The sequence below is a fragment of the Nicotiana tabacum genome, chromosome 19 (genome assembly GCF_000715075.1).
Source record: "Nicotiana tabacum cultivar K326 chromosome 19, ASM71507v2, whole genome shotgun sequence".
Lineage (NCBI taxonomy): Eukaryota > Viridiplantae > Streptophyta > Magnoliopsida > Solanales > Solanaceae > Nicotiana > Nicotiana tabacum.
Window position 1 is genome coordinate 78136630 of NC_134098.1, and position 144179 is coordinate 78280808.

At 36.3% G+C, this 144179-nt stretch overlaps 11 protein-coding genes and 1 non-coding gene across 20 annotated transcripts; 7 read left to right on the top strand and 5 right to left on the bottom strand.

The window, feature by feature from the left end:
• The first annotated feature begins 11809 nt into the window (after positions 1–11809).
• LOC107819579 (uncharacterized) lies at positions 11810–23324 on the top strand. 3 transcript variants are annotated; one of them, XM_016645698.2, is made up of 15 exons: positions 11810–12344; positions 13768–14170; positions 14700–14877; positions 14960–15099; positions 16585–17458; positions 17648–17748; positions 17943–18087; positions 18168–18236; positions 18333–18378; positions 19593–20044; positions 20188–20267; positions 20929–21064; positions 21996–22176; positions 22636–22718; positions 22806–23324. In XM_016645698.2, exons 1-15 carry the CDS (start codon positions 12245–12247, stop codon positions 22926–22928), a joined length of 3111 nt encoding a protein of 1036 aa, XP_016501184.2. In that variant the 5' UTR covers positions 11810–12244; the 3' UTR covers positions 22929–23324. The 3 variants fall into 3 exon arrangements, with proteins under 3 accessions (XP_016501184.2, XP_016501185.2, XP_075094142.1); XM_016645699.2 differs by having other exon boundaries at positions 20932–21064; XM_075238041.1 differs by lacking the exons at positions 22636–22718; positions 22806–23324 and adding an exon at positions 21641–21724 and having other exon boundaries at positions 21996–22133.
• Positions 23325–25017: 1693 nt separating this feature from the next.
• On the top strand, positions 25018–28446 carry LOC107819588 (B3 domain-containing protein REM16-like). The gene is made up of 4 exons (XM_016645708.2): positions 25018–25335; positions 25781–26165; positions 26252–26370; positions 27929–28446. Exons 1-4 carry the CDS (start codon positions 25255–25257, stop codon positions 28193–28195), a joined length of 852 nt encoding a protein of 283 aa, XP_016501194.1. The 5' UTR covers positions 25018–25254; the 3' UTR covers positions 28196–28446.
• Positions 28447–29931: 1485 nt separating this feature from the next.
• LOC142173560 (uncharacterized) lies at positions 29932–30696 on the bottom strand. Its single transcript, XM_075239172.1, has one exon. The coding sequence runs from the start codon at positions 30694–30696 to the stop codon at positions 29932–29934; it is 765 nt and encodes a 254-aa protein (XP_075095273.1).
• An 8696-nt stretch (positions 30697–39392) lies between these two features.
• LOC107819582 (uncharacterized) lies at positions 39393–42076 on the bottom strand. Its single transcript, XM_016645701.1, has 2 exons — positions 40897–42076; positions 39393–39956 (listed from the first exon to the last, which is right to left on the bottom strand). The coding sequence occupies exons 1-2, from the start codon at positions 40958–40960 to the stop codon at positions 39580–39582; spliced, it is 441 nt and encodes a 146-aa protein (XP_016501187.1). The 5' UTR covers positions 40961–42076; the 3' UTR covers positions 39393–39579.
• Positions 42077–47001: 4925 nt separating this feature from the next.
• On the top strand, positions 47002–51881 carry LOC107819581 (B3 domain-containing transcription factor VRN1-like). The gene is made up of 6 exons (XM_016645700.2): positions 47002–47454; positions 49521–50211; positions 50359–50546; positions 50689–51091; positions 51173–51369; positions 51475–51881. Exons 1-6 carry the CDS (start codon positions 47290–47292, stop codon positions 51763–51765), a joined length of 1935 nt encoding a protein of 644 aa, XP_016501186.2. The 5' UTR covers positions 47002–47289; the 3' UTR covers positions 51766–51881.
• Positions 51882–52475: 594 nt separating this feature from the next.
• Positions 52476–56295, top strand: LOC107819584 (B3 domain-containing protein At5g60140). Its single transcript, XM_016645704.2, has 4 exons — positions 52476–52945; positions 53809–54445; positions 55530–55672; positions 55766–56295. Exons 1-4 carry the CDS (start codon positions 52874–52876, stop codon positions 56039–56041), a joined length of 1128 nt encoding a protein of 375 aa, XP_016501190.1. The 5' UTR covers positions 52476–52873; the 3' UTR covers positions 56042–56295.
• Positions 56296–56914: 619 nt separating this feature from the next.
• Positions 56915–57656, top strand: LOC107819586 (uncharacterized). Its single transcript, XM_016645706.2, has 2 exons — positions 56915–57047; positions 57126–57656. Exon 2 carries the CDS (start codon positions 57144–57146, stop codon positions 57507–57509), a length of 366 nt encoding a protein of 121 aa, XP_016501192.1. The 5' UTR covers positions 56915–57047; positions 57126–57143; the 3' UTR covers positions 57510–57656.
• Positions 57657–58002: 346 nt separating this feature from the next.
• LOC107819585 (uncharacterized) lies at positions 58003–59571 on the bottom strand. The gene has a single exon (XM_016645705.2). The coding sequence runs from the start codon at positions 59432–59434 to the stop codon at positions 58127–58129; it is 1308 nt and encodes a 435-aa protein (XP_016501191.2). The 5' UTR covers positions 59435–59571; the 3' UTR covers positions 58003–58126.
• Positions 59572–61640: 2069 nt separating this feature from the next.
• Positions 61641–64487, bottom strand: LOC107819587 (uncharacterized). The gene has a single exon (XM_016645707.2). The coding sequence runs from the start codon at positions 64379–64381 to the stop codon at positions 62492–62494; it is 1890 nt and encodes a 629-aa protein (XP_016501193.1). The 5' UTR covers positions 64382–64487; the 3' UTR covers positions 61641–62491.
• Positions 64488–93715: 29228 nt separating this feature from the next.
• LOC107770744 (histone H2B-like) lies at positions 93716–94354 on the top strand. Its single transcript, XM_016590077.2, has one exon. It carries the CDS (start codon positions 93793–93795, stop codon positions 94234–94236), a length of 444 nt encoding a protein of 147 aa, XP_016445563.2. The 5' UTR covers positions 93716–93792; the 3' UTR covers positions 94237–94354.
• A 16448-nt stretch (positions 94355–110802) lies between these two features.
• On the top strand, positions 110803–138844 carry LOC107800078 (uncharacterized). Of its 7 annotated transcripts, none has more exons than XM_075238042.1 (19): positions 110803–111164; positions 111502–116461; positions 116534–116722; positions 117480–117594; positions 118092–119145; positions 119412–119859; positions 122508–122561; positions 122649–125493; positions 125605–125718; positions 126809–126939; positions 127682–127774; positions 128332–128601; positions 128674–129063; positions 129137–129260; positions 137067–137142; positions 137223–137493; positions 137596–137650; positions 137798–138040; positions 138142–138844. In XM_075238042.1, exons 1-16 carry the CDS (start codon positions 110923–110925, stop codon positions 137320–137322), a joined length of 11205 nt encoding a protein of 3734 aa, XP_075094143.1. In that variant the 5' UTR covers positions 110803–110922; the 3' UTR covers positions 137323–137493; positions 137596–137650; positions 137798–138040; positions 138142–138844. The 7 variants fall into 7 exon arrangements, with proteins under 7 accessions (XP_075094143.1, XP_075094144.1, XP_075094147.1 ...); XM_075238043.1 differs by having other exon boundaries at positions 137803–138040; XM_075238046.1 differs by having other exon boundaries at positions 137609–137650; positions 137803–138040.
• A 1106-nt stretch (positions 138845–139950) lies between these two features.
• Positions 139951–140023, bottom strand: TRNAA-CGC (transfer RNA alanine (anticodon CGC)). The gene has a single exon. It is a non-coding gene; the product is annotated as a tRNA-Ala (tRNA).
• Between the last annotated feature and the right edge of the window lie 4156 nt (positions 140024–144179).

Consider the following 144179-nt stretch of genomic DNA (forward strand, 5'->3'; position numbering starts at 1 on the left):
ATGATTATTTAGCCTAGTTCTTGCTTTAATTTGAAGAATTAATGGTTGCAAACATTATTTCATGCCTATTTGACTTGGTCTCTACTTGAGAAAGAGAGATTTAGTCTAGGAAAACTTGGCTATTAAGAAATTGGGTCAATCGAGAGATTGATAAGCCCAATTAAAGGGTTGAACCTAGAGATAGTAAAACTCGTCTTGAGCTTATTATCAACTGCTTTGTTCAATACCTGTTTGGACTTGAGAAAGCCAAATTGGGCAAAATCACTCTCTGACCGAGAGGTATTGAGTGAGTACTTGAGTGTTGATAGCTATAATATACCCCGAACAATAAAACAAGCCTTAAGGGTTACAACACATTAAGCGAACACCTAGGTGAAGGTCATAGCCCTAGGACTTTTATATCATTTGAAAAACAACCAAAAATAATTTCCTAGTTTAAATTCTTAGTTTGTAATCTTAGTTTAAATTAGACCTAGAAACAACCCAAGTTTGTGAAAGTGCAATTTGAGATAATTCAAGCTCATACACTATAATATATATCCCTAAGACCCATTCATAGCTCCATGTGGAAAATCGACCCCGACTCCTTGTTGGGTATTACTATTACATCAACCGTTTTCATATCCTCAAATAGAGGAGTGAAATTGGATGAGATCAGTCGGTCGTACTCATACTATTTTTTACGCTGATGTTGCTGCGTACGACAGGAGCTGGATCTGAAAATGTACCTGTGTTTCAGCCATTGCTGCCTCTTGTTCATGGTAGCTTTAGAATTTTTAATGTGTTCATGTATATTTCAAACAAATGACGTATTTTTATTTCACACTAGTTTTGTAAATTCTAATCTTAAAAGCTCATGATTTGTACTACCAATCCTTGGGAAGTTCTTGTATAAAAGCGGTTGTAATCTTATTTCTTTCATAATAAATCTCATTTAAATTGGTTAGTTGTTAATCGGCTTACCTAACGGGTTGGGTTATGTGTCATCATGAGTAGGTGAATTTTATACCCCACTGCGGTATTAGATGATAACAAAAGAATCTAATATCGAGGAGGAAAACTCAAAATATAATGTAGCTTTCTTTGACAAATCTCCTAAAAAAGATAGATCTAGTTTTCTGGGTTTTTTTGCTATCCAAGGAACTGCAATGTCGAATGTGAGTGTGCAAATTGCTGAAATGGAATATCTATTTGATAGTGTCTTATGGCTTCGCATAATTTTATGTTTGGATAATTCTTTTGAAGAAATTTGTGGGTAAACAAAATAAAGTGTTGTTTACGTTGACTTTGGCTTACACAAATGCAATTGGATTGATATTGTGTATGCGCGCAATCTTCCTGGATTCTTGTTGTCCCACTCGAGCATACGTTCTGGAGATGAGTAACATACAGGGAGTTCTCTAGACATTTGCTGAAAGTCACTCCAAGTAGTCATCAAAACTGTTAATAGAGTTGTTACACTCTTGCTTGTTATGTTTGGTCTAATTCATAACACAAGGTCTACTTCGTCATCTATTGCCTTTGATCCTGGCCCTTATCTTTATTATGGTATATTTTCTCACCTCAGTGAACTCGATCATGCTAAACTTATATTATCCTTGCATACATTTCCACCTAATAAATTCGGACTAGACTTCCTATTTGATCATGTTCTAGTTTGTTTATCACATTTATTGGTGTTGTAAGATATTGTTCAGTCATGATTGGAGATGATTTCAAGTAAATTCTTAGGATATTTGAGTGTCATATTGGTTCAACATCCAATGGTCCATGTATTTGAATCAAGTCCCCTTTGATCCTGGTGCTAATATGTTCATAATTTTTTTTGTTATTGTCCTACACTCGTCGCATTATCGGCATATGTCATTAAGACTTTAAGCATCACATTCTTTTGGTGAATTTCCCTGCTCCCCTGGTTAATTTATGCGACTGGAAACATGCTACAACTCCGAGTAAAAGAGAACCAAATATTTCTTACATATGCTCTCGGTGTTTTAGAGTGAGAGAACTTATATTTGGGTCAATAGAGAATACTACTGCTATTGGCATTTGTCTGCTGGATGTGTCATCGCGGAAAAGAATGTTAAAGATAAAATAGTTAAGGAAATCACCGCGGCTAATTTTTATTAATTGAATTAGATCTTGGCTCTTTAGCACTGGTAGCAGAATTTGCTTCTGAATTTATATTATCAGGTCACTCATCGAATATGATACTTATGCATCTAATTAGAACACTTTGGCCTTGTTTGGACTTAACAAGCTTGGATTACTGCACTTTGTGTAAGTTAAGTGAAGATCAAACTCTTTTTGATTGGATGAGTCGCTGTAGTAGTGGAACTGTGAAAAATATGCCTAGATGCGAAGAAGACCTCCCTTTCCCTGACTCGTCTATTTCACCTTGTAGAAATATAATGTTTCAGCATCCAAAGAACAACTCATTGTTATATACTGGCTCAGCAACCTAAGATAAATATTTGCGTATAGGATCCAGGAATAAGTTCCAAGTTCATGGCTCTAACAAGTTATACAATGACCATTGAGGCAATATTATTATTGGGATATATTGACAAATTTTATTTCATCACGTATTCTAACTATATGGCTAAAGTGTGGAATCCCGAACAACAATGGTGTTTGCATTCTTACATTATGCAATTTGATTTGACATGGGCAGTTATTAGGTCTCTAATGCTGGATATTTGGATGATAAAATATGAAATTATAGTGGCACACTTCAAGCACAAATCAGTTTGGGAACTCGATCTCAGAAATAGAGCACCCACTTCCTAGTGTGATTGCAAATCCACAGACTATTCACAAAGAATTTTTCTATAGAAGTATTGGAGTTCATGTTGCTTCCAAGTATATTGTGAAGGAAGTTAATGTTTTTCATTTTAAGAAGAGTAAGGCCTATTCAAATAAAGTATCTCTCCCTGGTGGCCTTCTTGTGGATGATACACAGTACATCATATTCAAGGCAACTAAAAGCATGAGTCACCTTGCTGTGAAAACCAAGCATTTTGCAGCAAATACATTTGGCATCTTGAGCAAAAATTGGTACATTAATTCAATCAACCAGCTGCTACAATGAATTATAACTGTGGAGATATCTTCAAACGTACAGGACAAAAATGTGATGAGGATTAATGCAGATTCATCTAGCTTTCCTCTCGACCCTGGTGGAAATCTGAATTTTCACTTCAATTTAAAGGAAAAGGAATCACATACAAGGTTCACTGATATAACTATATCAGTATTGACATACTCGAACCTTGATAATAAGGTTCTTTTTGAGGGCGGGAGTGTTGTTGTGAATCAATGTGACTTTGTAAGGACTTATCATCATACTATATTATAAGTGGAAACACTCCAAGTGAAAAGTTAAATACTAAAATACCCTTGAAAAGTGGAACGACACTATTGCCCTTCTATTAAACACTATTGTCAGTAATGTTTTTGGACAAGAATGTAAATAAAAAATATTGCATATAAATAAGTACATACTAATAGCCATGCATGATAATCTTGCTAATAACGTGAGTTTTGAAGGAAATAAAGCCTACTGTTCAATCAAATTATTAATGTTGGTCTACTGAATCAACGGCGGTTAAACATCATTATTGCTCGATCACTAAATTAGCAGATTAGGAAGAGTCGGAATATCTTTTGGTATTCCTAACCAGATTCATAGAATGTTTGATATGACTATAATGATTGTTCATAAATTCTTAACTTCATACGTTGAAGGACAAGCTATTGAGTTGCTTATTTTTCTCATTTTTCATCTTAGAAAATCAGTAAGGAATCTTGTTACATATTTCCTTTGGGCGCCCTTGGCCACCTATATGCTTGCATATCATCCACTCTTCTGGCTGCAAATGCCAGATTGTTGATAGTTTCTTGCTGCAGACATTGATAATAATGGTTTTGCTAGGAAAAAATTTTCTTTTTTGCATCCATATTATTTTTTTCGAGTGTTATTAAAGTAGTAAGCAAAACTTTGGGTTCAAGAATGAAACGTACATGAATAGAGGTTACCAACAAATTTGTTTCTTGTTCTTTTCACCAGGAAGACAAGAATTGCTATTTTACATGCATTAGGAAAAGTTATTCAATTAACATTGGATTGATTGTTGATTTTATAAATTTGCTACTTTATGTAACTAGATGATGGCATGAAGCACCAAGGTTCTAGAGATGCTGTTTTGGTCTTGCTGTATATTTATGGTTGCTTCCTTTTTTACCCTGGAGGTGGATTTCATTTTGGTTGAATAAAACCCTAGTTATTCAGTTGAATATTTGGTTAACTTCTTATAGCAGAGTTATTTTCTGATTTAATTGCTACATTATATTTATCCCTTCTGTTACTCTTTCGCAAACACATTGAAGCTGCAGTATTAACTGTATGATTTGTTATTTCTTGTATCCTAACAAATAATATCAATGTTGCCTAAGCCATTATTTTTAGAATTTGTTTACAGGCTGCTAAGCTTGATTTGGCTATTCCTCATTTGAGTCTTATGTTGTTGGTAATAAATCAAAAATTTCTAAAAACACTTGCAACAAACATGCACATTTCCTAGAAAATCTTTCCTAAACTTCAAAAACCTTTTTAGAACCAATTAAGGACTCACAAAGTGGACTAACTTGTGTAATATAAGAACGATGAAAAGAAAAATTAGTTAATTGAGTAAAATAGGATTACTGATGATGCAATTAATTACTTTCAAACAAGATCTTGAATAAAAAATCTTGATTATCTATGTCTCACCAGATCCATTTTCGGATGAGGATAATGAAATCCTCAATACTATGGTTTTGAAAATGTTCTATTTGTATTCATAAACCAAATCTTCATTTATCTGATTTAGCTTAGTAATAGATAAAAAAGATAATTTGTTTATAAAACTTTTTATATCTTTTCAACGATATATTATGTGATTTTTACAAAAAAAAAAAATGATCTTCACATGGAATACACGCGCAATGCGCGTGCCCAGACCCAATTGACAACCGGTTAAAAGGACTAGAAGTATTATTGAGAAAAATATTTTCGATTCTGAATCTAGCTTTGTTAGTCCCATCAATATTGCTGTATATGTAAATAATAATTCTGCAAAATATAAGTTATCGTAATGAAATAATAAATAATTCGAGCCCACTGAATTCACAGTGTTTCCTTAAGAAATTTAATCCCCTCCTAGTACCCAAGGTAATGGATTATTTCCTCCCAGGATAGAACGAATCACACACTGGTGTAGCGGTACTTCAAACCCCAGTGTTTCAGCGAACACAAAGTTCGGTAGCAAATCACACTTACAGTTGCTTTGTTTGAAGTTAAAAACAATGCAGAACGAAGGAGTAGAAACTCAGAAAATCGTATGGAAATGCTGAGAGGAAGGAGTGCAATGTATAGCCAAATCTGTTGAGCGATTTCAGTCTTGTGTATTGTGTGTTGTGTGTCTTTCTTCAACAGTTGCTGCACATATATATAGCAGCCAGTGTTGAAGAAGAACAATCGTCCACCCTCCATGGTGGAACAAGCATTAGCTTGTTTGTGGAGCAAGCACAATCTTGGTGGGAAGAGCATTAGGCGGCTGCCTTGTAGTCAATATACGGATTGGAAAATATCCGTTACAAATGCGGATAATCTTACGTTAATATTTACTATTAACAATTAAATTTGGCCCAAAAAATTAATCAATCAATCGACCAAATCCAAATCCGAATCCGAAGCCGAAGCCGTAACTGAAGCCGAGCCGAGGGAGCGACGACGGCGCGAGGCTTGCTTTCTTCTTAACTCTTTAAGAGTTACAAGAAGAGCAATTATATATATACCCACCAAAAATCTCTTCCTCTTCCAATATGGGACAATGTCTCATTGTCAAGAGGGGGAAACTTAAAATTTTACTCAAAGATTTCATTTTCCCTCCATTTCACATTCACCCTCATTTTAAGACTATTTCATCTTAAAAACAAAAACCTCAACAATCCCCCACATGAATGGGGAATGGCTATATCACGGAAGTATGCATGAAAAAACTGTGTGATTTACAAGCAAGGATTAATCGCATCTGGATAAGTAGGTTTCTCTTTGAACTTTCCGTAGTAAACTTATGTCGGATATACTCGGTCAATCGGTAGATTTGATATCTTTGAACCGTCAATTTTTGGTGTAAACTAGACAACCATAAGTCACACAATCAACCCTTAACCGTCTTTGGTTCTCATTGTTGTATTCGTTTCAGCCATGAACACCGCCTGGTTTCATAGGTGCGTAGAGAACTGGCCTTACAAAGTTCTCCTTGAAGCGGCTAACACTTCACACTTACATAGGTGATTCCTAAACGTGTCATCCTGTAGATACACTTTTTGATATACCCCGTATCAAATTTAGAAATCATTAAAAAGCCTTAATGCTTTATCCTTGGTACTGAACATTGTCTCATCACGAGAACGGACTAAAATTTTATTTGACAATGTTGAACCGTCATTAATGACTTTGTTTGATCTCCTTGAACCTAGATCTTGGGATCTCCAGTCTTCTAGGTAGAGTTACCGCCACAATGACTTGTTCTCGGCCATAGCCCCATTCCCCTTGATGATTTCTCAACTACCTCTCTAGTTAGGCCTTTTGTAAGTGGATCCGACACATTATCACTTGACTTTACATAGTCAATCGTGATAATTCCTCTAGAGAGTAATTGCCTAACGGTTTTATGTCTTCGTCGTATATGACGAGATTTACCGTTATACATAACGCTCCCAGCCCTTCCAATTGCCGCTTGACTATCACAATGTATGCATATTGGTGCCAACGGTTTGGGCCAAAATGGAATGTATTCCAAGAAATTCCGGAGCCATTCAGCTTCTTCACCGGTTTTATCTAAGGCTATAAATTCAGCCTCCATTGTAGAGCGGGCAATACATATTTATTTGGACGACTTCCAAGATACCGCTCCTCCACCAATAATGAATACATATCCACTCGTGGACTTAGAATCAGTTGAACCGGTGATCCAATTTGTATCACAGTATCCCTCAATCACCGCAGGAAATTTACTGTAGTGCAATTCAAAGTTCTGGGTATGTTCTAAATATCCCAAAACTCGTTTCATTGCCATCCAATGAGATTGGCCTGGATTGCTCGTATATCGACTCAGTTTACTTATAGCACAAGCTATATCTGGTCGTATACAATTCATGATATACATTAAGCATCCCAACACACGAGCATAATCCAATTGTGATATGCTTTGGCCTTTATTCTTTGCTAATGCAAGATTCACGTCAATTGGAGTCTTTGCAACTTTAAAACCCAAGTGCTTGAATTTTTCAAGTACTGTCTTAATATAATGAGATTGTGACAATGCCAGACCTTGAGGAGTCTTATGGATCTTAATTCCTAGAATTAAATCAGCAACTCCCAAGTCTTTCATATCAAACTTGCTATTGAGCATACGCTTAGTAGCATTTATGTTGGCAATGTCATTACTCATTATCAGCATATCATCCACATATAGGCAAACAATGACTATGTGATTTGGAACATTTTTAATGTACACACATTTATCACATTCATTTATCTTAAAACCATTTGACAATATTGTTTGGTCAAATTTCGCATGCCATTATTTGGGTGCTTGTTTTAGTCCGTAAAGAGACTTAACAAGTCTACATACCTTCTTTTCTTTACCTGAAACCACAAACCCTTCAGGTTGTTCCATGTAAATTTCTTCCTCCAACTCTCCATTTAAGAATGTCGTCTTAACATCAATTTGATGAATTTCAAGACCATACACTGCAGCTAATGCTACTAACATCCGTATGGACGTAATTCTTGTAACTGGAGAGTATGTATCAAAGTAGTCTAGACCTTCTCGTTGTCTATACCCTTTGACTACGAGCCTTGCCTTGAATTTATCAATAGTGCCATCATCTTTGATTTTTCTCTTAAAAATCCATTTAGAACCCAAAGGTTTATTTCCAGGAGGAAGATCAACCAATTCCCATGTATGGTTGTTCAATATGGATTTTATTTCACTATTGACTGCCTCTTTCCAAAACAATGATTCCGAAGAAGTCATAGCTTCTTTAAATGTTTGAGGCTCATTCTCCAATAAGAAAGTCACAAAATCTGGTCCAAATGAAGTAGACGTTCTTTGACGTTTACTATGTCTTGGATCCTCCTGATTACATGTACTTTCTTTTATTTCTTCCCGAGGTTGTTTAGATCCTTCACCAAACAACTCACATTCCTTTTTATACGGATATATATTTTCAAAAAACTCAGCATTATCTTATTCTATAACCGTATTATTATGAATATCGGGATTTTCTGATTTATGAACCAGAAATCGATATGCTTTACTATTTGTCGCATATCCTATGAAAATACAATCAACGGTTTTCGGTCCTATCTTTACCCTTTTGGATTTAGGAACTTGCACTTTTGCCAAACACCCCCACACTTTAAAATAATTCAAGTTGGGCTTCCTTCCTTTTCATTTTTCATATGGAATGGATTGAGTTTTGCTATGGGGCACTCGATTTAATATTCGATTAGCCGTAAGAATGGCTTCCCCCCACAAGTTCTGTGGCAATCCAGAACTTATCAACAACACATTCATCATCTCCTTTAATGTGCGATTCTTTCTTTCCGCAATCCCATTAGATTGGGGCATGTAAGAGGCTGTTGTTTAATGAATAATTCCATATTCTAAACATATTTCTTCAAAAGGAGATTCATATTCACCACCCCTATCACTTCTTATCATTTTTACTTTCTTGTTAAGTTGCGTTTCAACTTCATTTTTGTATTGCCTGAATGCGTCTATTACTTCATCTTTACTATTCAGTAAGTAAACATAGCAATATCGAGTACCATCATCAATAAAAGTTATGAAATACTTCTTTCTACCGCGAGATGGTATTGACTTCATGTCACAAATATTTGTGTGAATTAAGTCTAAAGGATTTGAATTCCTTTCAACTGACTTATAAGGATATTTAACATACTTAGATTCCACACATATTTGACATTTTGATTTTTCGCATTCAAACTTGGGCAGTACTTCCAAGTTAATCATTTTCCGCAAGGTTTTATAATTGACATGACCCAAACGTACATGCCATAAATTATTTGAATCAAGTAAGTAAGAAGAAGCTGAAATATTATTATTGTTTTTCACAACCATTACATTCAGATTGAAAAGGCCCTCGGTGAGGTAACCTTTTCCTACAAATATTTTATTATTACTAATGACAACCTTGTTGGACACAAAAACGCACTTAAAACCGTGCTCAACAAGAAGTCTAGTAGAGACTAAATTCTTTCTCATTTCGGGAACATGAAGGACATTGTTCAAAGTCATGACCTTGCCAGAAGTCATTTTCAGAAATATCTTACCATATCCTTCAACTTTTGCTATTGAAGCATTTTCCATATAAACTGTCTCTCCGGGTCCAGCAGGAGCATAAGTAGCAAAAGCTTCTCTAACTGCACAAACATGGCGAGTGGCTCCTGAATCAAACCACCACAGTTTAGGATTTCCCACCAAGTTACATTCAGAAAGCATGGCACACAAGTTATCAACATCATCATGGTTTACTACCATGTTTGCTTGACCCCTTTTCTTGTCTTTCTTCGGAGCACGACACTCCGTAGATTTGTGTCCGATTTTTCCACAGTTGTAGCAGTTTCCACTGAACCGCTTCTTGCTTGGGTTGTATTTCGGACCAGAAGCCTTCTTCCTCTTTTTGTTATCTTCTACAATATTTGCTCCCATTATTGTTGAATTTCCACGACCTCTCCTTTCAGCAGCTTTATTGTCCTCTTCGATTCTCAACCGAACAATGAGATCTTCAAGGGACATTTTCTTTCGTTTGTGTTTCAAATAATTTTTGAAGTCCTTCCACAACGGAGGCAACTTCTCAATCATTGCTGCTACTTGGAATGCTTCGTTGATGACAAGACCTTCAGCAAGTAGATCATGAATAATCACTTGCAATTCCTGGACTTGGGTAATAACAGACTTGCTATCTACCATTTTGTAGTCCAAAAATTTTGCGGCAACGAATTTCTTCATCCCGGCATCTTCAGTTTTATATTTCTTTTCAAGCGCATTCCACAATTCTTTTGACGTCTCCACGCTACTGTATACATTATACAGATTATCATCCAGTCCGCTAAGAATATAATTCTTGCATAAAAAATCAGAATGCTTCCACGCTTCAATCACGAGAAAGCGTTCATTCTCTGGAGTTTTATCTGGCAGATCAGGAATATCTTCCTTGATGAACTTCTGTAAACATAACGTAGTTAAGTAGAAGAACATCTTCTGCTGTCAGCGCTTGAAATCAATCCCGGAAAATTTTCCGGGTTTTTCTGCCGGTGCCAACGCCGGTGTTCGGCTTGTCGATGCGTTGGCAGTCACCATCGGAATAGCTTGGTTTTCGCTTTCAGTCGTCATTTTTTTCTGTAAAAGAATGACACAAAGAAACGTTTAATACACATTTTCAAACTGGAGTAAAAATCACGTAGATTTTAATCTCCAACAAAACGCCACGAAGGCTTTACTCTCCAAAACGGGAGTACACAAAACCACAAAGGTTTTAGTTTGCAGAATAATAAGAATAACACAAATACAGAAATAATTATTAAATTCCTTAAGCTTGTTAGTCCCGCAAATATTGTTGTATATGTAAATAATAATTCTGCAAAATATAAGTTATCGTAATGAAACAATAAATAATTCGAGCCCACTGAATTCACAGTGTTTCCTTAAGGAATTTAATCCCCTCCTAATACCCAAGGTAATAGATTATTTCCTCCCAGGATAGAACGAATCACACACTGGTGTAGCGGTACTTCAAACCCCAGTGTTTCAGCGAACACAAAGTTCGGTAGCAAATCACACTTACAGTTGCTTTGTTTGAAGTTAAAAACAATGCAGAACGAAGGAGTAGAAACTCAGAAAATCGTATGGAAATGCTGAGAGGAAGGAGTGCAATGTATAGCCAAATCTGTTGAGCGATTTCAGTCTTGTGTATTGTGTGTTGTGTGTCTTTCTTCAACAATTGTTGCACATATATATAGCAGCCAGTGTTGAAGAAGAACAATCGTCCACCCTCCATGGTGGAGCAAGCACATTCTTGGTGGGAAGAGCATTAGGCGGCTGCCTTGTGGTCAATACACGGATTGAAAAATATCCGTTACAAATGCGGATAATCTTACGTTAATATTTACTATTAATAATTAAATTTGGTCCAAAAAATTAATCAATCAATCGACCAAATCCGAATCCGAAGCCGTAGCCGAAGCCGAGCCGAGGGAGCGACGACGACGACGGCGCGAGGCTTGCTTTCTTCTTAACTCTTTAAGAGCTACAAGAAGAGCAATTATATATATACCCACCAAAAATCTCTTCCTCTTCCAATATGGGACAATGTCTCATTGTCAAGAGGGGAAAACTTAAAATTTTACTCAAAAATTTAATTTTTCCTCCATTTCCCATTCACCCTCGTTTTAAAACTATTTCATCTTAAAAACAAAAACCTCAACAAGCTTCTCATTCCGTTCTTGGTTCTCTCCTATCTTGGCTTTTGCATTTTGTAGTTCCCTTAATGTTGTTCTACTTCATTGAGCTGTATAGTTAGTTACCACCATTGTTAGTTACTACTTTTACCATCAATATAATATTACCAATGTGATCTGTATATTAGAGTTGTTACAACCGCTTATAAATAATAAAATAAAAATATAATAGTCACATGGAAGTTTTAAAGCTTAAAATTTATAATATTGCTTTGTACAAGTTAGACAATGTCAAATTACGATACGACTAAAATAAATGAGCATAGAGGGCAAATTTCATCAAACTAACATTGCGGACAGTGGTAGAATTAAGAATCGAACATCAATAGGTTGGCCAACTCAAAACAAAGGTTGGCTAACGTGTTTCTCCAACTGGTAACGACGATTTCACCTCTCCTTTTCCCACGTTTTTTTCTCTCTCTTCCACCGCAACCAACTACAGAACCGAAAACCATAGGATCCCAGAATCTTCTCCTCCTTCTTGGTCTCAAAGCTTTTCGACTGGGGAAAAATTGACTAGGACCAGATTTTTGTGTCCTATTAAATCAATCGATTTTGATGCAGTAGATTCCAATTTCTTTTTTCTTTCTAATCTTTTGGGATTTTATTGGGTTTCAAATTCTTGGAAGAATTCTAGGGTTTGAGACAATGAAGGCCATGGAGACCTTGCAAGATCTGATTGAAGAAGTAAAAATTCGAACGGTTTGGTGGGGTTTGTGTATATTTGCTGTCTGTTACTTTTTAACACGTAAGTTCAATTTCAATTTTCTCTTTTTTTTCTTCACATGATGTATCTTCTTAGTAGAAAAATACACTGCCCATTAGGGTCTTTCTGGTACTCCGTTATTTTTCATTTTTTGCTCATCTTATTTCTGATAATTTGTTACCTGTGTAACTTTCACTATTTTGATCACAATAATTTCATACGTGTTTTGGCGTTCCTTTGATCAATGGCCCTGAAAAGACTCTTTCTTAATTGAGTTTAAGTTGTATACATGTAAGCAATTTTTACACCATTAGGTCTTGTAGAGGTAACTTGTCTTATTTTTCAAGATTACAAATTCCACATTTTAAGGAGACTTGTAGATATCATTTGGATGACGTGATAGTGTAAACAATTGCTTACAATGCCGGTGTATATAACTTAAACTCTCTTTTCTTATGTTCTTTTGTGGTGTTCTCGAGTAGTGTTTTATGACTGAAGATTAAGACATTGCTTACTGTGTTTGTTGGAGCTTTACATTGGGCTGGCTATGGCACTGTAGTGAAATGCTTAAAAGTGAACTCAATTCCGTGCGAGATTGAATTTAAAAGAAAAACTCTCAAATTATTGATTCTTTGTCCTTTTTGTTTTAATATGATATGTTTAGTCTTCTGGTGTGTTGTTCTATTGACCACTTCAGCTACTTCAAATTTGTTTTTTATTTTTCAGCAAAGCAATTACATTTGGAACTCAAAAAAAGTTATTTAATCTAACTGCTACTGAGTGAGTTACCTTTAGTGAGATGTTAGAAGGGAGAACTTGTAGTGGCTTCTTGTGAACAGCCCGCCTCGCACTAAGGCACCCTTATTGTCACTTGAAGTCTAGTCTATTTCGTGTCTGGTTTACATATATATTTGATCTTACTTCCTGGGCCAAAAGAGAGTTATTCATGAAGTTACTTATAAAATAAAGGGCTAACAATCCTTACTTGATAAAAAAAGGGCTAACAAAGAGAGTTATTCACGGAAGACTGTTGCTTGTCTAGCAGATGACTCTGAAAACACAAAAAAAGCTAGACTATAAAGATGTTTGTTGTGACCATGGTTAAAAGTCTCATTCTAGTATCAAATCATAAGATTTAGAACATAGAGGTTGTCATAAAATGTGAACCCAATATTAGCTGCATAATTGGAGATGACCAGATGGGTCATAGATTTGGTAGCTTTCATCAAAATTTTCATGAAAAAGGGGATAAGGAAAAGGGAAATAAGGTGGATGAATTTGCAAGTTTGTTACCAGTACCACCCTTTGTATGGCAAGAACCAATCTTTCTTTGAGTCTCTTTACCGAATTATCATACTTAATTCTGAGTTTCCTTGCAATGTTTCTGGTAAATTGTTTGCCACAACCATCAATTTGCTCTCTATTGTTGCATTATGATAGTTTTTGGATCAACTCTTGATCGCAGACACCAGTACATCGATGTGGATGAATCTACCTATAGCTGTACTGTTGGTTTTTGGATTACGGATATTGTTTAATGAAGTGGACTTCCGTTGGAAAGTTCGGAATGTGCGACCACCAACATACTTGGCACACTTAGAAAAGAAGCAGCTATCTGTGAATGATAGTCGACTTTCTACCTCACCACCCACACTGAAATGGAAGAGGAAAATTGGTTCTCCACTTGTAGAGGCAGCAGCAGAGGAGTTCATTGACAAGGTTTTGCATGATTTTGTGATTGATTTGTGGTACTCGGATATTACACCTGACAGGGAGGCACCAGAGCTGATACATGAAATAATCATGGATGTCCTTGGTGAAATATCTGGAAGAGTGAAAGGAATTAACCTTGTAGAACTGTTGACAAGGTATTTATTTCCCTGTCATTTCTCTGACTCAAATAGAGATGGCAATGGGGCAGGGAACACATATCCCCATGACCGGCCCATCCCCTCTCTTCCTTAAAGGTTACTAGTCTTGAGAATGGGGAACTTTTTCTCAGATTTTAATTGCTGTTGTAACGCTTGAGAGAATTGAATTTAAAGAAAAAAGTCATCCAAAGAATTTACAAAAGAAAATATGAAGTCTTTAAGACGAGATGCTTTTGCGCTAACTATTTTCACTATTCACTTGTTATCCTATTTGTGAACTATATTTTACATTGGCAATAACTTAGTCATGAAAGAATACAGTCCCTCATTTGTGCCCATTTTCCCACTTAATACACCCTCTCTTCCACTCCTCTACGGGCAGGGTGGGGCCTTTCCTTGATTTGTTGCTCCCATTGCCATTCTTAGACATAATTCTTCCATTATTCTATCTGTTGTTTCTCAAATTCGTGACTGCTGTACTGATTTTGAGTCACCAGCAATTGAACCAAGTTATTTAATTCTTTAGGGATGTGGTGGACCTGATAGGAGATCACCTAGACCTTTTCCGCAGGAACCAAACAGCTATTGGCGTGGATGTCATGGGTACATTGTCTTCGGAAGAAAGGGATGAAAGGTTGAAGCACCATCTGTTGGTCTCTAAAGAACTTCACCCTGCTTTGATATCAGCTGAGAGTGAGTACAAGGTGTGAGTGGAGTGTTCTGATGGAAAAATTGTCTCTTTCTCAGTTGGCATACTCGGCATGCTATCTAATGCTTCTTTTATAGGTACTTCAACGGCTCATTGGTGGAATATTAGCTGTTGTGCTAAGACCCAGGGAAGCACAAAGCCCCTTAGTTCGATGTATTGCCAGAGAACTATTAACTTCTTTAGTGGTACAGCCTCTTCTGAATCTTGCAAGCCCCGGGTGAGTTAATCTCTTGCGAATGTGTATCATCAAAATTCAATTGTCTCAGTATACAAAACTTTGTCTAATGTATATCTGTTATGCTTTCAGTTGTCTAGGTTTATACCATGCAAAATAGAAGGTTATATGTATATTTTGCATTACTTAGAGAAGGAGGAGGCTTATAGCTGCTAATTTATTGTAAGATCTAAAGTTGTTGATTAGTCCCTTACTTGTACAATAAATGACTAAATGTTACCTGTGAGAGCTAAGACGCATTGTACTACCTCCACAATTAGGGGTATCGAGTATTTTTTATGTTTTTCATGTGGAATATCTTAGATTCAGAGTCGTTGTTGGTCATTATATCAGGGTCTGTATAGCTATGAAATTTGAGTATTTATGTTTAGAATGTCATCAATATATTACACTTGAACGACTAAGTCAGCTAGTCCAAAGGTTGGATTGTTCTTGGTCATTCTTTATGGTTAGGAGTTCTTGATGATTCTTTTTTGCTCTATTCCTGATTCTATATGTTATTTCTTTTTGAGTACTGAGATGATTGGAAAAAAAACAAGAGAGAGGATCTTGATCCGCTCCACCCAAACAACAACAATAACAACATACTCAGCGAAATCCCACAAGTTGGGTCTGGGGAGGGTAGTGTATCCGCAGACCTTACCCCTACCCCGTGGAGGTAGAGAGGCTGTTTGCCGAACACACACAAAAGAAAATAGGAAGAGGCTGGGAGAGATGAAAATAACTTCTTCTATAGATAGATGGATGCTTACACCAAGGAAAGTCAAGTCTTTTCTTCTACTCACCTTTCACCCTCCTGCCTCAGCATATTTTTGGGTTTAGCTTCTGTTTCGTTTTCTTTTCTTTTTCCGTTTTTGTTGGTGCATTGGTGTTTGAGGAGGAGGAAGATTTAGGTCAGAGGCACACAGTATATGTTTTCAGCTTACATAGATAAGTATTTGAATTGAAACAATCGGATGAAGCTCAAAGAACTAGTACAATTTACAGAGCATTTTTATGTTATCCTCATGGAAACGAGAACTTGAAAGGTCTAGTGGTTACTTAACCAGTAACATTGCTATCTAGGGAACTATTTCCTCAAGGACATTTCAAACGCATATCTTTGTCCTGATACGACTTTCTAATCAATCTGAAAGACAAACCAATATCCCTTTCAGATGTCAGGAACAAATGATACTTTTAATTTATCCTTTATAATGCCACGTACATGTTGAATATGTTCAATAAAAAGTTATGATCGCATTGGTGTTAGATTCTCTTGATAATTTGAATCGAGGACATCTTATCCTAGCTGCATTTCCCCCTCAAGTATAAATAACTGCCTTGCTTTGTGTAACGGGAAGTTTCTTGCAGTTCATTAAGTTTCTTGTGTTTTGGTTGATCAATCTGGCTTGTTCCATTTTCAATTACCTGTTCCTTATCAACTTTTCACTGATTTGCTGTTGGACTTGATGTATTTTCTTGCAGGTATATTAATGAATTGATTGAATACATTTTCCTTGCATATAATGATGAGGGGTGTAAGCAGTCCGGCGATGGTAAATCGACTAAAGCAGAAAGCCACAATCGCAATCAGGGTGCTTCCTCAGACACTGTAAAATGTTCAGAAACTGATTATAAACAGAAAGAACCTACCAAGAATCAAGGGACTGATGCCTCGATCTGCCAATATGACCATCGAAGAGAGCAATCATCAGCTAATGCAGGAAGTTCAATTTCTAGTTCGATTCAAGATGAGGCTAATCATCCAAGGCCTGCTGACTGGGCTCGTGTCCTTGAAGCAGCTACCCAGAGAAGAACAGAAGTTCTGATGCCTGAAAATCTTGAAAACATGTGGGCAATCGGCAGAAATTATAAGAAAAAAATCCAAAAGTATTCTGCCTCGGGAGGAATTCAGGCTCCTGGAGTAAAGGTTGCAGTAAGCAGTGGAAAAGATGCGGGAAAAGAATTACCAACTCAGAAGTCTGAAGTAGTCATGAAAATGGAAGATAAACAACACGATCCAAATCAACCACATAATCAGAGAAGTCATGCCCTGCATTTGTCTCAAGAGCTGAAAAAGGAAGTGCCATCCAAGGGAGGAATTTCCTATGATGTTGACAATGCTTCTGCCATTGTTGCATATGAGACTAAGACTAGGCTGAAGAGATCAAATAGTACATCTGATTTAGTTATCCAATCAAATACTGAAGATTTGCTTATGAGCAAAGGTGGTGGATCCATTATATCAGAATTCTATAGTGCAGAATATAGGAGAAACAATGCAGTACCCAGCACTATGAGTGCTTCAGACATGGTGATTCGTGGTGAGGGACATCATCGTCCAAAGCTGAAGTGCAGGGTATGTGCATTCTCCTCAATCTTTTCCTCGTACTCCAACATATGTCCCAAGAGGTCAAGCTGGCTCATAAGAAATTAAAAACTTGTGTGGTGTTGTATAATCAACTTCATGAGCTATGTCTCAAATCCTTACCTTTGCCTTCTGCCTTTTAAGATTCTTGTCGCTCACTACTGTTTCCTCCTCCCCTAGGTTTTGGGTGCATATTTTGAGAAGCTGGGCTCAAAATCTTTTGCTGTATATTCCATTGCAGTTACTGATGCCAATAATAACACTTGGTTCGTAAAGAGAAGGTATTGTTTCTATGGTCATACTTTAACTACTTAATGGTGCCTTGTCATCTGAAAACATCTTCAATTCATGTTATTGTGTTATGATTTTTATTGCATTTAAAGAAGTTCCTTTAAACACTGAACAAGTTCTTTTCTCAACTTTCGCTCTGGCTTTGTTTAGCTGATATCATCCTATTGGGGTGCCGTTTAAGCAGATATAGGAACTTCGAGAGATTGCATAGACACCTGAAGGATATTCCTAATTACACGTTACATTTGCCTCCTAAGAGGATATTTTCATCGAGTACAGAAGATGCATTCGTTCATCATCGTTGCATTCAGCTTGACAAATATCTGCAAGTACGGTTCTGCACTGCTTTTATATCGATTTGGAATATTTTGTGCCTTCTGGTTGCTTTAGATGTTCTTTTCTCCAACAGGATCTCTTGTCAATTGCCAATGTGGCTGAGCAACATGAAGTGTGGGATTTTCTCAGTGCCTCTTCCAAGGTATGTTTTCTTGGAGTTTGTTAGGTCTTTTACCATTATTTCCTACAGATCTAGGCTGTTTTAACCCAAACTAATACCTGATATGTGTCTATGAAGAACTACTCCTTTGGAAAATCTTCTTCAGTGATGAGAACACTGGCAGGTACTTCAACTTCTCTCAACCAACATGTTTGTGTTCTTTATTTATTTGATGATGAGTGGTGTTTCCATTTGGATATTTTGACATCTATATACTCGTAGACATGGAGTGCTGTGGGTATTCCTGTTGATGATTGCAATAATAAATCTCCAGTGAAGGCCAGAATAACTTGTACCATGTTTCTTCACATAGGATGCAGTGTGGATGTCTGATTCCAACTGCAAAAAATGCAATATTCTTGTAGTGAGTTGGGGAGTCCGTTTTGCTAAATTGTAAAACTAGTTTGAACAGAGTGATGTACTAATTAAATCACAATGTGAGGCAAAACATTGTGTTACTTTTTTTCACATTATAGCATCTCCAGTCGTGAACCTGAAGTAGTTGCTCATTGAATTGTGTTAGAAAAGAGTTAAGTTCTTAAGTTAGATATTGCCCCGTGTAGGACAAGTACACCATGTGTATTATGTTTGACACCTTTAAATATGAATGTCTTCTAGTCACTGAATTGTCAAGTTATCAATATATCTTTCTCTTTTATCATTCTCTCACATGATATTTGAGCCTAACTTTGTAGGTCATTCTCGCACTTGTAAGTCCACATTCAAATACATGAGTGAACCTTAGAGTCAGTTACACATGTCGAGTATATAGTGAAATCCAATTAGGTTTATAAGGTCTTTGGCAACTTCATTTATGTCTTAAGGTTTGGGTTGGATGCTCAAACTTTCACATGGTATCAGAACTGCTACAATCTTGATAGACCTCAGCAGGGCAGTCTTATGCCGTTTCTCAACCAAAGTTTCTTCTCTTAATTTTCCTCTTCTTGGCCTTTCTTGGACCATTTTGGCACCACCACTCCTTGACTATAAAATGGATAAAATCATTTCCATGCATAAAAAATAAGGCGGAGGATGGATTATTTTCAAGGCTATTTATTAGGAAAGGTTTTTGGCTGTTCTGTGTAGGGATTTAAGTGAGCAGTTATTAAAATGTTCACTAATGAAACCTTTGTGGTGTACCAATGCTTAAGAAGCTTTAATGTCACATTCAATCCGTCAGCTAAGTGAATAACTACTAATGATGACTGTTCTTTTACCTTAATATATACTTTCTCTTTCTCTGATTGCTTAAGCATGAACATAATGAGTGAGTTACCTAGTGTATGGTAGTTACTTTATTTGTTAAAATCTGACTGAACTTATCCTTTGTGACAACAGTTAACGTGGATGATGCTGTGGATGATATTGTGCGTCAATTTAAAGGCGTTTCTGATGGTTTGATGCGTAAAGTTGTTGGCTCTCCTTCATCTTCTTCTTATGAACCTACTACCTCTACTTCAGACAGAAATTTGTCCTGGAATGTGGAGGAAATGAATAAACTGGCTTTAACCCAAAGTACCTCCGAGTCACTTAATAGCTTTTCTGACAATGATGATGGTGATAAAGATGGAAGCCACGGGCAGGAGGAAGTAGGACCTAGTTCAGAAGCTAATGGGTGGCATTCGGACAATGAGTTGAATTCAAAAGGATTACCCCCTCGGGTGGTTAAATGTGACGAAGAGCTGAGAAGCTCAGCGGCTGACTCGAAGTACGGTTCTGGAGGATTTCCAGACACAAGCTTGGCAGTAGTTCCCAGTCAACAAGAGGATCCAGCTGGAGTGCCACCAGAGGTATATCCATCTTGTTCTTGTCAACCTTCTGATCAAATGATATCAACAGTATTTCATCTGATATATTTCTCCTTCCAGCTGAGGGGTGCTTCACATGCTTCAGTTTTACTTACTCATTTTCATGGGTGTTTTTTTTCTTTCAGTGGACACCGCCCAATTTAAGTGTACCTATCTTGAATTTAGTGGACAAGATTTTTCAGCTGAATAGAAGAGGCTGGCTAAGGTGACAACAACATGTTTTGTACTTCTCTACTTCCTATTGCATTCCCTGCTGGTATCAAATTGAGAACTGTTTTCCTACATTTAACTTCTCTTTAATAGTTTAACTATTGAACCGGTTTCATCATCCATCTTTAACATTTTCATGCTTAATTTGGTTCCTAAAAATGACTTAGAAGGGTCAAATATAACATTTTTTGATTTGTAATTATGCCAAAATTACAATCTTCCATCCTGATAAGCTGAACTACTAAAGCTTGCACAATATTTCCAATGGAATACATGAAGGAGAGAAGGCTGTCCAGGACTTCACAGATTTTGAACATCTATACATTTTTAATATTTATGTTTTCCTGACCTACGACATGAAGGTAGTAGATTCATGTAGCAGGTTAGCAATGTATCTACTTTTTGTTTATCCAAAATAACCCTGCTTTTTATTAAAATACCCCTGTCTGGCTGCCAGCACATTAAATATAGGGGTTTGTATGTCCGTCAACTATATTCCCCATTTTTCTTGTCTCTGCATTATTGCTCTGCTTGGTGTCAACTTTATTGCAAGTTTAAAACTGCTGATACTGCATGAAAGATATCTTGTATGCATATTATTTCCATGATATGCCATCATTAAAGAACATCTAACATAGCCATTATTGTTCTTGTAGAAGACAAGTATTTTGGATATCAAAGGAAATAATGCAGTTAATGATGGAGGATGCTATTGATGATTGGCTGTTAAGGCAAATCCATTGGCTACGGAGAGAGGATGTTATTGCTCAGGGAATCGGATGGATTAAAGATGTACGCATTTAGTTTTCTGATTGTAACTTTTCCGCCTTAATTGCTTACATCTGAAGCCAAATTCTTTTTGGCTTCTGCTTCTGAAGTTACATTATTTACAGATTGCATTAACTAAATGACAAATGGAAAATATTGTTGATTGGTGAAGAGACATAGTTTGGAATTCCTAAAAGGACAATGGTGCAGAGTCCCTTTTTAGCAAACCTTAGTGCAGGTTCCCTTTTGGGAGTTTTGACATGTTATGCCTCAAATCTTTTTACACCCATGGATTTCCTCTTTGAGATTTTTTTATAAAATAAATGAATGTGGCAATTCGTGAATATTTGATAATTCGATCTTTGATCATTGGTATCATAAACTTAGTTATTTTATTTTTTTTGAAAATGGTAATAGTATTGTTGTTATTATTTTAATGTATTTAATGTTGTATTTGAATCATTTAGCATGACACTTACAGCTAAGTCTTTTCCTTATTAGATTTCAAAGTCTGCCATCTATAATTGCTGCAACTTCTGTAAAATAGTATGTCTTACTGCAATACTTATTTTGAACTTGATGTGGCATATGTGAAAATAGCTATCTGATGGAAAGAGAACAGCATTTGGAAATCAATGTCGGGAAAGAATTGTTACTTTGTGCTGCAACATAAAATGTTGAGAAGTATGCACCTTTATATTTGTTTGTAAGCTTTATAATGTTTGTTTTTAGACTAAGATTTATAATGTGGTTTAGTCAACTAAAATAATGGAGCATGCTATACTCATAATGTATGGAACTTGGCTATATCATCTTAATTTCTTTGCTTATTGGCTTTTTTCTCGACTTTCACTTGTGTCATCATTGTGCTACTTTAAGATTATAAAATGAGGAAGTTATGTAGAAGGATCATTTGGTAGTGACTTTTTGGGTCTGTTGCTGATTTGGTTCCTAGGTTCTCTGGCCGAATGGCATTTTCTTTATAAAATTAAGAAATCCAGTTGAAATCAACAATCGCGAACCAGATCAAGGAACCACGAGACAACCTGTAGGAAGTAAGGTCTCTAAGGCAGGATCTTTTGAGGAACAGCTTGAGGCTACTCGTAGAGCAAGTGATGTGAAAAAGATGCTCTATGGTAAGTGTGCTCTCGATTGTGCATGAATTGCCAACATTACTTTCTTACCTATTGTATGAATGGAAGTTCCTTAAAAATGCCATTTTCTACTCTTTTATGTAATTGACTGTGCAGAAGTAAAAAACGTCTCCCATTGTTGCTTCTTTTTAAATTGTTTTCAAACTGTAACACTTTTCCTTCAGCTAGCAAGTAGTAGATGTCTTGCTCAAATATTGATTCACGCAATTCCTTACTTCCACTGGGTGGTTCATGACTTCATGTTCACTTAGGTTAGGGTTACCTGTTCAATTTAACCAAAGCTGGCCCTACCCTGTTGCCCTGCAACTCTAAATTTTTTTTTTGGGGGGGGGTTGTTGGGGGGGGGGGGTATGGGCTGCACAGACAGTTGGGGTATTTAGCCGCCCAGCCTTGAGAGGGCCATGGATGAAATTATTAACTAGTTCCTCTTTAAATTCTTAGATGGTGCTCCCGCCACATTGGTCAGCTTAATTGGGCACAAGCAGTACAGACGTTGTGCTAGAGATTTGTATTATTTCCTTCAGGTAAAGACCTCGTTGCGAGAACATTGGTTTCCTATTTACATGTTTTTTTCCGCTGAACTAACAATGACAAATGAATTGTATGTGCAGTCTACCATCTGTTTAAAGCAGCTTACATATGGTGTCCTTGAACTTGTACTAATATCAGTCTTCCCTGAGCTGAGGGATGTTGTGAAGGATATCCATGAAAAGGCACAAGCTCAACCTGTGTAGGCTATGGCACTTTTTCTTTCTCAGTAACTATGTTTATGCGCTACTTGATAAAGAAAAGAAGTTAATGAGCTCGTTAACTCGGCTCTCTGGCTATAGATTCCAAATCCTCCTGAAAAGCTGGGAAGGCGAGTGAATCTAAGCAGGGGTATGAAAACTTAGTGACTTGATTTTGTCAGATTCATTCTTTTTTCAGTCTAGCATCTTGGAATGCAGGAAATTCTTTTATGGGATGCCAAAAGTAGGAACAAATGCTCTACTTTTGCTTCTTATTGTACAGTGTGCATTAGAATCTGTACAGTAGTCGGTTTTGGTGTGCAGTCTTGTATATTCATTTGGAACCACCTCAATTGGATGATATCCAGTCGGGCTGATGCTAGTCATACTAAATTCACTTCATTATGAGTCCAAATTTTGCTTTAATATCATCTCTTAGTTTTTGCTGCTGGCTCCTTGACCTTTCCTTTGATCTAGTGGGGACAGAGGAAAATTATACTACTGGGCTTTTGGCTCCACATTCAACTGTAACAGGCTTGGGCCTTTCAATTACTTTCTGAAATATTGCAACTAATTGCTAGGACTGCGCTGTAACAATTCAACGGATATCGTAATTACACCTGTAGGAATGGAAGAATGAAGGAATTGATTTTAGTTCATTTTAGCCGTATAAATTTTTAACGGAAGTCGTAGTTTTGGCCGATTGAAGCATGCTACATAACTTCTTAGATTTTGCCCACATTCAATATTAATAGTTGCCTGATTCTGTAAAAACTTTATGCGCAACTACAAGATAAAGATTGTGTAAAAATTCTTTACCGTCGTTGTATAAAAATTTAAAGCTTGAAAGAGGAAAGTAAGTTTAATTTGCAATTTGATTGGATTCAGTCAGTTTTTTTATTTTCATGCTATTAATCCATACTTAATGTAGAACATGTACTTGGGATCAGTGTTTTAAAGGCTTTTTTTGGGACTCGTCGCTGGGAAGGGCACTATCAAAACGTCACTTACGTGTGAGACTTAATTCTATGAGGCTTACGCCTCAAGCGCAGTCGGCTTAATTTTATGAGGCTTACGCCTCAAGCGCCCGACTGCGCGTTCTAACACATCTAACGTCCAACATTCGGGCCTCGCCCAACAGTTCTTACTCAAATCATATGTCAAATTTCCTAATTAGCACTGTAGACCTTCAAAATTCTTTAACAAATAAAAGATAAAGTCTTATCAAATAACGAGTTATAATATTGCATATTTACTAACTGAGAACACTGTGAGGATAAATATTTTTTGAATATTCTTCTAAAATAGATAACGAAAATTTATATCTTCACTTGCTATGGGCTTCATGTCTTAGTTATGTGTCTCTCAAAATTATCAAACTTTTATTATTTTGTTATTTGAAAATAATTTTGTACTTATTCATGAAGGAGAAATGTTTTAAATTACAGAATTGGTGAAGTTTATTAATTATTAAGTAACATTTAGGAAGGTAAAATATTTAGTTCAATAATATTTATTAAGAAATTATAATTTTCTTATTATTTGAAAGTTAAGACATTATACTTTATTTGTATTACGTAGTAACATTAACATTATTGATTGTTTATATTGGTACAAACATGCTAGATATTTTATTTTCTATGAGTTTCTTTAATCATCTTAGATTTTAATGTACTCTCTATAGTTTTTATGTTATTATGCTAATTTATTAGTTTATAAATTAAAATTCTAAAGATCCATCCCCATGCCTCGAGGCGCCCCCGACTTATAAAACACGGCTTGGGATTGATTTTTATGTTGCAGACGCAATATGGCTTGCATGTGAAAATCCTCTTTAGAATATAATACGGCTTGGCTTCTCCTACTTCCACTCCAAGCCGTAAACGCCATATTGGTGTCAAACCATCAGTTTGCTCTGTATTGTTCCTGAATCCTCCCATCCTCTCATGCATTTCAGACACTATTTTTAGCAACTTTCTATATTTTTCTTGTAAGGTCGGTCCTACCCTCCAATTATGTGAATCAACAACCTCTTCTACTACTTTTTCTTTAATTTCCTTTTGGGAAAATTTGCCATCTTCATATTTCTTTCTCTTGGTATTTAGTTTTGCAACTTATCTTCATTATTGCTCCATGATTATAACCTAATAAGGAAATCTGATCAATTCTAATAATAATAATAATAATAATAATGTAGGTAAGACTGAACGTTTAAAGGACATTATTTCACTCTTTTAATTTCCTTTTGATATAAAGACTCTAGGTCCTGTAATAAAACTTTAGCTCTAAAGAGATGTTGTTAAATTAAAAGACCAGTGCAACTGCTTTTGTGATGACAGAAAACGCCTTAAAGAAGATAGATAGAAGAGCAGTCTTCTTCAAGATTTTTAATCCTACAGTCAAGAGTGAACTGGTAATATTCTTCTTTCCTTCATCATTTTACAAGCATATGCCTACTTTTCTCTTTGTTTTTCTGCTTTAATATGTTCTCTGCCGGATCTTTATATGAGCTGCTACTGAGGAAGTTTTTAGTATGTCAAGAAAGTCATTTTTTCAAAAAATCTTCCTGAAAAATGTTTTTCAGTTTGACCAGAAGGTGAAAAATATTTTCCCCAAAAAAATAGTATAAAAGATGGATAATACAATTAGCAAATTGTATAGAATAGTGATAGATGTTTTTGAGTAAGAATGATTAAGTGTTGGTTAAAGCTGCAGAATAAGAGTTGAGATAATTGTGAAGGAAAATGACAACCATGTTCCCTAAAAAAGTATTTTAGAGAACATATTTGCAAAATATTTTTCTTCATACCAAACACATCTAATGTTACTCTAGCTTTTGACTCTCTATTAATTTGCAGAGAATACCAGCCCATTTTCTAAGGCATATTTCAGAAGATTCACCTGATAAAGCAACTCTGAAATGTCTTTCTGGAGGCACTTGGAATGTAAAATTACACATTGATGAAAATGGGTTGCTTATAAACCAAGGTTGGGAGAAATTCCACAAAGATAACCATATAGAAGGTGGGGAGTTTCTCTTGTTTAGGTACGACGGGGCTCTACAATTTACAATAAGAATTTTCAGCAAAAATGGAATGGAGAGAGAAGTGAAGTCAATAAACATGGACAAAAATCAAAAAGCTTCAATATTTGATATGGACAAGAACCAGAAAATGCCACCAAAATACCCTTACAATTCCAAATTCCCTAAACAGACTCATGTGGACGTTGAAAATGGCACAGGTCTGGTGATTTAATTTGTAATTTTATGATTTATTACAGCGTAATAAGTTGAATTAACTCAATGTGCTATGTTGTGTTTTCTTCAGAACATGAAACTCCAAGAAAAAAAGTTGCACTTGAGAAAACTGAGGTCCTTCTAACTCCAGATATTCCTCAATTTGTGAAATGTTTGAAAGGCTACAATGTGAACAAGTCCTGTTTCATAGTAAGTACTTTCTAAAACTAATTTAATTCCATGCTTTATTGATTTTTGTGACCAGTAAGCTATATGAAATGTAAAACATATACCCGATCCTTCATCAAAGTTTTAAATATTGTTTAAATCTATCCTCCAGATATACTTTCCGTTTACATATACCCTTGCCGTCCATCAAAGTTTTAAATATACCCCTATTTTAACAAACATGACATGTGACGGCCTCTAATCAAATTTTCTACGGCAAAGGGTCAAATATACCCCTCTACTTTTAAAAATGGTCTAAAAATACCCCTCGTTATACTATTGGGTTATCTATACCCCTGCACTCATACTTTAGGTTCAAATATACTCTTCATTTAAACGGAGTGACACGTGTCATCGTCTTGTTGGTCAATTCTAAATATCTCCTAATTAATTAAAAAGACTCATTACCCATACTCGAAAAATCATAATTTTTTTGTAAAAACTGGAAACAACTAAAAACAAATTTTACTAAAAACTGAAAAAAATGAAAATATTTTTTTTTTCCAGTATTTACAAAAAAACTGCTTTAAAAACACTGAAAAATATTCTCTAAAATAATATTTTTGTAAAAACTATAAAAAAAACTGAAAAGTAATTTTCTAAAGCAATTAAAAACTGAAATATTTTTAACTAAAAACTGAAAAAAAAAATATTTGTTTTTTCAGTTTTTACAAAAATATTGCTTTAGAAAATTGCTTTTTAGTTTTTTTTTCAGATTTTATAAAAATATTGTTTTAGAAAATATTTTTCAGCTTTTTTTAAAAGCAGTTTTTTTGTAAAAACTGGAAAAAAAATATTTTCGTGTTTTTCAGTTTTTAGTAAAAAATATTTCAATTTTTTCCAGTTTTTACAAAAAATATTGCTTTGAAAAATTGATTTTCAGCTTTTTTTTTCAGTTTTTACAGAAATATTGTTTTAGAAAATATTTTTCAGTTTTTTCTAAAGCAGTTTTTTTGTAAAAACTGAAAAACAAAATATTTTCATTTTTTCAGTTTTTAGTAAAAATAATTTCAGTTTTTTTCAGTTTTTACAAAAAAAAATTACTTTTCGGGTGTGGGTAATGAGTCTTTTTAATTAATTAGGAGATATTTAGAATTGACCAACAGGACGATGACACGTGATCCTCCGTTTAAATGAGGGGTATATTTGAACCCAAAGTATGACTGCGGGGTATAGATAACCCAATAGTATAACGAGAGGTATTTTTAGACCATTTTCGAAAATAGAGGGATATATTTGGCCCTTTGCCGAATTTTCTAACCCAGAAACAAACAAAAAAAACCAACCAGACTAAAAGGTTTTAAGAGAGAAACGGGTCGGTCAGACATGGGTTTTAGTCTGTTTTTTCTTGTTTCCGGGTTGGGAAATATTATTAGAGGTCGCCACGTGTCATATCCGTTAAAAATGGGTGTATTTAAAACTTTGATGGACGGCGGGGTATATGTGAACGGTGGGTGATAGATTTAAACAATTTTGATAGTAGAGAGGTATATCCGACCCTTTTTCCCTATATTTTATTAACCAAGTTATTCTAATGCAGTATGTTCCAAAGCCTTTGTGTGAACAACTTTCAGAATCAGCCAATAAGACAACAGTTGTACTCAGTAATTCAGAAGGAAAACAATGGAAAGTGAATTGTATATTACAAAAAGGATACCATGCTTTTTGTGGAGGGTGGAAACAGTTTGTGAAAGATAACAAACTTAAAGAAGGAGATGTCTGTGTTTTTCAGCTTGTCAATACAAATGAACTGAAGGTCTCCGTTTTCGACGATCCTCCTGAATCTCTACTGAAACTTGCTGCATAAAAATGTACAAGAATGTAAATATTAGTAATTTGATGAAATGTCTTGGAACCTGATTCCTGAACTTTGTAGCTACTTAACATTGACTAGCCTGTGGACTGATAATGGGTGCTTACCTAGTTGAAGAAGAAGGAAGAAGCAGAGAAATAGAGAGAAGGAGAAGTATGTGTGTAATGAGAGAATTGTATTTCATTGCATTACCCGCATCTGTACAAATATTAGAGATATATATATAGGATTAGTTCCATCTCTAATTAACTGACATTAACAGCTTAAAGTAATTGTTAGGGACTAACTAATTAACCGTAGGAAATTACTCTAATGCCGTTCTTTTAACTAGCTATGTTACATCTTTCTCTTCACTCCCCTCAAGCTAGGTACTGAAAATATATTAAGAACATCTAGCTTGGAAGAAAGATATTCGTGCTGAACTTTGTTGAGTCCCTTAGTCAACAGATCTGCAGGTTGTTCTTTAGTAGAGATGTATGTTGTTTTGACTAGACCTTGTATGATTTTTTCTCTAATGAAGTGACAGTCGATCTCGATATGTTTTGTCCTTTCTTGATAAACAAGGTTTGCTGTAATTTGCATTGCAGCTTTGCTATCACTGAATATCTCCACATGTAGTTGGGTATCAACTCCCACTTCTTTTAGAAACCCCACTAGCCAGATAAGTTCTGCCACAGTTGCTGCAAGACTTCTATACTCAGCTTCTCCTAAGCTTCTTGAAAATATGATTTGCTTTTTTGATTTTCATGATATTAAGAAGTCTCCAAATTTGATTAGATAACCTGAGACAAATTTCCTTGAGTGTGGGCAAGCAACCCAATCTGCATCACAATATGTTGAAATTGTGCTGTTGCATTTACTGGAGAATAGTATCCCTTGTCCAGGACTGTTCTTGATATACTTCACAATTCTTAGAGCTGCTTCCATGTGAGATTTCTTTAGTTTTTGTAAAAATTGACTTAGTGTTTGTACACTGAATGAGATGTCTGGCCTTGTTATTATTAAGTATAGGAGTTTACCTATCAGTCTTTGATAGGGAGTTGAATCTGACAGTTCTTAATCTAACAGTGCAGTAGGCTTAGTTCTTCTAAGATGTTCATCATATTCTGTTGTTGTGAGTTTCATATTGGCATCCAGTGGTGTAATTGCTGGTTTAGCAACTGCAAGACCTATTTCATAAATAAGTTCTAAGGCATATTTCCTCTGATGCATAAATATTCCTTGTTTTGATCTAGCAAACTCTATGCCTAAGAAATATTTCAATTCTCCTAAGTCTTTCATTTTGAAGGCTTGATGTAGATTTGCTTTGGTTTCCTCTATTAATCTCAGACAATCACCTGTAATGAGCATATAATCTACGTAAGTCAATACCATTGTAATGCCTTCTGTAGTTTTCTTAAAGAACAGAGAGTGATCATATTGGCTTTGCTGAAATTGAGAGCCTAGTAAAGCTTCTGTTAGCTTAGCATTCCATTGACGTGGAGCTTGTTTTAAGCCATACAAGGATTTAACAAGTCTACACACTTTGTTCTCCCCCTGACTTGTGAATCCTTGTGGCAGAGTCATGTAAATTTTATCAAACAAATCTCCTTGTAAAAAGCATTATATGCATTCATTTGGTGTATATGCCAATTCCTTGTAGCAGCTAGAGCCAGTACAGTCCTTACAGCCTTTATTTTTATGACTGGAGAGAAGGTTTCTTGATAGTCTATTCCTTCCTTTTGACTGAATCATTTTGCCACTAGCCTAGCTTTGAATCTTTCCACTCCACCTGACGTTTTGTACTTTATCTTATAAATCCATTTGCACCATATTGGAATCTTACCTTCAGGCAATGATACTATGTCCCAAGTGTGGTTGTTTTGTAAGGCTTCAATCTCAGTCTTTATTGCATCAACCCACCTAGGATCTTTCACAGGTTCTGAGTAGAAGGTTGGTTCAATAATATTTGAAGCAGCTGTCAAATAAGCTTGATATCTATATGTTAGATTTTCATAGGCCAGGAATTTTGATATGGCATAAGGTTCATCTTGATGAACATTCAGTGAAACAAAATCTTTCATCCATATAGGTGGTTTCTTTCCTCTACATGACTTTCTGATATCTGGCTGATCTGGAAGACTAATAGGAACAGCCTGTGATACTTGAATTATTGGTGATTGTATGGTTGATGTATGTTGAGTAGTTTGCTGTAAGATTTCTGAATGAATAGATTCAGTATGTTGTGTGAGATCTTGTGTGAACTCTGGTGGTGTAAGAACTTCCTGTTGAGTTGTATGTATGTGGCTTCCAGTACTTGTAGGATATGTGATTGAATCTGTAGTATGAAATAAGTTGTCTTCTATGTTGGGGTGAATGAATATAGACTGGTTGTTGCCTTGCTTGTTCTTGAAGGGAAATATACCTTCCCTAAATTGAACATCTCTACTTACAAAGAATACTCTATATATTAAATCATATAATAAGTATCCTTTTTGAGTTGTAGCATATTCCATATGTACAGATGGTCTTGATCTAGGCATTAGTTTATTATGTTGTTGAATTATCTTAGCATAACATAAGCAGCCTATAACCTTAAGATGTTATAATGTTGGTTTTCTGCTATACAATCTTTCATAGGGACTTTTGTTATCAATGATAGAGCTAGGCAGTCTGTTAATGAGATAAACAGCAGCAAGTACACGATATCCCCAAAATTTGATAGGTATTTCAACTTGGAACCTGATAGCTCTAGTTAGTTCTAGGATGTGTCTATGTTTTCTCTCAGCTACTCCATTTTGCTGAGGAGTATATGGACATGTATTCTGATGAATTACTCCTAGACTGTTGAACAAACTTCCACAGATTGAGTTAAAAAATTCTGTCCTATTATCTGTTCGAATTGTTTTCACTGTTGTCTCAAACTATTTTTTCACAAAGACAAAGAATTGTTGTATAACCACGCATACATCAAACTTCATTCTCAATAGAAATATCCATATCATCATAGTAAAATCATCAACTAAAGTTAAAAAAAAAATATTTCCATCCATAGTAGGCACTTTATAAGGCCCCCATAAATCCATATGAACTAATTAAAAATAAGTAGTAATTTTAATGCTACTGACAGGAAAATGTTGCCTTGTTTGCTTTGCACAAGGGCATACACTACATGTGTCTATTCTAACAGATATATCTTGCGTCTTGACTGGTAGTAGCTTCTTAAGGACAGTAGTAGACACATGACCAAGCCTTCTATGCCAAAGATCTATATCACTAGAACTAATCTCTTCATTTGCTTCTGTCTCCTTTGTTGCTAAACTAATTGTATCACTTCCCGGTATTGTTTGTCTGCTGAGGATGTAGAGACCAATGTCTTCTCTACTAATCGCTTTCACCCTCCCACTGAAGAATTCCTGAAACACACAAAAATCAGGAAAAAAAGCAACTGAGCATTTCAGTTCCTTGGTTAGTTTAGAAACTAACAGAAGATTATATTTGAACTGAAGAATATAAAACACATTAGTTATTGTGTTTTGATCTGATAAAGTACTAGTTCCAATATGTGTGACTTGAGTTATTTCTCCATTAGGTAGATGTACTTTCTTTGGCTGGCTTGTTTGAACTAAAGAGGCTTTGTTTAATAACTCTAGGTCAGCTACCATATGGTTTGTATCCCCTGTGTCTATTATCCAATCTTGTAAACTATCTGAAGTTATTAAAGCGCAGGGTATACCTGCTGCATTGGTTGATGGAGGTGCTGCAGAAGAAGCTAAGTTATTTTTGTTTAGGAGTTGCACAATGTGATCAAACTGTTCTTTAGTAAATGTGCAGTTTCCCAGCAAAGGAGCATTGTTCACCTGCCCCATCTTATGTGAGTTAGTAGTACCCATTGTATTACCTGTCAATTGAGAATTTTGTAAGTTGTTTTCAGTCCAGTTCCCTCTTGGCAGCTGATTGTTTTGCATACTTATTTGAGACAGCACATTGTATGCACTATGAGTATTGGCATTCTTCTTTCTTGGTCTGTAATCTGTAGGATAACCAACAATTTTGTAATAATTTTCTTTACAGTGACCTTTCATTTTGTAGAAATCACAAAATAGATTGAAATTCTTCCTAGACTTTTGAAAATTTTCTCCAGTCTTGGTGTACACTGCCACATCATATTGCCCAGTAACAGTAGTAGGATTTGCCCCTAGTAAACCAACAACTGACTTTTGACTCCCATCACTAATCACCATAGTGTATGCTTGATTGACTGTTGGTATAGGACTCATCAACAGAATCTGACTTCTAGCTTGGCTGTAGGAATCATTTAAGCCCATCAAGAATTGAAACAATTTTAATTTTTGCAAGTGAACCACGAAATCTCTTGATTTTGGGCAATCACACCCAGGAGCAGGAACCAAGGCTTCAAATTCTTCCCACAAATCTTTAAGTTTTGAAAAATATGCTGACACAGATGCAGTTCCTTGACTTAGGATGGCAATTTCTTTATGTAAATTGTAGGATCTTGAGCCATCAATTTTATCAAACCTTTCATGCAAGTCATTCCACACGGCTTGAGCACTTGAAGCATACATTATACCACCAAGTAAGCCACTACTAACAGAATTCATTAACCAAGATAGCACAATCGTATTTACCCTTTTCCCAGTGATTCCACATACTTTTTGGGAAATTTTCTTTGGAACAAGTTTCATCGATCAATCCCAATTTGTTTCTTCCTAACTATGCCATTCTCATATACCTAAACCACAGAGAATAGTTTTCAATACCAGTCAATTGAAAGGAGATAATTTGTATACCACTTACATCTGACGGACTCAAAAATAAGGGGGGATTGTAGTCAATGTCTGGAGCAATTGTAGGCAGAACTCCTTGGCCGGAATTTGAAGTCTGACTCCCAGCTGGAACAGGTTGTTCATCAATCGCCATAGCCAAGTTTCTTCAAGAATTCAAAAAAATTGAAAAATTGATTTACGATTTGAAAAATTGCGGAAATGAAGAATCAAGTTTCAAGCTTAATAGTTTAGCTTGACTGTTCTGATACCATGAACTGATAATGGGTGCTTACCCAGTTGAAGAAGAAGAAGGAAGAAGCAGAGAAATAGAGAGAAGGAGAAGTATGCGTGTAATGGGAGAATTGTATTTCATTACACTACCCCCATCTGTACAAAGATTAGAGATATATATAGGATTAGTTTTATCTCTAATTAACTGACATTAACAGCTTAAAGTAGCTGTTAGGGACCAACTAATTAACTATAGAAAATTACTCTAATGACTTTTTTTTAACTAGCTATGTTACATCTTTCTCTACAGCATGTTCCCATTTTCCTTTTTATGTATATGAGTAATCAAAGTTCTTTTAACTTCTTAGAATTCAGTAATTTTGTATGTACAATCATCAGAGATCTGGTAATGTTGATTGTATTTCTGAAAATGGTGCATAAAATGTATAGATCTATTCCAGAGTGCAGATTTACCTAGAGTTCTATGGTGCAATACCAATTAATATATTCAGAGGCGGACCCAGTGCGACGGGGCACGGTATTCTCCTCAACCAGTACCCCTAAAGGCTTGTAGTGTTCAGGGTGCCAAGTACTTTAAATTAACCATTTTTAAAGTACTATATATATATATATATATATATATATATATATATATATATATATATATATATATATATATATATATATTGTCTCATATTGCTAGTAGTGGATGTATCATATAGTTACGGGTTCAACTAAATCCACAATTTTATATACAGAGTATAGATATATAAAAAATTTATATGAAAATCACTATAATTTCAAGAAATATTAAATTTTAAACCCAGAGTTTCAAAAGCGCAATGGATTCAAGGATAAAATCTGAATGTTGAACCCATCAAATTTAAACCCTGATCGACAATCAGTGTAGCCAACAAAGCTACTTTGGAATTGAGGCTTAGTTGATTGATTGAATAAGAATGCAAACCATTTGCTTTATAATTTCACAAATTATGTACCAGCAACCATAAGAGAATAAAATGAGGAGGTTGAAAAAGCAATCCTGTCATTAAATGATGAAATCCAGAAAGCATATGTATGAAATCTGGTCCATAATCTGTTAGTTAATTTCATTACTAAATAAGCAAATTTTATCAATCCCAATTGAAGCTATAGTCAAAGCTACACAATGCCATTAAAAGGTGCATTTTAATAAGTTCTTTGTCACCTTAAAGTTCACCCACCAGAATTAAAAACTGGCAGAGGAAATGGTGAGAAAAAGTAGTAGCAGTAGCATTCCTAGAGATGATAGCCCTTGCTTTTACAAGGTTATTTTCGATCCTCGCGTTGAAGAACTGGTAAATTTGGATCCTTTAATACAGAGTACTTGCTATTAAATCTTCTTTTCGTCTTACATATATTACTTGATTTTAAGAGATCTGGTTGATTAAGAGCTTTAAAATCTTGTTTAAGTCCAAAACCTCACAAATTTGACTTTATTTATTTATTTCAGATCTACAAATTTTACTCATAAATTTAAGCCGTTAGAGAGTAAACACTTTCGTTTATACAACATGCTTCTCACGTGCTTGTTTGATCTTACTCATGGGCGCAGGTGACACTTGAATTCAACTTAAATTGCTATGAGTAAATACTTTTATTTATTGATTTTAGATTTAGCACATAGAGATATATCAATTTTAGATCTACCACGTGCGACCTGATTGTTTGCACGAAGTTTCTGCCGTGCAAATATATATATATATATATATATATATATTTATTATTATTTTTTTATTTTTATTTTAATAGATGGCAATATATGAAACTCAAACTCAAGATCAGCTCCGTTTGATCTGATATAAATTAAATTGTACGAACCATTTTATCTAAAAAACTTAAAATCTTTCCCTCCGTGTTATAGAGAATTCCACCAGAATTTGTGAAGCATATAACAGAAGAAGCAACAGAAACAACAATTCTAAAAGGGCCATCTGGCAAACATTGGAACATGAAATTAAGAGAGGATGAAGAAGGGCTATTCTTCAATGCAGGTGGGTGGAACAAATTTGCAAGAGAGCAACAATTGGAGGAAGGTGATTTCCTACTTTTTCAATATGATGGGAACATCACATTCCATGTACGCATTTTCAATAAGAATGGATTAGAGAGATGATTCCTATATCCAAAAAAAAAAATCTTGTGGACTGAATTTATAAGACTTTCTCCTAGTTTTTCCTTTTTCTTTAATATTAATATGTAAGAATTACATGTTTGGATATGGTTTTTGAAGACATGTTTCTAGCAGCATTTGTGTTAATCAACATAAGCAATTGTCTTATATTTTTATTGAATTGGTATAAATAGAGGGAAAAATTTATTGGGTGGTTTATGGGGCACATTAACTCATGATTTTTCCGCCAAATTATTATTTTATATATGTATTTTTAAATATTAGTCTAATATTATCTGTTGGCACACATACTCCACAAAGGCTCAATAGTGCACCTGGTTCAATATTGAGTTATTTACCCAAATGAACATGGATTAACTCTCACTTGCAATTTTTTCTTCCTTTCTTTGGTGGGGTACCCATGTTTTAGAAATTCTATGAGTTAGAAAGTTTTTTCATATCCAAGCATTTATTCATTGTAATGAGCAAATAAATCAATATAAAAAGCTTATAATTTCAAATTAAAGCATTGTTAGCTTTTATTTCCTCCATCCCTTAAAAAATGGCGGATTCAGACATTCTAGGCTAGAATATCAATTATTTTTGCTTATGATATAGTATTTGCATTTTTATTTTTTGGTGACAATTCAACAATTAATATCTTAATTCTAACCAGTGTTTTAAAAGGCGTGGGCGTAAGGCGAGACGTTTTACATATGACTCAGCGGGGCGTAAGCCCCATAGGTATTTAGTTTTTAATATTTTATAAAATAATATAATGACAGTAAATATTTATAAACAGGTAAAATTGCATAAATATTGAAGAAAACTATATATATATATGTGCTCCATCCCCACAAAAAACTAATCAAAACAATTTATTATACGTTACTTACAAGCACAAGTAATTTGAGTCAAAGAATAAAGTTTTCTATATGGAGGAACAAAAAGGATGATTAACCTGCAATTTGAACTTTGAATTTGCTGCTATGAAGAAGAATGTAGTTCTTTTTGTATTTGTAAAAAAAAATATTCGTTGCTTTTGGGAGATATTAGCAGACTAGCGGACAAGATAAAAAATTGGAAAACCCAAGAATTAGGGCTTAAATCAATAAAAAAAAAAAAAAAGGTCTTTACTTTTGAGTTCCTTTTTAAACCTTTTGAGTAATTACCAAACTAACTTTTGAGAATCTGGGTATTATATGAAGGGGCTTACTCCTTACTAAAAAAACGTGCCCCGAACGCCCGGGCGTACGCCCCAAATTGCGGGGCGGACGCCTCTTGAGACTTTCGCCCCACACCATCGCCCCGGGGCATTTTTGGTACGTCTCGCCCCGGGACTCGCCCCAGAAACGCCTTTTAAAACAGAGATTCTAACATATACTCCTAGTACATATTTAAAATTGAACCCAAATAGCTGCACACTCAACCATTTAAACTAAAAATAATCGATGGAGATATAATATATGCAGAACTTATATATTATATATGTATAATTATGGAGATAATACATAATTACCCCCTCAAATTGTTTCACTTTAGCAGTTGTACCATTATACGTTGTGAGTGCCTGTTAGAATTGTAATAAGTACCACCTTTCCAAGTCATCCCAGTTTCAAAAGAAAAAGTGCAAATCATGCCCCAATCTTTGCATGCCACATGTCAAATTCATTTTTTTTTTGTTTTTTTCAGTTTACCTTTTTATTTATTTTTTTAATCTTATTTTATTCTTTTTTTTTAATATTTTTTTCTCTATATCTCTTTCTTCACCATTTCTGATCCCTCTTGTACCCATAACCTCCCCTCTCCCCCCTTCTGCTCCTCGTTGCCGACCACCTTGCATCACCAACCGAAAAACTCTTATATTAAATCAAAAGGCTGTCAAAGATAATAGACACAATAAAATTGTGAGGCCTTTTGAATAGCGTAAAAATAATCTTCAAAATTTACAGAAAACGGTAAAATAAATGGTGGAGATAACTTGGCAGAAAGATGATATCGCCGGAATCATCATTTTTTCCGGTAAGAAATATTGTAAAAAAAAATGGGAAAAAGAAATAAGAAAGGAAATAAAGAAAAAAGAAAAAAGAAAATAAAAATATAGATGAAAAAAAAAAGAAGTAAAATGAAAAGGAAAAAAATATAATTGTAAAACAAAATTTGCTTCTCACGAGAATCATTAACTTATCCTCCGAAATACTACAAGGAAGAAGACAAATATGAAAATAAAAAAAGAAAAGAAAGAAAAAAAAGAAAAAAGTTAAGGCATTAATAAAGAAAGAATAGAAAAGGGTAGAAAAAAGAAAAAAATAAAAGAAAATGGAAGAAGCTAGCTGGGGTGTGTGAAAATGGTGGATGGAGTAATAAGGGAGAAGTAAACAAGAAAGAGAATAAATAAAAAAAAAAAAAATGAAATTTTAGGGCTTTCACGCGCATTCATCCACATCAGCTCAAAATCTGGTATTAATCTCATTTCAAACAAATGCAATCCCTACAAAGTATGATGGTGCAACTGGTAAAGTAGGACAATCCCAGGGTAAGCGTTATCTTAATTTTAAGGCCAAATACCTATACAACCCATTAAACTTGATCTCAGTTTCCATTTAGACACTTCAACTAACGACAGTACCTATTAAACACTGTAACTCAAACAAAAGTGTATCTATTAAACACAAATGTTGACATGGAATATTTGTGTGAGTTGCACCTAAATTAGGCGCGTGAAATAATGTTCATCATTTCTTTTTCTTTTTTTTTTATTTGTTTCAAAATATTTCTTTTCCCCCACTTATACAACAGCCACCAACACTCACCGTGTAACCATTAGACCATCGCCACTCTTTATCCATTACCGCCACCATTCTCCATCATTCCCCAAAGATCGATCAGCTACAAACATGTGACATCCTATTAAAAAAAATACCATCTTCTTCCTCACCACATTCTACCACCACTCACCATAGTTCAAAGATAAAAGATTTTAAAGTTCAAAATGCTAGAATTTGAGAATCTGAGAATTTTTAAAATTAACGTGATTTATCCCAGAAATTAGAGGCAAAGCCACCACAATATTAAATAAAACAGAGAGAAACCCAGCAAAAAAAACCAATAATTTCACCTACTAATAAATCAAAATGGATTCTTCACATCTAAATCAAGCAATTTCAAAAGTGATGAGGCATAATTTCGTAAATCACTGCAGTCCTGACGAAATCGAAAAAAACTTGGAAGCTCCAAAACAATATTGGCCGACAAAGTCAAGCCAACCATTATTCTTCCAATAAGATCGATTGACTAGAAACGAAAAAAAATAGATTTATCTTTCAATATTTTCTCGTTTTCTCCTTAAAGAAAAAATAATCAAATGTTTATCAACTTGCGGTGGTGTCACAACAGTGAATATAGTAGGTTGTGAATTTTTTTTGTTATTTTTGCTGGTCATGAAATTAGGTAGACATTAAAGATGGATTGCAGAAGAAATGGAGGACTTTAGAAATTGGGGGATAATAAGTGAAGTGAAATCTTAATATATTAGTTAGTTGACTGTGAAGTATTTGATATGATACTTTTTTGGGAGAAAGAAGATGACAAAAGGTGGAGAGAGATAAGAGAAGAAGACGGGCGGGGGGGTTGCTGGGAGAAAAAATAATGTTTGTCTCTGTTTTTATTTTGCTGACTTGTTATTTTCTTATTGGTCTTATTAGCAGGGTGACCAACAAGTAGCATCCACGCATTTATGTAAGTTTATAGTTGTCAAATGTGTGTTTAATGGGCACATATGGGATGAAGTTGAAGCGTTTAATAAGTACTGGCCCTAGTTGAACTGTCTAAATTGAAATTGGAGCCAAGTTTAAGGAATTGTCTAGGTATTTGGCCTAATTTTAAAGACTTAAAAAAAATACCTCTTAGTCAAAGAAAAATTATGTAATTTTCTAAATAACATTAGTGTCATAAGTATTTAGAATAATTTTTTGTTATTTATGGAAAATATATTCTACGAAGCCAAAAATTCTACTACCCTGCATTAAAGTTATAACATGGACACTTGCTGGGGTAATTAAATTTATAGGATTCCCTCATAGTACAAAAAAGGAAATTAAATATATGCTCCATATGCAATGATGTTTGAAACATCTAACGTTGTTGTTTCAAACACCTATCATTGTCGTTAAATCTACAAGATCATTATGTTGAAGTATTCTTAGGTTAATCAATAGGTTGACGTTTAATCAATATGTGTCATCTCGCGGAAGATCAACATTTGCCTTTTGTTCTCTTACTTTCCTTGTTTCCTCTTCTTCTTCCTTTTCTGTTTCCTCTTCTTTTTCTTTCTCTGTTTCTTCTTCTCTAGCATTCCCTCGTAGTACATTCCATGTTTCCTCTTTATTCTCTTTCTCAATTTCCTCTTCATTTTCTTTCTCTTTTTCTTCTTCTCCAACATTTCCTCCTACTACTACCTGAAAAGGTTTGGCTTCCACTTCAACTATAATTAATTTTTGTAGTTCATCCTCTTGACATGTCTTAATTCTTTTGCTAGATCTTTTGGAAAAAGATTTATCTCTTCCTCTTCCACCTGTCTTTGACACACATTCCTTTTTTATTTTATCTGCACACACAAACAAGTAACGACCATCAATAAAATAAATAAATAATTTGTTCCTAACACATAAAAACATAAAACAATAAGTATTCAAGTATTTTTTGGTAAAATATCTCATTGAGATGTTTGAAGCCTCATATAAGATGTTTCAAACATCTCAACAAGATATTTGAAACATCTTACAGAGATATTTCAAACATCTCTAAAGGTGCTGAATTGTGGAAGTTGGTCTACAAGATTGAGCTTAAGAGGCAAAATCAATTTTCTGTCATCTACAAATGCTAAGCAAGATATAGTAATTTAAGTTTCTAGCTAGTTAGATGGAGTTTGAAAGCAAGCTAACAATGTTCATATTATAGTTCTCCAAACTTCTTTATCTATATGTCTTTATCAATAATTTTCTTAATCGTTAAAATAATCAACCATCTCATTGTGATAATCAAGTATCTTTTGATGAAACATCTCAGGGATTGTTAAATATCCTTATAGATATTTCGAACATCTTAATGAGATGTTTTAAACACTCAGCTCAAAATATCATGAACCAAACCCAAATAAATATTGCAATAACTTTACAACATACAACAATAATAACAATAACAACACGAATATTTAGCAATATCTTAAGATATTTCAAACACTCAACTCACATGTTTGAAACATCTCGGCAAAAAAGTGTTCCCCAAAATAGAGTAATATAGCTGTTTCAACATCACAACAACTAATTTTATGGGCATGTGGAATAACCACATCAACGACTACAATTAAACAACATAAAAATATCAAATTTTCGATCAAAAATATCAACTACACAACAACTCTAGAATTTAGGCACAAAAAAATACAAAACAACCAGAGGATACAAAAACACTCAAAAAATTATTTTAGGATTGAAATAACAAGTTTAGGATTTATTAATATGGTAGAAAAAAGAAAAAAAACTTACCTTGATGATGGAATCTCAACTCCAAATCAAATTTAAATGGAATGGAGCCGATTTTTGGAGCCATATAGTACTCTTGATTTTGGAGATTGAATTTGAGAGAAAAGTTGAAAAAGTTTAGGGGATAATCGTGTCTTGTTTTGAAAAGGGAAGAAAGAGACAAGTTAGATTAGAAGATGGGTTTTTTTATTTTTTAGTATTTTAAATTTTACCCCAAACTTTTTTTATTTCTAATTTGACCGAGACAACCCCTAATCATTCTTAATCAGTGAGCCTTAAGTTAATCAAAAAGGGTGTCTCACATACTTACACAATAATTGAAATTAGTGAGCTAATCTTTGCATGTCAAATTTATTTTGTTTTGATTTTTTTGAGTTTACCTTTCTATTTGTCTTTTTAATCTTATTTTATTCTTTTTCTTTTACATTTTTCTCTCTATATCTCTTTCTTCACCATTTCTGATCCCTCTTGTACCCATAACACCCCCCTTCCCCCTTTTCTCCTCATTGCCGACCATCCTACATCACCCACCGAAAAACTCTTATATTAAATCAAAAGATTGCCGGAGATAATAGACATGATAAAGTTGTGAGGCCTTTTGAATAGCGTAAAACTAATCTTCTAAATTTATAAAAAAAAAAAAAAAACAGGACAATAAATGGTAGAGATAACTTGGCAGAAAGATGATGTCGCCGGAATCACCATTTTTCCCGGTGAGAAATATTGTAAAGAAAAAAACGGGAAAAAGAAAGAAAAAGGGAAATAAAGAAAAAAGAAAATAAAAATATAGATGAGAAAAAAAGAAGTAAAATGAAAAGGAAAAAACATAATTGTAAAGGTTTGGCTTCTCGCTAAAATCATTAACTTATTCTCCGAAATACTACAAGGAAGAAGACAAATGTAAAAATAAAAAAAGGAAAAGAAAAAAAAAAGGAAAAAGTAAAAGCATTACAAAAAAAAAAAAGAATAGAAAAAAAGGTAGAAAAAAGAAAAAAATAAAAGAAAATGGAAGAAGCTAGCTGGGGGGGTGTGAAAATGGCGGATGGAGTAATAAGGGAGAAGTAAACAAGAAAGAGAATAAAAGAAAAGAAGAAAAAGAAGGAAAAAAAATAAAATTTTGCGGCTTTCACGCGCATTCATCCACATTAGCTCAAAAGCTAGTATTAATCTCATTTCAAACAAATGCAGGGGTCTAAGACAATCCCAGGTAAGTGTTATCTTAATTTTAAAGACTTGAAAAAAAATAACTCTTAGTCAAAGAAAGATTATGTAATTTCTTAAATAACATTAATGTCATAAGTATTTAAAATATTTTTTTGTTATTTATGAGAAACATATTCTATGAAGCCGAAAATTCTGCTACCCTACAATAAAGTTATTGTGGGGGCTCATAAAGGAAATAAAGAAAAGGATTGAAAAAAGTTGCAAAAAGCAATTGGGCGGCTGAACAATTTGCAGCCAATCTGATTGGTTGGTTTAAAGGCAACTTTGCCAATAAAAGAAAGTATTTCGTTTCAGTTTAAAATACATCAAAATAAAGGGAAACAATAGAAGTTAGAGACAGTAATCCACAGATTGTAGTCTGTGAGATAAATAGTGAGTGTCAGTAATATTGTAGTGAGGTATTTTAAATAACGAGTATTATTTCTTTCAAGATTGTAGTAGTCTCTTGACATTACTAAGTTGTAATATAATAGTGGTAATATTGCTCCGCTCGGGTATTGTATTTACCTCGTTAAAAGAGTTGGTGTCGTTGTTACTCTCTTGTGTTATTATTATTATTCGCGCATATTATTTCTGGGCGGGATTATTATTTTTTCCAACAACGTGGTATCAGAGCCATGAGGAAGCTCTGCCTCAAAATGAAAAGGAGGTCATGGCAAAGACGAGGAAGAAGGATCAACAAGCCCTCAGCTCATCCACCAATATTTGGATGATACCATGTTTGAGAAGGTGGCAGATGCTACCACCTCAAAGGAAGCTTGAGGGATTTTACAAAATTTTCTTCAAGGAGGAAGGTAAAACTTCAAACTCTAAGGGCTGATTTTGAAGTTTTAAAAATGAAAGAATCCGAATGCATTTTGATTATTGTTCAAAAGTGAAGGTTGTTGTAAATTAACTAAGAAGATATGGGGAGGATATAGAAGATGTTCATGTGGTAAAAAATATCCTTCACATTTTAACACTTAAATTTAATTTTGTGGTGTATGCTATTAAGGAATCTAAAGATTTAGACTCTATGATGGTAGTGCAGTTGGAGGGCTCTTTACAGGCCCACGAAGAAAAGATCAAAAGGAGACAAGAAGTTCCATTGGAGCAATTTCTTAAAACTCAAGCATCCTTACAAGGATTATGGAGGTGAAAAGCGCTATCGAGGGAATCGACGGGGACGACCTCGTGGCAGTCATGGAAGAGGAACAAGTAACGGTAACAACTTCAACAATGAAATTAAAATCCACCAGACATTCAGAGGTCGTGGTCGTGGACATAGAGGAGGAAGAGAACGTGGCTACTACCAAGAAAATAATGGACAAATGTATGACAAATTAAAAATTTAGTGTTATAGTTGTCATAAATTTGGTCATTACTCTTGGGAATGTCATAGCAATTTTGAAGAAAAAGCTAACTTTGTTGACGACAAGAAAGAAGAATATGAGTCAACGTTGTTGATGGCACTCAAGGAAGAAAACATGGATGATTGCAACTCGTGGTATTTGGACAATGGAGCAAGCAATCATATGTGTGAATGCAAAAAGAAGTTTGTGGAGATCAATAAAACGGTGAGAGGTAATGTGTCCTTTGGAGATACCTCAAAGATTCAAATCAAGGGAATATGTACGATTCTGATCTCCTATAAAGATGGTAGTCACAAGCTAATTCAAGATGCTTATTATGTGCCAAAATTAAAAAAATAATATTTTGAGTTTGGGCCAACTTCTTGAAAAGGAATATGATATTCACATGAAAAATATGCATTTGTGTCTTAGAGATTCAGGTAGAATTCTAATTGCTAAAGTGCATATGGCAAAGAATAGATTATTTTCTTTGACCCTTCTTGTCTATATTTTTATTATTGTGGTGCTTATGCTTTCCTGAGCCGAGGATCTATTGAAAATAGTCTCTCTATCCTCACAATGTAGGGGTAAGGTATGCGTACACACTACCCTCCCAGACCCAATGATGTAGGATAATATTGGGTATGTTATTGTTGTTGTTGTAGATTATTTTCTCTGAATCTTAAAATAATTGATGCAAAGTGTTTGAAGGCTAATGTGCAAAATGAATCATGGTGTTGGCACATGCAATTTGGGCACTAAATTTTGAAGCGCTCAAATCAATGGGAGAAAAGAACATAGTGCATGGTATACCATCAATCAACCATCCCAATCAATTGTGTGAAGCTTGTCTTCTTGGAAAACATGCAAGGAGGAGTTTTTCAAAGGATGCCATGTCAAGATCTACCAAACCGCTCCAACTTGTTCGCACTGATGTGTGTGGGCCAATCAATCCGCCTTCCTTTGGTAAAAGTAAATATTTTATACTCTTCATTGATGACTTTAGTAGAAAGACTTCGGTTTATTTCTTGAACCAAAAATCTGAAGCTTTTGCTGCTTTTAAAAATTTTAAAGTTCTTGTAGAAAAAGAAAGTGGCTATGAAATAAAAGCTTTAAGGTCCGATAGAGGAGGTGAATTCACTTCAAAAGAATTTAATGACTTTTGTCAATATCATGGAATTTGTCGCCATCTAATGGTACTTTATTCACCCCAACAAAATGAAATTGCAGAGAGAAAGAATCGAACGATTCTTATTATGGCTAGATGTATGTTAAAAACTTAAAATATGCCCAAGGAATTTTGGGCAGAAGTTGTATCTTGGGCAGTTTATTTGAACAACAGGTCTCCAACAAAGATTATTAGAGATCAAACCCTTCAATAAGCATGGAGTGGAAGAAAGTCAAGTGTCAAAAACTTGAGAATCTTTGGGAGCGTAGCCTATGCTCATATGCCACATCAAGGGAGAGCGAAGCTTGAAGATCGAAGTGTCAAGTATGTGTTTGTTGGCTATGATACGAGTTCAAAAGGCTACAAGCTATACAACCCAAGTAGCGGCAAGATGGTGGTGAGTCGTGATGTTGAATTTGATGAAGAATTGGCATGGAATTGGGAAGCTCAGGAAGAAACTTCATATGATTTTCTTCCATACTTTGACGATGAAGAAGACTCCACCTTAGAGACCGTGGAACTTGTGCAGGATATTACTCCACCTCCTTCTCCAACCAATGTTGCATATCCTTCCTTTCAACAAAATTCAAATGAGCAACCGCAAATGACAAGGAATATTCAAGAGCTTTATGATGGCACGGAAGAAGTTACTAATTTTAATTTTTTATATTGTCTCTTTGCTGATAGTGAACCAATGAACTTTGATAAAGTTGTTACATACAAAAGTTGGAGACAAGTCATGGAGGAGGAGATCGAGTCAATAGAGAAGAACAACACTTGGGAGTTAACAACACTTCCCAAGGGCCATCGCGCAATTGGAGTAAAATGGGTATACAAGACAAAGAAGAATGCTGATGGAGATGTGGAGAAATATAAGGCACGACTTATGGCTAAAGGACACAAGCAAAGGCAAGGCATTGACTATGAAGAGGTCTATGCACATGTTGCCCGCATGGAGACGATTCATTTGCTAATCTCTTTGGCGGCGCAAATGAAGTGGAAGATCCGTTAACTAGACGTCAAGTCAGCTTTTTTGAATGGCTATCTTGAAGAAGAAGTCTATGTTGAATAACCATTGGGCTTCGTGGTCAAAAACCATGAAGATAAAGTGTTGTGGTTGAAAAAAGCTTTATATGGATTAAAGCAAGCCCCACGAGCATGGAATAGTTGCATCGACAAGTATTTTCAAGATAATGGGTGTACTCGTTGTCTCTATGAATATGCTCTTTACCTTAAAGTTCATACTAATGGAGATATCTTGCTTGTTTGTCTTTATGTTGATGATCTTATTTTCACGGGTAATAACTCAAGTTTATTTGAAGCTTTTAAGAAAGATATGTCCCGTGAATTTGAGATGACATACGTAGGGGCTAGGGCTCATGTCATACTACCTGGGCCTAGAAGTGAAGCAGATAGATGATGAAATTTGTATCTCTCAAGAAACCTATACAAAAGAGATATTGAAGAAGTTCAACATGCTCGATTGCAACCCCGTGAACACATCGATGGAGAGTGGGACAAAATTGTCCAAGTTTGATGAAATTCACATTTTTCAAAAGTCTTGTGGGAAGTTTGAGGTACTTGACTTGTACGAGGACATATATACTCTTTGCAGTTGGAGTAGTAAGCCACTTCATGGAATCTCCTTCCTTCACGTGCACCCATTTGAAAGTCACTAGAAGAATTCTTCGTTACCTAAAAGCTACGATTAACTTTGGGCTATTTTATTCTTGCTCTAGTGATTTACACCTTATGGGATTTTGTGATAGTGATTATGCAGGAGATATTGATGATAGAAAAAGCACAACTGATTTGTGTTTTTCTTGGGTGATTTTGTTATTTCTTGGAGTTCAAAGAAACAATCAATTGTTACTCTCTCGACTTGTGAAGCTGAATATGTAGTAGCAACATCTTGTACGTGTCATGCTACTTGGCTGAGAAGATTATTGAAGGAGCTCAATTTGCCACAAATTGAAGCTATAGAGATTTGTATTGACAACAAATCCACACAGGCACTTGCCAAGAATCCAGTGTATCATGATCGAAGTAAGCATATAGATACAAGGTATCACTTCATCACAGAATACATTGTCAAGAAGGAAGTCGAACTGAAATATGTGAAGTCTCATGGCCAGGCTGCAGATATCTTCACAAAGCCTCTCAAGTTCGAAGATTTTCAGAGGTTGAGATCAACGCTTGACGCAACCAAAAAAATTCAAAATTAAGGGAAAGATTTGTTGGACCCATAAAGGAAATAAAGAAAAGGATTGAAAAAAGTCGCAGAAAGCAAGTGGGTGGCTGAATTGTTGAATGAGCCAATCTAATTAGTTGGTTTGGAGGCAACTTTGCCTATAAAAGGAAGTGTTTTGTTTCAGTTTAAAACACACCAAAACAAAGAGAAGCAATAGAGACATTAATACACAGATTGTAGTCTGTGAGATAAATAGTAAGTGTCAGTAATATTGTAGCGAGGTATTTTAAATAAAGAGTGTTGTTTCTTTTAAGATTGTAGTCGTCTCTTGACACTACTAAGTTGTAATATCATAGTGTTAATATTGCTCCGTTCGAATATTGTATTTATCTCGTTAAAAGAGTTAATATCCTTGTTACTCTATTGTGTTATTATTATTTGATATTATTTGTGTGGAGGGATTATTATTTTTCCCAACAGTTATGACACTTGCCTGCATGGTCAATGCTCTTTTCTCTGCCAATTTCTCAACCGGAAAATCGTTAATTAGTGCAAACGCCGTGAGGATGGAACCCAGAACCTACTCCTACTCGTCCGCCAGTTTCTACGTGATCGTCGAGCCTTCCGTCATTGATGACGGCCAACTTGTAAGTTCTTACTCAATAGCACTACTCCGCCCCCTTTAATTTGCCACTCAAACCCTCAATTATTCAATCAAATAAACAAAAGGATTTAAGTTATATACATAGTGTAATTTAATTTTTGTTGTAGTAGCAGGTTAGTTGAGCGTCTTATTATACTAGTTGCTAGTTTCATTTATCATGGACAATTACAAGTTGTTATCTTTTAGGTGAGCTAATCGTAGTAAAAATTTAAGATTTTAGTGCATTGAAGTTGAACTCATTAACTAATATATGAACAAAAGGACGTTTCTTGAAAACCCATGAACAATCCCGATACGATTTTTAATTTTTTTATTTATTTTTAAAAAAAAATTATTCCCCTCCCCTTTGTTGGAGCTATCGCTACTTTGGTGACTCGAACCCACAATCCTTGGGTTGTAGGTGGGAGGTGCTGACCATCGGAGCAACTCCTCTTGTCGATATGATTAGCTTAGAATCTTGATTTCTAGTTTAGGTTGCGTGTCTTTATCGGTAGAATCTTTAGATGGTTTGAAACTACTATACTCCACATGTAAGCCAATGATTCTCAAAGGTGGATCCAAAATTTGAAAGTAAGAAGTTAGTGGGTGCACAATCAGTAGGAACACAACATAAATATATACTTCAACTATATATGAGGTCAACCAAAAATAATAAGTGCATATGCATTGGCTGCACATACATTGCAATGATTCTAATTAGAAATAGCGAAATATTTTCACTTTGTGTACATAAGTGAAACAATGATCCTATGGGATGATGGATGGTTATATTATCATTTATCATGGTGATTCATAAGCTATTTCACTGTTGCATTTTAAATTCGATATGGCGATGTGCACATCTGATTCTAGGAGGACTAAGGTTGTGTTTACTCTGACAATGTTATATAAAAGACCTTCATGCATAAAATCTTCAGCTTTTGCAGTGTATATATCCTGGTTCTTGAATTGATGTCCTACACCTAAATGAGAATTGATGATGTTCAATTGGTCATCCCTTTTTGCCTTATTCAATAGTGTAAATGAAGGTAAAAGTTCGGGAACGAGTGGAAACATGTCTGAACTCCTATATTTTGCTGGCTCCGATCTCAGAAATGTTCCTTGATTTATATTTTTCCAATTTTTTCTTTTCTTATTTTCTATTAGGTTGTGACAACTTAAGAGTATAGTCATTGATGGAAATTTTGTAATTTGGTGCCTGAAAAAGCAAGCTGATTAGGCTATGTAGAGAATAACCCAAAAATAACTTTTCTAGTTTTTATGACCCCTAAGCAAATCTTACCATGAAACCGTGGTTGAAGAAATTCTCTTTTATGATAGTTTGAGTCACTCATGTTATCACGTAGAAGGGTCAGATAACATGTATGAGCGTGAGCACTGACCGCTCTGTATCATCGCTGTCATCCTTTCTCTAAGATTGCCTCTGTAACGATCGTCTAGCATATGTCATTGGACGTTTTGAATTTTCTTCTTACATTTTACATGACACTGCACAAAGGGATTTGTTTATTTTCGCAATGATGAAGATTTTATGTACAAAATGTCATTCTAGTGACAGAGTTTGATGCTGCAAGTAACATTGTCAGTACTTCTTCAAGGAGTTGTTCGACCTTTCCTTAAGTTATATTGAATTGCGTACTTCGACCTTTTTTCGGCAAAGAAAAGATGGATAATCTATAGTTCATAAAGAACCAAAAACTAGAGATACTCGTGGCATCGTTTCATATATTGATACTTCAGTATCTATAGAAAATCTGCTATTCTTTGGCTTTTCATTACACTGTTGCACTCAAATTTTTATATCCTCGGGATTTTCAGTCATTGCTCTTCTAGTCTCTCGTCTCCTTTTCTGGTAAGAACGTTTTTTCAGCTTGCTGGTGGATAAACGCTCTGTTTGAAACTGAGAAAAATCTGATGTATGAGTTTTCTATTGTATATTTCTAATTAAGATTACAATTGCTACACCACCATTTTGTGCCATAAGTTGTTACTACTTCATTCTTTTCTGACCTTATACAAATCTATGTTTGTTATTATTTCTGTGTGCAGCGCATGCCAGATCCCTTTGTCCAGGAACATGGAGATGAACTCCTTGACACTGTCAAGCTTATTGTTCCGACTGATGATTTTTGGGGCGTGAGTGTGAAGAAGGCTGGTAAAATGATTTGGCTTCATGATGGTTGGCGAGAATTTATGGAACATTATTCTATCGGGTGCTGGTACTTTTTACTCTTCAAATATGGGAAGAACTCGCATTTTGATGTTCACATATTTGACCTCAACGCTACTGAGATTGATTATCAGTGTAAGGATCATGGTAATGCTAAATTAGGTGCCATTAGTCAGAGCCTGTCTTACGGGAAGGAAATAATCTGCTATGTTGGTGATGATAAAGATGACGAGAGCTCTGTTGAAATTGTGGATCCCTTGGTAACCGAGCAAGGACCAGAGAGTTCAGCTAAGTCATCTGGAGCCAAAAGACATAAAATTGCATCCGGAAGGAGTAAATTTCGGCATTGGGAAGAGTTCAGATCAAACAAATTGCATGACGAGGGACAGGTGTCAAATGAAAAGAATTTAAACATTTCGGGCGATAGCAATTTAACGAAGCCACTCATGGGCAAATTAGTTCAGCAGAATATGGATACTCCTATATATTCTTCAGCTGTAACTGGAGGTGTGGCTAATCCAAACAATGCACAAGAGGGAAATAAAAACGATATACTTCAGTTGAATGAAAGTAAGTATACAGAGAGTTCAGATACTTTCAGACCAATATCTTCAAATAGAACCAATTGCAAGACTGGTTAATTTATTTTACCAACAGAAAATTGTAAGCTCAAAAACTCATTCGCATGATATTGAGAGCTAATTTGATAAATTGCAGATACAAGAAAATCATTCACAGGCCAGCAATGGGAGAAACCTGTTGGGCGTGGAAGGCCTCACAAAATAGGACGAGCAAAAGCAACAGAAATGAACACGGCCATTATTGCCGCCAAAATGTTCAAGCCGGAAAATCCTTACTTCATGCAGATTCTTGTAGAATATAACATAGTACGAAACTGTATTCTGGTGAGCCTTTGTGCCTATAGATTAAACTAAAAGTGTCATTTTTTTCGCTGTGAACTGCTTTGTATCTCAATATGTTCAAACTTACGTATATTAATCTCGCATTCTTCTTGACACATACTTAGTGACTTGTCATAATCTGCAGAATATACCAGCTGATTTTGTCCGAGAGTATATGCCAAAGACGTCAGAACTAATTGAACTTCAAGATTCTGCTGGAAATAAGTGGAAAGCTCGTTGCAATAGGAGGAGAATGCAGCTGTTTTTAAGTGGGGGATGGTTTAAATTTGTTAGGGATAATGGTTTATTGGTAGGAGATGTTTGTGTCTTTGAGTTGATCAAGGACCTTCAGACTGATGAACTTATGCTGAAGGTGCACATATTTCGCTCTAGGGTGGAAGAAAATTCAACAAACTTACAAACTAGTAGCGTATCTGAACCAACACTATCTATTGGAAAAAACTGTCTTCAGTTCAATGAAAGTAAGCATACGGGGACTTCAGATGCATTCGGACCTGTATCTTCAAATAGAAGCAATTGCAAGAACGGTTAGTTTGTTTTTCCAACAGAAAATTGTAAGCTCGAAAACTTACTCGTATCACATTGAGAATTAATTTGATGAATTGCAGATACAAAGAAATCATTCACCGGCCAGCAACAGGAGAAATCTGTAGGGCGGGGAAAGCCTTATAATCCTCGCAAAAGAGGGCGACCAAGGGCTGCAGAAGCAAACATGGCCACTAATGCTGCCAAAATGTTAATGCCAGCAAATCCTTACTTCATGACGATTCTTGGAGTATATAATATAGTACGGAACTATATTCTGGTGAGCCTTTCTACCTATACATTAAACTAAAGGTCTCACTTTTTTCGCCGTAAACTGCTTTACATCTCAATATGTTCTTACTTTGCAATTTGTCCTATTCTGCAGTATATACCACCTGAATTTGTTCGAGATTATATGCCAAAGACTTCAGTACCAGTTGAACTTCAAGATTCTGATGGCAATAAGTGGAATACGCATTGGGTTAGGAGGAAAACGTTAATGTTTCTAAGCAAAGGATGGGTGAAATTTGTTAGAGATAATGATTTACTTGTAGGAGATACTTGTGTCTTTGAGTTGATCAACGACATTCAGGCTGATGAACTTATGTTGAAGGTGCATATATTTCGTGCTACACGTAAGAAAAATCAACAAATTGACACACTTGTAGCTATCTGAACAAATACTCTCTATCGGTGATTTCTGTTTCATTGTCTTCTTTCTCTTTTTTCCAATTGGAGCCTTGTAAATCTATCTGCTAACATGTCCATAATGAAATGCAGAGGTTATTTTCTTGATGTTCTTTCTGCCCCTTTTTGTTTTTGCATCTTTTTTCTCTCATGCTTTCCATTAGTCAACAACCAACCAAGGTTCTCTATACTTCTTCACTACTCGTACAAACTTGACGGAGTTAAGTTGTATTGAGGTAATCATTTTGTTTAAGTCAATCAAGAATGTCTCAAGTCTGATATATTCACTTATTTCGCACAATTCTTCTGGTCAAGCACTTATCTAATTCAGGACGACTAATCCCTGTGATTTGCGGATACTTCAGCTTTTAACTTATAAATTATCAGCTCCTAAAACATTTAATAACTAGACTTCTTTATAAAATTCTGAATCGCAAATGTGAATAAAAGCTCCTTTAAACGAATGGTTAAAACCCTCAATTCTCATTGAGTTTCGAAGTAATTTTTGAAAAGGAATAATTTCGGAAGGTATTTTAGTCAAAGATAAAGTCAGACGCAAATGTGCTCTTTTTTCCTTCTTTTAATGGGTGAGTCTTTTTTGAGGATAATTGCCAAAAAGGAATCTCGCTACGAATGTAATCCACCTACCATGTTTTCCTATAAACTGATAAAAGATAAACAGAGTTTTCACTAATTGCAAAAGATGATAGTTACTTGTTACACATCTTGAATTACTAACGTGAAAAGGATTGGCACTGACTGAATTATTGCAATACAGTGAGTAAAATAATGGAGTTCCCTTTTTTTGCAATGCTGCAGGAAAAAACTAGCTGAATTCTTCAAATCCAAAATGGGAAAATCCCAGCTCATACGCAATAATTCCTCGCATTTCTCAATTGATATCATTTTCTACATTTATTGCTTGATAAAATGCCTTAAACTTTATGTAATCACAATTCAGATTACATAAATCTTTAGTTGTCCACACGGTTTCAGTTTTCTAGCCTAGTTACAAGGTTAAAGTAAACTTTGAAAAAAAAAAAAAAAAGAAGAAAAAAGCAATTTTGTTCTATAGAGAAAAGAAAGAGGAGGGTGAGATGGATGATGCTAAGAAGATGGAAAAGGGCTTCTTCAAATTCTTCTACCCAGAGAACAGCTCCCAGAAGCTGGTAACTGTACTTCCTTCTCATCGTTTTTCCTCCCTTCTATTTTTCAAGTATTTGATCAAGGGTTTTTGCCCCTTTTTTCAAGAAATCTTTTTGTGGATGTGGGCCGTTAATAGGGGGAAGGGGAAGTAAAAAGAGTAAAAAGACGTGTTCAGGATTTGAAATGTATGATTTCAGCTTCGTGATTCTATCGCAGATTTAATTTATTGGGTTCAAGATTTATTATTTATTGTACTTATTTAGTGAGTTTTGTAACAAATATACATGATTTGAACTTAAACTATTGAGTTCACATGAACCTATAGCTTACACGATAGATCCGTCTCTGTGAGTAAGATGTAAATTAGCACTGGATACGAATAGAGTTACAAAGCTGTAACTTTAGTATCACTTATTATATTTTTCTTAAAACTAAGTTAATTTTAGAGTATTTTATAATTAAACCAGTTCAGTAACCCCTCTCCTAAATCATCATTTTGGAGTTTAACCTTAGTATATGATTGGACTACGTAATAGATCTCACAGCTAGTCAGAAGATTTGCAATGTTACATTAAATTCAGTCACTAAATGTCATAAGTTGCTGATTGCAGTTGCAAATGACCATATATATGAGTCTTAAGAAAGTTACTTTGCAGTAAAACCACAGAGCGCCTCTGATTTAATTTGTTATTTAATTACTAAATTTTAATATCTGAAATACTAGATTTATTACCTCAATAATTTCAAACTTGAGTTTACTTGAAATATTTTTCCGCCTAATATTGGTTGCTTTTATGTATGATATGAACAATCTGATCTTAAGAATTTGATAATGTTCTACTACAGTATTATTTTTGTAAAAATGAAGATTTTTTTTAATATACAGAAAATCCCCACGGCTTTTACGGAGTACAAGAATGGGAAGCTACCTAAAAGGATTTCCCTTAGGGATCGATTTGGGAATGTATGGCCAATTGAACTGGCAAAAAAAGGCCGAGACCTTTATTTCCAAGATGGATGGGTGAAATTCATTGAGGACAATAGTTTGGAGTTTGGAGATTTTTTGATTTTTGACTACGATGGGAGTGGTGTATTTGATTTCAAATTACTTGGAAAAACTGCATGTGAAAAGAAAGGAGCTGGAGTGGCGGTGAAAGTGGAGGAGGAAGAAATGATCAATATTGCACATCGAAAGAGTGAAAAGCCAAAAGGGAAGAAATATTTGGCCAGTGATAGCATTAGTTCTAGTTCTTCTTCTTATGGAGATGAGGATGAGGAATACATGGTAGAAGAAGAACAAGAAGACGAGGAAGAGGAATATGAAGAAGAAACAAATGGAAAGGCAATAGTAATATGCAAGAAAAAAGCGCCATGTTCAAAAGGTAGTTACGTGGAAGAGGAAAAAGAAGATGATGATGAGGATGAGGAGGAGGAATATGAAGAAGATGAGGAAGAAACTGAGGAGGAAGAAAAAAATAATGAAAAGGCAAGAATGTTAAAGAAAAAGGCGCTATGTTCAAAAGGTAGACACAATTAAAGACCCTCTATATCCATTCCTCTTTTTCATTTTATATGCAATTCAATTCTTTTCTTGTTAGTACATTATCGGAGTTTAAGTTATTTACATTGATATTACCAAACGAACAGTAAAATAATATCAAATTTTGTATCAGTGGATTATTTTCATAGTCTTTGTAATTGAACAAGCCTAATGATACTTTTGTCTTCTTTCTTTCTTAAACTCCATATTCAATCAAATGCAGCCGTATAAAAATAAAATGAATTGGATTATCTCTAAGTTTTCCGTGAATAACCTTCTATCCTTGACATTTTTTTTTTTTTTTAAATTTTAAGCCATCGCCCAGGGAAAGGTTCCCGGGTGTTGTGGGGTTTGGCTTGACCCCTACCATGTATATAGAATGTAAAGATGACAAAAGAAGGGGGGCATAGACCTGACCTTCCATGTACCCAAGAATGTTGCAAAGACAGTCTTCAAAAAACCCATGGAAGATGGAGAAATTTACTACTACACTTCCATGAGAAAAACTAACTGAATTAGCTTACAAAAAAATTATTTTTGTCATATCTACTTCTTATACTAGGCAATTGCCATTTATCTAGTAGGAAAGGACCTCTAGCTTCTTTCGGGAGATTCTGAAAATTGTAGAAATAGGAGTTGTTGCCAGAGATTGCAGCTCTTTTGGCTAAAGCGTCAGCCACCTGATTGGCTTCTCTATAGCAGTGAGAGACCACAACTTCTGCTTGGTTGATACTTCTTTTGGCATCTCTGATGATCTGATTCATCTTTACATTTTTGGTACATCCTTTTGTAATCATGTTGGCCACAATCAGAGAATCAAGCTCTATATGAAATCTAGTGTAGCCTAGTTGTATACAGCATTCACCGCCAATTTTAGCTGCTACAGCTTCTGCCTCGTTGTTGCTTTTGCATTGAACAGATATTGAGAAAGCCATGAGGAGATCTCCATTAGAGTCTCTTACCACCTCTCCTACACCTGCTCTCCCCATGTCCATAAAACTAGCCATGAGAAAGCTATCCTTGACATTTCTGTTTGTGAAACTGACCAATTAGCTTTCTTGATTTAGGTGTATTCAAAAGAGCCACTACTATCAAGAGGAGGGATGTCCCTGACCAATATGGTGCGGAGATTTTCAGAAGTGGACGTGCGACTCAGCCTAAAAATCCTTACTTTGTTGCGAAAATACGAGCAAAAAGAAGAGATCAACTGGTAATTTAAAGCATTACAACTGTTCCGGTGAAACAATTTTATAGGACAACCTTATATCATTCTCATTAAACAAGTCTTTGTTTCAAATTGCAGTACGTCCCAGTTGATGTGGTGAGAGACTACAACCTTGAACTTCCTCCAAAAATGTTCTTTCGTGATTCTGAGGGGAGAAAATTTGAAACAGAGGTCAATATTTGGAAGGATGGTAGGATATGGCTCAAAAAAGGATGGCGCAAAATATGCAGATGGAATCTTGTTGAAAAAGAAGACAGATGCATCTGTGAGTTTATGAGAGGAAAAGCCAATGAAGTCCTTTATTTACAGGTTACTCTTGTCAAAGCAGGAGGAGTTTCCAATCCTGTCAAATAGCATTTCAGTTTGTATGGCCTTAAGTACTACAGTATTATTTATTGATGACTAGTTTTGAAGACTTCTATACTAGTTTGTTAAGTACTGCATTCTGTTGACAAAATTTGAAGGTTGTTATAGTTTGTATTAATAGCTTTGGCATTTAAGCCAGTTGACTGGCGTTAAGACTAAGTTCTGGTTGATTTACTTATGTTGGAAATGCTCATGTGGGCAAAGTTTGGTCAAAATGCTTATATCATTTATGAGTTGTTTAATTCATCATTCTTCAGCTTTTGAGACATTCTATAACAATTTTGCTTTGGAATGTTAGAGTAATTTCTCTTAACCCCCTTAACCTTTAAGGTTTGAAAAATAATACCCCTTTACATTTTAAATCAGACAATGAACATCCTTAATCTTAGACCAAAGGGCAAAAATGAGCTGGTCATTACAAGTATTTTCAATTTTTTCAAGAATGATGATGAACTACATTACGTTTTCCGCATAAATTAAAAAAAAAATACCCAATAATTAAAAAAGAGTAAATTTCGTCTACCTGCCCAAATATTTTGAGGTCAGAAAATGTTACATCATCCATAAAAACATGAAATAAAAGACTCCCCTTTGAATTAACATTTTCAGGTGCCGAAATTTTGAAATTGCTACAAACTAAGGAGAAATGTATTCGTAAGCTAGGAAAATAACATTAACCAATCCAATATCCAAAAAATTGTAATTTGAACTAATTTCTTTAAAAGGAAAAGAAAGGACAAAGAAGTCAATTATGCTTCTTCTTTATCTAAATTTGGACAAAAGGTCCACACCCCACACAATTTCCTGGCCAGTTTTACAAGTTCGTGAGCTATAAGATGCCTCATCCAATTATCCTTGTCAGCCAACCATCTCAACACCCCCCCTTATCCATTGCTCTCATATTCACCTCACAAAAAACAATATCCAATGTTCACCCTTTTATTATCTCTCTACTTTGGCAAACTTAGAGCACTCCACAAGCCATCACAACCAGGTAAAAACCCAATCTTTAGTTCTTCCTTTTCCAAGATTTTGTATAAACTTTGTTAACAACTTCACTTGTTTTGTGTAGGTTGGGGGTCAGAAAACAATGGCAACAATGACAACATTCTCTGCAGCAACAGTAAGTTCACCAGCCATTCTAGGTACAAGGATGTCTTCCCAGAAAAGAACCAAAGTGAATTACATTAGTGGATTGAACTCATTTGGAGGACTAAAGGCAAATAACAATGTTGCCTCATTAGGCCTTCCTATGTGCACTGAGCAGTCTTTTGCAAAGATTGTTAGCTCATTGAAAACTCCATCACAAGCCAAAGGTGGAGCTCTGTCTTCAACCTGCAGTGTTGCTGGTGAGATTTTCAGGATTGCTTCCATCATTCCTGGCTTGGTTCTTGTTGGAGTTGCTGTTGGTTTTGTCCTCCTCCGGATTGAAGCTACTGTAGAGGAAGCTGATTGAAACTTTGGTCTGTTTAACAATTTCTTTTTCCTGCATTAAGATTCACTCTCTGTTTTATCTGTTTAATTCTCTGTTTTGATGTAGAATTTGATTTGTTTTGGAAATATATATAAGTTAAACTAATAAACTATGGGTTCCCTCTAGAAACTTTGACCCTCTTAATGTACAATCATCTTCTTTTTAAGTGTTATCTATTTTGTCTGACAAGGCTTTACCTATGGGGCTGTGGACCATATTCAGAATACCATATATCTGGATAGCTAACTCATTATAAGAATGGAATTGAATTCCTTGCTATGGGATGAAACTCTACTCTTCCTTTAAGAATGAGGAAAATTGTACAAAATCATTTTCAAAAGTTTACCAATTGCAATTAGGTGGGGGTTTTAATTTTGGTTGCCTTTGTCCCTAAAATAATGTATCTCCTAATGATAGTTGCTTAACAAGACATAAGAAGCTGCAATCATACATCTTGATATATATGGCTTAAAGCTGTATGTAATGCTAGTTCCAACAAGGGAACAAGTTATTCTAATTAACAACTTGTATCACTTCACATTGTAAATACTTCATATGATGAGAATGGTTTGCTTCATAAGAAAACTATGAGCAGACTTCTAAGCTAGACTTTTAAGAAGCTTCCATCTTTTATGCCAAAAGATAGATACTCTTTGTCGCCAACTGCTAGCTTCTTCCTCCACAGTTAAAGGAAGCCATACATACCTAGACTCACCCAAGTCGTCTGGATTCCATCGATCAGCCATGAAAATAAACGAACCAGGAGAAATAGGGAGCACATATGTGCTCTGAGCAAAGAATGTAGTGACTTGAAAAACTTTGTTTGCACCTATACATGGGTTGCCTATAGTCACCCATGGTCCCATAATTGATTCAGCCACATGAGTCAGCGCCTCATTTGGTGCCCAACCACTGCACCCTGATGTGATCATGTAGTAAGTTCCTTTGTGCTTGAACAAAGCCGGAGCCTCCCTATACTGTCCTACAAGAACCCTTGACATAACATTAGTAACATCAACATAATCTTGATCAAGAAGACCAATATGAAGCTCCTTGTTGTGAACAGAGGAGTAAATGACATATGCCTTTCCATCATCATCTTTGAACAGAGTCATGTCCCTGCTTTCAAAACCATGAGGCCTTTTACTATATAGATATCGAAAAGGACCAGTAGGGGAATTGCTTATAGCAATGCCAACAGAGGCTTTGGTATAGTTAGCATAATCAATATGCATCCACATTACATATTTACCTGTCTTCTCATTGTATATCACTTTAGGCCTCTCTAACACTTTAGACTTGTGAAGGTCATGAGCCTCATCCATTTCCTCCGCGGCTAATACAATACCCTCATTCTTCCAAGTCCATAAATCTTTAGAAGAGTAGCAGCCAACACCAATTATGTCTACTCGAGCTATGTTCTTCCCAGGGGCTCGATAAGTAGGACCATTCTTGTACTCGCCATACCAATAGTACATTCTTGATCTTTTATCATAAAGAATTCCACCACCATGAGCTTGAATAGGATGTCCATCAGTATCTAGCCATATTCTCCCGGGATAATAGTAAAAGCTGTCATCTTCAGTATTCTTTCGAGGGTCTATGCTAGTTCTCCGGTCAGGAAAGAAATTGTGCCTGAGTTTAGAAGACTTATCAAGGAATTCATCAATTAGGACATTGGCTTCTGAAGATTGGCTTCCTCTTTGCTGAGGAATTTTGATCTCCTCCAACTCTTCATATCCATGAATAAAGGGCTGAAGATTTGTATTCGTCCCTTCTCGGATCTGCCCATCTTGAGAACCTCTGTAACTACCCAAGGATGAGAAATGAAGCAGAATAAAGAACCCCACCAAGCTACAAACCAGTAAAGGGTATGAGCATCTGCTTCTTGACGAGAATCGAGTCATGGGTTAAGCAAAGCTCTGCTAAAGGGACTGCAGTTGGTGGTCAGAAGTTCTATCAGATTAGTCTTAACATATAGCTCATTTCAGGCCCCAAAAAGAGAAAAGGAGACCCATTGGAGTAGAGATGAGGTTAAAAGAAGTGAACTTTTTTATAGTATTTCCTGGATCTCGAGACAAAAACAACTTTGAAACCTAAGATTCTATTGATTCTGCTATTCTTGTGCCATGTATACAGCTTTCACTCTATTGAGCAAGAGTTAGACTATTTGGTCAAAAGAAGGGGGCTTCCAAACTACGTAATTGCCCCCTTTGGATGCCTTTATGACCTTTTTTTTTGGGATTCATTTGCCCTTTTCTTAAGATAAAGTTTGGCCGGGAAGCAACTGACTTTCTTGAGTAACGTCGACCGTCGGCCAACAAAGACAACTTGCCAAATACTGATTACTTATGTATATTTTCAGTGGGTTACAATACGCCCAATATAAAAACGCAGCACATGTGCTGTCGATAAAAATAATAATAGTAATGCTAAGTCACACCTTAGGTAGAGCACTTTGATCTTAAATTCTAAGTACCATATTCGCCACCACCCCCACCCCACCCCAAAACAAACTCTATACCAGTATATATAACTATAACAACAACAACCCAGTATAATCCCACTAGTGGAGTCTGGAGAGGGTAGTGTGTACGCAGACCTTACCCCTACCCTGGGGTAGAGGCTGTTTCCGATAGACCCTCGGCTTCCTCCCTCCAAGAACTCCCCACCTTGCTCTTGGGGTGACTCGAACTCACAACCTCTTGGTTGGAAGTGGAGGGTGCTTACCACTAGAGCAACCCACTCTTATCCTATTATCTCTAAATAGATAAATAAATAAAAAGAGTAAAAAGAAAAATGAACAAAACCACATTTCAGAGGGGAAGAACATGTTACTTCAGGCTTCCACTCATTTGAGATTTGAGATTTATAGTTAGGTAGTCTAGTTAGTAAGGCAGGCCCAAATCTGGAATCCAAGGTTGTCGAATAGTAATTACACAAAAGGTTACAAGGATGTTTCTCCTGCATAGTGTCGATCCTTTTAGATTAGTATGGCTTAAATACCACCTTTGCGTGCAAAAGTCTCAAAGACTCGAATAGCTTTGTGCTTATCTGTCATCTGATGAAAATGAAATTATTTTTTATCGGTCAAGACAACTCAGGTGTCAAAGAAAAAGGAAGGGAATCGATAGTGAGATTGTAAGTGAGTGTAACAATCAGTAGAATATGATGCTTCCAAGAAGCAAAGCCCGCGAGACCACCACCCATACATTGATTCAACTAACAAGCTTATAAGAATTGCACTCCTCAAACAGTTCCATGGCTTCACCTTCGGTTGCCAGCAACCATTAGCAAATTGCAAATGGTTCAGAAGCGAGGACTAGTGCTTACTGCTACCCTGGACTAGCACTGAAATAGCTAGCATGTATTTCCACAAGTAACTGTTATCCCACATGTAGTTTTGCATGAAAATAAAGCCTCAGTAAGTTGAAGCCAAAAAGGTGTGTTTCTGTGAGTAAACATAGAAAGGATATTATCCCACTAGCATGTAGTAGATAATGCTATATCCTTTACTACTAACTGTGACAGCAGTTCCCCCTTGTTCCAGAGACAACAATTTCTTGGGATATTTACCATTCATTAAACATGAAATTGGAGAGTAAGGTTAAAGAGCTTCCAAGTTTTCTTTACTGAAGATGTGGAAAAACTGTTTCCCAGACTGCAAAGTTCAAAACTACAATATTCTTCACCAGTGACAGAGAAGACCAAAAGAAAAAGTAGATTTTACGAAGGATGTAAAAGGTGAAGATGTGGTAAACTTATAGGCTACATACTTAACTTACCGATATTACATATAACCAGACCTAAGCAACACCCCGATTCTGTGGTATTCTTGAAACCAGCTAATCCGGCAAGTAGGTCATAGCCTATTGCATTTAAAACATTTAAATGAGAAGAGCTTATCATTCACAGCATCTAGCACATATGTCGGAGAAACATAAACAGAGTAAACAGTTGAGGTGTAACCAGCGACTCAGCTTGTACAAACTGCAGATAGATATATGATGTATTTTCAGAAATTAAGCCCAATTAAGCAGCCCTACTTACCCGGACAATGAGAGAAAGAAAAAGAACTTCAACCAAGTTATGAGTATAATATAGACAAATATGTTGAAGATTGGAGACTGCAAAAGCAAAACAATGATTGGGGCTCATCAAGTAATATCAGCTAGCTCTGAAAATTGTGAATCAATTGGCCAATGTAAGATAGCTACTGATGTACAATACTTTACAAGCCAATATCAGCTTGAAACTTACAGTGCATGCAACTAGCAGAGCCCATTCTCTAACCTCGTTTACTATACATACCTCCACTGCTCTTCAACATCTGTGAATATGTTATAGAAACAGCACTCACACAGAGTGAAAACCTAGTCTAAAGTCCATTCAAGTACATTTAACTCATTGGCAAACAAATTTGAGATAAAAATTATTGCTTCAAGAAATCCTGATATAAATATTTTCACAGCTCCAGAAACTCAGCTGCTGATCTTAAAACAAAATAATTATCACATTTCCTGTCCTCTTCATTTGACAGGTCTGGACCATTTATTCTGGAAGCTTTTTCCCTTTTCTGTAATAAGGAAAGCTTCATGGTTTTCCCCCAACACTCAGTTTTTCTTCAGGAGGACGATGAAATGGCGTTCCATCATCAATACAGAGAAGTAGCTCTGGCCTGTGGGCTATATCCACGAGTAAAATATTTGCAAAATACACATGGGTACACCGAGATGGTCCCTTTCTGGCCAAACACTAAGGGGCGATGAAGCAGAGCATGTCTGGCTATGTAGTTGGACTGTCATGTCAATCTGATGAGAAAAATGTGAAAATGCAAGCAACTAGGGAAGGATGAACTGTGTGGACGTTTCAGTTCCAGCAAGTACTCCAAATCAATCAAGTCAGTTTTATCCGAAGAATCGCCAAGGAGTTGTCAGCTGCAAACAGGAACCTGACAAGTTACCTTATGATGGATCTTTTCTCCCCAAGAAACTATCAACGTCACCAATCCCTTCAATCAGAGCAAGATAAGTGCTATCATCAGGGGTAATGCCTTTACTAACCATTTCTTTGAGAAGTTCCTCAGCAAGTACACCTTCCTGTTTTTTGCATAAACCTTGTATGAGAGCATTGTAAGTGAGAAGAGTAGGGTTAAAACCTGCACTTAACATGGCATCACGAACTTTGAATGCATCATCCATGTCACCTCTCTTACTATACCCACTGATTAGAGTGTTATAGCTGATATGATCAGGTTTAATTCCTCTTCCCTTCATCTCCTCGAGAAGAGCACAAGCTTCTTCAACTTTACTCTCTTTACAATACCCTTGCATCAGACAATTGTAGGTAACTTCATCAGGCTGAATGTTCATTTTATTCATCTCCTTCAGTATATCAAAAGCACGCACAACGTTACCACTGGCACAATGGCCATCAATCAATGCATTGAACATAATTAGATCTGGGAATATCCCTTTCCGCAATATTTCAACAACCAAATCATCTGCTTCTTTCATCCGATTCCTTTTGCCCAAGACTTTGATAAGTGATGTATAAGTGACAATCGTTGGTTGAAGACCCCTACTCAACATTTCATCATAGAACTTAAATGCCTTCTTTGCATTCCCCGCCCTGCAATAGCCATTGATCAATATGTTATACGTAATACCATCATGGAGTACTCTCTTCTCTGCCATCTCTTTCACCAAATCATCAGTTTCCGCCATTCTGCCATCAAGAAACAATGCATGGATCAACAAGTTATAGGTAGTAACACTCGGCACAACCCCAATCTTAACCATCTCATCCCTATAAAAGAATGCCTTTTCAAAGTCCCCTTTATTGCAGCATGAATCTATCAGAGTATTGTAAGTCACAGCTGTAGGGGTCAACCCGAACGACTTCATTTTCTCTAACAATGAAGACATCTCCTTTTCCCTCCCTTCCTTCACCATCCCACTGATTAGAGAATTAAACGTATACGAATCAGGCTCAATTCCTTTTACTGTCATCGTCTCGAAAAACTTATTTGCTCCTTCAACATCCCCCTTCGAACAATAACCATGAATCACAGTATTATACGATATTAAATTCGGCTTAACCCCTAAACACTGCATGTTTTCAATGAACTCCTTTGCCTTCTTCAACTTGCCTTCTTTACATAGAACATTGATTATTATATTAAACGTACATACAGTCGAACTAATCTTCATCCTAAACATTTCAGCATACACAATCCAGGATAAATGGGTCATATTCAATTTATTAAAAAGACTCAATAAATCATTACAAGTTTCAATCTTGGGCAAAATTCCCTTCTGTTTCATTAAATAAAAGCACTTTAACGCCTCCTCGCCTTTCTTCAATTCACAATACGCCCTTACAAGCAAATCCAACACAATTGAGCTCTTTATTTCCAGCTTCTCCCGAGCACTCACAAGTCCATCAAAAAACTCCTTATGCGTTGCGACGCGTGCACTGATCACTCGCTTGAGAAGGTGTGTGGCTTGTTTAGGCGAGGGGAGACGAGAGAGTATGGAAATAGCGAGGCTATAACAGGTAATGTCTAAGCAATTGGGGCTGATATTTTCGATGAAAGTGAGTACACGGTCCGGAGATGAACGAAGGTTAGGAAGGGCGTTTGAAATTAAGGTGGGTTTTAGTTCGCCTGAAATGTGTTTGATGAATTGCCACTGAGAAGAAGTGATTGAATCTCGTAGCGTATCCGCAGTGATGGGAAGTGTGGGAGGAGGAGAAGGGGCAGATTTTTTGGATTTGGAGATAGTAAGTGTAGAGAAATGGCGGAGTGAGAGTGAATAAACCTTGGAGCTTCTGAGAGCGTTGACACTTCTCATCTCGCTGCTGCAGTCCGTAGGACAGAGAAGCTTTGCTCTTTAGCCAAGTAAGGCCTAGAAGAGTTTTTGCGCAATTTGCAGTCCTATTGCATCAATTTTAATTTGCACGTCATTCTTTTATATTCTTTTAATTACTAAATTTTTACCTTATTCAATATATTATATATCATAGTAAAGATTATTGATTTATATAACTACCTGTTTTTTTTGAGTTTGTTCACATTGCCGGATTCAAGTCCAAATAAATAAGAGCGGTAGTTGATAACCAGCATAAAACTTATCATTTCATGATAATTCCTTATAATATAGATTTCGCTGCAATGTGCTCAACTAGGCATGTGTTACATGTGATCACTTAATTTTTGACTATATTTGAATTTTTATTACCTTCTACTATGTAAATATTTTCAGAAATTTAATATATATTTTTTAGCTTTGTTACAGTTTTTTATATAGGGTAAAAATTAATAATAATTTAAAAAGTCAATTATTAATATTAGGATTATTTTTATTTTTACTTTTTTTTCTTCATTTTAAAATAAAATGAATTAAAAAATAGAAAATAAATAAAAATTAATTATTATTATTTTATTTTTTAAAAATTTGCGGATGGGAATTAAAAGAATAGTAAAAGGGGAAATATATAATTAAAAAGTAAAAGTCAAAGTAGTTAGAAATTGTTTTAAAAAAAAGTAGAAAATTAAAAAATTAAAAGTAAAAGAATGTGAAAATTTAAAAAAATAAAAAGTAAAATAAAGTTAAAATTAAAAAATAAAAGTTAGGGTATCTGTTTTTTTTTAATAAAAGTAAAAGTAAGTGAAAATTTAAAAAAAGAAAAGTACAATAAGTGGGAAATAAAAAAAGAAAAGTAAAAAAAGTGGATTTTAAATATATTAAAATAAAAAAAAGTGAGAAATTAAAAAATAAAAGTAAAAGAAAGTGGGGAATTATTTTTTTTTTAAAATAAAAAAAATGGGAAGTAGAAATTCTTTTTAATTGAAAAATAAAAAATAATTAAAAAAAATCTGAAAATTCCGAAAAAAAAATAGAAGAGAAATGTGAGGAAAAAAGAAAGAGGGAGAAGGAGAAAAAAAAGAGGGAGGAGGGAATTGAGAGAAATTTATTTTTCTTCTTCTAGCATAAGGGAATTTCTACTCGTGTCATTCTTTCTTCGGCTTTCTTTCGAAAAATCCAGCAATTCATCACCTAAACCAGCCCCCAAACACGAGCTAAAAGTTGCTGAAATCAGCTGGAAAACGCAGCAAACACAGCTGCAAAACACCACCCAAATTTCAGCTCTAAATCAGCCCCAAAATCTCACCTAAAACAACTGCGAAAATAGCTTCAGAAACAGTCACTAAATCCAGCTGAACCACCTCCAAAAAGCACCATTAAAAGTACCTTCGAAACACCTCATTTTAGCTCCGAAAACCTCACACAAAACCAGCTGAAAACAGTGACGAAAATTAGCTCTTTTCAAAAAAAAAAAAAACTTAACAAAACCTGTTGTAAACTCACTCCAAAATACCCCAGAATACAGCTTCAAAATAAGTGCAAAATCAATTCCGAAATCATTGCCAAAGTGAGGGAGTGTTCGAGTTTTCCGGTTCGAGGTTCTGGTCAATAGCTCATTCACTTCGGTTTGCTATTTTAGAGATCTTATTTTATTGTACATGGCAAAAAATATGCAGCAATAAAGGTCCAAATTCTTCCCCCATCTATTAATTCCTTTTAATTTTATATGTATGTGAGGTTTTGTTTGGCATGTTTTCTATGAATATGTCGATTGTTTGATTATTGGATGGATGCATCTTGTCTTAATAATTATGTTGAGGTTAATTATTTTGAGTGAACAAGACAATCTATTATTAATTGAGCAAATATCATTGATTAACAAAAGTAGAAGGGTATTTTTCATCTCACTGGATTGCCCTTTATTTGAGCTTAAACTAATATGTAAAGTTGGAAATTAAAAGTTAGAAGGATTGTTAGCTTTGGTTGAAGCTTATCACCATAATTGAGCCTTGGTTGTTATTGTCTTGTAAAAGAAATGGGCCAAACGTAATTTCTACTAATAGGCCCAAAACGTTGAATGATTTCAAGATAGAATGTTAGTAATTTGTTTAGTTGTAGATATCTCTAATCGTTTAGCAATACAATTGATTTTGTTAGTAATTCATAAAAGCCAAATCTCGCATTTTTCTACAATAATTTTCATAACCTATGACCTTCACAATAATCTCAAACTTTAGGAAAAAATAAATTAATTATACATTTGTAGCTTGCTTTAGGCGCGATTAATAAATCATCGTGACTATGGGTACGGTTCCCGTAGCATGGTCACGACACGTAATCCCCAATTCGAGTGTGCGTTTCACGTGACTCGACTACAACTTCAAACAATAATAAATAAAATTAAACACGTTGTAGATTGCAGGTACATTTCACGTGACGCGATTTGCGATGTGTATAAACAACGAGTGTACGACAACGTAACTCGTTTCATATTAATTCCATAAAATTTTAAAATGCAGTAATGTAATAAAAGTGGTAAAAGAAATAAAAATGCACATATAGGTTTAAAATATGTATTAAATCAGATAACTAGGCCAATTATTAATAGTTGAGCAACCGTGCTAAAACCGCGGAACTCGGGAGTTCCTCACACCTTCTCTCGGATTAACAGAATTCCTTACCTGGTCTTCTGTATTCGCAGATCATAAATAAGAGTCAATTTTTCTCGATTTGGGATTCTAAAATAAATCGGTGACTTGGGACACCATAAATTATTCCAAGTGGCGACTCTGAATAAAATAAATAATCCCATTTCGAATAATATCACTTTAATTGGAAAAACTCTTTATCCCCTATCTCCTTGGGATAAAGGAGGTGTGACAGCTCTGGCGACTCTGCTGGGGATAAGAACCCAGAATCTCTGGTTCAGGATTCAGAATCCGAGCTTAGAATAGTTATTATACTTAGCTTTTATTTATCATCTGATTTTTACGTGTTTGAGCATAATGTACTAAATGCCGCTTTGATATTGCTTGAACTGTATATAAAATTGTTACGACACTCTTCTTCTCTCTAAGTCTTCTAAATCTTTTGGGAAGCATGCGCTTCGTGTGGCTTCTTTTCTGTTAGAGTCATACCCCTAATTTTAGAACGAGGATCGGACAAGTTGCAAAGCCGGTGAAGCTTCTGTATTCCCGATACGTTGTCCGCTTAGGTAAGCAAGGTCTAGAACAACACACCGAGGATTTAAACCTAGAATAACATACCCTCATGCCGGATCCGTAGTAGGAACGTTTGTTTGCATCACGTGCATTTGACTTTGGGGACTCAACACAGGGGTTGGGTCCGTCTAGGACAGGTGTACCCAATATAAAAGACCATCCTGATGCATTTTTACGTGCTACTTGTGCATATATTTATTTCGGCTTGCATGTTGACCGGTTTCTAGAATAGGGAAAGAAAATCAAAAAAAAAATTGGGAAAAAAAAAATAAGAGTGAAAGGTAAATATTTGAAAAATTCAAAAACTCTGCCGAAAGTTTGAAAAAAAAATAAAAAAATAAGCAAATATTTTCAAAAGTCATGATTCTCCTGTTCCGTCAAACCTGACCGAACTACGCGGGTCTGATTCTCAGCGGATGTGAGATACGTAGGCAAACCTCATCGGTTCCGATCCCAATTTTCAAAAAAGGAATTCAAAAATATTTTTCCCTTTCCTTAATTCCATCTTTAGAATTCTTTCCTTATAAAATCCAAAAATATTTTCCTTCTTTTTCGAAGTCTTTCATTTGATAAAAAAAAGAAAAAAAAATTCAAATCAAAATCCTAAATAGTTTCTTCCTTATTTAGAATTCCTTCCTTTAAAAAAAAATCAAAATTTCATAAAAAGAAAAAACTCAAAAAAAACAATATATATATATATATATATATATATATATATATATATATATATATATATATATATATATAAATATATATATATATATATATTTATTAAAAAAATGGATCAGTCTATTCCCGATCTTCTCGAACTACGCAAGATCTGATTCATGCGGCGTCATGATACGTAGGCATTCCCCATCGGATTCGATCATAGCCATTAAATAAACTAAGTGAGAAAAAAGAAAAGAAAAGAGTGGGGAAAAAAACAAAGATAAAAAAGAAAGCAAGAGTGAAAAATCCAAAAAGAGAACTATGAGTCCAGAAAACCGCAGAATATTTTTGTGAATATGTTGTCAAATGGCGCGAGCAAGCCGCAAGGATAAAGCCTCAAATGGATGAAGCATAAATGGGTACGGTTTTCCTACAGCCCCAAGAGGCAGACTACTTCCACAACATGATGTCTGTTATGGGTAGACCATTCGCCGAGGCTATCAAAATTGGGGAGATGGTCGAAAATGGTTAAAAACGGGCTGAATCTTGAGTCATGTTGTCTTTAAGGACACATCACACGCCGTTCAGAGTGGTTCAGTGGGTTTGATTAACAGAAATTTGAGAGATGAGGAATTTGATCCGGCACTGAAGGTCATTGCAACCATTGCCGAGACAGAAGAAAAGCCGAAAAACTGTCGCCAAGCCTGAAAGTTCCCTATGAGACGGGAGTTTCGGTAGCCAGTCTTGCTATCCTTTCTGTGTCCGGATTATCTCAGGGTGTGATCCGGATGTTTTATTTTGTTGTCTTACTTTCCGATGTAAACCCTTCTATCTTTAAAATTCAAAAAAAAAAATCAAATGAAATTAATATTTCATTGTCCAACAATGTCTCTTTTCTTAGTTTTGTCACTTTTTCTTATTCTCTTTTCAGTTTTATAATGCAGATTTTAATAACATGCCATGCTTGCAGACTTCATGCCCAGATCCTAAAACGTTGTCAGACCTCGAAATAATGAATCAAGAAACAGAATGTTTTGAAGACAAGGCTTATAAGAAAATAAATAGAAAATTGGAACAAAGAGATTCCCTCTCTTCGGATCATTGTTGAAGCCGAGATTGAGGATAAAGATTGGGTCAAGAACTGATTTGAACAATTGACACTGATTGATGAAAAATGATTGGTCGCAGTTTGCCACGGGCAGTTGTACCAACAAAGAATGGCTCGTGTCTACAACAAGAAAGTGCGGCCCAAGAAATTTGAAAAAGGACAACTCATTCTAAGACGTATCCTACCACCTCATGAAGAAGCTAAAGAAAAATTAGCTCCAAATTGGAAAGGTCCATACATTGTAACGAGAGTACTGCAAAAGGGAGCATTGTACCTAGGAAGAATCGAAGGAAATGACCCCGAGATAACTGTCAATGCAGACGCGGTCAAAAGGTATTATGTTTGACCCTTTTACGCAACTTTAATGCTCTCTGATTGGGATGACGAAGGCTTTCATTCTTGATACCCAAACACTATAAACCCCTTGCAAACCCTTTGAGTCGGTTACCTTTTCTTTGATTACCCTCTTTGGAACCTCAAAGCTTTATTGCAAAAAAAAAAAAAAGAGAAAAAGAAAATGAAATGAAAAATGAGAAAAAGGGAAAGGAAAAAGAAAGAGAAGAAACCAAAACAAAAAAAGAAAATTAGAAACAAAATTTCTTGAACTACGTTTGACTTGATTTCGAAAGGATATGTAGGCAGTCTCTCTCTGGGGTTCAGTTACACCAAAATAAAAATTCACATTCCCCAAAAGTTGAAACTAGGGCAAAAATTATAATGGTTCGGTGATGATTTCGCCCGAAGGGTTCCAAAGTTGTAAGTCAGTCCAAATCCTTTTCACCCAAACCTTTTTCAAAGTCCGTCCAATCAATCAATAAGAATGTTCAAGAATTGGAGAATACAGTCACAGGATCTGATGCAACCAAAATGAGAGAAATGAAATGAGAGAGTCTTGTTGGTTAAAATCCTCACGGGCACCGTAAGGCGATGGGAAGTAAAGAAATTAGAATAAGAGTCTTGTTAGTGAAAACTCGCAAAGAGCACTATAAGGCAATGGTGAGAAGAAAAATGAGAGAGGTCAGTTGGTGAAAACCCGCAAAAGGCGCCACTGATCGAAAAGAGGATCTTCACAGCCATTGGCATTGACACAGTCCTAGGCAAGGTTTCTCGATTTCAAGGCAAAAGTTGTGATGAATTTCTGAGAGTCGGACAGTTTACACAGATCAGTCATCCAGTCCAAATGGTATGTCATGTTCATTGAAGTCTGCATGTACTCTAGATGAGTCCTTCTTTCCTTTCCCCGAAAGGGACACTTCTTGCCTAAATTCATTCTCTATTCTACTGTTTGTTTTTCTTTGAATCCCTTTCGGTCTAACTCTATTCCGAAATTAAGACAAAGAAAGGATGGTAAGACTGATTTATAGGGCTCTCGTTTGATACAAGATAATATGCAAAAAAAGACACCCACAGCCTTGGCAGGGGCATCAAGTCAACCTTGACTGGCCATGGCAGCCTATGCTCCAAAATCAAAAAATCTTAGAAGGAGGAAATAAAATTGAAGTGCCTACAAAGGCAAAATGAAGTTGAAAAAATTAAGTCCCACGTGGCTAACCGTCTTGGCAAAGTTTGAAAAGCCAAAGGTTTCCCAATGCTCTGAAGTTAAATTTAGAGGAAAGAAGTGAAAAGCCTACAAAGGCAAAATGAAGCTGAAAAAGGTTAAGTTCCACGCGACTAACCGTCATGGTAAAGTTTTGGAAAAGCCAAGGGTTCTCAAGGATAGAAATGAAATCGGTGTTCAGGGAACAACCAGTTGCAATTGAAAGTACCATCAAATAAGTCGGTCAAGATTAAGTGACTGAAACACTCAAGGCCGCAAAACCAACCACCGTTTCAAACTGACAAATTGTTCTTTGTTTGAACCACATGAAACAGGTGCAATACAAAGCAACCTTGCAAGAAGCAGGTGCAACCAAAAAGAAACCGCGCGGAGACTAAAATAGTTCTACAGCAACAACCACTCTAAAAAGGGAAGTCTTCTCCAAATTCTTTCCCGGATTCTACTCATTCTCTTAAATAAAAAAATAATTCAAAATCATGGTAGTATAGGGTCTCCGATCCCTAGTCACTTTTCCAACATAGGGTCCCCACTCCCTAGTTGATGATTTTTGGACATAGGGTCTCCACTCCCTAGTCTCTTTTCCAACATAGGGTCTCCACTCCCTAGTTGATGTTATTTTAGACATAGGGTCTCTACTCCCTAGTTTATTTCCCAATATAGGGTCTCCACTCCCTAGTTGATGTTTCCAATATAGGGTCTCCACTCCCTAGTCGCTTTTCCAACATAGGGTCTTCACTCCCTAGTTGATATTTTAGACATAGGGTCTCCACTCCCTAGCCATTTTTCCAACATAGGGTCTCCACTCCCTAGTTGATGTTATTAGACATAAGGTCTCCACTCCCTAGTTTGATTTTCCAACATAGGGTCTCCACTCCCTAGTTGATGATTATTATAGACATAGAGTCTCCACTACCTAGTCGCTTTTCCAACATAGGGTCCCCACTCCCTAGTTGATGATTTTTGGACATAGGGTCTCCACTCCCTAGTCTCTTTTCCAACATAGGGTCTCCACTCCCTAGTTGATGTTATTTTAGACATAGGGTCTCTATTCCCTAGTCTATTTTCCAACATAGGGTCTCCACTCCCTAGTTGATATTATTTTAAACATAGGGTATCCACTCCCTAGTCTCTTTTCCAATATAGGGTTTCCACTCCCCAATTGATGTTATTTTAGATATAGGGTATTCACTCCTTAGTCTCCTTTTCCAACATAGGGTCTCCACTCCCTAGTTGATATATTTAGACATAGGGTCTCCACTCCCTAGTCGCTTTTTCAACATAGGGTCTCCACTCCCTAGTTGATGATTTTTAGACATAGGGTCTCCACTCCCTAGTTGATGATTTTTGGACATAGGGTCTCCACTCCCTAGTCTCTTTTCCAACATAGGGTCTCCACTCCCTAGTTGATGTTATTTTAGACATAGGGTCTCCACTCCCTAGTCTCTTTTCCAACATAGGGTCTCCACTCCCTAGTTGATGTTATTTTAGATATAGGGTCCCCACTCCCTAGTCTCTTTTTCAACATAGGGTTTCCATTCCCTAGTTGATGTTATTTTAGACATAGGTTCTCCAATCCCTAGTCTCGTTTCCAACATAGGGTCTCCACTCCCTAGTTGATGTTATTTTAGACATAGGGTCTCCACTCCCTTGTCTCTTTTCTAACATAGGGTCTCCACTCCTTAGTTGATTTTATTTTAGACATAGGGTCTCCACTCCCTAGTCTCTTTTCCAACATAGGGTCTTCACTCCCTAGTTGATTTTATTTTAGACATAGGGTCTCCACTACCTAGTCTCATTTTCCAACATAGGGTCTCCACTTCCTAGTTGATATTTTATTTTAGACATAGGGTCTCCACTCCCTAGTCTACTTTTCCAACATAGGGTCTCCACTCCCTAGTCACTTTTCCATCATAGGGCCTCCACTCCTCAGTCACTTTTCCAACATAGGGTCTCCACTCCCTAGTTGATTTTATTTTAGACATAGGGTCTCCACTCCCTAGTCACTTTTCCAACATAGGGTCTCCACTCCCTAGTTGATTTTATTTTAGACATAGGGTCTCCACTCCCTAGTTGCCTTTTGCAACATAGGGTCTTCACTCCCTAGTTGATTTTATTTCAGACATAGGGTCTCTACTCCCTAGGTTTTTTCCCAACATAGGGTCTCCACTCCCTAGTTGATTTTATTTTAGACATAGGGTCTCCACTCCTTAGTCTCTTTTCCAACATAGGGTCTCCACTCCCTAGTTGATGATATTTTAGACATAGGGTCTCCACTCCCTAGTCTTTTTTCCAACATAGGGTCTTCACTCCCTAGATGATATTTTTAGACATAGGGTCTTCACTCCCTAGTCGCTTTTCCAACATAGGTCCTCCACTCCCTAGTTGATGTTTTAGACATATGGTCTCCACTCCTAATCTGCTTTTCCAACATAGGGTCTCCACTCCCTAGTTGATTTTATTTTAAACATATGGTCTCCACTCCCTAGTCTCCTTTTCAACATAGGGTATTCACTCCCTAGTTGATTTGATCTTAAATGCAGGGTACACCAATCCCTGATATCTTTGCAAATATAGGGTATCCCATTCCTTGGCCACATTTTCCCAACATAAGGTACACCAATCCTTAGCTGAGACATCCTATTGACAATAATAGAACACCATCCAAAAAAAAACATGACTTTTTCAGGGTACACCACTCTCGATCTTTTATTGTTTTCAATAAAAAAGTAGTTTAGAATTTTGTTACAATAACTCACGAAATTTTCCTAGTGCAAACTGGGGCAGAAAAATTTCAATCGTTTGTTTGTTTTGGTGTCTGAATAGGTTTTACCTCGAGGTACATGGTTCGAAATGACCAAAAGAAGAAGTCTCAATTCAGAATAAAAGAAAAAAAAAATTAAGTGAATCCAAAATGCAAAAGCAATTAAAAAGATGTGGAATGCTCAAGACATGACTGAAGCCACGAGCATTGGAGTCCCGTTTTGATTAGTAGAAGCTATAGGAAAAATGAACTAGAACCTACAGCTAGCGAGCAGCAAGGTTTAGATCAGAGTCTGCATGAAGAACCAGTCAAGACTCAAGATCAAGTTTCTGAAGACTCATAGATAAGAATCTTGTAACTCATAACTGATAGACTTGTTTAGTTTTATTTTTATATAATAGCAGGCCCGCGGACCGGAGCCTCGACGGAACCTCACTCGACTCCTCAACTCATCATTACACCATTCTCCTTGAACTACACGCGACCTGATTCCCCTATAACCCGGGATATGTAGGCTGTCCAAAACCAGGACTCGGTTGCACCCTATCTTTTATTTCTTTTCCTTTTGAATAATGGTTTGGTCAAACATTAGTCACATGGCTCACCTAGTCTTTGCCTAAAAACTCTTCATGTTTTCAAGCAAAGAGGGGCAGCTATGAGCACCTAATATTTGACTATATTTGAATTTTTATCACCTTCTACTATGTAAATATATTCAGAAATTTAATATATATATTTTTAGCTTTATTATATTTTTTTATATAGGGTAAAAATTAATAATAATTTAAAAGGTTAATTATTAATATTAGTATTATTTTTAGTTTTATTTTTATTTTCTTTATTTTTAAATAAAATGAATTTAAAAAACCAAAAATAAATAAAAATTAAATTTTTTTTTTAAAATTGCGGATGGGAATTAAAAAAATAGTAAAAGGAGAAATGTAAAATTAAAAAGTAAAAGTAAAAGTAGGTAGAAATTGTTTAATAAAAAAAAGTAAAAAATTAAAAAAAATAAAAGTAAAAGAATGTGGAAATTTTAAAAAATGAAAAGTAAAATAAAGTTGGAATTAAAAAATAAAAGTAAGGGTATCTGATTTTTTTTAATAAAAATAAAAGTAAGTGAAAATTTAAAAAAAGAAAGTAAAATAAGTAGAAAATAAAAAAAGAAAAGTAAAAAAGTGGGATTTTAAATATATTAAAATTTTAAAAAGCGAGAAATTAAAAAATAAAAGTAAAAGAAAGTGGGGAATTATTTTTTTAAAAAAAATAAGAAAAATGGGAAGTGGAAATTCTTTTTAATTAAAAAATAATTTTTAAAAAATCTGAAAATTTCGAAAAAAAAATAGAAGAGAAATGTGAGGAAAAAAGAAAGAGGGAGAAGGAGAAAAAAAAGAGGGAGGAGGGAATTGAGAGAAATTTATTTTTCTTCTTCTAGCATAAGGGAATTTCTACTCGTGTCATTCTTTCTTCGGCTTTCTTTCGAAAAATTCAGCAATTCATCACCTAAACCAGCCCCCAAACACGAGCTAAAAGTTGCTGAAATCAGCTGGAAAACGCAGCAAACACAGCTGTAAAACACCACCCAAATTTCAGCTCTAAATCAGCCCCAAAATCTCACCCAAAACAACTGCGAAAATAGCTTCAGAAACAGTCACGAAATCCAGCTGAACCACCTCCAAAAAGCACCATTAAAAGCACCTTTGAAACACCTCATTTTAGCTCCGAAAACCTCACCCAAAACCAGTTGAAAACAGTGACGAAAATCAGCTCCTTTTCAAAAAAAAAAAAAACTTAACAAAACCTGCTGTAAACTCACTCCAAAATACCCAGAATACAGATTCAAAATAAGTGCAAAATCAATTCCGAAATCATTGCCAAAGTGAGGAAGTGTTCGAGTTTTTCGGTTCGAGGTTCTGGTCAATAGCTCATTCACTTCGGTTTGCTATTTTAGAGATCTTATTTCACTGTACATGACAAAAAATATACATCAATAAAGGTCCAAATTCTTCCCCCATCTATTAGTTCCTTTTAATTTTATATGTATGTGAGGTTTTATTTGGCATGTTTTCTATGAATATGTCAATTGTTTGATTATTGGATGGATGCATCTTGTCTTAGTAATTATGTTGAGGTTAATTGTTTTGAGTGAACAAGACAATCTATTATTAATTGAGCAAATATCGTTGATTAACAAAAGTAAGAGGGTATTTTTCATCTCACTGAATTGCCCTTTATTTGAGTTTAAACTAATTTGTAAAGTTGAAAATTAAGAGTTAAAAGGATTGTTAGCTTTGGCTGAAGCTTATCACCATAATTGAGCTTTGGTTGTTATTGTCTTGTAAAAGAAATGGGCCAAACGTAATTTCTACTAATAGGCCTAAAACGTTGAATGATTTCAAGATAGAATGTTAGTAATTTGTTTAGTCGTAGATATCTCTAATCGTTTAGCAATACAATTGATTTTGTTAGTAATTCATAAAAGCCAAATCTTGCATTTTTCTACAATAATTTCCATAACCTATGACCTTCACAATAATCTCAAACTTTTTGAAAAAATAAATTAATTATACATTCGTAGCTTGCTTCAGGCACGATTAATAAATCATCGTGACTATAGGTACGGTTCCCGTGGCATGGTCACGATACGTAATCCCCAATTCGAGTGTGCGTTTCACGTGACTCGACTACAACTTCAAACAATAATAAATAAAATTAAACACGTCATAGATTGCGAGTGCGTTTCACGTGACGCGATTTGTGATGTGTATAAACAACGAGTGTACGACAATGTAACTCGTCTCATATTAATTCCATAAAAGTTTAAAATGCAGTAATGTAATAAAAGCGATAAAAGGAATAAAATACACATATAGGTTTAAAACATTTATTAAATCAGATAACTAGACCAATTATTAATAGTTGAGCGACCTTGCTAAAATCACGAAACTCGGGAATGCCTCACACCTTCTCTCGGGTTCACATAATTCCTTACCTGGTCTTCTGTGTTCGCAGATCATAAATAAGAGTCAATTTTCCTCGATTTGGGATTCTAAAATAAATCGGTGACTTGGGACACCATAAATTATTCCAAGTGGCGACTCTGAATAAAATAAATAATCCCATCTTTGAATAATGTCAATTTAATTGGAAAAACTCCCTATCCCCTATCCCTTATCCCCTCGGGATAAAGGAGGTGTGACATTACAATGATATTAGGAATTGAACCTTAGTTATTATTGTTTCTCAAAAAAGAAAATGTAAAAAAATAAGAGCAATTTACCCTAATCCAAAGTTACACCTTAATCTTCTTCCTCACAATTAGCCTCATACTCTCTCTGTCCACAATAAATGACCAATTTGACTTGGACACACCCATTATAGAAATATAAAATTCTAGACAAAAATAGTTAGTGTGACTAAACTACCCTTAATTTAAATATTGCAGCATAGTTAATGTGAGGGGTAAAAGACTTTTTAAGGATACGTATATAAGGGTAATTTTGAAAAAATAAATTAATTTTTTTTTTGATTATATAAATATACACTTATTTTGGACCAAAATAAAAAGATAAATTGGTCACTTATTGTGGACCGGAGGAAATATCAATTAATGTTGTTGATAAATATTACATGATGATCTACTGTTGGTTTTATGCATTAAAACATTAATCTCAAGTAAATGATATTAAAGCTGATGAATACAAATAAAGTTTTAACATATTTACTTGGGCACTTAAGGAATTTTAAAGACTCTATTTAAAAAATAATAATAATATTATATTTTGAGGTCTAAACATTTATTAATAATAAGTTTACCTCTAAAAGTAATTTCAAATGAAGGGAGTAGATATAAATAAAATTTGGTTTTCACGTGTATATGATGGTTTGTTATTTCCCACCGCCGCAAGTCCCTGAACATGCTGAAGTGGCAATTTACTAATGTTCAGGGTCATTTACATTTTTTCTAAGTTATTAAAAGGACGTCAGATGCAATTTTCCTCATCCTTAAAAACCCATCAACTTCGACGACCGGACGTTATAATCTTTACCAAATTCCCGAACAAGAAAACCCTAATCTCTGTGAAAAACGAAGAAAAACCAGCGAGGATGTCGTACGACGACGTGGAGATTGAGGACATGGAGTGGAACGACGAGCTCCAAGCTTTCACATATCCTTGTCCGTGCGGCGACCTGTTCCAAATCACAAAGGAAGATCTGAAGCTAGGCGAAGAGATCGCTCGATGCCCTAGCTGTTCCCTGTACATCACTGTTATTTATAATATGGAAGATTTCCTCGGAGATTCCAATAAACACGTTGAGCCTTCGAAACAACAGCCAATTGCTGTCGCTTGAGAACCTCAAAATTTAGGTTTTTTTTGTCCAATTGAAGATTATGGTATCATATTGTAATACGTAGTGGTTCGAACTGGCTTAACTGCCTGAAATTTTGATGTATTGAGAAAGAAGGATTACTGGTGTTTGAAGTTTGTCCACTTTAGAATTTAGATTATGAATTTTATTGGGATTGCAATAAATTATAGTACGTAATTATGTACTATCTTTTCTGCTATTTGATTGCTTGTGCAGAGTTCAACAATTATGTGTTGAAGCTGCTCATCTTGAGGTGCTGTAAATTGGTGTACCTTTGTAGGATTGAAGCTTTAACTTGTACGGTAGTATTTTGTTACCTGATGCCGTAAGTCGAAGCTGTAGCAATGGTAATTGTAATTGTGTTTTGCCCATGAATGTGGAGAGTACGAATTGGTACATACTAAACAATTAACCTTAAGAGTTAACAAATTAAAGTGAAAATCCATATTACTATTATAAGAGTAATTGTGTCTGCCTGTTAAGTTTTGTTTGCAACTTCACAATTAACTTTAAGAATTAACAAATCAAAGTGAAAATACATATATCACTATTTATAAGAGGAGTTGTGTTAAACTGCTTGGAAAGTTTTGTGCAACTTCGTAATTATAGAAGTGCACCATGAATTTTAATACCAGGCTTTTGAACAATTTAATACAGGGACAATTTGCACCAGCTTCCAGACAGTCAGTAGAAAATATGCCAGGTAATTAATCAAATGGTTAAGCCTGTGGCTAAGTCACAGTTCTAATTAAGTGTTTGGTCACTATAATCTTGGTGTCCATATGATAACATTGAAGTTTATAATCTTGGTGTACATATGATAAAACAGAGGAAGCAAGCAAAGCAGTAGTATTTTATCAACCACATGTAAATCTTTACCCTGTTTATTTTAAAGGAGTCACCAGAAACATGACAGGTTTACGTGATGAATCACTCTGTAAAGGGTAACTCATATTGCTAAGGATTCCATGTATAGAATTGATATTCCTGTAGAATTAGGAGACTTGATCTCCAAGAGTTTCCTTGTAGACTTAGGAGACTTGCTCTCCAAGATTTTCCTTGTATGTATATTCTGATGTAACCAAACGTTCTAATAGATAGAGAAAAAGAGCTTTTACATGATATCAGAAGCCAAAAGAGGTTAAAACAACCCACAATTTTTCCTCTCTTTCTCCTTTAAACAAAAAAAAACAACGATGGGGGATGAAACTCTCTCTTCCTCAACTTCAAGTGTTGCAACAACATCTTCAGGAAATCATTCGCTGCAAAATTACTTCTCTTCTCCAAACCTTGCACATCACTTACCGGTTAAGCTCACGTCATCAAACTTTTTGCGCTGGAAGACGCAGTTTATGCCTATGGTATGCGGATATGGTCTAAACCACCATATTGATGGTAGTGAACCAGTTCCACCACAATTTTTGGTCAATAATCAACCAAACCCGTGAATACCAACTTGTTTTAAGTTGGATTGTTGCCTCCATTTCTGAGAGTATCTTGCCCCAATTGATCGGAACAGAGACTGCTCGTATAGCTTGGGACAACTTGTTGTTGCATATGCTTCGGGATCGAAGCCACAGATTCGTGAACTCAAGACGTAATTGCACTCTACGACGCGACACTGCAAGTATTGAATCTTACATGCAGAAGGCAAAGGGAATCGCGGATAAGTTGGCTGCATTAAAGCATCCAGTTACTAATGATGATCTGGTGGAATTTGTTCTTGCTGGACTAGGCCCTGCCTATCGCCCTTTCACTAGGTCACTTGAATCGCGTCAACAGGACATCAGTTTTGATGCTTTATATGGGCCCTTGTTGAATGAAGAACGACAGTTGAAAAGAGATGAATCTATTAATGTTATTGCACCCACAGCACAATTTACTCAGAGCTTGATCCCTACTACACGCGGTCGTGGTAGGGGACGTGGGGGTCGAGACCATGGACGCTCGTCAAATCAAGGGTTCATCCACAGCACAATTTACTCAGAGCTTGATCCCTCCCTACTACTCGTGGTCGTGGTAGAGGTCGTGGGGGTCGAGACCATGGACGCTCCTCAAATCAGGGGTTCACCCACAGCACAATTTACTCAGAGCTTGATCCCTACTACTCGTGGTCGTGGTAGAGGTCGTGGGGGTCGAGACCATGGACGCTCCTCAAATCAGGGGTTCACCCACAGCACAATTTACTCAGAGCTTGATCCCTACTACTCGTGGTCGTGGTAGAGGTCGTGGGGGTCGAGGCCATGGACGCTCCTCAAATCAGGGGTTCTCTCAATTTCCTCTAAATCGCAATCTTCAGAATTTCACACAACGAATAAGTTCTAATGTACAATCACAAGTTTCAGATATGTCAGGGATTATTTGTCATAATTGCGAAGGTAAAGGTCATATTGCTCATGTGTGCCCATCGCCCAAGACCAACAACAATAGTAACAAGGTTTCTGGACGAACTACCTCCAATCTAGCTACCACCCCAACTCCACCCACACAAAATTGGTCAATGTATAGTGACACCACGCATCACCTTACATCTGAGCTTGATAACTTGGTATTCACTCTGAGTACCAAGATCCCGATGAAGTAACTCTAGGTAATGGTTCCAAACTCCCTATTTCCCATATAGGTAAAAGTTCCATTCTTGTTTTTGATAAGAAGTTCATGCTTGATGACATCTTAGGCGTGCCTAATGCTACTCAAAATCTGTTATCTATTAGTTCTTTTACTAAGTCTAAGTGTCTAACCAAGTTTCAATTGAATTTTGTCCTAACCATTTTTTGATAAAGGACTTGGCAACGAGGGACACTCTGCACACGGGGTCGCGTAGTGGAGAACTATATTTTCTTCATGTATCGAAACCATCCTCACCCGCTGCTCATTCTGCATCACTTAGCGTTTGGCATGCTCGTCTGGCTTATGCATCTTATCCTACAGTTCGACAAGCTTTGCAGTCTCTTGTTTTGAGTTTACCCTCTGTTAAATCTTCTAGTTTATGTCCTACATGTGTGCTCTTAGTAAGAGTCATAAAATTTCTTTTAATGAGTCTAGCTTTCAAGCCTCAGGGCCTCTAGATTACTGCGAGATTATCTTTTAACTCTTAAGCAAAGATCTCAAAATAGTAGTTTCCTTCTGAAACCCCCACCCCTCCTAGACACATCTCCTGAAGAACATTAAACGTGCGACATTAACTGCGACCTCTTCACCATAGTTGATGCCAGCTTGATAGTGGACGAGTTATTAACTCCTGCATACTGATGTCATACTTGGAGAAAGATTTCTCGTCCTGCCTCAGAAAGAATAATAGAGACTTATCAGCAGAAGTAATAAATGCCATTAACTCCTTATTATCCGGTTTCAAGAATGTCACCTTGATGATCTTTTCAGTCCATTTGAGCTTCCTGTAATCCTCTAATACCAAGACATGGAGCTCATCTTTTACTAGTTCAGCGAATGATAGTCGGCCATTCCAATCCAAAAGATTAGTGTTGCTTATATCAAGGTCATCATCTAGGGTGTCAAATGGGAGGGTTGGGTTAAATTTAGCGGGTCAAAAAGGGTCAAGTTCATAAATGGGTCAAGACTCCAACATGCCCACAGTTTGTTCGGGTCAAAATGAGTTGGGCCAAGTTGTGTATAACTACGGGTCATGACCTAACCCGCCTAACTTGACCCAACTATCCCCTCATTTATATGCTTTCAGCTATGCTGATCACCATTACAAAATTAAACATGCATTTTTTGACGCAAAATTACAATGAATACGGAAACACATAGCAACAAGCTCTGTGTATATCGTAACTAGTACGTAGGTGATTTCTAAAATGTAAGACAAATTTTTGTATCTCATACAATTTATACTGCTATTATATTGATCACGTACTATTTTATTCTTAAAAATTATTCTATTCTTTAAATTTGGATTTTGATATGAAAGTTTTAAATTTTATTCATACTACTGCCATCTAAAAAAGTTAGTACTATCATAATTTAGACAGTTAGTAGGTGGAATACTTCCTATATAATATGTAAATATATAAATTTTATTTTAAAAAAATAAAAGCATTGATATATAAATTCACGTTGACATGGAGGTGCATTGATCATTTCATTGGAATCGAAGGAAATAATAATATAAAAGGATGGATACAAACATTTAAATATTGAATGGGATCCACATGATAATTATTTTTGCTGATTTGTAAAGATGGAATAGTTTACTGCCCCATCTCAATTGCAGGGAAAAGTGCAAAGAAAGAAGAAGTCATAACAGGTATTGACCCGTTGGGTTGGGTTAATTTTGAACCCGTTGGGTTACACTCGTTTGGACTCATTTTAGCCCAATACTCTCATGGGTCAGTTTGGGTTGAACCAATTTTGACCCATCAGCTATTCTAATAACAACCCAACCCATATAAACTCTGACGGGTTGGGCTGGTTGGGCATGTTTTTGCCACCCCTACTTTCAACATATCTGTTTTGCCTTAAAATCGGACAATAATTAAACTTATAAATGGTTTTAAGGATATGTGATTTCACTTGGCACTAACTGATAAATGTCAGAATTAATGCAAGGGATTAATTGTAAATAAAGCTAACCAATGTGATGAACAACCACGGCCCTCGAGCTAGACCGCCCTCGAACCAGCTAAATATGCTATTAAAAAGTATGGACTTTAACAACAGAGCTTGCAAGAGAAAATATGATACATTGCTTTGTTATGCATGAATGTATGATGGTTACAAAAGGATTAAGACCCTCTTTATAAAGCAGAGGAATCCTATTTATGGTATAGTTCTAATTACAGAAGTAAATCCCATGATAGGCTAAATATTCAATCCTAACTTGATATGTGCCGAGATTCCCACCACGATCCTCGCCCGATCACGGATATCTCGGCTTTATGTTATTCGGCGTAGCAGGCGTCCTTTGATCTTGCTCAATCTCTGCTTCGGTCTCGAATTGACCTCGATCCTGATCGGCCATTGATCCACGAGCTTACCAATCCATCTCCGTACCATGTTCCGATATAATTGAGGTCGGACCTTGATCTTCCGTCCCGATTTTGGTTAGTCGTATGAAATTAAACAATCCCAATTCTAACCGTATACACATAGTCCCCTCGTTTTATGGAGTGCAATGACAAGAAACGAATGAATCTTCGAATCTACCCTCGATTTATCATGTCGTAAGCATCGTGACGTAAGCGACATGGGTGACCGAAACGTCCCATCAATTCAGTTTCCCATGCATTTATTGCACGTCAGTTGTCGGTCGGCCACTAGCAACTTTGAACCGTCGTCGTGGAACCCATAGATAGGACTTTTTTCCATTCATTCAAATTTTACTCTCAATCTCTTCTACTCTAATCTTCAAAGCTCCTTGCATTCCTCAAGTTCCTCGTTCTGCAAATCTTATAATTTTATTGCTAACCTCTTTTAAAACACCAAATATCCTAACCTATGTTCTTCCTTGTTCACAAAAATGGCTAAGACTTCTAAAACTATCCCTCATAAGGAAACCGTTTCTTAATCAAAGTCCGTTGGCGCCGCGACCGCAGCGGAATGTCCCCTTGAGGACTTTGTTCCAACGAAGTATGCTACTGTTATTAATTTCAAGGTGGAGAACATACCCCCGATTTCGAGTCGATGTAAGCCGATGTCGAGGTACGTGTGTACGATTACGGAAGGTCTCCTCGAGAAGGTGAAAGAGGAGTGCAACTGGGTAGGAAAGGATATAGTAATTCCTGCCCCCGAGGAATCCATCACAACTCACGTGGAGGGGTATCTAAGTGTCTATACTTACCCCTTCACGATAGCTCCCTTAGATCCCATCATCGTCGCCTTTTTCAAGAAGTACGATGTCACCCTAGGCCAAATCCATCCGTCGTTCTAGAGGATCGTAATCCTTTTTTGATTCTTTGTAAGCAAGATCGAGGGACATCCTTTTACCATCGATCACCTCATGCGCCTTTACGGTCCCTGACTTTATCATGGTGGCATGATCAAGCTTAACCGCTGAGCCACCAAACCCCCGTTCTTGAGCATAGATGAGACCCGAGACCGAGGTTGGATGGGCAGATTTGTTCGAATAAAGACTTCGGATCTAATCCCTGCCGAAGACACGTCGTTCCCCGAAAAGTGGAACATGAAACGTAAGTACAGTTTTGCCTTTGAATATTCATTTCGCCGTTTTGCTTCTTGCCTTACTCTTTTCTAAGTTTTTTATATTGTAGTTATGGCTGTTGTGCCGGAAGTGATCCCCGACCTGAGGCAGTGGGTCGAGGGGTTAGTATCGCAAAAATCTTACTCCGAGCGTGCCTAGATAGAGTTATCAAAGGGCCAAATGAGAAGCCCGTAACCATGGCAATCTTCTTTCTTTAGAAAGGTTTCTATTCAGGTTTTGTTATTGTGCTTACTTATATTTGTCATTTTGCAGGTCTCGGGAAGGATGCGCCCATGAGGCCCCAATGAGGCCCCCATCTGCTGAAGGAGAGGCATTTCTCCCCCTATCTGCACCGAAGTAGAGCAAAGCGAAGAGGAGAAAAGAGGCTATGAGTCCTTCGGGCTCGAAAAAGAAAAACCCGGTCAAGAGACCCCGTAAGCCTAAGGGGAATGTCATCCACGTATCTCTGTAGTCCGCCCAACGAATAATGGATGGGACCAAAGACGAAGAAGAAGAAGAAGAAGAAGAAGAAGAAGAAGAAGAAGAAGAAGAAGAAGAAGAAGAAGAAGAAGAAGAAGAAGAAGAACACTATGAATTGATTACTCGTGTGCGAGCTGTCACCGAGCTTTAAAGAACTATTGGACTGGCGGAAGCCGAATCAGCTTTGCCCCGATCCGATGAGCCCGAGCCAGAAAGAGTCAAAGATGCCTTACTTCGAGGCTGGGAGGCTACCAAGGAGGTGATCGAGGCAGGTGCAAGAACTGAGCTCGAGGCCCCCATAATGAAGATGATGCCTCTAAAGACCCACTTGGGGCAATAGTGATCGGGGACTCCTGCTCATTCCCTCCAGTTCCGGATTTGATGATACGTGATGCTCGGGCTGCGGAGACTTGTCACGGAGAGGGGGCCCACAGAGAGGAAGACCTTTTCCGTGGCTATTTCACTAACGTGGAAGATGTCACCGATTTGGGTGATTTGGGCGTACCGAGGAAGAACTCGAATGAGGCGTCCTCGAGTTATACACTGACCAACCAATTCCCGGCCCCCAGCATTGACCCTGATCGTAAGCGGCCTCTTTTCATCTCGATCCCGGAAGATACTCAAGTTTTCTCTGCCCTCGTAGGGGTGGCAAGCTATCTTCGATGCTTGGTCACTGAAGAGGACCAAGCAAAAATGGATGCAGCGGACGTTGCGTGTTTGTTCAACGAGGCCCAAGATGCTCTGAATCGGGTAAGTTTAAGGGTCGTTATCTTTTTATGAATTTGAATTGCAGATATCTCTAACATTTTCTTCCTTTCTCGTAGGCTTCGGTGTCGCACCACAAGGCCTTTCTCCGAATCTGAGAGGAACGCAGGGGCGAGGTCCGGGGACTCACAGAGAAATATGATGCTTACAAGCTTCTTAGTGAGAAGCTTCAGGTAGACTTGGTGGAGGCTCGAGAAAAGCGTGCCGAGATGGCTGAGCAGGTATTCTGAGTTCTTCATGATAATGAGGTTAAGTTGGAGATAACGATTAACGATCCATTTCTGCATGTCCGACAAAGGTTTGAACAGATCAAGGACTTCCAAAAGCAAATAGATGAAGTGTTAACCGAGGCTGAAGAGTTCAAGGGATGCATGGACATTTTGGCCGCACAGAAGGAAACCGCTCAAGCAGAGCTGGATTCGGCCAAGTTACAGCTTCGATATGTAAAAGAGAATGCCTCGGTTCAGGCGAAGAAGGTCGAGGAGCTCGAGTCTAATTTAGACAATTTAGTCAAAGAGCTCGAGGTTACCAGATATGAAGCGGCCATTGCCAATTCTAAGGCCCAGGCTACTACGGCCCAATATAGAGTCGACGCCGAAGCCACTCTCGGGCAAGTCAGGGGCATGGTGGATCATTCGAAGTGGCAGGCCCGATGGGAGGCTCTCGAAGGGGTCGTTGAGCAAAGCTTTGACATATCTACCGAACTTGAGATCGCCAAGGCTGAGGAAGCAAAGGCTCGGAAGTTAGCATTTCTTTACGAGGGTTCTGAGAATGCGAGTGGATCTGGTGGAGAAGACTCCGAGGGTGAATAAACTTCCTCTGATAATGACTGTGCTGCTTAGGCCTAGTAATTTTCGTTTTTGCTTTGAGGTCGATCGGCCTTTGTTAAGAACTTTTTGATCGGGCCATGCCGCCCTTGTAAGAAAAACTTTGATATATGAAAACTTTTTTCTTTCCATGGTTCCCGAATCCATTGTCTTTTAGTTATTTTATGCAAATGTCAAAGCATTTTAGCGCAAAGTTATATGGTTGTATTCATCGGTCCCAGATCGGACATCCGAACTTAACCTGAGGTAGTTTTCGATAAATCAGAGCCGAGTGAGATCATTTATCTGGACTCGGAATAAGGTAATCTTTGAGTTTGATGTTCGAGTGAGAATGTTATCTCGAATTCGAAATCATGTGGCCCTTAGGCTCGAAGAACAGTTCCCGAGTGGGAGTTTATTCGAACTTGAGTTAGTAGCCGAGTAAGAGTGATATTTCGAACTAGAAGTGAGAATAGCCCTTAGGCTTTCGTATTTGGCCGATCTGGCCTTTGTAGAACGGTCGTTTTAACATATATAAGGCTTTCTACCCCTTTTGGCTTTCAAGAATTCATGTTCGCAAAGGTTGTAATGCCTTAGCATGAAATAATGAAGTTGTGTTCGAGAGTTCGAACAAATTCTTGCTTTAATTGACTTTCTGGGTTAGGGCGTTATCGGAGTTCTATATTTATTGACGTTTTTTCTCGAAAATATCTTAAGTATTAGGATTCCGCCGAGGGTAGCCTTTTAGAACCGGTCGTGAAAAAGTTTGAAGGACTGTTTTGTTATGGAATTCGGATGTCTCTGAGCCGTGCTAATTTTCCCGTAGCCTTTTAATTCAGGATTTATCCCTTGGGCTTATTCTCCCGTTTTACTTCGAGCTTGACCGAATTATCAGTCCCCGAGTGGGGCGGCCGTGGCCTATAAAAATCGAGGTTTGCCTTTTTAAGGTTTTATAATCTCGAGGTTTTAATAATTCGATCTCTTCTATTTATCTCGTCTATTTTTTGGACGGCAGTCCCCGAGTGTGGAGTTAGTTGTTCAAATTTCAGCTGTGGTCGGCCCTTAAGCCTGTTTACAAAATAGATCAAAAGTATGAAATTGTAAAGTAAACAAAATTTTTAAGGCATGAGATATTTGGCAAGGAAAAATTACTTCTCTTAATAGATACACACGTACATGTTTGACATCAGGGCTTGAACAACCTATATGGGCATGGTTCACTCGACCGTTTGGCCCTTACAAAATTTACCTATCGAGACCCTACTGTCACGAAGTGATTTTCTTACAACAAAGTTGTCATTCAGGGGTGATATCCCCTAGTATTCGAGGTTGATTATAGAGAAGCCTCGGATACTATTGAATTGTTCTACGTTAGCACGAACAATGGTTGCCTCGTTAAAAACTTCACCGAAAAAAACCCATTTGGAACAAAAACCAGTCTAAGGGAAAAAGAGTGCAACGCGTGCTTTCAGACCTAAAGATTCTGTGTTGAAGAATCCATCGCCATCCACGATCGAACACCTGTAATTTGTTACTTAAAATATAAATGCAAATGGGGAAGGTCGTACCTTAGCAGTAGTATTGCTTTAGGAGTGATACGCTCCAATTGTTTGGTAATTGTTCGTCGTTCATCGTGCTGAGCTTGTAGGATCTCTTTTCGATGATATCGAGGACCTGATATGGCCCTTCCCAATTCAGACCCAGTTTTCCTTCGTTTGGGTTTCGAGTGTTGAGGATGACTTTTCTTAGCACCAAGTCCCTAATTTTAAAGTGTCGAAGATTGGTTCTTCTGTTGTAGTACCTTTTGATACGCTATTTTTGTACGGCCAATCGAACGAAGGCGGCCTCGCGCCTTTCATCCAATAACTCTAAGCTCGTATTCATGGCCTCGTTATTTGATTCTTCTGTTGCATATCGAAACCTGAGGCTAGGTTCCCCGACCTCGACCGGGATAAGAGCTTCGACACCATAGACCAAAGAGAACGGTGTTGCCCTCGTGCTAGATTTCCGACGTCGTGCGGTACGCCCAAAGAACCTCGGGCAATCTCTCTCTCCATTTTCCCTTAGCGTCGGTCAATCTCTTTTTAAGATTTTGAATAATGGTTTTGTTGGTCGATTCGGCTTGTCCGTTCCCACTGGGATGATATGGCGTTGATAGAATCCTTTTAATCTTGTGATCCTCGAGAAATTTAGTCACTTTGCTGACGATGAATTATTTCCTATTGTCGCACACAATCTCGGCAGGCATCCCGAATCGACATATAATGTGGTTCCAAATGAAGTCTATGACTTCTTTTTCTCTGACTTTCTCGAAAGCATGTGCTTAAACCCACTTCGAAAAATAATCAGTCATAAATAAAATAAACTGAGCTTTACCTGGAGCCGATGGTAGAGGGCCGACGATGTTTGTCACGCCTCGAACCTGAGGGCGAGACCGGAACCCGGTAACTTACTCAACCGAGTACCAACATAACGTATCTTTCTTATTACTTTATCATATACACATGACATACGGGCCTAATAGGCCAACATGATTATTTATAAACTTAAAACATAGGCCGACAAGGCCGTACAATCTTTTACGTACACGATATATGTCTACAAGCCTCTAAGAGTACATATTTGTCATAAAGGTTGGGACAGAGCCCCACCATACCAAACCATACACATCTAAATCATACTGACCAAACAAGCAACTCCGGAGAAAATGGAGTGCACCAATATCTTCTGCTGAGCTGATCGCCTACTTGGAGGACTCTCGCCCTGTCTATCGAAACTTGCGGGCATGAAACGCAACGTCCCCAAGCAAAAGGGACGTCAGTACAAATAATGTACCGAGTATGTAAGGAATGAAAATTAGTAAATAATAGACATGAGAGAAACATGGAGTAAAAGACTCGACATGTACGTCTGCATAGCTCTGTGAATCATTTCATTTTTATAATATCATGCATATGCGTATAAATGTCATACCATACATAGGTATACGTGTTCATAACATCATCAAGCCTCTGAGGGCATCCCATCATATCATTTCGGCCACTGTGGGCAAATCATCAACGTATACCAGCTGATCAGGTGGTGGTGTGTATATAACGCCATAACCTTTTTTCATATCCCGTATACATATAATATACATATATACGCATATATAACGCCATCTGGTCCTGGGTCAATGTATATGTATAAATGCATGAAATGCGTTAATAATATTTTCTCAGAATGTCATAAAAATAATATGCCTTAAGAAATACGTTAATAAGATTTTCTCGGAATGTCATAAAAATAATATGCATGTCAGATAAATTTTATCAAATACATATTTTTATGAGACCCATGAACAGAAGATATAATAATAATTCACATGGGGAATCAAGAATATAGACACCCCTAATATTTCTATGAATAGAGTCGTTTATGGAAACTGTGCGTTTGCTCGTTTCTTTCAGTATCATTTGGGTCATGCCAAAAAGAAAGAAGGGATAACCTTAACATACCTGGAGTAGGTAAAAATCCGTATGATATTCTTGGAAAAGGTTGCACCATGTACCGTACTCCCTTAGAATCACAAAATCCCATGTTGCTACTGTGCTAAGAAATCTTATTGGTTGAAGAAATCACATTGTAGCGTTAGAAGTGAAGAAATCATGTCTGGTTGTAGTGCTTTTTGTAGGAATTTGTCGAAAATTAATAAGAAATCATGTTGGCTAAGGTGCAAAGGTTCACGTCTGTTTGTGTTGTAGTGAAGGTCTTAAGTGTTATGTTGAAAGTCTTAGACTTGAAGATGTTAGAGATGAAATATGTTGTAATTAAGAGATTTTGTTGAAAACCTAGAAGGAATTTCCAACGCCTGGTTGCAAGGTGTTTTTTGTATTTGAAGATGTTAGAATGATTAATCAACAATGACTAAGAGTAAGGCATTTTGTATTTGTTTGCCACCTAATCAATCAATGACTAAGAGTCATTTGATTAAGAGTGGCTTGCTGCCACGTTTTTGAGTTTAGTCTTTATCTAAAACTCCAATTACTCCACCACTTAATTATTAATTAACTAGGTAATGTCCCATTTTCCAATAATTAACCAATTACCCACATAATTAAGAATTATCTCAATTTATTTAAAATACTACTCACTTTTAACACACCTTATACACCTTACTATCCTGGCCATGTGGTACCTTGTATGGTACTAGTCTATAAATACCGAGTATTTTAGCTCGGGTCGTATTTTATCCCAAAATGTCAAACTTCGGTGAAATTCATTTTCTTTGATTTGCTTATCTTCTCACCTTCACAAATTTACTCATTACTTGTTTGAAATAGCATAGAATGCTTATAATCTTAAAATAATCTCATTCTCGAACTTACGTCGATTAACTTGCGACGAAACTTTATCGTACACAAAAATACGAGATGTAACATCTTATTTCCGAGCTTTCATCAATTTATTTATGGCGTACTTTCACGTACGAAAACATGGGGTGTAACATCATTCCTCCCTTTGGAACATTCATCCCCGAATGTTGACTGGTGTACTTATCATTTTCATAGCCTATGTCTTCCGAATACTTTATTACTCTCCTTTCTATCTAGGCAAGTGTTCTGTGAATAAATCCAAAGGCCAGGGCATTCCCCCCTTTAGGCCTCTTTCTCACACCACGACTTATGGTCGGAATCCTTCCTGTCTCATATCTGTTGCTATCTTCTATCATGCAGCCAGTACAACTCTGACCTTGTAAGTGCACTTATGCGTCTCTTCTTTTCTTTTTCCTCCGATTTATAGCCATTACTGAAGTTATTCCCTCGGTATTTTGTCGAACTTAAGAATATTGCTATATCTTATTTTATAGACCCGGTTATCCATCTGTATGACTGTACTGCATCTTAGTAGGTCATACTATACCATAACTCTTACCTCGATTTCTCGTTACTGAGGTCTGCTACCAAATTCCAGGTTGCTTTCATTGCTTATCCAATATGTATAAATCTATGTCCTTTATTGCTTCCATATTACTATTCATCTTAAGAATGACGGCCTAATCTCATCTCAAACTTTATAACTTTTATCCATCCATTGTTGATTCACCCCAATATTGATCTATAATCTACTCCTGATAACTTAACCTTTTATGTAACACTTCCGCTAGGGTTCACGTTTCATTGAGGAACATCTGAAATAATTAGACTGATCCATATGGGCGATACCATGCTTTCATAACCGTATCTTACAGCATCCCAATGTGATTCGCCTTGCGTGGGTATTTTAATCCTGTCCAATTCATGAGATCCATTTCTTTTCTTCGTCAGATCATTACTCAATCAAAGGCCCAAACGTCATCCTTTATCCATCACAATTACACCCTTATTGTACTCTCAGGGCAACATTCCATCTCTTCTAAATGCTACTAGTCTTAGATTCCTTTGAGTTTATTTAGGCTATACTGAGCTTTCTATAACTTAGAGAAACCATCAGCTCTTCATGTTTTCATGGGTTTAATCTCGAGGACTTATCTATTCTCGTCACCTTCTCACTCGCCTTTTCTTATCCTTACTCCTGTCTTCCTACAACATTGTCGCTCTTCCATACTTTTAGCTTGCAACCCATACATATCCATTTATACTACTCGCAGCCTTCCTTCAACTTCTTTGCACCATAGACTTCCTTGTTTTATTCTGGAATATCAAGCGAGACATCACCTCATCTCTAACTCTTCTTTATTCTCTTAAATAGACCTCCAGTACCTAGAAACCATAGGCTGGAAGATATGCCACTGACGACGCTGCTATCATTCTTGGGTACTGAATCCCAACGCTTCTAGTCTTTTGCCTAAAGTATGGACCACTCACATCCTTCTACACTTGAGTATTTCACACATTGTTCACCTTTACCTTACTATCTTAAAGTTTTGCATCGTATCTTCTATCTCTTTCATGACCTCCTTTCTACATAGGTATAATTTACCTCCACAAGCTGAAGCTCTATTATAATACTTGCACCTCTGGTGCATACACAATTCGGTGGGAGCTCCATACTGAATTCTTATGAGTCTAGTATTTTCCTAACTGGCTTTATCGTAGAGCCGTTATAGAATGTGGTTGTTGTACTATCTCTCTTGCACATCTGATATTAAGAGTGATTCTGTTATGTTCTCAATCATGATTCCTATAACTTCTAGGTCCAATAATCGGATTCTTGATTTACTTCGTCGATTTAACTCTTTAGTTTCCTCCTTCTTCTGATCGGCCTTTATGTAGGCTTAAGTTGTCTCCCGATATGCGGTTCATGGTATTAGTTATTCTGTTTAGCCTTTCATGGGCACTAAGAAATATTCATGATGCAATCCTTTAACAATTCAATCCTTCGTCTATGACCTGGGCTCAATTCTTTCTTTTAACGTATACCAGAATCTTCTATGGTTATATATGCTGTATGTATAAAACTCCAAACTATTAAGTGCGTCCATAACGTTACTAACCCTGGATCATTAATCGAATAATTCTTTTTGTTCCATCTCAGTTTTCTTCAAACGTAAGCAATTACTTTTCCTGGTCCTTCTGCCCCTTTTTTGCGTGCATACTTAACTTATCTTAGTGCCCACGCATATTGGAATTCCATACAACTCATATGACCTTGAATATCACTGTTGATTTTACTTTTCGTTCATTAGCCACGGTAGGTGCCATTTTCTTATGGAGTGCATACAATGTTGTTGTGAGATTGTTTTTTTTACATGACCATTTCTTCTGCAAGTTACTATGCTTAGGTTGGAGTCTTCTGCTTTATTTTCTCAACTGATCTTCCATTGTAGTAATTAGGGAGGACCACCTGATTCTTGCAAGGCTGCGAGCTTATTACCAAGTAATTAATTGTTGTTATTTCAAGGTCAATTATTCACTTATTTTGATTTTTTTTTCTTGTTCACCAATAAATCGATTAGTTAAACTCATATTTTTATAATCAATTCGATTCCGGATTGAATGGGAGCAAACGCTTAAGAAAAAATCACTTAGATTTAACCATGGTTTAATTTATTCCTTATCGCGAAATTTCTAGTACTTACTTAATTCTAATTAATTTTAAGTCCACCCAAAATTGGTTTCTTACCAAAATAATTTTAATTTTTTTCTTACCAAAAAAAAAAAAAAGGTTTCCCGCCCACATCGAAAACTGAAATTCAAACTTCCCCATTCAAAAAGTTTCACGTGCCGCTACCCCTTAAAATCAACTATCAATGCGTCCTTTCATCAGCGGCTGATATCTACGATCTACAAAAACTGTACCCAACGAATCCGAAAAGAGCACGTGGAACCTAACTAATCACAACAGCCAATATTGAACGTCCATTCTCCACTTTATCAACGGCTCACATTCTCGATCCTCGTTAGTCGAAATCAACCAATCACACAACAGAATCAAAACCTTATATATAAAACTTACTCCCCCCTGTACCCATTCATCACTCACACTTTCTCTTTACTCAATCCTCTATTCATTTTTCTGTGAAAGCTATATACAATGGCACCAAAGGCAGAGAAGAAGCCAGCTGAGAAAAAACCAGTAGCAACAGAGGAGAAAAAGGCAGAGAAAACCCCAGCAGAGAAGAAACTAAAAGCGGGCAAGAAGCTCCCAAAGGAAGCCGGAGCAGCAGGAGCTGACAAGAAGAAAAAGAGGGCAAAAAAGAGCGTTGAAACCTACAAGATTTACATCTTCAAAGTGCTGAAGCAAGTGCACCCAGATATTGGTATTTCTAGTAAGGCAATGGGGATCATGAACAGTTTTATTAATGATATTTTTGAGAAGCTTGCTCAAGAATCTTCTAGATTAGCTAGGTATAATAAGAAGCCAACAATTACTTCAAGAAAAATTCAGACTGCCGTGAGACTCGTGCTGCCTAGGGAGTTAGCTAAGCACGCTGTGTCTGAAGGGACTAAGGCTGTTACTAAGTTTACTAGCTCTTAGGTTTTCATTTTGGGATTTTCGGTGAATGTAAAGGTTCTTAGTTTTTGGTGTTTCTGATTTGTATTTGTCCTTGACTGATGAAGTAATGCAAATGAATGAATGGTTTTATCTTATGAAATTCTATATTCTAGATATGTTCTGTTTTTTGTTTTGTTTAAAATACATTCGCGGACTTTAATGTTTTCTGTTTCTTCAGTTAGAATTCGTTACCTGAGCATGAATTTGGTAAATGAACTTTTGTAAGATAGTGTTTCAGTGTATGGTGATTTAATTTGGATAAGGTAATATTATGATTTACTTGGTATTTCAAATTGGTGATACACTCTTTCTTAACTTACCAGTTCATTTACCTCTGAGTGAGGTGTTCTACTTTATGACAATAACAATTTAAGTATTTAATAATATCTTGATTTTTTGCTTTTTTACTTTTCCTCTTCCAAAAGGTGAAATAAATCAAGTATACTGTTTAACACTTACGTTTGTAGAACAACTTATAAACCTTTTCTATTTTGTCTTAGACTCGAAGTGGAAATCATTTTTGAACGACAATTTCTTATTTTTTCTACTATTATTATATAGTCATATTCTTTTAATCTAACTGTTTCTTAACTTTTGCTTTCAAATGCTTTATCTCAATGTTGAATGTTTGAGGTGGTCGATTGAATTTGAAATTTAAATAGGAATAAGCACAATCAACCAACTTATCTTCAACTGATGTAAGCAATTACTTGGGGAGGCGACTTGTTTTAGGACCTTATATAGTTACTAAGTACTCTGTATTTAGCAGTGGTCTATCTCCATTTACCTTGAAGATGTCTGATTTTCTTGTGGCTACCTTGATAGCTCCTGTGTGTGCCTTTACAAAAGAATCTGCAAGCATAGCGAAGGAATCAATAGAATTAGGTGGTAAATTATGGTACCATATCATAGCTCCCTTCGATAGAGTTTTCCCAAACTTCTTCAGCAATACAGACTCAATCTCGTCATCTTCCAAGTCATTTCCCTTAATGGCGCACATGTATGAGGTAATGTGCTCGTTTGGATCTGTTGTCCCGTTATATTTTAGGATCTCGGGGATACAGAACTTTTTGGGGATTGGCTTCGGGGCCGCACTCGGGGGAAAAGGTTTTTGGACAAACTTTTTGGAATCAAGTCCTTTCAACACTGGTGGTGCCCCCAGGATTTGGTCGACCCTGGAATTATAAGTTTCCACTTTCTTATCGTTTTCTTCGATCCTTTTTTCTCCTGTTTCGATTCGCTTCGTCAGATCCTCGAGCATTTTTATGATAGCAGGATTGGCCTCCGGTTCTCCTTCATTCGATTTCTTTGATACCGATTCAGCTCTAGGAACAATTTCTTGCAATGGCTCGATCTCGATCCTGCTTGGTGCACGATTCTGGTTCTGAAGTTATGCTTTTGCAGCTTGTTGAGTTTGTAATATTTTGAATATCATTCGAAGGTTAATCCCGCCTTCTCCACCGTCCTGTGTGTTCTGATCAGCTGTTCGAGCATCTCTGCGTACGCTATTTTCAGGATTGGCGCCAAAATTCCCATAAATAGCAATATGGGAGCTGACATCGATTGAATCCACGGCCGGGGCTTCATCGGGGTTTACTGGAGGTACTCCGTTTCCTGGGGCGGCTATGATGTCATTCTCACCATAGAGACTAATGCCACCATTGTGTGTGTGTGGGTACTACTTGAGAGTTTGACATGTTGATCCTGGAATCAAAGACACTTCAAAGAACAAGCGTAAAATTATGTGTGTTACAAAAAATTGTTCCAAACAATCACTATTATCCTTAGCTTCACGGTGGGCACCAAACTGTTTTGCCTTAAAATCGGACAATAATTAAACTTATAAGTGGTTTTAAGGATATGTGATTTCACTTAGCACTAACTGATAAATATCAGAATTAATGCTAGGGATTAATTGTAAATAAAGCTAACCAATGTGATGAACAACCACGGCCCTCGAGCTAGACCGCCTTCGAACCAGCTAAATATGCTGTTAAAAAATATGGACTGTAACAACAGAGCTTGCAAGAGAAAATATGATATATTGCTTTGTTATGCATGAATGTATGATGGTTACAAAGGGATTAAGACCCTCTTTATATAGCAGAGGAATCCTATTTATGGTGTAGTTCTAATTACAGAAGTAAATCCCATGATAGGCTAAATATCTGATCCTAACTTGATATGTGCCGAGATTCCCGCCACGATCCAAGCCCGATCAGGGATATCTCGACTTTCTGTTATTCGGCGTAGCATGGCTTTTTCGATCTTGCTCAATCTTTGCTTCGGTCTCGAATTGACCTCGATCCTGATCGTCCATTCATCCACGAGCTTACCAATCCATCTCCGTACCATGTTCCGATATAACTGAGGCCGAACCTTGATCTTCCGTCCTGATTTTGGTTAGTCGTATGAAATTAGGCAAGCCCGATTCTGACCGTATACAATACCAAATGCAATAAGTAACCCCCATTCTAAAGAAAATTCTCAATTCTTCTCCTTTTTCGGCCATCCCGTTCTCTGTTTAACAAATTAGGTGGTGGTACCTTAACAGCTCGCCAGTAATAAGTACTTTGATCATCCCCAATCCCAAGAGTGAGAATTTTATAACCGAGTGCATTTTGATTTTGTTCATCTTCGTGAACAGAAACCAACTTGACAGCAGGTCGGTTAGATGGAACAAACTCCAAGGCAAATCACATAAATATTATATTAAAAATTAAGTTTGAAAAAAATAAGAGTATAAGCACCTGAAATTAATGAAAAAATAATTGCTCATAATAATAAAAAATTAAATTAGAATAATTTATTGGTATCAATAATTTTGGTAGTAACAAAAAAAAAACTCAAAATTTATTTACACAATTGAAAAGGAAAGAGAATAAAAGCTTTTAAAGTATGAATTTCATGTATGTAATATAAAAAATAATTATTTAAAATAAAGATACATGTATAACATACATTATATATGTTTAAAAACTTTGTTCAGTTATTTTATTCAAATATTATATACGCCTGAAAACTATTCCTTTCCTCTTTTTGGTTCATAGATAAGATTTTTATTCTATAATTAAGTCCATAATATAGAGTAAACAAAGAAATAACTATAGTATTAAAAAGTACTAAAAATAAAGGTTGATAATTTAGAGGGTAAAATAGGTATTTGTCCATCAAAAGTTTGAGATATTTAGTTGAGAGGCCTTTTGAGTGCTATATAAATAGTTAAGTGACCTTTTGTTACAAACAAAAGAAACATGATTTTACTATGTAATAATTTAAAATAGTTGAATGATCATTTGAATAATATACTTTTGAAGCGAAGGAACACGAGATGAGGGTGCATAAACATCATATTCCACAGCTTGCTAAAACATTTGAATTTGAACAAAGACGAAAATGGCAAGTAGATCAAATTCAACATATAACTAGTTTCTCTTGGACAAAAAAAAAATATAATTTCATCTGAAGGTAGGGGTGTCAATGGTTCGGTTCGATCGATTATTTTACAAAATTTATACCATGCCAATTTTTCGGTTATTCTATTATGTATAATCAAAATTAGACTTTTTGAAACCGTCCTAATCATGTCGGTTTCTCTTCGGTATCGGTACAATTCGGTCAATTTTTGGTATCTTTTAAAATGTCATATAGAAGTCATTAATAGAAGTAAAATACAATAAAATGCGTACTTTTATATGACTTTAGTAAAACACTCTAGATATTTTTACAGTTTAAAGAGTGATTTGAACTAAGAAAATATGAAAGATGATCAGAGTATATATTCATCAACTATTCTACAGCAGTGTAAAAGAAACTAAGTAAATACAAATAAAATATAAATCACATGAGTGGAAATATATTAACTATTCAATATTCAAAAAGATAAATTTAAATCATATGAAATGAAATATATTCAATACGTTGCAGTTTGCTTATCATATTCTATAAAATACCTTGTGTCTTGCTAGTGAATATACTGAAAATTTAGTTTCAATATGTGTAGCAAAATAGATTTGAGAATTAGAATTTTGAGTTTAATTATTTGTTGGCTTGTAATTATTTTCATACTTTCAAAGCCCAAGGAAAAATTTAATGCTTAATTATTTTTAACTTATTATATAAATATACTTTTCACATGTAAATTTATTCCGCACAGTTCGATATTTTTTAGGTTTATTTTTATAAATAAAAAACCTATTATAATTATCGGCACGATTATAGATTTATATAAAAACTTACGATTTTATTAAAAGAAACCTAAAAATCGGTTCGTGTCACGACCCCAAATTTCCTCCGTAGGATGTCGTGATGGCACCTAATCTCTAAGACTAGGAGAGCCTATCAATGCGGAATAATAATAAATATCTGAAATAAATAAACTACAGTTCAAACAATTTCAACTCTCAAAACCCGGTAGAAATAAGTCACAAGCTTCTAAGAATTTATTCTCAATGTCTCTATATGTCAAGGTCTAAATAAAATATAAGGAAGCAACATAAAATGATAGAAGGGGACTCCGGAGTCTGCGGACGCTGGTAGATATACCTCGAAGTCTCCGTGCGCAAGTAACTCACTGATGTCTAGGCTGGTAAAATGTACCTGGATCTGCACAAAAAGATGTGCAGAAGTGTAGTATTAGTACACCACAGCGGTACCCAATAAGTGCCAAGCCTAACCTCGGTAGAGTAGTGACGAGGTCAGGTGAGGCCCTACTGGAATATAATAATGGCATGGTAAAATGTTTATCAATGTAGTAAAATAAAATGACATTGGAAATAAATCAAATAGTATGTCACATTTAATGACATCAAATAATTACAAATAATATCTCGTGGAATCAAAACAGAATTTCCTTCAACTTTATGAAAATCACAACAATTAATCGAAAGCAACTATGACCATAAATCAATATCAACAAGGGCACTCTCGAGGTACCGCCTCGTAATCCCAAATCATAAATAAATTCACAATATCTCATTTTCTTATATCACCGCGGGAGCCTTCACAATTTATTTAAAGAAAATATTTTTTTCCGAAATAGCATCCCGCGATTTGAAGTTTTGGCACCGCATGACTTCTAGTAGTTTCCCTACTAGCCACGCATATCAAGCCACCATTATCTCACCGCATGCGTTTCAACACCCAGACCTTATACCACCGCATGCGTATCAATATCACAATATATCACAATTTGCACCTCAAGTGCTCAAATAATTTAACTTGCCAAAATAATTCAACAACAATATTTTTCTACAATAAAGAACTCACGACTCATGCCAAAATAAATCATCAATAATAGTTTTCCACAATAAAGAGCTCACGGCTCCCTCACAATGAGTATAAAAATATTCAGGAGTAAATAATTTAGGAAAATAATATTTCAAAATCTTTATTACGTTGCTTCAATATCAAGTTTAAAAATGTCAAATACTTTATATTAATAATATTTAATTTTAAAAAAATCAACCTTCAAATAATGCACAGAATAAAAGAAACCAAGTTTCAACTAAACAGGTAAAACAATTAGTAAGAAAAGATCAAACAAATTTGAAGTATATATCTCAGACCAATGATGAAGAATATAACAAGATAAAATAATTTAATAAATGCGCAACAGTGATCTACACAATTTTAAAATATAATCTTTCGCAATTTAGCCCGTGTACACACTCGTCACCTCGTGCACACGACTTTCAACACATTTCAATAATCACATCAATACCAATCCTAGGGGAAATTTCCCCCACACAAGGTTAGACAAGTCACTTACCTCGACTTGCTCCAATTTAACCAAGTATTATGCTTTTTCCTCGAATTTTCGACTCCGATCGACTCGTATCTAGTCATAATTAATTCGATACAGTCAACAAAAATTATAGTAATCACTTTCATAAGAAAATATTACATTTTCATTAAAAATCCGAAATTAGCTCAAAATTTGCCCGTGGGGCCCACATCTCGAAATCCGACGAAACTTATAAAATCCGACAACCCATTCAATTACGAGTCCACCCATACCAATTTTACCAAAATCCGATAACAACTCGACCTCCAAATCTTAAATTTTCGTTTTTGGAAGATTTTGCAAAAATCTAGATTCTTCCATTTAAATCCGAAATAAATGATGAATATGACCATGTATTTATGAGATATAATCACATTTGGATATAGGATACTTACCCAAGTTGAAGTCTTGAAGAAATCCTCAAAATCGCCCAAGAACCGTGCTCCAAAACTCCAAAACGAAATGAAGAAAATGACCATTTTGGTCCTTAAGTTTCTACCCCAAAAACACTATTCCGGTCGCTAAAAGTCCAATCTCGTCGCTAAAAGTGTCACATCTGGTCACTAAAGGTGCACACCAGGACTATGTACACCAGCAGTTTTATTTCACTAAAAAGGCTTTAACTCCATCATACGAACTCGGAATTCGACGATTCTTGTTCCTATGAGTCATAAATAAAACTACGAACCCATTCGTTTAATAAAACTCAATTCGGATCTCATTTGCTCAATGTGATACTAATTTTGCCCGTTAAACAATTAACTTATATTTCGCGCTTAAAACTCAATCGCGACTTGATGAAATTAGACCAAACTTTCCAGATCACTCATATAATTCATTATCAAAATGTTGAAAGTCTCGAAATCGAATTTCGATCTCTAGAACTAAAAATGGACTTTTGGATCATTACATGCTTATGTTGAAAACATCAAACCTTTCCTCGACAGCCTGTAGTGTATCAATCATAACTTCTTGTACTCAACTCCAACTGCTAAACGGTTTAAAGTTCTGCAAACTAGATACAAAGTACTACAACTTTCATGTTTTTCTCATCGCCCAACTCCTTATAGATTGCGAGATATAAGCTCCCAAAGTCAGCCATGTGCAGTAGAAATTTCTGGCGATGCACAGTGCTGTAGCAAAAAACTGCCGTACCAGCTTCAGTCAATCGATCATAACATTTTGTATAAATGTCTGAATGATAAATGGTTTATCATTCTGGAAATTAGAATCAAAGGGCTACAACTTTCATGTTTTGATAATTTTCAGATTCCTTATAGATTTCGAGATATAAGCTTCCAAAGTCAGCTCTACGATTGCACCGGTTGCTGTCCAAAAATAGCTTCTGCAGCAGAAATATTCTAGCAGTTCCTTTTTGTCCGAAATCCATTCCGTTAACCTTCCGAAATCCACCCGAAGTCCTCGGGACCTTAACCAAATATACCAACATGTCCCAAAATATAATATGAACTTAGTTGAGGCTTCAAACCATGCCAAACAACGCCGAAATTACGAATCGCGCATCGAATCTAATTATGAGTTTTCAATTCTTCCAACTTCTATATTTTGCGCCGAAACATATCAAATCAATTCCGATTGACCTCAAATTTTGCACACAAGTCATAAATGACATAACTGAGTTATAAAAATTTTCAGAATCGGATTTCGACCCCGATATCAAAAGGTCAACCCCTCGGTCAAACTTTCCAAAAATTTAACTTTCGGCATTTCAAGCTTAATTCTACTACGGACTTCCAAATAAAATTTCGATCACGCTCCTAAGTCCAAAATCACCACACGGAGCTGTTGGAATCATCAAAATTCTATTCCGGGGTCGTTTGCACATAATTTGATATCCGGTCACTATTTGAACTTAAACTTTAAATTTTTCATCAAAATTCCATATCTCGGGCTAGGGACCTCGGAATTTGATTCCGGGCATACGCCTAAATCCCAAATCACGATACACACCTACTAAAATTGTCAAAATACTGATCCGAGTCTATTTGCTCAAACTATTGACCAAAGTCAACTCAGTTAAGTTTTAAAGCTCTAATTCATATTTTAATTCATTTTTCACCAGAAAACTTTCCGAAATATTTTTACGGATTGTACGCTCAAGTCGAGTAATGGTAAATAGTGCTTATATCACATAATTAATAATTAAATTTAAAGATGACATTTTGGGTCATCACATTCTCCACCTCTAAAACAAACGTTCGTCCTCGAACGGAGTTAGAAAAAGTACCTAAACTGGTGAATAAGTGTGGATAACAGCTGCGCATATCATGCTCGGTCTCCCATGTCGCCTCCTCGACCGGATGACCCCTCCACTGAACCTTCACGGAAGCAATGTTCTTTGACCTCAGCTTTCGAACCTGCCTATCTAAAATAGTCACTGGTTCCTCAACATAAAATAGATCCTTGTCCAATTGAACCGAACTGAAGTCTAACACATGAGACAGATCGCTGTGATATTTCCCAAGCATAGAAACATGGAATACTGGATGAAACGCAGAAAGACTAGGTGGTAGTGCAAGTCTGTAAGCTACCTCTCCAACTCTCTCAAGAATCTCAAAAGGTCCAATATACATAGGGCTCAACTTGCCCTTCTTCCCGAACCTCATCACACCCTTCATAGGCGAAACCCGGAGCAATACCCGCTCACCAACCATGAATGCAACATCATGAACCTTTCGATTCGCATAACTCTTCCGTCTAGATTGGGATGTACGAAGTCAATCCTGAATCAACTTAACCTTTTCCAAGGCATCCTGAACCAAGTCTGTACCCAAAAGTCTAGCCTCGCCTAGTTCGAACCAACCCACTGGGGACTAGCACCACCTACCATACAAGGCCTCATACGGAGCCATCTGAATGCTTGACTGACAACTGTTGTTGTAAGCAAGCTACGCAAGTGGTAAGAACTGATCCCAAGCACCCCCAAAATCTAACACACACGCACGAAGCATATCCTCCAGTATCTGAATAGTGCGTTCGAACTGCTCGTCCGTCTGAGGGTGAAATATTGTACTGAACTCTACCCGAGTACACAACTCATGTTGTACTACCCTCTAGAATCGTGATGTAAACTGCATACCCCGGTCAAAGATGATAGATACCGGTATGCCGTGAAATCTGGCAATCTCGCGAATATAGATTCGAGCCAACTGCTCGGAAGAGTAGGTAGTCATCACAGGATTGCAATGAGCTGACTTGGTTAATCTACCCACATTCACCCAAGCTACATTGAACTTCCTCTGAGTCCGTGGGAGCCCAACAACGAAATCCATAGTGATCCTCTCCCATTTCCATTCTAGAATCACTAACTTCTGAAGCAATCTACTCGGTCGTTGATGCTCATATTTCACTTGTTGACAATTTAGACATCGAGCTACATACTCCACTATGTCTTTCTTCATCTTCCTCCACCAATAATATTGCCTCAAGTCCTGCTACATCTTCGCAGCACCCAGATGTATGGAGTACCGCAAATTATCAGCCTCCTGGAGAATCAATTCACGAAAACCATCTACATTAGGCACACATAGCCTGCCCTGCATCCGTAATACATCTTCATCTCCAATAGTGACTTCCTTGGTATCGCCGTGCTGAACTGTGACCTTAAGGACCAGCAAATAGGGGTCATCATACTTACGCTCCCTGATACGATCATAAAGAGAAGACTGAGAAACCACACAAGCAAAACTTGGCTCGACTCGGAAACATCCAGTCTAACAAACTGGTTGGCCAAGGCCTGAACATCCAAGGCTAGAGGCCTCTCTGCTACCGGTAAATATGCTAAGCTGCCCAAACTCTCCGCCTTATGACTCAAGGCATCCGCCACTACATTGGCCTTCCCAAGATGATAAATAATGGTGATATAATAATCCTTAAGTAACTCCAACCATCTCCGCTGCCACAAATTAAGATCCTTCTATTTAAATAGATGTTATAGACTTTGGTGATCGGTGTAGACCTCACAATGGACACCGTACTAATAATGCCGCCAAATCTTCAAGTAATATGCACATCGTGCCAATTGCAAATTTCTATTTTCTCCTTTTAAATAATTTCGGTTACACCAAATCACAACATATAATGCCCCTCACACCGGTAGGGCATATAATTCATAATTTGCAATTAATTATTCGGAATTTACATCAAAATTTACCCAAATGAGTAACAGAAAGCCACATTTAGCCTCGCAGCTCTTATTAGTGACCAACACAAAATGATAGGCGTAGTTATCTCCATAAAATCTCCCAACAGGGGTAAACACATAAGTAGATTATAGAATTATGAAGCTCACTCATAAGTGGAGCACAATAGGAAGACTCGTTTCGATATTGAGAACCGAATCAACTTAAGAAAATTATTCTTTTATATTAAATCGAGGTCGTACCTGTAACAACACCATCTGATGTAGCGACCTTCACTATACCGTAAAATAAATATATCAACAGCTGGGTCTCCACCTCTAGGATGCTTTTTACCCGTCTGTTCTTCACCCTTAACTGGTCGTGTGGGTGGTGTAGTAACTGCAATGGGGCACGTAGCCTGAGTGCTTTGATGAAATATGTCTCTCCCAAGTTTGGGATCATTTTCTCATGATGTGCCTAGTATCACCGTATTCATATCAACTCCTTTGCGGGTTAGGCTGCTCATATTGAGTCTGTGCCACATAACTGGAATAACCATTATAGGAACTCATATCGGTAGTGCATTAAAAAAACTTACTGGAGCACCCCGAGTAATCCGATGTGCAGACTGGGCTGGATGACTGCCTGAGCCCCCGCCATAATGATTTATACTTGTAGAGTAGAATCCACTGAATCCCCTAGAACCTCGAGACGTCTTGGTCTCCTCAGTTTCTTTTTTCCTTACCCCGAACATGTTCTAATATCTTGGCAATTTGTACAACTAGCAGAAATGAAGTATTAACTTGTAGCTCCCGAGTCGTACAAAACTTTACGATCATAATTGACTCATTTAATGAGTCCGTGGACTCGCCCTCTGGCTATAGGAAGCAAAGTAAGGGTATGACGGGCTAACTTATTGAACTTGATGGCATATTCTGACACCGTCAATGATGACCTGACGCAACCGTTCATACCCTAGGCGCCACGCATTACGAAGAGTCCAGGAAACAAACTCTTTCAAAAGTGTTTCTGAGAACTGAGCCAAGTGGGCGGTGTTGCATTGGCTGGTCTGCCCTCTTCATAGGCTTTCCACGAACACTGGTGGAGAATTTTATATCTCCCAAGGCAAATTTCTTCTTTTGTTATGTTGACTCAACACTGTTGAGCGGGCCAATTTCCTTACATACTCTTAGATTCTTCTTTGGGGTAACCCTTACCCCTATTTATACACAACGATCACAAAAGTAGAGCTCCATACAGACAAATCTTATCACGAACCACATAGTCCAGACTCTCGTCAACAAGTGTACTTCCTCCGAAGCACCCCAAAATCCGCAACTGTGACGTCCACGCTGAGTAGACCTTCTAGAAATTTAGAGTTGTTTCTATAACTCCTTTGGTACTGAAGTACATGATTATTAAGGAGGCGGACATACCGCAAGTCCCAACCTTATCCTTTACAAAATCTCAGGTTTTAAACATGTGTAAATTTTAGGGAACCTTTCAGTACCACATATATACATTTCAGGCCAAAACTGATATAATACATGACCCCGCAATCCACCCATTGGTAGTGGATGGCGTGAAGTCATAGGTCACAACGTCCGATGATCCACAATAATAACCTTCACAGCTCGTATAAATCAACCAGACGCCAATGTCCGTTGCACCCCGCACATGATTCACTAGGTGATCTCTCAATACGCCCACATCTTCAGTCGGAACCACACGTTAAGGCAATGTTTGAGCATTTCTGGCTCCCTCGTAGTCCATCTGCGGCATCACGAACCGTCGACGCACAACTGATATTGAGTGCGCAATGTCATACACGAGTGGATACAAAGAAATATGAGATGTATGTTTCAAGCTAAATCAATACCGCACGATAAGGAATCAAAGAAGTGAATATTTTTCTAACAGTTCCATAGCCTCCTGAAGATAAGTACAGACGTCTCCGTATCGATCCACAAGACTCTACTAAACCTGCTTGTGACTCATAACACCTATGAACCTAGTGCTCTGATACCAACTTGTCACGACCCCAAATTCCCTCGCGTAGGATATCGTGATGGCACCTAGTTTCTAAGACTAGGTAAGTCTATTAATGCGAAATAATAATAAATATTTGAAATAAATAAACTACAATTCAAACAATTTCAACTCTCAAAACCCGGTAGAAATAAGTCACAAGCTTCTAAGAATTTATTCTCAATGTCTCTATATGTCAAGGTCTAAATAAAATATAAGGAAGCAACATAAAATGATAGAAGGGGACTACGGAGTCTGCGGACGCTGGCAGATATACCTCGAAGTCTCCGTGCGCAAGTAACTCACTGACGTCTAGGCTGGTAAAATATACCTGGATCTGCACAAAAAGATGTGCAGAAGTGTAGTATGAGTACACCACAGCGGTACCCAGTAAGTGCCAAGCCTAACCTCGGTAGAGTAGTGACGAGGTCAGGTGAGGCCCTACTAAAATATAATAATGGTATGGTAAAATATTTATCAATGTAGTAAAATAAAATGATATTGGAAATGAATTAAATAGTATGTCACATTTAATGACATCAAATAATTACAAATAATATCTCGTGGAATCAAAACAAAATTTCCTTCAACTTTATGAAAATCACAACAATTAATCGAAAGCAACTATGACCATAAATCAATATCAACAAGGGCACTCTCGAGGTACCGCCTCGTAGTCCCAAATCATAAATAAATTCACAATATCTCATTTTCTTATATCACCGCGGGAGCCTTCACAATTTATTTAAAGAAAATATTTTTTTTCGAAATAGCATCCCGCGTTTTAGCCACCCTTATCACACCGCATGACTTCTAGTAGTTTCCCTACTAGCCACGCGTATCAAGCCACCCTTATCTCACCGCATGCGTTTCAACACCCAGACCTTATACCACCGCATGCGTATCAATATCACAATATATCACAATTTGCACCTCAAGTGCTCAAATAATTTAACTTGCCAAAATAATTCAACAACAATATTTTTTCACAATAAAGAGCTCACGGCTCATGCCAAAATAAATCATCAATAATAGTTTTCCACAATAAAGAGCTCACGGCTCCCTCACAATGAGTATAAAAATATTCAGGAGTAAATAATTTAGGAAAATAATATTTCAAAATCTTTACTACGTTGCTTCAATATCAAGTTTAAAAATGTCAAATACTACATATTAATAATATTTAATTTAAAGAAAATCAACCTTCAAATAATGCACAGAATAAAAGAAACTAAGTTTCAACTAAACAGGTAAAACAATTAGTAAGAAAAGATCAAACAAATTTGAAGTATATATCTCAGACCAATGATGAAGAATATAACAAGATAAAATAATTTAATAAATACGCAACAGTGATCTACACAATTTTAAAATATAATCTTTCGCAATTTAGCCCGTGTACACACTCGTCACTTCGTGCACACGACTTTCAACACATTTCAATAATCACATCAATACCAATCCTAGGGGAAATTTCCCCCACACAAGGTTAGACAAGTCACTTACCTCGACTTGCTCCAATTTAACCAAGTATTATGCTTTTTCCTCGAATTTCTGACTCCGATCGACTCGTATCTAGTCATAATTAATTCGATACAGTCAACAAAAATTATAGTAATCACTTTCATAAGAAAATATTATATTTTTATTAAAATTCCGAAATTAGCTCAAAATTTGCCCGTGGGGCCCACATCTCGAAATCCGGCGAAACTTATAAAATCCGACAACCCATTCAATTACGAGTCCACCCATACCAATTTTACCAAAATCCGATAACAACTCGACCTCCAAATCTTAAATTTTCGTTTTTGGAAGATTTTGCAAAAATCTTGATTTCTTCCATTTAAATCCGAAATAAATGATGAATATGACTATGTATTTATGAAATATAATCACATTTGGATATAGGACACTTACCCAAGTTGAAGTCTTGAAGAAATCCTCAAAATCGCCCAAGAACCGTGCTCCAAAACTCCAAAACGAAATGAAGAAAATGACCATTTTTGGTCCTTAAGTTTCTGCCCCAAAAACACTATTTCGGTCGCTAAAAGTCCAATCCCGTCGCTAAAAATGTCACATCTGGTCGCTAAAGGTGCACACCAGGACTATTTACACCAGCAGTTTTATTTCACTAAAAAGGCTCTAACTCCATCATACGAACTCGGAATTCGACGATTCTTGTTCCTATGAGTCACAAATAAAACTACGAACCTATTCATTCAATCAAAACTCAATTCGGAGCTCATTTGCTCAATGTGATACCAATTTCGCTCGTTAAACAATTAACTCATATTTCGCGCTTAAAACTCAATCGCGACTTGATGAAATTAGACCAAACTTTCTAGATCACTCCTATAATTCATTATCAAAATGTCGAATTTCTCGAAATCGAATTTCGATATCTAGAACTAAAAATGGACTTTTGGATCATTACATGCTTATGTTGAAAACATCAAACTCTTCCTCGACAGCCTGTAGTGTATCAATCATAACTTCTTGTACTCAATTCCAACTGCTAAATGGTTTAAAGTTCTGCAAACTAGATACAAAGTACTACAACTTTTATGTTTTGCTCATCGCCCAACTCCTTATAGATTGCGAGATATAAGCTCCCAAAGTCAGCCCTGTGCAGTAGAAATTTCTGGCGATGCATAGTGCTGTAGCAAAAGTCTGCAGTACCAGCTTCAGTCAATCGATCATAACATTTTGTATAAATGTCTGAATGATAAATGGTTTATCATTCTGGAAACTAGAATCAAAGGGCTACAACTTTTATGTTTTGATAATGTTCAGATTCCTTATAGATTTTGAGATATAAGCTTCCAAAATCAGCTCTGCGATTGCACCGGTTGCCGTCCAAAAATAGCTTGTGCAGCAGAAATATTCTAGCAGTTCCTTTTTGTCCGGAATCCATTCCGTTAACCTTCCGAAATCCACCCGAGGCCCTCGGGACCTTAACCAAATATACCAACATGTCCCAAAATACAATGTGAACTTAGTTGAGGCTTCAAACCATGCCAAACAACGCCGAAATTACGAATCGCGCATCGAATCTAATTATGAGTTTTCAATTCTTCCAACTTCTATATTTTGCGCCGAAACATATCAAATCAATTCCGATTGACCTCAAATTTTGCACACAAGTCATAAATGACATAACTGAGTTATAAAAATTTTCAGAATCGGATTTCGACCCCGATATCAAAAAGTCAACCCCTCGATCAAACTTCCCAAAAATTCAACTTTCGGCATTTCAAGCCTAATTCTACTACGGACTTCCAAATAAAATTCCGATCACGCTCCTAAGTCCAAAATTACTATACGGAGCTGTTGGAATCATCAAAATTCTATTCCGGGGTCGTTTGCACATAATTTGATATCCGGTCAGTATTTGAACTTAAACTTTAAATTTTTCATCAAAATTCCATATCTCGCGATAGGGACCTCGGAATTTGATTTCGGGCATACGCCTAAATCCCAAATCACGATACAGACCTATCAAAATTGTCAAAATACTGATCCGAGTTTGTTTGCTCAAACTGTTGACCAAAGTCAACTCAGTTGAGTTTTAAAGCTCTAATTCACATTTTAATTCATTTTTCACCTGAAAACTTTTCCGAAATATTTTTACGGATTGTACGCTCAAGTCGAGTAATGGTAAATAGTGCTTAGATCACATAATTAATCATTAAATTTAAAGATGACATTTTGGGTCATTATAGTTCGGTACGGTATGATTCGGTCGCTTTAGTTGATTTTAAATATGCATTGACACCCAGTATGAAAGCATAGCTAATGGTACAAGCTAAACTTCCAATACCATGTGGATGTGCTTTCCTTTTTTTCTTTTCAATTTGATATATTTGATTAGGATGTTTTTGGATTCTAAAAAGTACTCTATAAAGAAACAAACTTTAATTTTTAACCGTGCAATGGAAGAGCGCCGATAGAAAAGTCAATGATGTGCCCCGAAAACGGATTAGGCTCGCTGCTGTTATATATATATATATATATATATATATATATATATATATATATATATATATATATATATATATATATATATATATATATATATATACACACACACACACACACAGCTTCTCTTGCATTTTTCAATTTAGATCTCTCGATTATTGTCTTATTCTATAGTATCATTTTAACTACTGATTTTGAAAATATTAAAATTTTCTAACTAAGTGGAAAATATGTGACATTTTCAAAACAGAAAAAGTTATTTATTTAAAATTCATTTTTGCCTGTAAAGTAAAAAAGAAACTCTATTTAAAATAAAAATAAGTTATTTCTCATTTCAACATATATGGGAATTGCTATTGTTCTTATTTATTTTTCTTTTTCCTTTTATTTTTTCTTTTCCCTTAACATGCAAAGCATATGAAATCTTATTTTTGTCGTCTTTGAAATAGAAATGTAATTCGTAAAAAGAAAAATCTTTAAAATGATGGAAAAAGAAATTTATTTCGCCCGGGGTATTATAAATGATTTAAAGGGAAAGTTGTGGGACGGAAAATGAATAAGAAAAACTTTTAGGGGTGGCAGTGCATTATAAATTAATAACGACGTTCTTGATATTGTACAAGTTCAGTCGCCGGTGAACGGAGAAACGAAACAACAAATACAAGAAGTGCTCTCTTACTTGTGACGTCAGAAGACCAAAGAAAAATGGAGAATTCATTAGTAGAATAAGGAATTATGCAAGGACTTCATCACCAGCAGCAGCAATTAGCGGCGCTTCTCACCGTCTCTTTACCCAAAGAAGATCCTTCGAAATCCACTTCTACTTCAACAACTTCAGCTGCTGAAGATGACGAGTCTTCTCGTGTAGCCGCTATAACTTCTCTCCAACGCGCCATTCTTTACCCTCCAAACTCTCTCCTCATTACTCACTCCGCTTCTTTCCTTGCCCAAGGCTTCTCTCAGCTCCTCTCCGATAAGTATGCTTTTATCTCTCTATTTTTCTGCTTTTTATTTACTTGTTCTTTTATATGCACGCCATATGTTCGTTGAATTTCCCATAAGAAACTCAATTTGCTCTTTGCCATCTCTCTTATTGCTATTTGAACAGTACTGTTATTTGCTTATGAGGAATCATATTACACAATCATTGGTGACACAAGCTATCAATGAGATATTTTGATCACACACCATTAAATCGGAAGCCTACTTAACTTAATGTGATACGACCATCTATTCTCTTAATAATTGTTACTATGAATTATGAAATCAGACTGTCTGATGAAAATTTTGCTTGGCATAAAAATTGCTGGTCAGGTCATATTCAGTGCGTCAGGCAGCAGCTACTGCTTATGGCGCGTTGTGTTCTGTACTGTGTTTAATCTCGATAGCTCCAAATGGAAGGCAGAACCATGTCATTCTTGGCAGTTTGGTTGATCGGTTCATTGGTTGGGCATTGCCATTGCTCAGCACTATAGCAGATGGGACAACAGATCTTGCATTGGAGGGCTTGCGTGAATTTCTTAATGTTGGGGATGTTGCTGCAGTTGAGAGGTTTGCGTTGCCAATTCTCAAGGCTTGCCAAGAGCTTCTTGAGGATGAGAGAACCTCCTTGAGCTTACTGCGCAGGCTTCTCGCTGTTTTAACACTAATCTCCTTGAAGTTCTTTAGATGCTTTCAGCCCCATTTTGTTGATGTTGTTGATCTCCTCCTTGGGTGGGCGATGGTACCGGACCTTGCAGAATCTGATAGGCGCGTTATTATGGATAGTTTCCTGCAGTTTCAGAAATATTGGGTGACTAATATGCAGTTCCCATTGGGATTGCTCTCGAAGTTTCTAGGTGACATGGACGTGCTGCTTCAGGATGGAAGTCCTGGGAGCTCCCAGCAATTCCAAAGATTACTTGCATTATTGTCTTGTTTTTCTACAGTGTTACAGTCCACAGCATCGGGTTTGCTGGAGATGAATATGCTTGAGCAGATAAGTGAACCTCTTTGTAAAATGGTTCCTATTCTATTAGAATGCATGTCTATGATGGGAAAAAAGTTTGGCTGGTCAAAATGGATTGAGGATTCTTGGAGATGCTTGACTTTGCTTGCTGAAATTTTGAGTGAACAGTTTGCAACATTTTACCCCATTGCCGTTGATATCTTGTTTCAGAGCTTGGAGATGGAAAGTAAAAACCAGTCTACGGGGATGAAGAAGCTTGATTCCTTTCAGGTTCATGGGGTTCTTAAAACCAATTTACAGTTGCTGTCTCTGCAAAAGCTTGGTCTTTCTCCATCATCTGTTCACAAGATATTACAATTCGGTGCGCCTATATCTCAGCTGCGTTTGCATCCCAACCACTTAGTGCCAGGAAGTTCGGCAGCTACTTATATTTTTTTGCTTCAACATGGAAACTTTGAGGTTGTTGAAAAATCAGTGAGTGTGCTACTTGAGGAGCTGGATTTGTTAAGGTGCATGCTCAGACAAAAATCAGACCTGCAGAATCCGGCATATGATGTCATGGTTCCTAAATCTTACTCGAAATCCGAGCTATTTGCATTGATTAAGTTTGATTTGAGGGTCTTACTTAGTTGTGTTTCTTTAGGCACTGGAGCTAGCATGATTGGCCAAATGGAAATCGACACTCTGTATGTTAATAGGTCAGGAAAGTTAATATCGAGCATTATTGGCAATCTTAACCCTTTTGAGTCACCTGTCCAAGGGCATGTAGAATTGCAAGTCACAGTTCTCAAGACGTTAGAAAGACTAGCGGCACTTGAGTTTTTAAGCAAGTGTTCTCTAAGGAAACAAGTTACAGCCACAGTTTCACAGGAAATAACACCTGAGAAACTCAAAAAGGTTGAGAATGAGATGAATGAACTTCCTGGGCTAGTCCTACAGCATCTGGAAATGTATGGTATCCTTCTTATAAGAGCTCTTCATGTCACTTCTCCTCTAGCAGTTAAAATAGAAGCACTACAGTGGGTACATGAATTCTGTGGAAAAGTTGTTGGCATATATGAGAATGAGAAGGTATTATATTTTCCATATGAAGTATTTGGATATGTGGACGTTGTCCAGGATTTGCTGTTCTCGGTTCTGGATGCGGCGTCAGATAGAGAACCGAAATTGAGATATCTTGTTGCATTAGTCCTTCAGATGCTTCTACAAGCAAAGCTTATTCATCCTACACACTTTATAATTACTACTCAGGCGGTTCTTGAAAAACTTGGTGATCCGGATGAAGATATAAGAAGTGCATTTGTCAGGTTGCTTTCTAATGTGCTACCTATTACAGTGTATGCATGTGGTCTCCGTGATAATGGAGCGGCTACTACATGCTGGCCAGGTGTTCTTAGATTTAACAGCAGGTTGAACCTGCACTGGAAGCAACTTTTTGCAATTAAGCAACTGCCCCAGCAACTTCATTCACAGCAACTTGTTACCATACTTAGTTACATTGCACAGAGATGGAGAGTGCCTCTTTCTTCCTGGATCCAGAGGCTCATTTGTAGCTGCGGGCGCCCCAAAAATGTTGCCTTGATTCAGCCTGAGGAAACAGCTAATTGCAGCTCGAATGGGCTGTTGTGGGATACCAAAGTTGACGAAGATATTCTTGAGAGAATTTGCTCTGTTAACACCCTTGCTGGTGCATGGTGGGCAATACATGAAGCTACTAGATATTGTATTACCACTCGCCTTAGGACGAACCTTGGTGGTCCAACTCAAACGTTTGCAGCATTGGAGCGCATGCTTCTTGATGTTGCTCATGTCCTGCAGCTTGATGCTGATCAAAGTGATGGAAATTTAAATATTATTGGTTCTTCTTATGCTCACTTGTTACCTATGAGATTGTTGCTTGATTTTGTTGAGGCTCTTAAGAAAAATGTGTACAATGCATATGAAGGATCAATTGTTTTACCCAGTGCTTCTCGGCAAAGTTCCTTGTTCTTTCGGGCAAATAAGAAGGTTTGTGAGGAGTGGTTTTCTCGGATAAGTGAGCCTATGTTGAATGCAGGATTGGCTCTCCAGTGTCATGATGCTACGATTTATTATTGCGCATTGTGCTTGCAGGAGCTGAGGAGCCTAGTGACTTCAGCTATAAAAGACAAGTCTAGGGTGGAAGTGACTGAAAATATCCACAATGTCAGAGCCAGGTATGCTGCAGATATCTTGAGGGTTTTACGGCACATATGTTTGGCTTTCTGTAAAACTTATGAGCCAGAGGCATTAATTGGTATCCAGAATTGGGCTACAGTAGTTTTCTCTCCCTTGTTTACTGATGAAAACCAGAGTTTAGATGATAGTGGAATAATTGGACATTTTTCATGGATTACTGGGCTTGTATATCAAGCTGAAGGTCAGCATGAAAAAGCTGCGGCTCACTTTATTCATTTGTTACAGACTGAAAACTCACTCACTTCTATGTGTTCTGATGGTGTACAGTTTACCATTGCACGTATTATTGAGAGTTACTCGGCAGTTTCTGATTGGAAGGCCCTGGAATCCTGGCTGTTGGAATTGCAAATGCTCCGTGCTAAGCATGCTGGAAAAAGTTTTTCTGGTGCTCTAACAACTGCTGGCAATGAAGTAAATTCCATTCAAGCCTTGGCACGCTTTGATGAGGGTGAATTTCAGGCAGCATGGGCTTGTCTTGATTTGACCCCTAAAAGTAGCAGCGAACTCACTCTGGATCCCAAGTTGGCCTTGCAAAGGAGTGAACAAATGCTGTTGCAAGCTATGCTTCATCAAGTTGAGGGAAGAATGGACAAGGTATCAGAGGAATTGCAGAAGGCCAAGGGGATGCTGATGGAACCATTGTCTGTCTTGCCTTTGGATGGACTTGTAGAGGCAGCATCACATGTCAACCAGTTATACTGCATCTCTGCATTTGAAGAATGTTACAACCTCAATATAAGCCAAGACAAGCATTTTCCATCGCTATTAAGCTCTCATATGCAAGCGATGAAGTCTCCGATTATCAAAGTTCGCCAAGATTGTAGTATATGGTTGAAGGTCCTACGAATATGTCAAACGGCTTACCCCACATCACCTATGACTCTCAAACTTTGCAGGAATTTGATGAGCTTAGCTCGTAAGCAAAAAAACTTCCGTTTGGCAAATCGTCTTGACAATTATCTCAAAGAACATCTTTCTAGTTACCCTGATGGAAGTACCCGTGACAATATAATTCTTAGCTTGGAGTATGAGAGAGTACTGTTGATGCATGCTGAAGACAAATTTGAAGATGCTTTAACCAGTCTTTGGTCATATATCCGTTCTTCCATGATTTCATCTTCATTTGTAGCGTCTGACGCCATTGATAGAGTTCTGAAGGCAAAGGCATGCCTGAAACTATCGAATTGGTTGCAAGAAGATTATTCAAATTCAGGGATGAAAGACATAGTCCTCAAAATAAGATGTGATTTCAGCACCTCACCCGGCAGAGAGGAATCTAGCTTTATTCTTGATAATCTGGCTTCTAAGGAGAATGTGAAGGCTACTATTGAGGAACTGGTGGGCACTGCAACAAAGTTGTCGTCCCAACTCTGTCCCACTTTAGGGAAATCTTGGATTTCATATGCTTCTTGGTGTTATAATCAAGCTAGATCATCATTGCGTGCCCCTTGTGAAGCTACCCTTTTTTCTTGCTCATTTTCTGCTGTTCTTGATTCTGAAATCCAACCAACAAGATTTAAGCTAACTGAGGAAGAAGTTCTGAAAGTGAAAGACATTATCTCAAAGCTTCTCCAGAGCAAATATTGTGGCAAAGTGTTGAATGAAGATGGAGATTCTGATGTTTGCTGCTCTGAATCTTCTGAAAGCATGCAAAGTGATGGCATTGCTAGCTCTCTGTTGCAGGAGGTAGTAGATACTATCGAAGCTGAAGCTGGAGCCCCTGGAGTAGAAGATTATAATGGCGAATTCTTTCCCAATACATTGACATCTAAGTTGCAGCAATGTTTATTAAAAGCAAATGTTGTTCTAGAAGAAGCTACTGTCATATCCTTAGTTGGTGATTTAGTTAATATCTGGTGGTCTTTGCGGCGTAGAAGGGTCTCTCTCTTTGGCCATGCTGCTCAAGCTTTTGTGAATTTTCTTTCATATGCATCTTCCAGATCTTTAGATGGCCAATTAACCGGCTGTAGTGAGGAGTCAAAATATAAGTCTGTGAACTATACACTTAGATCCACACTTTATGTGTTGCATATTCTTCTCAATTATGGGGTTGAGCTGAAAGACACACTTGAACCTGCACTTTCAGCAGTTCCTTTGCTACCATGGCAGGTAGGTTCGATTTCTGCGTAAGGTTCGGTTTTGATTGCTTTGTCACATTTTAATTATCTCTTCTTTTTGTAGGAGATAACACCTCAGCTGTTTGCTCATCTAAGTTCCCACCCTGAACAAGTGGTTAGAAAACAATTGGAGACCTTACTAGTAAAGCTGGCTAAGCTATCTCCCAGGTCTATTGTTTATCCAACGCTAGTTGATGCAAACTCTTATGAAAGTGAACCTTCTGAGGAGCTTCAGCAAATACTAGCTTGTTTGGTAAATTCTTTCTTTACCATTATATCTGATTATTTGTCTTTATGATATAGAGAGAATTTCTCATGCAGTTATGTTTTTCAGTTCAAGTATGGTCAGATAGCATGTGGTTAATTGGGGTTCTGTATTTGGGATTTCAGTCTGCTTTCTTATAGTAAGACTTCTGTAGCTTAGTGGAAAATGTTCAAAGGGCTTTTCCCAGCACTACGTCGGTCTTTGTTGTCATTTGGATTCCAAATGGTAGTATTTGAACTCATTTTACCTTTTGGTCTTTCTGACAGTCTCTGTTACTTCTTCTGATAGATAATCTTTTAACATGTTTAAGTGTCTCATTGGACCATGATATCTTTCTGGAATTCTTCTTTCCAACTTTCAAAAAGAATTTTCTTGGTAGGTTATGGTAGGAAGTCCTTCTATTGGTTAACTATTAGGATAAATCAATGCGTGTTTGAGTCCCCTTATAGTCGGTTTATTATGTCTTATTGCTCATATGTAGATCAGCTTTATACCTGAAATAAAAGCTAGGTGACCTATAACTTTCTGCAAAATGGCATCCTCCCCATAAATAAATACGGTGCTAGCTGCAGAGTGCTATTTTTTTGCCCCTTCTGTTTTTCTGTTGGTCTCCTACTTTAATCTCCATTTTGTTAAATTTCCCAAGTTTGTTAGGTTTATGCAGATACAATCATTCCAGATTTGGTTGTATTGACTCATTCTGTATTGAGAACCAAAAAATAGTTAATCTTTCTATGAATTGCAGAATGAGCTGTATCCTAAATTAGTTCAGGATGTCCAGTTGATGATAAAAGAGCTTGAAAATGTAACAGTCCTCTGGGAGGAATTATGGCTCAGCACGCTTCAAGATCTTCATGCAGGTAGCTGTTGCTCTTTCATTTAGTCATGAGCTGTTTTTGGTTCTGTGTTTACCTTTTTCTGAATATCAAAATTAAAGGGCTGGGTGCTCTCATATTTTTCAAGTCCTAAAGGTAAAAGAGAAGTCAAAGCTCACCTCATATGAAAAGCATCAGAAAACTCTGAGCATGAACATTTGGTTTGACAATATTAAGAAGTTACTAAAATTATCTAAGAGAAAGAGAATGATAATTCGAAAAGCATACCTTAAGTTACTTATACAGTGTACAGGTTGAAAAACTTGTGATGTTTAACTTCCTCAATGGACCTTTTCTTTTAGTTTATGATAAATCCAAAAATTAGCATCGTCCGCATTTCTTCATTATGAAATTAACCAACACTCAGTACTTAAATGTACCACACTTCCAAGTCAATAAGCATTCAATTGGGAAGAGAAGAAGTAAATTTAGTGCAAATCTCTTACCTCTTCTTGTTTGTTTGTTGATATATATTTTACCAGATGTAATGAGGCGCATAATTTTGCTGAAAGAGGAGGCTGCACGAATTGCAGAAAACCCGACTCTTAGCCATGGAGAGAAGAACAAGATAAATGCTGCAAAGTACTCAGCCATGATGGCTCCTACTGTTGTTGTCCTAGAGCGTCGTTTTGCTTCTACTTCTCGTAAACCTGAAACCCCTCATGAAATGTGGTTCCATGAGGTGTACAAGGAACAAATAATATCTGCTATTGGAACTTTCAAAACCCCCCCTGCATCTGCTGCAGCTCTTGGGGATGTTTGGCGACCATTTGATAACATTGCTGCATCCTTGGCATCTTATCAAAGGAAATCCTCAGTATCACTAGGAGAAGTCGCACCACAACTGGCTCTTCTGTCATCATCTGATGCTCCGATGCCTGGTCTTGAGAAGCAGATTACAGTTTCTGAATCAGAAGGGGGACTTAATACTTCTTCCGGTGGAATTGTCACAATTGCTTCGTTCTGTGTACAGGTGACTATTTTATCTACCAAGACAAAACCTAAAAAGATCGTTATAGTAGGCTCTGATGGGGAGAAGTACACATATCTGTTGAAAGGGCGTGAAGATCTGCGGCTTGATGCCAGAATAATGCAGCTGCTACAAGCAGTTAACAGTTCTCTGCAATCATCATCTGCAGTACAGAGTCGGTCTGTCTGTGTTCGCTTCTACTCTGTCACACCTATTAGTGGTCGAGCTGGTCTCATCCAGTGGGTGGATAATGTAGTAAGTATTTATAGTGTCTTTAAGGCATGGCAGAGTCGGGTCCAGCTGGCAGAACTTTCTGCGCTAGGTGCTAATGCAAAACAGACAGTTCCTCCACCTGTTCCTCGGCCAATGGACATGTTTTATGGTAAGATCATACCTGCACTTAAGGAGAAAGGCATAAGAAGAGTAATATCAAGAAGAGATTGGCCTCATGAAGTTAAACGTAAGGTACTTTTGGATCTGATGAAGGAAGCCCCTAAGCAACTTCTATTCCAGGAACTTTGGTGTGCGAGTGAGGGATTCAAAGCATTCAGCTCGAAATTAAAGAGGTAATGTTTTTTTTGCTATCTACCTGCAATAGTCTGCTGTAAATGCAATGCATCTGATAATGGATTTCACAGTTTTCTGTTGAAGATTTTCTGCAAAGGGAATTGGTCTATGGTTGTCCTAGTGTTCAACTCAAGAAAGGGGTGTAGAATAATCTTTTTGTTCTTGTGAGAGTATTGTTTCATGACAATGCAATTTCCATGTGAGGCTGTCAATGGATCTTGGATCGGTGGCTTATCTTTAATGATTGAAAATTATTTGCTTGCAGATATTCAGGTAGTGTAGCAGCCATGAGCATCGTTGGCCACATTCTAGGCCTTGGGGATCGTCATTTGGATAATATTCTTATGGATTTTTGCTCTGGGGATATCGTGCATATCGATTACAATGTCTGCTTTGATAAAGGGCAAAGATTAAAGATCCCAGAAATAGTGCCTTTCCGCCTGACCCAGACAATTGAAGCAGCTCTAGGTTTAACTGGCATAGAGGGTACATTCAGAGCTAATTGTGAAGCTGTTCTTGGTGTTCTAAAGAAGAACAAGGACATAATCTTGATGTTACTTGAGGTCTTTGTGTGGGATCCCCTAGTGGAATGGACACGTGGAGACTTCCATGATGATGCAGCAATTTTTGGGGAGGAAAGGAAGGGGATGGATCTTGCTGTCAGCTTGAGTCTATTTGCCTCCCGCATGCAAGAAATTCGTATTCCCCTGCAGGTACTATCAGCAATAACTGCATTTCTTATTGTTGCTGTAATCTTCTAACCAATGTTGAAAGAAATCGTAGTGAATCCATTGGGTTCCGGTGCTTCATCTTAGGCACAGCTCTGGACCGCTTCCCATAGTTCCTTTTCCACTATCTCCCTCCACTATTTCCCTTTTAACCTCTTCCTCCGAGTATATTGATTCCCCAATTCTGTTATCTTTACAAAGTTTCTCCTCCTATTTGTTGTCGCTAGTCGATGAAAAGCTTTCTGTTCACAGCCCCTTCTTTTAGCCATTGCACTCTACGTTCTGTTCAACTAGTTTCTTGAGCCATCGCCCTTTAATCTCTCCCTTCCTTGTTTTCTCTCCCTCCTTGAATTCCCTCTCCCCTTCCCATCTAATTCCACCAGCGCGTTCATCAGTTCCCTCATGATCTGTACCACCCTCAAAACTTCCTTGTTCGTGCCGTTAACTTCTTTGCTAGTCGAGGTGATGGGTGGCATTGCGCTTGATAACTTGTCTTTTTTTTTTTGGGAGAGCCTAACTGTGTCTCCAACATTTGTGGCTCAACCACATAATCCCGAAGTTAAGCGGTGTTGGAATACTCCTCATCCTGCTACAGTCCAACAAAATTGGCAAGTGATCCGAATTAGGCTTTGCAGGAGAATCTAGATTGTATTCGAGTCAATTTCCTCCAGAACGGTGGAATTAGGAATATGTCAAGCCTAGATGTTGACCTGGAATGTTCCGCTCTCTACCATGTGAACTTTGCACCTGTCATAAGGAAGATAAATGAGCAAGTTATCATTAATGAGCCCCGAGAACTCCTCAATTGCTCAGTGAAAGTTGTACTATCTTCCAGAAATCTTGTTGTGTCGTTGTCTCTTCCTACCACCCAAGGAAAATACCACCCTACCATGAATCTAGAGATTTCCTCCCAAAACTCCCTCTTAGGAGTTAGGACTCTCCCAAGCCCCCGATCCACATTACCCCCTAAGCTTCTAAATCAAGATGCTAATGTTAATACGAACCTAAGCTTCTAAACGAAGATGATAATGTTAATACAAACTTCTAAATTTTGCTCCAAACAAATTTTCTTTTTGTAAATTTTTTTCCAAGTTAGCTCATTCTCAAAAAAATAAAAATCTCAAGTTAGCGGTGTTATTTCAAAGGAAGTGAGTATTTCATGTTACATGTTTTCTCTTTTCAATAGATATTACAAATAAACAAAGCTGTGAAAAGAACTTTGAGATTTTCTATGAACTTTCATTAGTATGTACATTCTATTGTTAGATTATTTAGCCAAAATATTGGTAAAAGACAAAAATAATAGTATTAAGGAAACCTCTTTGGGCACTCAAAGTAAGGTTTGGTTGTGCTCATTTTTTATTCTTTTTTAGCCATATTCATTTTTTTGTGCTTTAATTTAACCTAATGACGACATGTTTCCCCAATGTTGTCTTATTTTGAATCCAGGTCTTGTAGCTACTTTCTTTTGCCGGTGTTAGAGTTGAATGGAAAGATTTAGTTCTCATCCAGGCAACTACCTATTTATGTCAATAACTAAGGTGCTGCATAGATAATTAATAAAAAAATTTTAAAAAAGAGAGAAAATCAGATGATGAATGTTCTTCTGTTTGTTTTTTTTCTCTTTTGAGTAACGGTAAGAGTACAAAGATTTTGTATTCGATGTAGCACTAAGGGATTACAGAAAATTCTGTACAATGTGATAGAGGCCATTTGTCTGTTTCTTTTTAATGGATGAGTAATGTCAAGAAGTCAGATTTGAGAGAGCAATAATATTCTAAATAGAGAACCACTAAGAGAAATTAAAGAGTAAATATTTAATGAGATGTCAAAAGGAAAAAAGAAAATCTGAATTTTTTATTTTCTTGCGAAACAGGTCATCAATGTTTTGGTGAAGGTCAGATAAGAAAAATGGAAACTGATTACATAAGAGTTTCATATTTTACAATTTTTAATCAAGGAACTGCCGGTATTTTAATTTGAGTGTTACAGTTAGATTAAATGATTTAGTTTCTCTTCCATACAATAATCTATATTTCTTCTAAATTCGTGTTGTATGAAATAAGTAAACGAAAAATGATCAATTAACGAAGTATAAATTTAAGTGATGTGTGTTATTTTTTTTAAAATGGATAGGTAATGAAAATAATCAATATTGGAAAGACAGCAATACATATTCCAGGTAAAGAGATCAAAACCAATAAAAGATTAATACAATGAATACTCGATGAGCTAAACATATTATCAAAGGAAAAGAAAAAGCTTCACCTTTTTGTACTCTTTTTCTTGCTATAGAGATTTTGGATGATTTTTGTGAATCTGTTAAATTATTCAATTTGTTAGATAGGAATTTTGGAATTTAATCACATAAGAATTCCATTTTTTTTACCTTGTATCTTGGATATTTTATTTTTAAAATACGTCAATGTTTATGTCTTAATATTATGCAGAACGCCCAAAATGTAGAACATTTGATATACATAATGTAGATTTAACTGCAGTATCATTTTTTGCCTTCTCATTATAACAGTAATAGTAAGGCAAATTGTAAATAGATGCAAGATCTTGCATTCAGAGTGTTACTTGAATCTGTTTGTTAAATGAATGATTTTTCTTCTGTTTTCTTTATCTAGGAGCATCATGATCTTCTACTATCTACCTTACCAGCTGTTGAATTTGGTCTTGAGGTATGCAGTCAGCTTCCCTCGGCAGGTGATGACATTTAGTTCCTAGTTAAAATGAACTCAGTTTAATGATTTTATACTGATTTGCAGAGATTTATAAACATCATGAATCAGTACGAAGTTATCTCTGCTCTTTACCGTCATGCTGACCAAGAGAGATCTAACCTTGTTCAAAATGAGACATCTGCGAAGTCACTTGTTGCTGAAGCTACTTCTGCTTCAGAGAACATCCGGGCTTCTCTTGAAAGGCAGGCTCGAGAATTGGCACAAGCTCAAGCTGTGGTAATGGAGAAAGCTCAAGAAGCAACAACTTGGATTGAACAGCATGGGGGGACCCTTGATGCTCTAAGAAGCAGTTCCATCCCAGATATCAGAGCATGCATAAAGCTAACTGGTAAAGAAGAATCTCTATCTCTTGTATCTGCTGTTCTAGTGGCCAGGGTTCCTTTGACCGTTGTCCCTGAACCAACTCAAGCTCAGTGCAATGATATAGATAGAGAAGTTTCTCACTTAGTAGCTGAGCTGGATCATGGACTTTCTTCAGCAATATCAACTATTCAATCGTATTCTTTGGCTTTGCAACGAATCTTGCCAATCAACTACCATACCTCCAGTCCGATCCATGGTTGGGCTCAAGTTCTTCAGCTTGCTATGAATACGCTGTCTTCTGACATTCTATCGCTCAGCCGAAGACAGGCTGCTGAACTTATTGGAAAGGCACATGCTGATGGTATGGATTCTTTTAAGAATAGATATGATGATCTCTGCCTGAAAGTGGGTCAGTACGCAGCAGAAATAGAGAGAATGGAAGAAGAGTGTGCAGAGCTCATTCACTCGATTGGGCCTGAGAGTGAATTAAGAGCTAAAAATAGTCTGCTATCTGCTTTCATGAACTACATGGAGTCTGCTGGTCTTGAGAGGAAGGAGGATGCTGGTCAGTCAGGATCTTCAGTTCCCGGAGGCTCACAGGGTGGTGGTTGGCACGAAAACTTTCAAGAGACCAAGGAAAAAGTTCTATCAGTTTTAAAAGCAGCTTCTAGTTCTCTATATGATGATGTTAAGCATAAAATACTCGAAAAGTTGAGTCATTTCACTAGGAGAAGGCACACAGACTTAATGCTGTGCTCTGATCTTGGAACCTTTTTCTCTGAGTTTGAGGAGCAAGTGGAAAAATGCATGCTTGTAGCAAAGTTTCTGAATGAACTTATGCAGTATGTCAGCATGGATTATAGGAGTATTGACACTTCTGAATCTTTATCTGATGGTAATTGGACTTCAAATTTCAAAGCCAGTCTGTTTTCCTGTAAAAACTTGGCGGGCCAAATGGTTGAAGTTGTCCTTCCAGAGGTCATCAGATCAGTAATTTTGTTCAATACGGAAGTTATGGATGTGTTTTCATCACTCTCGCAAATCAGGAGATCTATAGATACAGCATTAGAGCAGCTTATGGAGGTGGAAATGGAGAGAGCTTCTTTGGCTGAGCTTGAGCAGAATTACTTTGTTAAGGTTGGTCTCATCACTGAGCAGCAGTTGGCTCTTGAAGAAGCTGCTGTTAAGGGTAGAGACCACTTATCTTGGGAAGAGGCCGAGGAATTAGCCTCTCAAGAAGAAGCATGTAGAGCACAACTTGACAAGCTCCACCAAAGTTGGAACCAGAAGGACATGCGAACTTCATCTCTTATACAGAAAGAAGCGACCATTAGAAGTTCTCTGGTTTCTATAGAACAGAATCTGCAATCTATGATCACTCATGAACATGATAAGGAACTACATCTTTTTAGAAGCAGAACTCTTCTGGCTGGACTAATGCAGCCCTTCTCTGAGTTGGAGGCACTTGATCGAGAATTGTCATTGCTTGGGGCACCTGTTGAATATGGTTCAGCTGGGATTTCTGACCTAAAGAATTTGTTTAATTCAGGATGCCCGCTATCTGAATATATTTGGAAATTTCCTGCCATATGGAGCAATCATGCATTTTTTATGTGGAAGGTTTATATAGTGGACTCTTTTCTTGATTCCTGCACACAAAATATAGCATTACAAGCTGATCAAAGTTTGGGATTTGATCAGCTTGTAAATATAGTGAAGAAAAAACTTGAAGTCCAGCTTCAAGAAAACGTTGAGCAGTATTTGAAAGAGAAGGTTGCACCTGTTTTAATAACAAGATTAGAGAAAGAAAGTGAATTTTTGAAGCAAGAGACAGAGTCAACAGAAGATCTTACTTGTGATCAAGGGAATAATAACTTTGCAGCTGTAAGAGATGTGCGAGTCATGCTTGAGGAGTACTGCAATGCACATGAAACTGTCAGAGCAGCAAAATCAGCTGCTTCCCTCATGAAGAGGCAGGTGAGTGAGTTGAAGGAGGCTTTTCTTAAGACCAGCTTCGAAATTGTTCAGATTGAATGGATGCATGATAGAAATGCTAGTCTGTTGCAAAGAAGAAGGCTGATATCTCATAAGTATCTTTCAAGTGATGCCACACTTCTTCCAGTTCTTCTAAACATCAGCAGACCTCAATTGCTTGAGAATTTTCAATCTTCCATTGCAAAAATAGCTAGATCGCTGGAAGGCCTGCAAGCCTGCGAGAGAACTTCTGTCACAGCAGAAAGGCAGCTTGAGAGAGCTATGAGCTGGGCTTGTGGAGGTGCAAGTTCAACTTCTGCTGGAAGTACTGTGGCAAGGAATCCAGGAATACCTCAGGAATTCCATGATCATCTAATGAGGCGCCAACAGTTATTATGTGAAGCTCGAGAAAAGGCATCAGATGTAATGAAACTTTGCATCTCAGTATTGGAGTTTGAATTATCGAGAGATGGCTTTTTCCAGACTTCAGAAGAATTTTATCCATCGAGGAGCATTGCAGATGGCAGGACCTGGCAGCAAGCTTACGTAAATGCTCTGACAAACTTGGACGTTACTTTTCATTCCTTTACTCGTAAGTCTCAAATCTATATGTTCTCTGTTCTAAAAATGAAAAAGGTGCATTGCTAGTGGTATTGCATGCTTCTCATTGGCAAATATCATCTTTTTGTATTTTATGCATCAGGTACTGAACAAGAATGGAAACTTGCACAGAGCAACATGGAGGCTGCTTCAAGTGGTTTATTCTCTGCAACTAACGAACTTTGTGTTGCGTCTGTTAAAGCTAAGTCAGCATCAGGTAACATGATTTTATGATACTGATTTTCAGTGGCTATCTAAAATCTTAAGCTGTCAAAATGGGGATAGATCTAGCTCTTTTACTTGATTGTCTACTTTTTACCTTATGTGCTGCTGGGGTTCTTTCATTAGTTGGACCAAGCATGTGGAACTATAGTGACAATTGGTCAATGTGAAATTGAAACTTTGAAACTTTTCTCTGTTCTAAGCATGAGAGGTGGAGTTTCGGCTCAACTAAACCACTCGATCTCATCATGTTTTTAAAAATAAAAAAATGTAAGTAGCTTGTAAAAAAGGAGAAATTGCCTAGCACCAAGCTGGTGCTAAGTCTCTACAAGTATCAGGAGACCTTCCAAGCAAAACAAAAAGAAAGGAGTTCTGCATTGTCAAACCTATGCTTGCAGGGAATCAATGAAATCTGACATACAATCTTCATTCCTTACATCGTGAAGATTACACCAAAAAGCAAAAAGACCTAAACAAATGGATTTAAGTTGCTGTACACTAAATGACTTTCCTTCAAAACATCTGCCATTTCTTTCTTTCCATATACTCCCGCATATGCAAGCAGGGATGGTGCTCCAAATCTTCTTAAGTTGTTTGCTGATGCCTCTAGAGTTCCAACAAAACAATAGTTCTTTGATAGTAAGTGGCATCACATTGGAAATCTTGAAAAGATCAAAAAGAGAGACCACAACACCCAATTTCATCATCTTAAAACCTATAACATGGAAGGCAAGCATTACTAGTCTGTAGTCATGTGATTTTCAGTTATCAGCCAATAACTAGATACAAATACCATCCTTCTTGTTGCCGCATGGTTTAGGATTCTATTGGATTTTACATTTAGCAAGTATGGAATGTATGAGTTAGTCCATGTTGAAGATAGAAACTCTAGGAAAAATTGACTTACAGTGCTGAATGTAGAAAATGTGGAAGGACATGGTTCTCTTTTATGACTTGGTTAACTAGTGTGATAATGCATAGGTTCTTTAGTATTTTATTTTTTAATGAATAACTGGAGCAAGGATGTTTTTAAATTTGTCTTTCCCCTATTTTCTCAATGTTGTTGACTTTTTCTCTTCCCCAAGGTGATCTGCAAAGCACTCTGCTTGCGATGAGGGATTGTTCCTATGAATTAAGTGTGGCACTATCTGCATTTGGGGCCATTACAAGGGGACGTACTGCTTTGACATCTGAGTGTGGTTCGATGCTCGAAGAGGTAGGATGCTCACAGCTAATTAACGTTCTTATGAAGATTCATGTATGTCAGTGCTTTTAATCAAATTGTGCCCGAATTGGCTTGGTTCAGCTACATTAATATTTGATTCCATCTGCTAAGCCTATTCTCCTAAGCTGCATGCATCCTTAATTCCACCTGTGTAGCTTATTCTCATAATTCAGCAGCAAGAGGTAGATTTGAATCCACCAAGAAAATGAATAGGTAGAAATACCATAGACCAAGGGCTGGATCTCTATGGGAAGTTTCAGTAAGTAATTCTAGAAATATGAAGATTAAAATCTGTAAAAGCACAGAATAATTTCAGACAAGTCCAAACTAAGCTAGGTGTCTCACCTTTTACAACATTGAACATGGCTTTTGCAGGATTTCTCCTTCAAAATGTATGTCTGGTCATACAATAAGATTCCTAGATTCCTTTACCTTGCCATAATGTTGTTATTTTGTTGTAGAGTCCTAGATGTCAAGCTTTCTCTAGGTTGACCTTTGACCTTGACTCTCATTGATTTCTTGAAGTGTTATTGAGCACATTTATAAATTATATATCTTGGGCAAGTGTGCATAAAGGAGAGGCGTTTTATATTAGAAGTTTCACCTTAAGTGCTGTACTCATTATTCATCAACAAAGATTTAACGAGTTTTTGTGACTGCAGTATCCAGATAAAAACACATAATGAAAATGAGTGATTTTATTTAGTTGTTGATATTTTTTCCTTTTCCAAAGGTTCTGGCGGTAACAGAAGGTGTGCATGATGTTCACAGTATAGCAAAAGAGGCAACTGCTTTGCACTCGTCTCTCATGGAAGATCTATCAAAGGTTTCATTTTTCTTATTTTCCTCTACTCTCATTTGTTTCGCTTCCTGTCTTTTATCTTAATTGGGTGAGGTGGAGAGGTGGGAGCAGGAGGCAGTTGTAGCAGCAGGGGCAGATTGTAGTTACACTGTTTTGTTTTATAATTTGTCCTTATTCCGAGCTGGCACATTCTGATACTGCATCTGCTAACAGTGTTAGGTGTCATTTATACTTTGTGGTCTGTCACATAGAACAAAGTGAGGCAAAATAAAATTGTAAAGCGACAGAGCAATAGAAATGGATGATGTTTCCTTTATCTGTTCCTTTCCCTATTCATATTATTTTTCCTTCTTAATTTACTCGTCTTTTCCTACAGTTTCAGTCCATAACTCCATATAATGGGTAAGTGGCAATGTAATCTAACACTCATTACCATAAAAAAGATTATTTTCTTATTTGGGGAATGGTGAGTCTAGGCAGGTGGTGATACTACAGAGATGATTTCAGGGTCTCATTCGAGTGGCATATTTTTCCAAGGTTCCTTCTCATTATACCACTTATTTTATTTTCTTGATGGACAGGCAAATGGCATCCTACTTCCACTTGAATCTTTATTATGTAAGGATGTTGCTACCATGACTGAAGCTATGACAAAGGAAAGAGAGGCAACTAAGGAAATATCTCCTGTTCATGGACAAGCTATATTCCAGTCTTATCATGTTAAAGTTGAAAAAACTTATGAAGTTTTTAAGCCCTTGGTTCAATCTCTCACAATCTCTGTCGAGGGACTTTATTCGATGTTGACCAGGCTAGCCCAATCCGCAAGTCTGCATGCAGGAAATCTTCATAAGGTTGTAAAGAGAATAAACACGCATTTTGCAGATGCTCTTTCTAAGATTCTAATAAGTTGTTATTTGATTTAGGCTCTTGAGGGGTTAGGAGAAAGCCAGGAAGAAAGGTCTGAGGATCTCAATTCCTATAGGCCAGATCTTGCTGATCAATATGATGGCAAGAATGAAATCTTCTCCCAATCAGACAGAAAAAGCAGCGCGGATTTTCTTGATGTTAGTGGACTGTCTTTGCAAGATAAGGGATGGATATCTCCCCCTGATAGCATGACCAGTGGCAGCTCAGAGTCTGCAGCTACATTATCTCAAGTTAGTCTTGCCAATAGTTCCAATGGCCCAGACTTGACCGATCCAATTACTCCACATTGTTTTGATGACACAGAAAGAAGAGAATACTCGCATAATTTTTCCTCAGTTGGAAGTGCACTTCCAGGATTGCCACAGCCGGAATCTGAAAAGACACAGGTTTGTGTCTTTAGTTGCACGATGCGACAGTCTGAATTCTACCAATTATTGACACTCTTATTGTTTGGATCAGGAGACGTTTGAGATGAAACTTTTGCTTGGAAATGAAGAACCTTTGTCAAGCAAAGACAAGGTTGAGGAGGCTGCTCATGAAACTTCATTTATCAATATAGAGGCTGCAAGCAGAACAACCAGAGGTGAGGATTTATCAACAGTTTCTGTCCAATTCTTACTGAATGTTCATAATGTCTAAATTTGACCTTTTAGGTTCATCTGGTTAAATTTCCCGTTAGTTAAAAACTCAAGACTTCTGTGGCATAGTCAAACAACACCATTGTCCTGTCATGATGAAATAGGTTTACAACATTTTGTTGAGTAGTTACCAGCCTCGAGGAGTGTTATATACTTGTTTCATACTAGTTGTCTAGTTCCAACAGCTGATTGCAATTTCTTGATTAGCCATTTACCTCTTTTGGAGGGCTCTACATGTTACTTCAAGGTTTTCACCTTTGGACTAGTAGTAGCAAGAACTTCTTAAGAAGACTGGAAGTTCCTCTTTTCCTTTTAAGTCGGCGAATTATTCGCTTCCCAGACATGCCTTTCTAGCCATTAATTCTCTCTATTTGGGTCTTAAAAGTTGTGGCTGCCTGAATTGAAATTCTGGGGCATGATTTTCCTGTGGGAGGTGGTTATAAGTTGAGGAGTAACTTTTGAATTGGTGAGTAGGTCTGAGGAAAATGAATTTTTTTCAACAGATTGTGTCACAAAGCATTTTGCTGTAGGAAGTGATAGTGGAAAATTTCTTAAAATGGACCCTTCGTCTTTTGGGAGGTTAAAATTATATCAGTGATACCCTTTTACCTTGTTTTTGTATCACTGGGGGCCTTAGTAGCAGTGACTTCCTGTTCTTACAGGGTTCTAATATGAAACTTTCTACTGATTCTAATTTTGTGGTTTTGCACCGTTCACACTTAAAGAATGCTGGCCAGGCTGTGTGCAATCGTGCTTCCTCAGTAGGGAGGAGGAGTATTGGGGGTTAATATGGGTATTCTTTGTTTTGGGTTATGGCAATTGAGAGAATTTATTGATCGTTCACTTTTTTCTTCCAATAATTGTTGTTAACGCCTGCCTCAAACAGATTATTTTTGGTCTTGCTTGCATGTAGTGGTGGAAAAATGGTTAAAAGAAAACAGTTATCCACCCATATTATCCATTAAAAAATGGGTTAGATAATGAACTTTTTAAAAACGGGTCAAATATGGATAAGAACTATATTATCTACTTAGAAAATGGATGACCAATGGATAATGAATGGATAACTAATGGGTTTAACTTTTACATTTGTAAAGCCTCAAATTAAGGGCTCCTCAAGTTTGGGAGACTAGAATTCTTCCAAAAGTGATTATATTCAAGGAGTCATGGATAATATGTATATCCATATTAACCGCCGGTTAACCCGTTTTTTTATCCGTATTAAATATGGGTTGGGTCGGATAATTTATCCATTTTTTGCATTATCCCGTTTTCGACCCGCCCATATCCGACCCGACCGTTTGCCACCCCTACTTGCATGTTACCAAATTTTCCTTAAGTGAGTGGATGAGGTTGGGATAGACCCTTCATTGCCTTAACTTTTGAGCTGGTTAAAAGGGGCAAAGTGATAAAAAAAAAACTAAATAACTTGTCCAACAAGATGGCTCAGATGTTAGAATTTTTCGTGCAGAGACCTTCAAAGAGAAACTAATACGGAAGTATGTGAAGTTACTTTCTATTGGTCTTTTCTGACGGCAGAGTTCTAAATGTAGAATGCTCAAGCATATTTCCGTTCAATTTTTTGTATTGCTTGGTTGATCCCAAGTTCTCCATGCTTTCCTGTCCGCCTTGATTTGGAAAGCCAAATACCCTAAGCGAATTAACTCTCCTCCTACATAGGGATTGTGGAGCTCTATCTTGCTGAATTTTACTTAAATATTTAATAGAGGACAGCTTACCCAGTGGACTTCTTTGGAAATTAATAAAATTGTTTTTTCATCTTGAACAACAAAAGGAAGTGTCAGAAAACTTCTGTTAGGTACTTAATGGTAAGGTTCTGTCGCCTTCTTAACCGTATCAAAATACCGAAGGGCTGTCCAACTGGGTGCTAAATCAGTCTTAGTAATTGGGGTGCGGCCCTTCCCGTGAATGCGGGATGCCTTGTGCACCGGGTTGCCCTTTTTTAATTACTTGTATTCTCTGGCTCTTTGGTTTTCAATGTTCTTTTGATTATTCAATAGCATTTCATGAATAGTTACACTTCATATAAATTTTAAATATATATATGTTATAAGAAAAAATCAAATTATAGTGGATGTCTACTCTTCCTCCATGATATTCTCAAATGCTTAATGACATATTCAATGACATATTTCTATGCTTAATGACATATTCAATGACATATTTTTCTTCACTTTTCATGCCTATATAAAGGCCTTGTAATAGATAAGAAAATACACACAATTTAAGAAGAAAATCTCTTCCTTCTCTCTATCTCCATTTCTTGTTCATGTTTTACTAAATTGCTTTTATTTCATATAACAACTTGTCTTGTTCATGTTTTACTAAGTTGCTTTTATTTTATAACACGTTATCAGCACGATGCCCTAATCAATTGAGTTACTTACATCTACAAAATTGTCCTACACCATAAAAGGCATGTTCCTGCCGTGCCTAATATTCATCTTGAAGAGATAAGCTTTTCTTTCTCATTTAGTAATTTCAAAGAATGGTATCAAACATAACTGAAGTAACAATAAGGTTGAGGAGACCAGTACACTGTGATAAGGCATATAATGCTAATGCTAAGATACGTTTTCTAATCCTTTTTAATTAATTCATTTTCTTATTCGTTTTTCTCATAGCTTCTTTATTTGTTATGAAAGTTTCCAATGCTAAGTATTTTCTTCTTACAAATCCATTCATATTCTTAAGTGTTTTACTTTATAAACGAAAATACTTAAATGTAAACTAATTACTACTCCATGTTTTACTTATTTTATTTTGTTGCATTATCAATATCCATTTCAATGAACGAGTTTCTAATATTTGTTGTAAGTTTGGTCTGATCTTTTTCATCTCGTATCCTGATTATATAGATCTTATTATAAGAATCGGAAGTATATAATGATGCAGCCAAGAGTTACGTACTAAACCAAAGACCAAAAGAAGTACAAGAAATTGGGGAGCTACTACAGCTTTTGCAAAGTCATTTGAGGAACTTTGGTTCCTTAGTTAAAAAAAAGCAAGAACCTTATGTAAAGTTTCCCTTAACTGAACGTTTTCCTATAAAATATATGCTTGACCATCATGCGCCATTCTGACTTTTGAAAAGGTAATGTGAGGTAAGTTTCTCTCGGGTAATCTTAATAGCACAACTAGCATACGTTATTGATAAATAAATATACGATCCAAATGGAAAAATATTTTGAATTAGCATTGGCCGATCAAAACTTTTAATTCTCGTATATTGAAAAATTGAGTGAGTTTGTATCTCTGCAACCCAATTTTTCATTATTTGTACACGATAATCTTAGTACACTCCATTAAATTTTAAAAAAAGGGTTTAGTTTCTTGTGACTTAAAATACATAACAGCTCCTATTTTATAACTGATGTGGGAGGCAACAAGATGGTAGAGTCATTCCAGTATTGACTTTTTCATTAATGTTAAAAATATTGTCAGTGATTTTTTCAATTAAAGGTTCTGCTATATCTCTTTGTTTTTCTAGAGAGCATAATACTTAGTTTCCATAAAAGTGCATGGTAACTAGTAGTACTATATTATTCTATTTGATACATTATTTTTCTTTAATGTTCTAGTCATATCACTTTCATCTTGAAGTAAGCTTATTGCATCAAAGACCACATGTGAATTTTCAATATTATTTTGTATTTTCATATATCTGTTTGACACTAATTACTTAGCTGATTTGAGTAAACGAAAGTCTATTGTTGAGAATTATATCCAAATGACATTATGAATAGTTTAACTCAAGAGGTAAACATTGCCTTCACAATAATAATTATAGTTATTCAAAATGTGAAGGCAATGTTTACCATCAAATTGGTATGCAAAATAATAAAGCACGCCGCCAATTATGATACATTCATTGAAGAGAATGTGACTTGTGATAAGCATTGAGAATGCAAACCCATTCCTAAAGATGAATGTTGTAATATGTAATAAAAGTAATGAATAAAGACATGCAATGCATGATTGGATGAATACCACACAACTCACCTCTGAGGGAGGTTTGAGTGAAATAAAGAGAATAAATATTATTGTGTGGTTACATGAATATGTCATTGGTCGCGAACATGTGATACGCTACAATTTATTATGATATAATTTTCTCCATGAAGGAGACATTTACTATATGAATGGTGTGACAAAAGATCTTGTAATACAAAAGTTGTTAAGAGCTCCGGAAAAATTAATTTGTTACTACCCGGATGAATAAAAGTATTCACGACATTGATATTGTAAAGTCTCAAAAGAAACTTTTTGAGTTTCAAATGTATAAGTCAAAGTGGTTGGCATATTGAGACTATAAATGAAAGGAATATTGAATATTTTCATATTTCTATAATCATAACGGATAAATATGAAAGATTACCCGATTTTCTTTTTATTTGTACTACAGAAATATAAGCATGATGATGGAATCATATGTCACAAGTAAACTAGAGGTTTACTAAAACAAATATTAGTTGGCATGACCGGTTGACCATCTCGGTTCAATTATAATGCGAAAAATTAATTGAGAATTACATTGACATATATTGAAGAAATATAAGATTTTTCAAGAATTCTCTTGTGCTGCTTATTCTCATGATATATCAGTTAAAGTTGGGATTGAATCCTTTGATTTCTGGAACTAATAAAAGGTGATAAATATATGGGCCCAGTCACCTGCCATGTCGACCGTTTATTATTATATGATTTTAATAGATGCATCTATTCTTTGGTCACATGTGCATTTGTTATCAACTTGCAGTTTGGTTTTTGCAAGATTGATTGCTCAAATTATTAGAGCACAGTTCCAAAATATAAATTATGATTATTTATCTTGATAATACTGGTTTAAATCCAAGTTGGTTTAGCAGAAATTGTATGCTTCCAATTATAGCTAAACCATTAGTTATGAGAACAAAATTGCCAAAATAAAATTTGGTATGTGATGTATTATTTAATATACAACAGCACTTGTACGCACAGCACTTGTACGCATCTAGCCAAATTAAGATAAGTTCTCCCTATCACAATCGGTTCAGGGTCAGGAACCAAATAATTTCCATCTAGAAATATGAATGTGCTATATGATTTAATTGTTCCACCACAATGTACAAAGATGGATCCCCAAGTAAGGCTAGGGATATATGTCGGTGATCCCAACAATAGGGGGAGAATGGGCAGCTGAAAAAGTAATGCATGTAATGAATTATTATGAGTACATCTAGATCCTCGTATGAGAAAATGTGAACTTGAAGTTAAAGGGATAATTCATTTACAAAATATTACCAGACTTATTTGTTGACCCAAAGTTAAATATCATATTCAGCTGCTAATGCTCCAAATAAAATAAAGTTCATAATGAATAGAGTCTATGGTATGAAGCATAATAGACTAATCGGTTCCAAAGATAAAACTCCTTGAAAAAGGAGAGGAGCAAATGCTCAAGATGGTCATAATAAGGAGGTAAGTGCTCTAGAAGAGCACCACGACATAACACTTCATAAGACCTCATGGGAAAGGCTCAGGTACCTGAAAATAATAAGATAAAGAGATCTCAATAAGTTATGTCTTTATTGGGTAATAGTAGAACCGATATAAAATGATCGTCGACGATATTGTTAATATAGTGTAGCGCTCAATATTATTAATATTGACGAGGATCTTGAGCTCACATCTATCATGAAATTTGGACAGATAAATGATTGGCCAAATGAAAAATACACAATGAAAATTGATTTCACCTGAAAAATATGAAGTTGGACGGATAGTCCCAACACCTGAAAGTATAAAGCCAGTGGAGGTATAAATGCGTTCTTGTGCGGAAAAAAAGGCAAGTCGATAAACATAAAGACGACTTGTGTCACAAAAAAATTTGTAAATATCTTGGCATTGATTATATAGAGACATGTTCTCCTGTGGTGGATGTCGCCATTTCAGGTTTTAATCTGGCAATACAAGAAAAACGTGATATGCGTATAATGGAAATCATTGAAGGATTTAAATTGTTCTGAAGCATATTAAGGTTTCCAAGAAATTTATTAAATAAAGCTTCAAAAATCCTTATACGGATTGAAACAATCAGGGCGCATGTGGTATAGTCGCCTGAGTGAGTACCTGTTGAAATAAGGGTACAAAAAGGATTCAATTTGTCCTTGTATCTTTATAAAAAGATCTGGATCTAAATTTGTTATAATCACCGTGTATGTTAATGATTTAAATATCATTGGAACTCCTAGGGAGCTTACTAAAGCAGTAGACTATTTAAAGAAAGAATTTGAAATGAAAGATCTTGGAAAGACAGAATTTTGTCTTGGTCTACAAATTGAGTATATGAAAGATGGAGTTTTTGTCCATCAATCAGCATACACTAAAATGATTTTAAAGCGATTATATATGGATAAAGCACATTCATTCCGACCTCATGAAAATAATGAAGAGCTTATTGGTCCCGAAGTACCATATCTTAGTGCAATTGGTGCACTAATATATCTTTCTAACATTACAAGGTCTGACATAACTTTTTCAGTTAATATCTTAACAAGATATAGCTCTGCTCCTACAAGGAGACATTGGAATGGAATCAAACACATATTGCGGTATCTAAAAGGGACTACCGAAATGAGATTATTTTATGGCAATGATTGTAGTGGGATCTTGTTGGTTATGCCGATGCTGGGTATTTATATGACCCACACAAGGCTCGATCTCAAACAGGCTATGTGTTTATATATGGAGGCACTGCCATATCTTGGCGATCGACTAAGCAATCAATCGTGGCTACTTCATCTAATCATGCTGAGATAATTGCTATTCATGAAACAAGTCGAGAATGTGTATGGTTGAGGTCTATAATACACCTTATTCGAGACAAATGTGGTTTGAAGTGTGACAAACTACCCACAATTTTGTATGAAGACAATGCAGCATGCATAGCCCAATTGAAGGGAGGATTTATAAAGGGGATAGGACAAAGCAAATTTCACCAAAGTTATTTTTCACACATGATCTTCAAAAGAATGGTGATATCAATGTGCAACAGATCCGTTCAAGTGATAATATGGCTAATCTGTTCACCAAATCTCTACCGACGTCAACCTTCAAGAAACTAGTGTACAAGATTGGGATGCGAAGCCTCAAGGATGTGAATTGATGCTCTCATCAGGGGAAGTTAATACGCGTTGTACTCTTTTTCCCCTACAAGGTTTTGTCCCACTGGGTTTTCCTTGCAAGGTTTTTAACGAGGCAACCAAAAGGCGGATTTCTAAACATGTGTACTCTTTTTCCTTCACTAGGATTTTTTTTCCCATAGGGTTTTTTCCTAATAAGGTTTTAACGAGGCACATTATCTATGGACATCCAAGGGGGAGTGTTATAAGAAAAATCAAATTATGGTGGATGTCTACTCTTCCTCCATGATCTTCTCAAATGCTTAATGACATATTCAATGACATATTTCTATGCTTAATGACATATTCAATGACATATTTTTCTTCACTTTTCATGCCTATATAAAGGCCTTGTAATAGATAAGAAAATACACACAATTGAAGAAGAAAATCTCTTCCTTTTCTCTATCTCCATTTCTTGTTCATGTTTTACTAAATTGCTTTTATTTCATATAACAACATGTCTTGTTCATGTTTTACTAAGTTGCTTTTATTTTATAACAAATAATACATTTTATAGATCAATTTTGTCTAATATATATATATATATTGTTTTTGTTCTCCTAGGTAAAAATGCATATGCATTGTCAATTTTAAGGAGAGTGGAGATGAAGTTAGATGGTCGAGATGTAGCTGATAACAGGTATATCCTTCCCATGAAAACTTTAGATAAGTATCTTGTATTAAATGTGAATGACCATGTTTGCTTTTATTTCTCCTTAGGGAAATTAGCGTTGCAGAACAAGTGGATTATCTGCTCAAACAAGCAACAAGTGTAGATAATCTTTGCAACATGTATGAGGGTTGGACACCTTGGATTTGAGCTGTTGAACACTATTCTTTTTCCTACTCCAGAACTCCTTTCATGATATTCTTTGATAACATTGAAGAAGCTCTGAGGTAAACTGGAGCTTGGTCTCCTTAGCCACAAGAGCCATGTTGGAACTTTGGCTTCCTCATTTCAAGAGACGTGGCAATTGACAAGCAATTATAGGTGAGAAATATTCTAGAAATCTTGTTTAATGCATTTTCTAGGCATAACTAGATAATCTTGTTTATACATCTTGGATCTCCTTGTAACTGGGAGGATTGGTAGTTTTCTGATGCAGTCTATGCAAAGCGAATTTGAGGATCTAACTTGAAGGCTGTAGGTAGGATACTCTCATCTGCAACTGCTACCTGTTCTTCCTTTATGTGATGCCTTTTGAGAAACTGCTGCATGTTCCTTACTTGAATCTGCATATGCAAATACTGGAACTTCAGATCTAACTTTTACAGCACTTTGATCATGGTTCAAGCACAGCTGAAAGACAATTTAATGTGCTCCAAAGGGTAGCAATCTCCCTCCATGTCCATTACTTGGCAATAAGTCAATAACAACTTCAAAATATCATTTGGTACGATGAAAATCTGGAAGTCAAGCTGTGGATGCTCTGAAGGATTCCTTGGCATACATCAATGATTACAGTCGAACTATGTGGAATTACCTTTCCAGCATTTTTGGTATTGGCTTCATTACAGATGTAGCTATGCATTAATACGTATGCCACACTCTTCAAGATTTATTTTATTAGATTACTATTTTCAATTGTTTGTGTCAAGTTTTTGTGCTAAGCCTGCCTCTTTTGTATTTGTTTGGTAGGTCTGAGTCTATTGGTTGCTTTGTATTTGATGTTGACGAAGCAATGCACACTTCCCACAGCTGCTTATAGACATGATGAAGGTTGGCTAATGTCATTTGTATGTCATCCAAAACATGACTTTTGCCTCAGGCAGTGAGGAACGCGAAGTGGGTACCTTATTAGCTCCTGGTATTGCTCTAGTTGGGGTCTGGTCTTACCACAGAGCACTTGTATCCTGTAAATGTCTTTAATGACTGCAAATTTCTCATAAGTTCAAGGGATGTTCCTACACAAGTATGATGGAGCAAGTGGCTGGAGCGGACCTGATCTTTGCCTGCCACCACCCTCCACTCTCACAACCATACTGTCACTGGATGCTTACAGGGACAAGAGAAAAGGAAAAGATTTTGTAGCTTAAGGTAGAAAAGGAACGAATGTGCTTTTTCAGGTCGCTGGGACTCGTGTCTAGCGGATACAGTTGCTTTTGGGCAAGGCATACTAGCAATCCAGAGGAATAGGATGAAGGCAGCAACTTGGAAGTTGATTGGTATAAACCATGTTCATTGTCATCAGCTTCTCCTAGCTTGTCGTAAGTGTATGCCATTGTTTCTCAATAAAGTGAGTGGAATGCCAATTGGCCCATTCAACTATTGTAAAATGAAAATATGTCAATAGACCTCAACTCAAACGTTGAAATATAAGATCTTGTGTTTGACTAACAAATTAGAGTTTAGTGATATGGAATCTACCTCAACTCAAACGTTGAAATATAAGATCTTGTGTTTGACTGACAGATTAGAGTTTAGTGATATGGAATCTACCTCAACTCAAACGTTGAAATATAAGATCTTGTGTTTGACTAACAAATTAGAGTTTAGTGATATGGAATCTACCTCAACTCAAACGTTGAAATATAAGATCTTGTGTTTGACTGACAGATTAGAGTTTAGTGATATGGAATCTACCTCAAATGTTGAAATATAAGATCTTGTGTTTGTCTACAAATTAGAGTTTAGTGATGTGGAATCTTCTATAGAACCAATACATCCGATTTGAAATGCAAGAAAAATACTATGACTAGTGTATGGACTAAAAGGATAAAAAGGAGCACATGGTTTTGAACAGGAGAAGCAAATCCCCACACTACCAGATTATCACTTGGGAATAGCTCGGGTTTTGGACCGACCCCGGAATATCTTAAAAAGAGGCACACACAGATACTTGTGAATCTAGAACAACAAACTGAATGTTTATAGAATTGGAAATATGTGCGGCCGCTTTGAAATTCAAAAAAAAAACCTTTTCAGTCTTTATCTTTCCCTCACAGACAACCATAATTATATATATAACAGCGATTTGTGATACCATAGAAATTGGAATAAAAGAAACAAAATATCTGTAGAATCTAGTGGATAAAATTTTCTCTTTCTTGTGGGGTGAGGTTGAAAAAGTTTTCTCAGAGAGAGAGAGTTGAAGGAACAAGATATTTATGTCAGAGGCTCGTAGATATTTATGAGTTTGCTTAAGTTGAGGAACAAGACGGGTCAGGTTCAAGCTGTAGCTGCTGAACCTATTTCATCTTTGGTTAATTTTACTAACCAAGATGAAATGTTCTGATGATTCAGCCTCTATGATTATGGTTTGTGTTAGTCCTTAAAGAAAGGAAAATGTTGAGTACTTTAGGAAAGTATAGGTCTTATTTTTGTTTCTTGAATAACATTATTGTAGATATATAATTAGTGTTAAGTGACACCTATTAACAGAAATGCGAAAGAGTTAATTTTGATTCTTTCGATCATTTGCCAATAGATTTTCTGTCTTAAAAAGTATGGAGGTGCGGGGAATCGAACCCCGTGCCTCTCGCATGCGAAGCGAGCGCTCTACCATATGAGCTACACCCCCGTTACATTCATTCATAGGTAAATATATATATAATAATACCCTTCAGAAGATTGTAAAGTTTGCATGTGATTATTAGACACATCCAATTCTGCCGTATTTCTAATTAACATATACTAATATTGTCTCCCTTTACTTTACATCTTTCTTCTGGATTTAATGGTGTTCTTATTTATCCTATGATTATTGTTGTGATACTAATATTGTCTTCCTTTTTGCCTCTTTTATCTTTTTATTTTTTTGAGCCGAGGGTCTTTCGAAAACAGTTTCTCTACTCCTTCGGGGTAGGGGTAAGGTCTGCGTACACACTACCCTCCCCAAACTCCATTAGTAAGATTTTAGTGGGTTGTTGTTGTTATATACTCCTATAGGATAACTTTTCCTTAAGAAACTCCACTAAAATATTCTCCTTATGAAGAGAATTTATCCTTCCAACAATTTAAAGCATTAGTATGAACTATTGAATAGATATTTACTCTATATTACATTTTAAACAAAACAATACTTTTATTGTTTTCGCATTTTTGAATTGGTATCTTGAGTATTTCTCATCTAAATCAGAGATCTCCATAATTTTTTACATTGTTGAAATTTAAAAAAATACAATTCAAATGTGAGTTATTTTATTACTTCAAAATAATGGTAGTTTCTTTTTATCATCACAACTTGGTTCATCGTTATCTTCAAAGTAGCAAAGTGTTTGGCAAATAGATAATGGAGAAAGGTCATAGCAATCAAGTCTATTAAGTACAAAGTCAGCTCAATAGTCTAGAAGCCTTGTTATATATGACTTGGAATGCAATAATTTCATTTACATTATTGGAATGAGCAATTCGGATAAGATCTTAGTAGTACAATTATTTATGAGTCATGCCAGCATACATGTTCAATCACGAGTCACCCTTAAAGTTATTTAATCGGGTTATAAATCAGTCCTTTAGTAGTTATTTGTTACGTGAGATAAGAATAATAGTCACATAATAAATTTTACGATTAATTATATTTCATATTTGGTTAGGAGTTTTAATTAATTTCAGCATAACTTTTACACTAAGGGCTCGTCTGGTATGATGAATAAAAGATAATTAATTCCGGAATTAAGGTTGATATGAGTTTATCTCATATTTAATTGAGATAAAATTATGGTATAATTAATCCCGAGATTAGTTATACCTGTAGTATTTTTTTTATCCCGATGGGAGAGTGAGATAACTAATCCCGAAATAATTAATCATGAAATAATTTGTTTCCCAACTAAATGACCCGTAAGGCTCGTTTGATATGAGGGATAAGAGATAATTAATCCCGAGATTAAATTTGAGATGCGCTTATTTCATGTTTGGTTGAGATAAAATCGAAGTATAACTAATCTCGAAATTAATTATCTCAAGATTATATTATTTTTTTATCCCTATGGGAGAGTGAGATAACTAATCTCGGAATAATTAATCATGTGATAACTTGTTTCCCACCCAAACAATCCCTAAAATGATGGAATTAATTATCCCATATAAAAAGTAGAATGACTAATCTCATTAAATATCCCATAAAATATTTTGAGATATACCATTGTAGCAAACGAACCCTTATTACTCAGCAAAAACATTAGTCCACCTGCACCAAATTGACATGTGAAACAAAGTATGAAAATAACTTTCACCCGTTATATCATCTAATGTTAACCTAATACGCGTCGCAGTGGGGAAAATTCCCAGTATCATTAAAGATTCTATTCGTTTTCTTATTTTTTTAGAATTCAAAAAAAATTAAATCAAAAAGAAAAAAGAAAAAAGAATAAAAACAAAGTTAAAATTAAGCCCACCAATCACGTGGTTGAAGGCATTACAAGTAGCACCGTCTGTAGAAATGGAACACTGTTTTGTCAATCATTTACAACTTTCTACGCAATAGAAAGTGAAAACAAAAAACTTTTGAATTCATTTGTGGTCCTAAGCTAAGAAACTAACAAATTAGTCAGCTTCATTATAATTTCTCAATTTCTTTCATGTTTATCATTTCAGTTCTTTGCATTTCTCTTTCCTTCTCCTTTTGCTTTTATGATAACATTACTCAAATATTTTTAAGATTAGAAATTGTTGTTTGTAATATACACTTGTGTACCTTCCAGATGCATGGATATAGTTTAGAAAAATTGATTATCTAAATTATCCTCTTACTTTTTATTCAACGTATTCGGTTAACTAGTAATTTTGAATATTCAAAAATTAATACTTGTACTATATACCTAGGGGAATATCCCACTAAAATATACCAATTCCGTGTATCATCTGCATATAGATTTTTTTAAAAACCATTCAATTCCACAAGGACCACTCCACCCCCACCCTGGATTCTCTACCCCACCAAAGCTTCTGATTTCATACTATATAAGTAGACCCTTTTTCACTTTTCAATTTCATATATCTGAGTTTTATATATTTTCAAGATTACTTACATAAGCAAAAGAAGAGAAAAAGAGAGAAACTTTGCCTAAAAAAGGAAATGGCAACAGTAGTTGATGCTTGTGTGTGTGAGATTACAAAGCTAAGTGAGAAGGTGAGAAACAGAAGCTTTTTCTTGTTGAAATCTCAGAAGAAGAAAAAGTCAGGGGATAAAGTGGAAGAAAGCAAAAATAGCCAGAATTCTTCTTCTACTTCAGTGGCAGAGACAAAGAATGACAACACAATGTGTGAAGCAACTGTGTTCTTGCTCATGGACCGTTTTGCTCCTTGTTGAAACCATGATTTTTGATGTTTTAATTAATACCCAAGTATAGTGTATAATCTCTTAGATTTTTTTATAGTAGTATGTATAAATGTTCTTGTATATGTATCTTATGTAAGAAGGTTATATCATTTAGCCTGTAGTTTATTCATCATCCCAACTTCAGTTTCTGTCCATTTCTGGTTGTGTAATTTTTTGGAAAATATTAGCAGATGGATGTTATATATTCCTCCGAAAAATCATTCATAAATACTGTGTGAACTCTGCTAATTAATTTCTTTTGCTAGGCTCATAACTATAAGTGCCCACTTAGACAAGCACCTCTCGCCTACAACCCTAGGATTGTGAGTTCGAAGTCTCGCCTACAACCCTAGGATTGTGAGTTCGAAGTCACAAAAAAGGAGCAATAACTTCTTATTATCCGGATGTTCATTTGCATATGATATTCAATAGTGGAAATGTAATTTCCACTTTTCTTACTGCCCAAGGTTTAGATACATTTCACAATTAAGAAATCACTAGTGATGCAGGGTGCTATTCAAGAACAATTAGCTGATATAAGTTTACAAATTATAGAGAATTCGTTGATATAATGGGAGAAAGTGAGAGATCAACAAATGCATATGCGGGATATAATTTAGAAGACGTGGGTCATTTAAGCATTCGTCTATAATAATAATAAGAACAATTCTGGTAACCAAATATTTGTGCCGAAAGTAACCTGTGGAAAATATCTTTAAACCACTTCAAAAACAGCACCCTTTGAAATTCTTTTTGGAAATACTTCTTGAGAAATCTTAAACAAACACGTTTTTTGAGAATATTTGTGCAAGATTTTAAGCTTCCGTTTCGCTTTTGACAACTATTTTTTTTTTATAAAAAAATTAAAAATATTGTTTGTTCATGAAATAAGATCACTTGAAATTTCTTTTCAAGTTACCAACATCTGGTTTATGGCAGTTTTTAGGTGAAATTTTTTCTTCCAGAACCCTGTAAGCACCTAATTTTTGACTATATTTAAATTTTTATCACCTTTTATTCTGTAAATATTTTTAGAAATTTAATATATAATTTTTTAGCTTTGTGATATTTTTTTTATATATAGGATAAAAATTATAAATAATTTAAAAGGTCAATTATTACTATTAATACTATTTTTATTTTTATCTTTATCTTTATTTTAAAATAAAATAAATTAAAAACCCGAAAAAAATTAAATATTTGAATAAAAAAAAAGGAAAAGTAGAAGTATGGTATTAAAAAGTAAAAGTAAAAGCAGATGAAAAATATTTAATAAAAAGTAAAAGAAAATTAAAAAAAGAAAAGTAAAAGAATGTGAAAATTTAAAAAATAAAAAATAAAAAAAGTTGGAATTAAAAAATAAAAGTAAAGGTAGCTGAATTTATTTTTAAAAAAAAATTAAAAGAGAGTGGAA

Coding starts and splice junctions, on each gene's coding strand:
- LOC107819581 (XM_016645700.2), top strand. CDS start 47,290: ATGACACTTGCCTGCATGGTCAATGCTCTTTTCTCTGCCAATTTCTCA. Junction 50,212..50,358: donor TATACTTCAGTTGAATGAAA/GTAAGTATACAG, acceptor GATAAATTGCAG/ATACAAGAAAATCATTCACA. Junction 51,092..51,172: donor TAGAAGCAATTGCAAGAACG/GTTAGTTTGTTT, acceptor GATGAATTGCAG/ATACAAAGAAATCATTCACC.
- LOC107770744 (XM_016590077.2), top strand. CDS start 93,793: ATGGCACCAAAGGCAGAGAAGAAGCCAGCTGAGAAAAAACCAGTAGCA.
- LOC107819582 (XM_016645701.1), bottom strand. CDS start 40,960: ATGGCTCCAAAAATCGGCTCCATTCCATTTAAATTTGATTTGGAGTTG. Junction 39,957..40,896: donor GTTGAGATTCCATCATCAAG/GTAAGTTTTTTT, acceptor TTGTGTGTGCAG/ATAAAATAAAAAAGGAATGT.
- LOC107800078 (XM_075238042.1), top strand. CDS start 110,923: ATGCAAGGACTTCATCACCAGCAGCAGCAATTAGCGGCGCTTCTCACC. Junction 116,462..116,533: donor TTCCTTTGCTACCATGGCAG/GTAGGTTCGATT, acceptor TTCTTTTTGTAG/GAGATAACACCTCAGCTGTT. Junction 125,719..126,808: donor TAAAGCTAAGTCAGCATCAG/GTAACATGATTT, acceptor CTCTTCCCCAAG/GTGATCTGCAAAGCACTCTG.
- LOC107819586 (XM_016645706.2), top strand. CDS start 57,144: ATGGCAACAATGACAACATTCTCTGCAGCAACAGTAAGTTCACCAGCC.
- LOC107819584 (XM_016645704.2), top strand. CDS start 52,874: ATGGATGATGCTAAGAAGATGGAAAAGGGCTTCTTCAAATTCTTCTAC. Junction 52,946..53,808: donor AGAACAGCTCCCAGAAGCTG/GTAACTGTACTT, acceptor TTTAATATACAG/AAAATCCCCACGGCTTTTAC. Junction 55,673..55,765: donor CAAAAAGAAGAGATCAACTG/GTAATTTAAAGC, acceptor TTCAAATTGCAG/TACGTCCCAGTTGATGTGGT.
- LOC107819585 (XM_016645705.2), bottom strand. CDS start 59,434: ATGACTCGATTCTCGTCAAGAAGCAGATGCTCATACCCTTTACTGGTT.
- LOC142173560 (XM_075239172.1), bottom strand. CDS start 30,696: ATGGAATATGCTACAACTCAAAAAGGATACTTATTATATGATTTAATA.
- LOC107819587 (XM_016645707.2), bottom strand. CDS start 64,381: ATGAGAAGTGTCAACGCTCTCAGAAGCTCCAAGGTTTATTCACTCTCA.
- LOC107819579 (XM_016645698.2), top strand. CDS start 12,245: ATGAAGGCCATGGAGACCTTGCAAGATCTGATTGAAGAAGTAAAAATT. Junction 14,171..14,699: donor CTTGTAGAACTGTTGACAAG/GTATTTATTTCC, acceptor TTAATTCTTTAG/GGATGTGGTGGACCTGATAG. Junction 21,065..21,995: donor GAATCGGATGGATTAAAGAT/GTACGCATTTAG, acceptor TTTGGTTCCTAG/GTTCTCTGGCCGAATGGCAT.
- LOC107819588 (XM_016645708.2), top strand. CDS start 25,255: ATGACAGAAAACGCCTTAAAGAAGATAGATAGAAGAGCAGTCTTCTTC. Junction 25,336..25,780: donor CTACAGTCAAGAGTGAACTG/GTAATATTCTTC, acceptor ATTAATTTGCAG/AGAATACCAGCCCATTTTCT. Junction 26,166..26,251: donor GGACGTTGAAAATGGCACAG/GTCTGGTGATTT, acceptor TGTTTTCTTCAG/AACATGAAACTCCAAGAAAA.